Source organism: Sus scrofa, chromosome 12 (assembly GCF_054392235.1).
Source record: "Sus scrofa isolate SSC_HxYL_T2T_F1_AM1 chromosome 12, Sscrofa_HxYL_maternal_Yorkshire_Landrace_v2.0, whole genome shotgun sequence".
NCBI classification, from domain to species: Eukaryota; Metazoa; Chordata; class Mammalia; order Artiodactyla; family Suidae; genus Sus; species Sus scrofa.
In genome coordinates this window covers 47,283,031-47,412,032 of record NC_139394.1, presented here as the reverse complement: position 1 = coordinate 47,412,032, position 129,002 = coordinate 47,283,031, and the positions used below count along the sequence as shown (strand labels likewise).

The window sequence follows — 129,002 nt, the reverse complement described above, 5'->3', positions numbered from 1 at the left end:
TCACTTCCGCTGTGCCACGGCGGGAACGCCTCTGATTACTTTTTAATGCGGAAACACTTTTATTATTTAAATAACTATACTGGTTTTGTAGCTGAGATCTTTCAGAACATGGACCTGAGTGGCCAATCAGATATATATATACACACATATGTATATGTACATATATATACCCATGTATGCTTTTTTTAGAAGAGAGATTCTTGGGAGTTCCTGTCATTGCGCAGTGGAAATGAATCCGACTAGGAACTAAGAGGTTGCGCGTTCCATCCCTGGCCTCACTCAGTTGGTCAAGGATCCAGCGTTGTCGTGAGCTGTGGTGTAGGTCGCAGACGTAGCACAGATCCGGCATTGCTGTGGCTCTGGTGTAGGCCAGAGGCAACAGCTCCAATCAGACCCCTAGCCTGGGAACCTCCATATGCTGCGGGTGTGGCCCTAAAAAGACAAAAGACCAAAAAACAAACAAACAAAAAAAAAAGTAGAAGAGAGATTCTTGGTATTGAAAAATTTGGAAGTTACCCAAGTAAAAATCAAATCAATAAGGAGTTCCTGCTGCAGCAGTGGATTAAGAATCCAACTGCAGCTGCTGGGTGCGGATGTATCCCCACCAGGTTAAAGGAGCCTGCATTGCCACAGCTGTGGCTGGAGTGCCAGCTGTGGCTCAGATTCAATCCCTGACCAAGGAACTTTGATAGGCCATGGGGTGTGGTCATTTAAAAAAAAAAGAGAATTAGATAAAGACCCTCTTTAAACCTTTGCTCAAACAACTAAGCATTTCTAAAAGAACCGTCAGGCAACTGAGCTTGAAAATGACATTGTTGGTGTAATTACTAAAACTAAGAAATCTAACTATATGGCTCAGTTCTTTTTAAGTTATGGAAGATGACTAAAAACCAAAGCAGGAGTTCTCGCTAGACCTGTTTATTTCAACATTGGCATTAGTACCTTGATCCTCTGTATGATTTATGAAATGGGAATATAGGCTTAGCAATTAACCATGTTCCACCCTTGTGCCTTTCCTTTCTATTTTTTTTACATTTTAGGGCACTGGTCTCAGAATTGAGGCAAAGGTTGGTTGATTCTTGATTCCTTCAGCTGTAGGACATGAAGGAAGTAGAAGGAAGTCATGGATATAAAACAAAGATGGAATTTCTTTGTAATAGGAACATCTCTGGGGCCTCTGTTAAGAGTAAATCGGGGATGCCACTAGAGAGTTAGAGAGTATTTTTGTTTGTTTTTGTTTGCTTTTTAGGGCCACACCCTCGGCATATGGAGGTTCCTGAGCTAGGGGTCTAATCAGAGCTACAGCCGCCAGCCTACGCCAGAGCTACAGCAACGCCAGATCCAAGCCTTGTCTGCGACCTACACCACAGCTCACGGAAACGCCAGATCCTTAACCCACTGAGTGTGGCCAGGGATTGAACCCACAACCACATGGTTCCTAGTCGGATTTGTTTCCACTGCACCACAATGGGAAGTCCCATATTTTTTTTTGTTTTTTCCACCTGGAAACTTAGAACAGTACCTAAAATATAACACGCACTCAATAAAATCATGATAGAATAAGAAAGTATACTTGTTAAATTTCTTTAGGACAAAGGAGTCAGCAAACCCCGAGCATAGTAATCTTTCATCTCAAGGCAAATTTGATGGATAACTATGTCAAATCAATCCAACTATAAATATTTTCCTCCCTTATTTTCAAGTTTAGCTTCTATGCTTATCTTGCTCTAGATAATAGCAAAGCCTTCTTTTGTCTCTTCTGCATCTCAAAATAATAGCAATCACTTATCTAGGACTTGGTGGCAGTTTGGGGTGGGTTGTTTTTTTCTCTTTAGGACTGCACCTGTGGTGTATGGACGTTCCCAGGCTAGGGGTCAAATTGGAGCTGTAGCTGCCAGCCTACGCCACAGCAGCGCCAGATCTGAGCCTTGTCTGTGACCTATGCCACAGCTCATGATCCTTAACTCACTGAGCAAGGCCAGGGATTAAACCTAAATCCACATGGATACTAACCTACTGAGCCACAACAGGAACTCTTAGGACTTTTTTTTTTTTTTTTGGCTGCACCCACAGCACATGGAAGTTCCCAGTTCAGGGATCAAACCCAAATCACAGCAGTGACCCAAGCTGCTGCAGTGACAATGCCAGATCCTTAATCCACTGCACCACAAGAGAACCTCTCTAGGACTTATTTGCCCAGCTACTATGTGCATTGTTCTGAGTTTTTGATGTATTAACTCACCTATTTCTATCACAAATACTTCAAAATATCAACCTAAGAAGGAGCTCTTGAAGAGGAAAAAAGCACCTATTAGAGAAAGTCCAATACAGCAGGAGAAACTGTGTTTGAATAATGCCCACTGGGTCTCAGAATCCTTAGCTGAGCACAGCTTCTAATTAAGGAACCTAAATGCCTGAGAAAAAGTGCTCCTGGGCCTGGAGTTCTAAGGTATATCTCAGAAAGAGTGACATGTCTTTTAGTATTTTATGTTATGTCAAGTTATGTTATGTTATTGGCTGTGCCCACAGCATGAGGAAGTTCCCAGGGCAGCCAAAGCAGTAATGCGAACCACAGCAGTTAACAACACTGGATCCTTAACCATTAAGCCACCAATAAACTCCTTTTAGTCCTTTATCTGATCTTTAAAGTCACCATAGATGTCAGATTAGTAGGGTAGACTGGGAGGCTGCATGTGGAAGCCATTTGGGTGCTGGAAATTCCTATAGTTGATCTGGTGGTCGTTATATGGATGTACCCATACATAAAAATCCATCCATTGAGGTATACACTTAAGATTCATGCGCTTGGAGTTCCCATAGTGGTGCAGAGGTTAACGAATCTGACTAGGAACCACGAGGTTGCAGGTTCGATCCCTGGCCTTGCTCAGTGGGTTAAGGATCCAGCGTTGCCGTGAGCTGTGGTGTGGGTCGCAGACATGGTTCAGATCCCGCGTTGCTGTGGCTCTGGCATAGGCCAGCGAGCTACAACTCTGATTAGACCCCTAGCCTGGGAACCTCCATATGCCGCAGATGCAGCCCTAGAAAAGGCAAAAGGACAAAAAAAGAAAAAAGAAAAGAAAAGAAAAGAAAAAAAAAAGATTCATGCACTTTATGAAAGTTATACTTTTAAAGAAAGAATTAATTGAGCAGTCCCTCTTTTTAAGGATACCATTCTCTTCAAGAGCTTCAGTTATTATTTTTATATGTGTGGCAGGGTTAAAATATCAAAACACTAAAAACCAAAGCCTTCTCCCTCTCCAAAATTGTTCATTCAAATTTTGCATTCTAAGAGTTCCTGTCGTGGCTCACTGGGTTAAGAACCCAACACAGTGTTCCTGAGGATGCAGGTTCAATCCCTGGCCTTGCTCAGTGGGTTAAGGATCTGGCATTGCCTCAAGCTGAGATGTAGGTGGCAAATGCAGCTTGTATCTGGCACAGCTGTGGCTGTGGTGTAGGCCTGTAGCTGCAGCTCCAATTCACCCTCTAGCCCAGGGAAACTCCATATGCTGCAGGTATGGCACTAAAAAGAAAAAAAAATTCTTTTGCATTCTAGCCCACGATATATTAGTATTTTCTTGAATAAAAATTATTGTGATCTTTTTCTTGCTTGTCAAGAAAGATTAACCCCAAAAAGATCCCTGCTCACTCCATGTTGGCCCCATTGAAATGCTCATGAACCAGCTTGGAAAATAGTCAAGAGAGGTCTCAGTTAGGGACTCAACATAATCTTTGAAGGAGTTTGACACATGAAGAGTAGCCAGATGTTTGCAAATCAAGTTAAAATTTCTCTTATGACCTTCAAAGTACTTAAACGTAAACTTCAGAGAGTTCCAGTCGTGGCTCAGTGGTTAAGGAATCCAACTAGGAACCATGAGGTTGCGGGTTTGATCCCTGGCCTTGCTCAGTGGGTTAAGGATCTGGCGTTGCCATGAGCTGTGGTGTAGGTTGCAGATGTGGCTCGGATCCCGAGTTGCTGTGGCTCTGGTGTAGGCCGGTGGCTATGGCTCCGATTCGACCCCTAGCCTGGGAACCTCCATATGCTGCGGGAGCAGCCCAAGAAATGGCAAAAAGACCAAAAAAAAAAGTAAACTTCAAAGTAAATGTGAAATTTTCCCTTAGAATAGTCATTGACAAATCTGAAGATTAAGTTCACCAACAGCAGAAAAGAAATGTTCTATTTTTTCATTATTATTATTATAATCAGGTAGAGGGAGATACCTTATTTCAGTGATACTGAGAGGTGAGACACCTGGAATCCCATCCCCCTACCTTGTTCAAAGTCCCCTGGCTTCTTCTCCCATACAGAGAGCCCTGGTAGACTTTAAAGTCTGGGCAGAAGTGATAGACATAGTCTGGTATTTGATGCCCAAGAACATCAGACCCTTCAATTTGATGCGAATGCAAAGCATCTGTACTTTTCAAAACTTTCATGTTATCTCACATTGCTAACAACAAAAGCTGAGAAGTTTGAGGTGACACACATTAAAATATTTGGAACCAGGAACTTTTCATTTCTCTTTCTATTATATATAGCTTCTTTTACTTTGCAAACCACACTGGATAGTAAATTACTTCTGGCACGCAGCCTTGTCAGCTTGCCAAATTTCAACTGGAGCAAGTTTTTACAGCCGGGCTAATAAGCCCTGAAAATTAGGAGGTAAGTATAATGGAAATAATGACATGGTCTTTAACTGCAGGAGCAGAGGATGACAACGTGAGATTCTAATAGAGTCTACTTTTTAAAGTTTTTTTATTCTAATGAAATCTTTTTTTTTTTTAATTTTAGGTTATTCTAGTTCAAACACACATGTAAATGGAAAGAGTTTCTTTTAATTGGTGAAAAGCATTTCTGTGGGCTTTTTATCCCTGTGGCTTAAGTTATTGCTTTTTGCAAACAAAAAAAACAAAAAGAAAAACAAGAATATGGTAGTGTGGGGATAACAACCTACTATTAAAACAAACTGACATCTTGAAAAAACATGTTCTGAAATGATTGGCATCCAGGATGGGGCCTAGCAATTGTTTGTGTATGAATACATTTCATCAAAGCCATAGCTGATTAGCTACAGCAACTTTTTTTCAGTTTGCCCCCAATCCAGCTAGAAACCCAGTCCCTGCTAAGTAGCTTAGGTCTTTATGGAGGAAATCTTCCAAAAAAAAACAAAAACAAAAACAAAAAACAAAATCAATATCACATTTAATTTTCATCATTAAAAAAAATAGGTGGTACCTATCATAAAATAGTATCCATTTCTCGAAATTTAATTCTTCCATCCATTCCCATTCACAGTTTACAAATGACGAGGAAAATTCTTTTTCCCCTTCTCATTCTGCCCTCCAATTAGACCTGGACTGATTAGCTTCAGCACCACATTCTCAGTCCCAAATTGCTTAAGCAAAGAAGCGGTTTGAAGTTGTGTTGTGGGTGGCTTTTTTTAAAACTATACTAAAATAATATGGCCTTGCTCCAAAAATGCCAGCTTTCTTATAGTTCCCCAACCATACCAGGCTATTTTATACTTCTATTAACCCGCACTCTTCCCTGTGCCTGGGATGTCTTTTGTCCCCCTATCCACTTGGCAAATTGAGTTCAGGAGGAAAAAAAAAAAAAAAAAAAAAAGGAATGCCCACTATCCCTAGATCACTACAAATTTGTCTACTTCTAAACATTTATATAAATGGCTTAGACTTTGAATCTCCTTTTTTCCCTCTCACTAATTCTCTAGGTCCATAAAATAACAAAATCATCTAGGACCGTAACATCAAATGCCATCTATCAGTGCTGTCCAGTAGAACTTCTGTGATGATGGAAACGTTCTCTACCTGCAGTGTCCAATATAGTAGCCACTGAATACAGGCTACTGAGGACTTGAAAGGTGGCTAGAGCAACTGAGAAACTGAATTTTTATGTCATTTAATTAAATTGCCACCTGCAGCTAGTGGCCACCACATTGGACAGTGAAGATCTATGTGACTTCCCTACTTACAGCACCAATTTATAATGGTCCCCTGAGCTCCAGACTCATGCCAGTATCCCCAACTCCTACTCAGCCTCTCCATTCGGAAAATTTACAGGCATTTCAAAATCAGTGTGTTTGAAATCAAACTGCTGACATTCTCCCCCCAGATCTGCTCTTTCTATAATCTTCTCCATCTTGGTTAATGGCAACTCCATTCTTCCAGTTTCTCAGGCCAGAAACTTCATAGAGAAAAAGAAAAATGGAGCTGGAGGAATCAGGCTCCCGGACTTCAGACTATACTACAAAGCAACAGTCATCAAAACTGCCTGGTACTGGCACAAAGACAGACATATAGATCAGTGGAATAGGATAGAAAGCCCAGAATTAAACCTGTGCACTTACAGCCAACTAATCTATGACAAAGGAAGTAGGACTATACAATGGAGAAAGGACAGCTTGTTCAATAAGTGGTGCTGGGAAAACTGGACAGCCACGTGGAAAAGAATGAAATTAGAACACTCCCTAACACCATACACAAAAATAAACTCCATATGGATTAAAGACCTAGATATAAGACCAGACACTATCAAACTCCTAGAGGAAAACATAGGCCAAACACTCTCTGACATAAACGACAGCAACATCTTCTCAGATCCACCTATCAGAGTATTGACAATAAAAAGAAAAATAAACAAATGGGACCTACTCAATCTTCAAAATTTCTGCATAGCAAAGGAAACCCTAAACAACACAAAAAGACAACCTGCTGAATGGGAGAAAATCTTTGCAAATGAATCGACTGACAAGGGATTAATCTCCAAAATTTATAAACAACTTCTGCAGCTCCATACAAAAAAAAACAAACAAACAACCCTATCCAAAAATGGGCAGAAGATCTAAACAGACAGTTCTCCAAAAAAGACATACAGATGGCCAAAAAACACATGAAAAGATGTTCAGCGTCACTCATTATTAGAGAAATGCAAATCAAAACCATGATGAGGTACCACCTTACACCAGCCAGAATGGCCATCATCCAAAAGTCTACAAACAATAAGTGCTGGAGAGGGTGTAGAGAAAAAGGAACCCTAGCACACTGTTGCTGGGATTGTAAATTGGTGCAACCACACTGTGGAAAACAGTATGGAGATTCCTCAGGAAACTAAAAATAGAACTACAATTTGATCCAGCAATCCCACTCCTGGGCATCTATCCAGAGAAAACCATGACTCGCAAAAACACATGTACTCCAATGTTCACTGCAGCACTATTTACAATAGCCAAGACATGGAAACAACCTAAATGTCCATCGACAGAGGAGTGGATCCAGAAGATGTGGTACATATACACAATGGAATATTACTCAGCCATCAAAAAGAACGAAATACCAGCAGTTTTAGCAACATGGATGGACCTAGAAACTATCATGCTAAGTGAAGTCAGCCATACAATGAGACACCAACATCAAATGCTTTCACTGACATGTGGAATCTGAAAAAAGGACAGACGGAACTTCTTTGCAGAACAGATGCTGACTCACAGACATTGAAAAACTTATGGTCTCCAGAGGAGACAATTTGGGGGGTGGGGGGATGTGCTTGGGCTATGGGATGGAAATCCTGTGAAATCAGATTGTTATGATCATTATACAACTACAGATGTGATAAATTCATTTGAGTAATAAAAAAAAAAACGGAAAAAAAAAGAAACTTTATAGAGTTGTCCCTAACTGCACATTGAATTCATCAGCAGTCCTCTCTGTTCTACAAAATACAGCCAGACTATGACCTCTCCCCACCATCGATACTGCTGTCATCTAGGCATCGCCCTTACCCTCACCTGGACTATTGCTGGAGCCTCCTACTCATTTCCCTGCCCTCTTGATCCTATTCTCCTATTCTACCTGGCCCTCTTGATCCTATTCTTTTGTTTGTTTTTTCAATGTCTTTTGTCTTTTTAGGGCCGCACCTGCGGCATATGGAGGGTCCCAGGCTAGGGGTCGAACTGGAGCTGCAGCTGCCGGCCTACACCACAGCCACAGCAACGCCAGATCTGAGCCACATCTGCAACCACATACGACAGCTCACTGCGACGCCAGATCTTCAACCCACTGAGCGAGGCCAGGGATGGAACCAGTAACCTACTAGTCAGATTCCTTACTGCTAAGCCACAACAGGAACTCCTCGAGTCTATTCTTAACAGGAGTCTTTTGTTTTCCTCCCCTCCTGACTCCCACCCCCCCAATCCCCCTCAAGCGGAAGTTCCCAAGACAGGAATGAACCCGAGTCCCACCAATGACTCTGAGCCACAGCAGCACCACCAGGGAACTTCCAAGAAGAGTCTATTAACAGCAGCCAAGGCTATTTTGTTAAAATACAAGTCAAACCACATCACTCCTCTGCTCAAAGCCAAGCGGTACCTTCTCCATTAGGAGTAAAAACTAAAGCCCTTTCATGTGACTACAAACGTCGTTCGACTTGGTGCCCTGGCCCTCCCTTTCCTCTCTGACTTTATTCCCCACCCTTCCTAATTTCCTCTATTCCAGATACCTTCTCCACCTTGGTTTCCCTCCACAGGGCAATGCTGGGCCTTTGTACTGGCTGTTTCTCGCTGACTGGAAGTCTCTTCCCCAGATAAATTCTTGGTTCATTCTCTCACCTCCTTCAGATCTTTCTCAAATATCACTCTCAAAGAGGACTTTCACATTTAAAATTGCAGCATCTCCCCTCAGCGACCCTTATTCTACATGCTTGCTTTTTTTCCATCCATATTACTGATCATCATCTAACATATTACAGTAGGGTTTATTGTTTATTTCTTCTCAAGCTTACACTGAAACATAAGCTCCATGGGGCTGAAATTGTTTGCTGCTCAAACTCCAGAGGTAGGCACATAATAAGTGCTCATTACATTTCTATTGAATAAATGAATGAATGTTTGTATAATTGTACCACTTAGTTTGTATTGTAACTTTTTTCTTTAATCTATGTCTATCCTTTATAATACTTCAACTTCCATGACAGAGAGAACTAAGTCTTGTTGTTTTTTTTTTGGTTTTGTTTTGTTTTGTTTTGTTTTGGTCTTTTTAGGGCTGCACCTGCAGTATACGGAGGTTCCCAGGCTAGGGGTTGAATCAGAGCTGTAACCACTGGCCTGTGCCACAACCACAGCAACGCCAGATCCGAGCTATGTCTGAGACCTATACCACAGCTCACGGCAACACCAGATCCTTAACCCACTGAGCGAGGCCAGGGATCAAACCCACATCCTCATGGATGCTGGTCAGATTCATTTCTGCTTAGCCATGATGGGAACTCCAAAAACTACGATTTTATTTACATTTGAAATCCCTAAAACCTAGCATTGGAAAATATTAGGAACTCAAAAAACATTCACTGGAAAGAAACAACTCTCCATTACACATACAGACTGTTATAAGAGTCACTCACAGGAGTTCCCCTTGTGGCTCAGCAGTAATGAACCTAACTAGTATGCTTGAGGACACAGGTTTGACCCCTGGCCCCGCTCAGTAGGTGAATGCACCTTGCTTTAAACAGATCTGAAACTCTGGACTTAGGAGCAATATGTTGTTATGTGGCCACTTTTAACAATCTTTTATTTTATCAGAAAAGAAATATACTGTTAGAAATTCAAATGCCATATTCTTTTACATACTGAGGATTTATGAACCACAAGAGAGCCACAAACTTCAAGTTCCCTTGCTCCGTTTCAGTGAATACCATTTGCTCGAGTAAACACAAAGCACCCAGGGAAGGGGGGCTTTCTGCTTCAAAGATATGGTCACAACCTTTCTCTTTTTCCTTCTCCATCAGTAGCCCTCCGCTATGGGTTCACACTGCTGCCACTACCCAGAGGAAACAAGGTATTTCAAAATGCACTCACTACTTCACTCAAGGAGCAGTGAGGCATAGCCATTAAGTCCACCAGCTTTATGTTGAGTATGTTTTGGCAGTATCTACCAACGTTTTAAATGTGCATGCTTGGAGTTCCCGTCGTGGCACAGTGGTTACCGAATCCGACTAGGAACCATGAGGTTGCAGGTTCGATCCCTGGCCTTGCTCAGTGGGTTAAGGATCCGGTGTTGCTGTGAGCTGTGGTGTAGGTTGCAGACATGGCTCTGATCCCGTGTTGCTGTGGCTCTGGCGTAGGCTGGTGGCTACAGCTCCAATTCGACCCCTAGCCTGGGAACCTCCATATGCCGCAGGAGAGGCCCTAGAAAAGGCAAAAAGACAAAAAAATAAAAAAATAAAAAAAAATAAATGTGCATGCTTGAGGCTCAGTCATTCCAACATCTACAAATCTGTCCTACCGAAACACTAACAAAAATGCACAAATGTATACACATAATGAGGGTCACTAAAGCAATGTTTGTAACAGCAAAACATTGTAAAGATCCTCTAAGGTCTATCAGGGAAGTGATTAAATAAAGTAGAGTACATCCAGACATTGGGGTGTTACGCAGCTCTTAAAGAGAATAAGGAGTGTGTGTACGTAATGAAACAGAAATAGGCCTGCTACACATTGTTAAATCTAAAAAAGATATGTTGGAGTTTCTGCTGTGGCTCAGCGGGTTAGGGATCCATCAGCATTATCTCTGCAGCAGATTGGGTCGCTGCTGAGGAGCGGGTTCAGTCCCTCCCCTGGGAACTTCCATATGCCGCAGGTGTGGCCAAATAAATACATAAATAATTGAAAGATATTGCAGAAGAGTAGCTATTGTATAATCCATTGTAAATGTGTATGTGCATGTTATGAGCAAAAGAAAAGGCTAGGAGGATTGCCCACCAAACCATTCATACATTGGTTACCTCTGAGAAGTGGAATGGGGACTTTATACCTTATATTTTTGTGCAATGTAACAAAGGTCTACTATTTTTGTAACTTTAAGTAAAACATTTCAGTAGAGAGGAAAAAAAAATAAAAGAAGAGGCTTCACAATCAATCTCGGGTTCAAATACCAGCTCCATTATCTGTTTCAGGTTAGTTAGGATTTTAAAATGAAAAATCTGCTTTATCGTAACTTCTGAATGACACTTCACAGCAATTGCTTGAAATACCTCAGTTTTTATTCAACACATTGTGTTGTTGTTGTTTTTGTAACACCAGAGAATATTCTGCCATAAGTGACTTAGGATCCGTTTTTCACTTTTTTAAGTTGAATAATTTCACTCCCTACCTTTATCTGTTTGTTAATAAGGTACTCATAATAAATAGGGCATAGGGCATATTCTGCTCCATTTTCTCCCCTTGTCACCCCAAGCCTCCACAACCTGGGAGCTGTCCAGGTACAAATTAACATTTAAAAAGACTTCTAGTCGTTCACACAAGCAGCTCTATTATTGCCCGCTCCTTTACAGCCTTGGTCTCTCAAAAAAACCTACATTCAGATTGGATCACACCCACTCCAGCCTCTCAGCACACAGGTATTGTGGCCAGAGGCCACTTGGCTACAAACCCCTTTATTCATTCTAAAATAACTTCATTCATGAGATTCATTGAATAAGTAGTTTGTGCCCATCACACACTCTGACAAAGCATTTTTGCCTACCTGTCACTAATCCTAAGGCAAACTCTGTGGGTGGGTGAAGCTTCATTTCACAGCTGAGCAAACTAAGGTTCCAAAGGGCGAAGTGACTTGCCCAAGTTCACACAGCTAGGAAGTGGGGCAGCCTGCTGGGAAATCTAGGTTTGGGGGTTACTAAAGATCACTAACCGTTATCTTTTCCTGTTTTTGAACTAACTAGTTTTAAAAGCTTAATAGTACTCTAAAACATGTAAAGAAAAACAGCCTTCCCCTCCTCTACCCGTTTCCCTCTCTCCTAATACAACGCTCGTGTGCAATCATGAGCAAGTTTCTCAGCTAAGTCTACGGGTTTACCGCAGCTTTCTAAGCAGACGTGTGACAGACGTGCTGCACAGATTTAACCACGATAAAGCCAAAACGCCACTCTACCCATTCCTTTGCTCCTTTATGTTTGGTTCGCGGGGTCACCCGCCCCGGCCAGGTTGGAAACTCGGTCGGGGCCCCTCTCTTCGCTCACTATGAGTCTCCAGCACCGCGGCTACGTTAACTAGGCTGGTCCGGACCCAGATCTCAGCCCACGCCCCTCTGGAAGGTAGTTAGCCTCTGAGAGGCGAGGGTCGGGCGGGGGCGAGGGCCGGGGTCGCAGGCAAGGGTCAGGTTTGGGGGCCCAGGGCCTGGCTCCGATGACGAGGATGGGGTCAGGGGGCGAAGGTCGGCACCTGGAGTGAGGGTCGGGGTCGGGGCTGGGGTGCAGGTCGGGGTGGGGGCCGAGGGTCGGGGCCAGGGGACAAGGGTCAGGGTCGGGGATCAAGGGCTGGGTTGGCGGGGCGGAGGAGGCGGGCGCGGGGAGCCAGGGGAAGCAGAGGCCGGTAAGCAGGCGCCTCCCCGCCGAGCCGCGGTGGCCCTCGGGGGGCTCCTGCCTGCAGCGGGCAGCGCGGCCGCGGCCCCGCGGGGAGGGCGCCGCCCTCCGTTCCCGCCAGGTCCCCGCTGCAACGCGCCGCCGCAGCCCCCGCCCAGCCAGACAGCCTCTCCTGCCGCCCGCAGGCCGTCGGCCTCCCCCGCCACCGATTCCCTGCGCGAGGCGGCCCGGGTCGCAGCCGGCGCGGGGCGGGCACCGGGGCCTCGGGCTCCCTGCCCGCACCCCCTCCTACCGAAAGCCGCACCTAAGCACGGGAGGGAGGGTAGAACCGCTGCCCCTTCCTCGGGGGACGAGGGAGTCCACGATCCCACAGCCTTGCTCCAAAGAACCCCTCCACCAAGCCCTCCAATTTTCCCTTCTGGCCCCCTTTGTATGTCCTTTATCAGACTAAGGGGGTCCAAGACTTGAGCAGTTTCGGAGGGAAATTTCCTTTGTTTATGGAGGGGGCGGTCTGTTTCAAATTCAGTGCGGGATCAGCTTATCCGCCTCTCACCAGCGCTGTCCCCTATTCCTCCACACGCGCTCACCCTCCCCACACTGTCAACACAACTGTGGATTAAATCAGTTTCTCATTTCGCAATAAATGAATTTGAAAATACTTTTCACAGTGCGTCTAAGAGACTATAATTATATTTATTATATCTCCTTTCTGTTCTCTGGGGTCTCAGCTCTTTGTTAAGCTTTCTAGGTACCTCTCGTTCGCCCCTACTCCCCACACAAATGTTCTGCCCAAACTGTAAATCCCCATCCGTTCAAACTCATCAGGTAATATATCTATTTTTATTTCTCTCGGGCAATTCCTCCCATTCCAATTTTAACTGCTGCTCACTAGGCAAATCACACAGCTGTTGTTCTGGGGTTTCCCTTCATCATCACCCTTGGAATTTTCCTTACTTTTTTATGTGAATCCCCTGTGTCCCCGATTCCATGTCGTGTTTTTCTCCCTCATCTTGGTGCAGCGCATCTTCTGGTAGCTTCCTGAGAAAGAGTATAAGGGAGGTAATTTTTTTTTTTTTTTTTTGGCTTTTTCTAGCACTGCTCCTACGGCATATGGAGGTTCCCAGGCTAGGGGTCGAATCAAAGCTGTAGCCGCCAGCCTACACCACAGCCACAGCAACGCGTGATCCGGGCCGCGTCTGCTACCTACACCACAGCTCACGGCAACGCCAGATCCTTAATCCACTGAGCAAGGCCAAGGACCAAACCCGCAACCTCATGGTTCCTATTCGGATTCGTTAACCACTGCGCCACGACGGGAACTTCCGGTAATTTTTTTTTTTAATCTTGCATATCTGAAAATATCTTTATTTGACCGCCTCACTTGATTGAAGTGATAATTTGTCTGGGTATACAATTCCAGGTTGGAATTAATTTTTCCTTAGAACTATGAATTGTCTTCTAGCTTCCGATGTTATTGCTGAGAAGTCTAATGATATTCTCACTTTCCTCATACATGACACATATTCCTTTATGTATTACTCCATTTTTATTTTTTCTAGAAGCTTTATCTTTTTTTTTTTTTTTTCTTTTTTGCCACCCTGTGGCATATAGACTTCCTAGGCCAGGGATCGAATCTGAGCCATAGTTGCAACCTACGCCACAGCTGCTGAGCTGGGGATGGAATCTGCATCCCTGCCACGGCAGAGATACTGTCCATCCTGCTGCACCACAGCAGGAACTCCTATCCTCTAACTTTAATTAATGTTCTGAGAATGCCCAATGATATGACTTGATGTACGTTTTTTTCCTTCATCGTGTTAGACACTCAAGGGCCCTTTTAATTTAGAAACTCTTGCCCTTGGTTCTGGAAACATTCTTCCTTTTTTTCCCCTTGCATTACTCATGTCGTCTCTCCCCTCCACACACATACTCTGCCCCACTCCATCCCCATCCATCTCCTCTTGTCCAACCATCTCAAATTCCTGTTATCAGTCTATCAGAATCTCTAAATAATTCTAATCCTCTTATATTTTCCACTTCTCATCTCTCTTTTTTCCCTACTGTCTGCAAATTTCCTCAACTCTATTTTCCAAACTTCTCATTACCTCTTGGCCAATTCTGCCTTATGAACAATAGTGTGGTAGTAAATGTCGAACAACTGACCCTCCAAAGCAGGTGAAAAAGCCTTTATTGGTAGCATTTGCCTATTTCCACAGTGTATTTCCACCATGGCTGATTTCAAGCTATCAACATTACACCACTGAAAGCAGTATTGGGGAGAGAGGCAGAGTAGTGTATCATTATGTTAGTATTTCTACCATATACATACAATAAATAATCTCAAGAGCATAGTTAATAATAAAATGTTAATAAAGTGGAAGTGATGAGTTTTGAGTATTACTTTTATTTTTAATATAATCTCTTTAATTGTACAACCTAATCTTTAATAAACTCTGTTTAACAAGTGGCTTGCAAAATTCCTCAAGATTTACCAGTAGAGGAGTTCCCACCCTGGCATGGTGGAAACGAATCTGATTAGGAACCATGAGGTTGTGGGTTCAATCCCTGGCCTCACTCAGTGGGTGAAGGATCTGGCGTTGCTGTGAGCTGTGGTGTAGGTCGCAGATGTGGCTCAGTTCTGGCATTGCTGTGGCTGTGGTGTGTAAGCCAGCAGCAATAGCTCCAATTCATCCCTTAGCCTGGGAACCTCCATATGCCACAGGTGTGGACCTAAAAAAACAAAAAAAAAAAAAAAGAGAGAGAGATTCACCAGTAGACTCTTGCAAATTGGTATGAGCCAGCTCCTGAAAATTATTACTCCAAAATTTAAAAAAACCATGGTCTCTAACGAAATTAAATCAGAGTAATTTTCCAAATGCAGTTCTGATCACATCACTCCCCTGAGTGAAATTCTTTATTGCTTCTCTACCTCCTGAAACCCTCAATAGTCAAGATTCAGTTCACATTCTATCTTTGCTATTTGTTCACCAAACAAATATTGATCAGGTATCTGCCGTGGACAAGGCCTTCAGCAAAAGAGGCTGCAGATATGAGGCTGAATAATATACATTTCTTTCTCTCTCTCTCTTTTTTTTTTTTTTTTGATGTACTCCCACTGTAGAAGAAGAAGCAGAAACTTAAATGCATACTATTGAATGTGATGAGTATTTTTTAAATTGTATGTACAAAGTACTATAGGCATGCCAGGCAAATGACTAATTCAGCCTGGGGGACAGACCAAGAAAAAAACTCAGCATGTTTTCCCTTGTCTTCTAGTTCTACTAGTGGGTTGAGTTTTTTTTTAATTTTATTAAGCATCATATACTTTTCTCATCATAAGTCCCAAAGGTAAAGCAGTACTTTCATCATTTTTTTTCAGCTGTTAGAGATGTCCTTAGAATAAACTGCTGTTTAATTCAGCTAAGTACAAAATTTTTATATTGAATTAATAGATTTCTTTAAGCTATCAATGTATAGGAAAGATAGGAATATTAAAGTATGTGATGCTGGGAGTTCCCATCATGGCGCAGTGGTTAACAAATCCAACTAGGGACCATGAGGTTGCAGGCTCAATCCCTGGCCTCGCTCAGTGGGTTAGGCATCTGGCATTGCCGTGAGCTGTGGTGTAGGTCACTGACGAGGCTCGGATCCCGCGTTGCTGTGGCTATGGCTGTGGCTGGCAGCTACAACTCCGATTAGACCCCTAGCCTGAGAACCTCTATATGCTGCAGGTGCAGCCCTAGAAAAGGCAAAAAAAAAAGACAAAGTATGTGATGCTGTTCATTTGTGATAGAACATGATGGTAATATGAGAAAAAGAATGTGTGTATATATTTATGTGTGTGTGTAACTGTGTCACCTTGGTATACTGCAGAGACTGACAAAACATTGTAAACCAACTATAACAAAATTTTTAAAATAATAGTAAAGTATGTGATGCTGGGTGTCTGGAGTATATTTACATGTATGAGTGGAAGAAATGTCATAGAAATACTATAAAACATAAATGGAAGTAATAGAATATGTGATAGTAGATGAAATACACTTGACAGTTGTAACTGAGGTATATGAAGCTTTCCAGAAATCATATACATAGAATTTAATAGGATTAGCAATCATCTTATCAGAAGATCACAAAGATATCTCTGACCCAAAATATTTGAGGCTATGATCCCATTCCAGATTGAGAATAACTGATTCAGTAGAACCTCCTACTTGTGTAAAGAAACAGGCCCAATAGATGCAAACCATTGCCTTTGGAATGGATAAGCAATGACATCCTGCTGTGTAGCACTGGGAACTATATCTAGTTACTTATGATGGAGCATGATGATAATGTGAGAGAAAGGAATGTATATGTGTATGTGTGACCTTGCTGTACAGTAGAAAATTAACAGAACACTGTAAACCAGATATAATGGAAAAAATAAAAATCATTAAAAATTAAAAGAAAAAAGAAATAGGCCCAGAAAGTTGAAGTGACTTTTCTGAGGCTATATAGATGTTGGTTGAGCTAGGATTAGAGAAGCTCAGTGTCTTGGCCCCCACTTCAGTGTGCCTTTTCTTCTAAATACTTTAAATATTTACTTAGGAGCAAGCTCTGATGTCCATCAAGCACTGAAGCAACTTTATGTGGATATGTCCATTTTTTTTAACTAGTTCAACAAACATTTATTCAATGTCTATTCTGCAATAGGCTTTAGAGATGCACAGATGAATCAGACATTAGCTAATAGGGTAAACAAGCACATACATTATGGATAATTCATTCTACCTGGGAAGATTTAGGAGATATTTTCGTGTCAGAGATGACATTTGAGTTAAAGTGATGAATGTGTAGAACTTTGGTGAGGGGAGGGGGGAAGGCATTCCAAGCATAGTAAGAAAGTATAGAAATGTTCAAGGAATAATGCTGAAACTAGTATGACTGGAGAGCAGGCAGTATAGCCAGGAATAGAAAGATATGAGATATGAACATAGGAAGGGCTCTGATTTTGCAAAGCCTTTTCCTGAGAGATTAGGGGTATTTATTAACTTTGCAAAAGGCTCTCTCATAGTATTGTTTGAAGCAGGAGTCAATTGCTTAGGTACTAGCTTCAAGACTCATGGCTTTCCAGACTGCTTACTATAAGCCATAGTTCTCTCTGAAATACTCCTGAATTCCCAGTGTCAGCACCTCTATCTTGGTTTCTCCATCATTTTATCATAATGAAACATTTACCACAAAAGAAGACAAGTTTCCCAACTCTGTTTGGGGATTTTATGATGAAATCATTGCCTCCATTCAAGGCATATTCTGTTCTCCCTTCTTCTGCTCAGACACTTCAGTAAAATTTTAAGATTTCCAAGAAATGAAAATTAGTTTCTAATGAGAAAAAAAAAGGAACTCCAATTTAATTGAGCATATAAGCAATGTAATTAAAACTAGTAAAATATAAACTGATCTTATAATTTTCCAGGAGCCCTTAATAGGAGAAATCTGAAACATGTCCCTCATGATGAGGACTCACCTTAAAATAAAGAGGAAGTCCCCAGTGTAGAGGGTGAGCTCCACCTTTAAAGAGGAGGGAGAACTGAGAAGTAGACCTTCAGCTCATTTGCTCTCCCCATCGCCTCTTTTTCTCCTCAGCATTTGCTGGGAAGGGCAATGAGTTGTGCCACCCTTCCTTTTACTCAGGAAGTTGCTTGTCATCTCTCTGCTCCCTAACATTTCCAGGTTCCTGGGAAAATGCAATTAGTTCTCATTAAAATGTGGTGACACTTGTTAAACACATAAGTAATTGTACTGACAGCACCAATTGGGGCCTCTTCAAGTAAGTGCTCAGGAGAGAGAGAGAGAGAGATTAGGAAGAGTATGACTACCCTCATTAAAAAGCAAAGAAATTAGAGTCGGAGACATCAGCATGAACTCACACGTAGCTTAGTATAATGGAGATGATACGGAGTTCCTGTCATGGCGCAGTGGAAACGAATCTGACTAGTATCCTTGAGGACGCAGGTTCAATCCCTGGCCTTGTTAGGTGGGTTAAGGATCTGGCGTTGCTGTGAGCTGTGGTGTAGGCTGCAGATACAGCTCTGATCTGGTGTTGCTGTGGCTGTGGCATAGGCCATCGGCTATGGCTCCAATTCGACCCCTAGCCTGGGAACCTCCATATGCTGCAGGTGTGGCCCTAAGACAAGAAAAAAAAAAAAAACAGAGATGGTAGACACAAATCATTGTAGATTTGTGTGTATTTCCTAGCTCTGTCCACTAAGAGCACCTAGAAGAAATGACACCTCAGAAGCTGTGAGCACACCCAGCACCTCTATCTTGGTTTCTCCATCATTTTATCATAATGAAAGGAACTGGGGCTTCTTAGAGAAATGGCTGATCTAGGACTATATAAGGTGAGGCTGGCACTTCTTGTAGAGAAAGTAAGAAATTGTAAAATCAAAAGAAAACATAATGATGGGGCCATGTAAAAGGGACAGAAGAGCCAACTAAAAGGTCTCCCCAGTGACCAAAGCAGGAATAATCTGAACAACAAAACAAATAACATAGTATCGGATATAGCCCAAAGTATCAAATAAATATCCAGAAATCTATATTGATACAAATAAATGACTGACTAAATACAGAAATGAGGGAGAAGAGAAAAATCTCCTGTACAGAGGAATTGTAAGTAATTTAACAAAGCTACTCCCCCATCAAGGAGATGGAGCTTAATTCACCACCACAATCTCCATCATCACACTTGATGGAGGAACTTGCTTCCAAAAAGCATAGTATGGAAAGGGGAGAAAAAGTAACTTACAGTGGAGAAGCCTGTCAAATACTAAGTTGGTCTGGGGGCTGATGATAACACCATCAATGACAATCATGTTGATAGCATGTACCCTGGATATGATGTAATGAAAACAGCACTTCACCTATAGGATCTTCCTCCCCAAAACCCATAACCCCACTCTAACTATTAGGAAACATCAGACAAAGCCAAACTGAGGCGCATTCTACAAAATACCAGTACTCTTGAAAACTGTCAAGGTCCTTGAAAACAAGGAAAGTCTGAGAAACTGTCAAAGGTCACAGACCAGAGGAGACTAAGGAGCATAAGGACCAAAAGTAATGTGGTATCTTGGATGATAGATGGTTGGATAGGTAGACAGACATAAATGGTTAACTTTAAACCCAAACAGAAAATATATATATTGTTTAAACATCTATGGAACATTCAAAATAATTGACCATTTAGGGCCCTGCAAAGAAATCTCAACAGATTCCAAAGCAATTTATACAGGCCCTTTTTCCCTTCTTGCCATAGTGCAACAGAGAATTAATAGGAAATTGGTTGAATAAATTATTGAATATTTTTAAAAGGTCTAATAACTTTATTTTTCAACACGCCTGCCTGTGGATAATCTAGATTGCTCAGATATTTTTGTGCTCCCAGTATTTTTCAGATATTTTTGTCTTAGTTTGTGAAAGAGGATTTTTATATTCTTGCATGATAAGTATATAAACTTTCCTTTACTTTATTTCCAATCCTAAATATTGTGCAGTTCACCTTCTTACTGGGCACCCTACTATATCATTGGACATGCTTTGAGCTGAATTTGTAACCCCTTTCTGCTCCGTTGGAGAAAAGATAACACTATTTCCGTTCTGTTTATTGATCATTTAGGAACAAGAAGTGGAACCTAAGCTTTATAATTTTATAGAAAAGGATTATTAGGGTAAAAGAAAAGAAAGGAAAGGAAAAGGAACATTAGGATGAATTTAACTTTGGAATAGCACCCTGGAAGGTGATTTCTGCCTTTTCCTTAGAATTAAAGAACTGGGGTAACTTTATCAATGGGTTTATAAAGAGACAGTCTTCCACATATCAGTGTTTTTAAAGCACATTTCCCTATAGAGCTAGACATGTGTTTCAGGGGTAGGAGAATAGGAATTTTTAAAAAATCAAATTTGATATCAAGAAAAAAATAGGAAAGACTGGTCTAGGTTGTTGTTAAAGAACTTTCAGTGATTACAGTGTAGAAACTATCGAAATTGTCATTTTTGCTTTCCAAAAGTAAAATTATAGTGTTGAATATGATTTTCCACATTACATATGATCTACCTTCAACTTTCAGGGATTCTGTTATGGACAAAAATCACTATTCTAAATCAAACCTTAATTCTATTGTTTGGTTCCAACTAGTACCCAAATCACTACAGGATCCAAGGGAAAATATTCCCACAGATTAAAGTTGAGAGATTTGTAGGAGTTCCCGTTGTGAAGCAGCAGAAACAAATCCAACTAGTACCTAGTGGTTTTCTGGCCACTCCCTTGGCATGTGGGAGTTCCTAGGCCGGGGAACAAATCTGTGCCATAGCAGTGACCCAAGCCACTGTAGTGACAATGCCAGATGCTTAACCTGCTGTGCCACAAGAGAACTCCAAACCTTAATTTTATATTTGAAAAAAGGAAGACCAGAGAATTTAAATAACTTTCTCAAAGTCACACTGTGAAATAATGACCAAGTCAAATCTTGATAGTATAATGCTATTTCTCCCAAGTTTGTTACAGAGTGGAACTTGGGGAAATGGATTTTAAAAATAGAAACAAAGAAAAAAAAAGCAAAAAAAAAAAAAAAAAAAGAAAGAAAGAAATAGAGCCAGAAGCATTTCTCTATTAAGAAAACTCACTTTGAAGAGTGCTCTATGAAGAAAACCCAACCAAATTAAAATTCCTTGGCTTCTCTGTGTTAATTTGATCCTGATACACTAAAAGAACAGAAACTTAATTTATCTTGATATAAAGAAGTCCTACTCCTCCAAACGTTCTCTTTACTTACAGTGCTTCTGTCAGAGAAAATGGTTACAGAATTCTGAAATCTATTGTCAAATGCTTTTATAATCTCAAGGAATTTCTCCTAGGCAGTAGACTAGGAGGCACATAGAGTACCAACTATCCCAGTGGCAACATAGAAGCTCTGTGTTGTTCTAGCAAAAACAGCTGCTAAAGCATTCTGTGGTCTCTTCAGGACACCTCTCTTATTCAGCTCAACCATGAAGATGGCAACATTCTCAAGCTAGCCACATGAATAAGTTATTTTTAGAATCCTCCATGCCAATAATTTAGTTAGTGTGCTAAGAATTGTAGGAGGTATGGAAAGATAAAGGCTTTCAAAGGATTTACAGTAAATTTCAAATCACTACAGGATCCAAGGGAAAATATTCCCACAGATTAAAATTGAGAGATTGTAGGAGTTCCCGTTGTGAAGCAGCAGAAACGAATCCAACTAGTACCACTGAGGTTGCAGGTTCCATCCCTGGTCTTGCTCAGTGGGTTAAGGACCCTGCATTGCCATGAGCTGTGGTGTAGGTCACAGACACGGCTTGGGTCCTGCATTCCTGTGGCCAAGGCGTAGGTTGGCATCTGTGACTCAGATTCAACCCCTAGCCTGGGAACCTACATATGCCATGGGCGTGGCCCTAAAAAAAGCAAAAAATTAAAAAATTAAAAAATAAAGTTGAGATTATAAACCACAAAGTCCTACTGTATAGCACAGAGAACTTTATTCAATGTCCCATGATAAGTCAATGGAAAATAAATATTTTTTGGTCTTTTTAGGGCCGCATCCACAGCATATGGAGGTTCACAGGCCAAGGGCTTAATTGGAGTCACAGCTACTGGCCACAGCCACAGCCAGGACAGATCCAAGCCGCATCTGAAACCTACACCACAGCTCACCAAATTCTTTAACCCAAGCCAGGGGTTGAACCCCAGTCCTCATGAATTCTGCTTGGGTTCTTAACCCACTGAGCCACAACAGGAACTCCCTGGAAAATAATATTTTAAAAAGGCCATGTGTGTATGTGTATATAGATATATGTATGTATTTTAATCACTTGTACAGCAGAAATTAACACAATATTATAAATTAACTATACTTTGATTAAAAAAAAGAGAGAGAAGGAAGCTATGAGCATAAAGGGGGAAAAAAAGTGGTTCAACCAGGAATAACAGTACCATTTCCCCAGGAACTAGTTCCACTGAATAGTGTGCAAACAGAAATAGAACTCTAAGTAGAGTAAGGTGGAGGAGGACATTTTTTTGTACAAAGTACATAAAACATCCTAGAGAATTCTGAATTTATAAGCTAAGAGACAGCATTTCCACAAATATTTAGCCCTGTAGATTCTCTCTCAGCCTATACTTAAACATCTCATGTGATCTTAGCAAATTAAACTCTAGAACTCAGTTCCTCATGTATATAAAAACAGCCTTAAACTAGATACTATCTAAGTTTCCTCTAGCTATAAAATTTGTTTTTATAATAAATTTATACACAGTAATTGATAAATATATTCTTTAAACAAAAGGCTTGACAGAGAGACGAGATATTTATAAAAACAACAACTAGCTAAAAATAAAGGCCTGTATCTCTTAATTCGCTGATTAACCACAGTAATCAACAATTGCAGAATGAAGGTGAACGTACAAACTTTAAATGGAAATCCAGACTATAGCATTATTATGAAGTGGTGTATGTTATGTTAACACGATTTATGAAGGACAGTGACATAGTAATCCTCTTTTTTCCTCAGAAAACAAAGGACACATTTAGTTTGGAAACAATCAGTTCATAGCAATATGAGGTGACAACATCAACACTAAATTTTTTTTTTCTGGGCAGGGCTTGTGTGAGATAAACACAAATTTTTTTCATCTATATTTCATTACTATTAAATAATCTTCATTTACTCTTAGTGTATTCTTGTTTTTAATGCTGTCAAATTTTGAGGTGAATATAGCTCAGAATACATTTATGAGTGCCATTTTAGCCCATTGTTCCTCATTGTTAGACTCGGGAAGCATGTAACGTGGTGGTTTTCAAAAAATGTTTCTTTCAGCCAGGAAACCCATTATCTTCAAACAAATCATAGAACACATAGAAGCAGAACACTGAAGATGAATGGGGAAGCAGAGCCCGCATGGTTTCCCTGAGGTAGCTTTTTGAAACTCTGGGACTTCCAAGATGACAGCCTGGATACCTTTGTTGTACTGGAAGACACATGGGGTTTTGAATCCCTGTAACTGGGTTCAAATCTCAACTCGCCCACTTACAAGCTGTGGGATGGTGAGAGAGTTACTTAATCTCTCTAAGATTCAGTTACTCCTGCATGAGAGGTTAACAATAGTAAATAATATTGCTGCTTATCATTGTTGTATGGATAGAATGCTCAACAAATATCAATTCACTTCTGCTTTTGTTTAAAATTAAACAGGGAACAACTTGTCCCACAGTTTCAAAAACAGGCATAGTAGCTGTCTCCAGATGTAGGCCTACTAAAATTCAGGTTTAGATATTTCTAATTTGTCTCAGGTGGTTTTTCCTCCCTCAAGTTATTAGTGTCAAATTTCTTCTTGTCCCAGGGGTCCTAACTATGTCTCACTACCTCCCTTATTATATCTAGTTAAATCTAGATAAACACTCACACACACACACACACAAATCAGGGGTTTGTTATGAAAACCCCATAATACACAGTGAATGTTCTATGGTTCTCACTTTTCTTTTCTAGACAAGGGAAATAAAAATGTGCAAAATTTTGATTTTAAATTTCACATAGAACAGTTAAAGTTGTTCTTTCACACTAACCTTATTAGGAAAGTTATTAATATTTTTACTTTTGAGGCCGTGCCTTTTTAAAAATCAAATTTGATCATATCTCTCAGAACTTATCCGTAAAGATGACTTTTCAGTTCCCTCAAAGCAAGACTTAAACATATATATTTTTTCTGATATAGCTTTTGTTGACCTATTTGAACAGACTCAACACTCAATCTTAAGGTGATGGGAGTGCGTGGAGGATAGAAAGACACCATACGAGTGAAAAGGAAAATTGATACCTTGGTTCTTTTTCAGCAAATCCATCCAATACTGATGATTATTCATTCCAGTGCATCTTGGAGGCAATAGTTAATAATCTTTCTCGACCTAGAAATGACACGTGCAAAATCTTATCTAAGGGTCTCCAGTTTCACGGCATGACAGTCAGGAGTGAGGGCTCTTGAAACAGATTGTTTGGGTTAGGATACCAGGTCCATTACTTACCTTGTGCAAGATACTTAACTAGGTTTGCCTTTGTTCCTTCTTCCATGGAATGGAAATAATAATAGTTACCTACATCAGAGGGTTGGTGAGAGGTCTTAATGAGTTGGAACTGCCAAAAGCTTAAAATACTGCCTGGCACATAGTAAGTACTTAATTATTACTATTGATATTTATATTTATGCATGGGTGTCAAACCTTATTTATCAAAATTCATTGAATGAGCCCCTATTCTCTGCCAGGCACAATGATACACACCTCAGTTGCTAAGACAAATCACCCATCACCCCGGCCCCCAAGAGCCTATAGTCAAGTAGAAAGAAAAAGACTTGGTGATACAACACCAACTTGTTAACTTGAGTCAAATTCAGGGAGTCTGGGAATTTACATGAGGAAAAAAATTACATCTTTATGTACATTAACTTCTAACTGAAATTTAGTATTCAACTATCACTGTAGGTGACAAATCACAGTAGTGCTAGCATTGGCTTTGTTTCTAAGATAAATGACAGGCATTTCCATATCACATTACACTTCTTATAGGTATCTCAAAATATTATTTGCTTTCATCACTGCTTTGAAATTATGATAGTTATCAGACTGACCTGCTAAATCTTTTTTAGTACATTCAAAAAAGCACCTGTATTAATACATCACAACTTTTTTGTTTCCTTTATAATCCAATAAATTTAATATTTGTGCATTTTTGGCCACACCCATGTATGTGGAAGTTCTCAAGCCAGGGGTGGAACCTATGCCACAGCAGCGACAATGCTGATCTTTATCCTGCTGAGCCACCAGGGAACTCCTATATTTGTGCATTTAAAAATTTTTCCAAGTATCACAGTGTTTCTCGATAGATACAAATACATATATTTGTGCATTTTTATTTTTATTTCTATTTTTTGCCTTTTCTAGGGCCGCTCCCCCGGCACACGGAGGTTCCCAGGCTAGGGGTCTAATCGGAGCTGTAGCCGCCAGCCTACACCAGAGCCACAGCATCGCCAGAACGGAGCCGCGTCTGCGACCTACATCACAGCTCAGGGCAACGTCAGATCCTTGATGCACTGAGCGAGGCCAGGGATCAAACCTGCAACCTCATGGTTCCTAGTCGGATTCGCTTCCACTGCGCCACAATGGGAACTCCAGCCCTCAGTTTTTGAAACAAACTTAAAAAGGTTGAACTCCAGGTACAAGGGATAATTTTATCCTGATCGCAAAAATGCACAGAAATTGAAGTTTAAAAACGTGGGTCCAAGTCACAGCTCTGCCCCTAAATGAACAAGTCACCTAACCTCTCTCAGTCTATTTTCTCTTCAAAATGAAAATAATGACAGTTTCATAGGACCCATATGACAAAATGAGGTAATACACATAAAAGTATACTCACGACAGCTCAAAATGATTGCTATTCTTTCCTTGCATGCATAGCTAGTCCTGTGCTAGGAGATATAAAAGAAATGGACAGTGGCCTTTGCTTTTTAGGAGTTTACCAATTCCAGATACACATAAAAGCAAAAACAAGCAAAACCTTAGGAAGCAACTCAAATTCAGTGTGAGATAGGGGGCTAAAGATAAATCTGTCATTGACAGTGAACTGGCATCACAAGTATCAAAAACAACTGCCACAACAAACTTAAAAATAACAACGCAAAATAAATAAGGTAGCCACAGAAGTGACCAATCCTGAGGGGACCGTCAACATTTTAGCTATAGAACATAATCTGATTAAGAAGATTGTAAATGTAACCAACAAAACTCGTCAATTAATTCTAATTTGTCCGCAATAATAAAGATCTTTTTAGTGTTCTACATACAATCTGGACAAAGGAGAATACAAAAAGTGAGAATCTGTTACTATTCCTCTCTCATGGCATGGATGGCTTTGAATCACATGATCAGTACTAGTTAGCTACTGTACATTAAATCCATGTCTGTGCTGAAACCAAGAATGCTATTTCCTAAGGGGAATATCCTTTAAGAATGTCCCAACTCCTCTGATTCCATTTCTTTACTCATCAAAGATTTATGATCACCTGCGACTTGGTTTTTTTCTTTGTACCTGTTCCTCCATCCTCCCCTCCCTTCAAAAGGGAGCCTTTTTTCTTTGTACCTGTTCCTCTATCCTCCCCTCCCTTCAAAAGGGAGCCCTGTATAAATAATGAAGACTGGTAACTTTGCCATCTATACTGACTGTTAATTAACATATTAGCATTCTGGTTTATATCTTGATATTTTGTGATTTGCTTAGTGTGCATTAATTCTCCAGATGGCTGAACTGATGAAACTTCATTTTCTAACCCTGTAAAGCTAAGTATGAGCAGTTTACCAATATCTAACCCCCCACAAACCACTAGGGACTGCATTAAACAGAGAAGGCTTTCAGAAATCTAAAAAACAAAACCACTCTTTTCATAGGGGGAAATTTTTTTTAAATACAGAAACATTCTGAACTTTTTGTCTAACTAAAAATATAGACTGTACTTAAAAATCAGTAACTGGTATACCTAATTTCGAAGGTGTTCCTGAAATGTCAAATTTTGTACAACAGGCATCATTTATAGAGCTCACTTTCTTAAGTAGCAAATGCATTGAAAAAAATCAGCACTTTGGATATTTGAATAATCATTCCAAAGATGCTTGCTTTGTAAACAGTGTTTTGAAGTTAACTGCAAAGGGCCCAAAGTAGACGTTTTTAAAAATGTTATGGAAAGTATGAAATGGTTCTGTGTTTATAGATTGGGATTTTTGAAGCTAATGTTTCATTTCAATGTAGTACAAGATCACAGGATTTAAACTGGAAGATCACCTTAGAGGTCATCTTTGCTCAATCCGAAATTCAAATCTTGAAGAATATTAGCTCAGCTCCAAACCAGTTCGTACCAGAAGACCAAATCGGGCCTAAGCATCTTTCTTTTTAAGTGAGACCCGCAAAACACCGGGTTCTCTTTCCAGTTTTTGAGCGCAAAATGAGTAGGTTCTCCAGATAGATATACGTACTTTTAAGAAATCCAGTTTATCCCTCTGACCACTCCTATGGTGTCTGGGCATCAAATGTCTAGGTTTTGCTTCCAGCATGTTGAGAAGCCACAACCTCTCTCAGTAACGATGCTGAAGCCTCACCGCACCTACACAAAATCGTTTTCCTCCTTTCTAGCACATTCCTTCTCCCTACTAATGGCTTCCTTTGGTGGAGCCCAGGGGCGTCCGTGAGCCCTTGACGGCCCTCTGTCCTCTCCAGCGCTCGCTGGGTGGGACTCGGCCAAGGGTGGCTTGAGGCACGTGGTGACGAGGGGACCGGCAACCCGATCCCCGCCCCGCGAGCCCCTCAGACCTGAAGCGACACGACCAACCCCCAGGCAGGCCCCTTCCTGTGAAGTTAGAGACTCGATGATCGGTCTTGGATCCCAGAGCTTTTAACAGGCCCCTCGCCCCCAGTTCCTCAGAGGCCCGCCTCTCCTCAGGGGTCCTGTATCCCTCGGGGGCGGCGACTGACGACGCTCAGAAAGCCAGAAACTGCTCCCTAAGCCGCTCGCTGGGTCCCTCTCTCCCCACAATGCACCGGGGCCAGCAGGAAGGCCGCTCCGACCCCTAATTTTCCCGCGAATTCAGTTCAAAGAGGCGGCCGGGCCCGCGATCGGCAGCGCGCACGGGCCAACCAAGCCGCGCCTCCGCGAGAAGCGCCTCCGCGTGACTGACGGGGGAATCTACGGGCCAACAGGCTGGGCGGCCGGGCGGCGCGCGCTCCCGCCGGCCAATCAGAGCGCCGGGCGGGGGAAGTGGGCGGAGCGAGGCCAGGCTAGGGTGAGCGGTCTCCCGAGCGGAGCGGGGCTCTCAGGAGGAGACACTTTTTTTTCCTCCCTCCTTCCCTCCTCTCCTCCTCCCTTCCCTTCCCCTCTCCTCCCCTCTCTCCTCCTTCCCCCCTCGGTCCGCCGGAGCCTGCTGGGGCGAGCGGTTGGTATTGCAGGCGCTTACTCTCCAGGGCCGCCCGGCGGGTAGCTGGCGGGGGGAGGAGGCAGGAACCGCGATGGCGCCTCAGAAGCACGGCGGTGGGGGAGGGGGCGGCTCGGGGCCCAGCGCGGGGTCCGGGGGAGGCGGCTTCGGGGGTTCGGCGGCGGTGGCGGCGGCGACGGCGTCGGGCGGCAAGTCCGGCGGCGGGGGCTGTGGAGGCGGCGGCAGTTACTCGGCCTCCTCCTCCTCCTCCGCGGCGGCAGCGGCGGGGGCCGCGGTGTTACCGGTGAAGAAGCCGAAAATGGAGCACGTCCAGGCTGACCACGAGCTTTTCCTCCAGGCCTTTGAGAGTGAGTGTGTTGGAGGCTTGGGGGGCAGGAATCCCCGCTCTCCCGGCATTAGGGGGCCGGGACACTCGTGCTGGGACCCCCTTCCTCACCGGGAGTCTGTCTGATTCGAGAGTGGAGGGCGGAATTGAGGGGGCCGTCCCCCCTCCGGGGGTTACGGCTCGAGGGGGCCCGAAGTCTAGGGCCTTGCGGGGAGGTGGGCTCGGGGGGCCAGGGGAGGTCCTTGCCTCCCCGGAGATTTACACGCGAGCAGAGGTTAGTGGGGCCCCACGTTATGAGCAGGCTGCTTTGAGGTGAGGAGGTCACAGTTGGACTGTAAGGTCGGGTCTACAGTCAGATCCCAGGACTCGTTCTTGCTTTCTTTCGTGCCTTCCATACTCTCAAAGTGCGAGGGTGTCGGTTGTAGGCTCCGAGGAGCAAGATTAAGCCTACGAAGAGAAGAGTGCCATAAAATCGACCGAATGGTCATTAGTCTGAAATGCCTTGGAACTAACTTGGTGTGCTGCATGTTAGCATGGCCCCTTTTGATACTCTCAGCCTTTCAAATCTGCCCACCCATTTCACGGACACGTAAACTGAGACAGGGTTTAAGCATCTTCTCTTCAGACAATCTGGGAATCCTGCCCGTTGTACTTTATTTCGGAACCTCTTCATATGCCCGTTTCCGTCTTTAAGGTCTGTTTCCAGGGCAAAACTACGGCTTAATTTGGAATGGGGGGCCAGTTGCCTGGAAACAAACAATAGAATTTATAAGAAACATCATGATTATAAGTCATCTGAACTGTTCTTGAGTGAATATTACATTCTGATTGTTTTCCGCCTTGCTTTTTGTGTGGATGTAATTTTACAGAAACTTAAATAAACTCAGCTCTACCACTCAATGTCTTTATTTACAATTTCCTATGGCATATGTTAAGGGTATGGTATCAGCTGTGCTTGGAAAGACGTATTACAATGTTTAATTCCCTTCTTTCATTCTCTCTCATTAGTGCTTCATGAAATTCTAATTGAAATTTAATACAAGGAGTTGCAGTTTTTATTGAAATGAATATTGAACCTGCTTGAGAGAGATTCATATGCTTGCTTTTGTTTAATATACTTTCAAAAATCTGGAGAGGCTTTAAATTGGAAATATGGTGGAGAACTGAAGCACAGTGATGACAATAAACATACATGTTTGTAGCCCTTCTAAACTATCTCCTTTTAGTTTACTTGAAACAAAAACTAAACTAACTGAAGGAGAGTTGGAAATATAAAAAATCCTTGCGAAATTTTATGTTTCTAAATGTTAGAAATCCTCCGAGAAAGTTTTAGCTATTTTGCTTTCTGACCAATCTAATTTGGAGAGGTGAACTGTCATTAAGAGTTAGAGTTGGTCACAAAACAACTTGATTCTTCTTTAATAATGATCTTGGTTTCTGAGAAGTTTATGTACTTTGATGTATTTACTAATATGTTTAGTCATGTTAGGTCATTTTTATACTATTTTATTTAAAGAACTATACTAACAGATCATTAATGTAACTGGTACTATGGTATTTTTCTATAAAATATTTTCTATCTATAACAAGTCTTTTATACCACATTTTAACTAAACATCATTAAGAATACTTTGGGAATCTATTACTTATAAAAATATGTGTTCTAGTATTTACATACTGAGGTAACATTTATATTGAGAAAAATAGAAACTTGAACTATAACGAAGTATTTATTGAAAAATTTAGCTAATTTGTATATTAGATTCCAGTACTGACTTTCATCATATCTGTGTTAGGATGTCTGTCTAGGTAACGGTTTTATTCTGTTTTGGCTGAGTGCTGTATAGACTTTTGAAAAGACCAATTAAAAAGTGAAAATTTCATTTTATTTGGCGTCAATAAGGAGTTCTTTTATTGAATCCAACGACCTCATTTCAGCTACTTTTTGGAAGGAGATGGGTTATAAGTAGTTTAAATTAGCTAAGTTAAATGAATATAACCACTTCTTTCAGTTCTGCATACAGACTGCTTTAAAAATAGCTACCTTAGAAATGCAAGGCTTGGAGTTCCCGTTGTGGCACAGCAGAAACAATCTGACTAGTATCCATGAGGATCCAGGTTCAGTCCCTGGGCTTGCGCAGTGGGTTAAGGATCCAGCGTTGCCTTGAGCTGTGGTGTAGGTCGCAGATGCAGCTTGGATCCCATGTTGCTGTGACTGTGGTGTAGGTTGGCAGCTGCAGATCTAGCCTAGGAAGCTTTTTACGTGTGGGTGTAGCCCTAAAAAGCAAATAAATAAATACATACATAAATAAAAAGTCTTAAGAACAAGATTACAGGAGTTCCCTGGTGGTGCAGCAGGTTAAGGATCCAGCATTGTTACTGCTGTGGTAAGGGTTCGATTCAGTCCCTTGGCTGAGGAACCTCTGCTTGCCATAGGTGGGGCCAAAAAAAAAATGAAGATTTTAGAGAACTTTAAATTTAAAATAAATGTAGATGCATTTTGTGAATGTATGCTATAGATTGAATGTCTTTTGACCTAATTTTGCATACTAATTTTCTTGATGTAAATACTGAATACATAATTTTCATAACAGGTGATTGGTTTATATTGGTTGGGTTGGTATTAACAAATTAAGTAATGAGTAAATTTAAATAGCATTTGTATTTTGTTTTCTATTACCTAGAACCAACGCAAATCTATAGATTTCTTCGAACTCGAAATCTGATAGCGGTAAGTAAACAACAAAATTCATCAATATTACTTTTTTTCTGGAATTTCACCTATTTAATTTTAATGTTTTAACTTTTTTTATAGCCAATATTTTTGCATAGAACTCTTACTTACATGTCTCATCGAAACTCCAGAACAAACATCAAAAGGTACATTTTATGAATCTTATTTCAAGTTGATGAAACCATGTTAAAATTTTATTTTGAAGTACAATTTCTAATGAAAGATTAAATATGAAAACTGAGGTTAAAGAGTTGTTGAATTGGTTGCAAAATGATTTTTAGTATCATTTTCGTAAATTCCAGTTGATTGCCAGTTTTTTCCTAATATAAATGATTTGGTAGTGAAGTAAATGAAATCGTTTTACTGACTAATGTTTTTACTCTGTGTGCCAATAGTTGTTTTCAAGTTTGTTAGAACCTGAGTATTTAAATATTTACTAAAGGGCCCAGGGGAATTATCTTTTTTGGAGATTTTTTTTCCTGAGGGAACTATCTTTGATACGTAAATTTAACAATTTTTGTTGTTGGTGTGTTTTCTGGGTTTTTGGGTTTTTTGTTGTTGTTGCTGTTTTTGGTCTTTTTGTCTTTTTAGGGCCGCACCCGAGGCATATGGAGATTTCCAGGCTAGGGGTCTAATTGGAGTTGTTGCTGCTGGCCTACACCAGAGGCACAGCAACACCAGATCCGAGCTGCATCTGCGACCTGCACCACAGCTCACGGCAATGCCAGATCCTTAACCCACTGAGCAAGGCCAGGGATCGAACCCACAATCTCATGGTTCTGAGTTGGATTTGTTTCCGCTGCGCCACGATGGGAACTCCATCACAGTTAATTTTTGAGTATTTCTTACATAGTCTAACAATAAAGAATTCACTTCTATGATGATAGGTTCAGAAAGTCTCATTTTATATCTTTGGCGATAGTCTTATTAGAGGGGAAATACTTTTGAAATCAACAGGATGAATGTCCTTAAAAACTTCTTAATCATCTAGTCTTAAAGTGGAGTCTGGAGGTGTCAGAATGCTTATTTTTGCTTTGTAACATTTAACCATATGGAATTATGGAATGCTAGTTTCTTGTTCTGCTTGCATGATTATTGAGCATATCAAGTGAACAACTTTAAATTTAAGGAAAGAACTTCTAAGAATATGGTATTGTTCCAGTCTTGACTTATTAGTAAAACCATTAACCTATTTCAGTAAACTGAAGGTAAACTTCTTTGGAGACTCCTACCAGTTACTATTTAAGCATCATGTTTTATATAGAAAGACATAGTTTAGCTTTGTAGATATATTTAGATGTTTTCTGAAGGATTAAAGTGTTAAAATTATTTGTCTTCTGGTAATCTTTCTGCATCTAGAGAGAGAGACCATTGCATTTAATGGGTGAAACTTGGCAGAGTGCTTAAATAACTAGGAAAAAGGTTATGGATTAGGAAGCAGAATTAAATATGTCAACTCTTTACCTGTCTACTTCATTTTTTGATTTATTCCAAGGATCAAGAATCTTTTTCTGTGAAGGGCCAGATAGTAAATATTTTAGACTTTGTGATCCAGGATCAGAATCGAGGATGTTAGATAGTATATAAGTATTTATACAAAAAGAGAACACATATGTGCACAAATTTTTTATTGATGAAATTCACAGATAGAATGATTGCATACAGTGTTTTATAATATAGGTCTGTTAGTGACAAATGTGGGATTCTTTTTATTTTTGTGGGGTGAGTGGGGGACAACATTTAGCTTAAGTGGAGTTTAGAGTTGGTGTTCTCTACTATCAAATCAATTGCAAATGCTTATCTGTAAAAAAAAAAAAAAAAAAAAGTTGGAGTTCCCGCCTGTGTCTCAGTGGTTTACAGACCTGACTAGTGTTGTGAGGATGTGGGTTTGATCCCTGACCTCTCTCAGTGGGTTAAAGATCAAGTGTTGCTGTGAGGTGCAGAATAGGTTGCAGATGTGGCTTGGATCTGGAGTTGCTGTAGCTGTGGCTGCAGCTCCAATTTCACCCCTAGCCTGGGAACTTCCATTTGCCAAGGGTGCGGGGAGGGGGGTAAAAAAGTGTTTAGTTTGTGGACTGTACAAAAACAAACAGCAAACTGATTGGCCCATGTTCCATAATTTGCAGGTCCTTGGTTTACTCTTATAAAACTATTCCTGTTTGATGAAATAGTAAACTTTTTCCTTTAGTATTTTTAATCTGAAGGTCAGTTATCATCTAGAATGCTGCCTGATTTTAATTTAAAAGGGATGAAGTTTTTTTCAAAATTGAGTTAATCCATAAATGGGAGTTTCCCTCGTGGGGCAGCGAAAATGAATCTGACCAGGAACCATGAGGTTGTGGGTTCAATCCCTGGCCTCCCTCAGTGGGTTAAGGATCTGGCATTGCCGTGAGCTGTGGTGTAGGTCGCAAATGCAGCTTGGACCTGGCGTGGCTGTGGCTGTGGTGTAGGCAGGCAGCTGTAGCTGTAGCTCCGATTAGACCCCCAGCCTGGGAACCTCCATGTGCCACGGGTGCAGCCCTCAAAAGACAAAATAAAACAATAAATCCATAAATGGATTAAAATATATACATGTGATACTTAAGTTCATTGTTTTCCCCATCATGTTTATTTATTAGACTATTTGACTCTCTTTGTGGGATGCATTTCTGTTGTCTGCTATTGGGTGGAGGCAATTTTAAAAGCTTGGTAGAAGTAAATTTTCTTTATTATCTTTTAGGTAAAAAAAAATGGTCTTTTGGGACAGTTTTGAAGCAGTTTGCTAGCCAAGAAACATATCTTTCCCATTTGGTTTATTTCCATGTAAAAATGCATTAAAATTCACCTAATTCTTTTGTTGTATGTCTGGCCTATATAAGTCATTAAAACTAATTTTTATATCTTATAACATATATCTTCAATTGAGTGTTTTCCTTTTCAAAGTAGTTGGTGACTTTGGAAGGTGGTGAATTTAACCCAGTGATTGTGGTCTTTGCTTAAAATGTTTTTGGTACTCCTTTTGTACTGTTAACAATAATACTCACTTTTGGGATAAACTTATCATTCCTTTTGAAGTCATATATGCAGATGTAACATTTATTCTGGTATAAATGTTAAACTCGCCTTTTACTTTAGTTGCACTGCATAGAGGTATTCCAGTTCTGTAGGTTGACGATACACTGGCACAGTGGAAATACTGGTGAGAAGGGCATCTTTCATTGAATTCCTTTTACTAGGTTTCATGTAAACTGTTTCTGATTCCCTCAAAAACATTTTCCCGAAATGTCTTAAATTTTATAAATATTCTTCTTTTGGGTGACCTTTTGATAACTATTTCCCTTGTTAAATCTGAGCTACAATAGCAGTACCCTTCTAAAGAACAGAAATACTTGGTGTTGGGAGGTGGGGCTGCTTTTGTATAGTTGTTTATATGGTTTATTTTGTTTTTCCTAAGGAGTGCTGGGTTGCCTTATGATCTTACCTATTTCAAATGGTTGTTAATATTAGCTTTCCTGTGTACAGATCCATAATGTTGGAAGAGATGAACCTTGTGACCTATAATCTCAACTTTTCTTTCTACAGACAGGATTTCTTCCTAATCATTATGTAATAAACATATTCTTAAAAGTTTTCAGTAACTTTACAATCCTCCTCTGTGGTACGTTGCAGTATTTAGACTGGAAAGTTCTTTGTAACTGGCCTAAAAGAACCCTACATTTTCCTTCTTTCTTCTCTCTTATCTGTGGAGATTGAAAATGTATTGCCATCCTTCATAAAGGACTTCCTACTATGCTTTTTGGGATGAAATTTAATATTGAAGTTTTCAGTAACTCTAAGGGTAAAGAGAGAAACTTTTTAAAAAAAGTCTTTTGTTACGGCTATTTATTCACCTGAAGTATAGACAGTATCAGTTCTGCTCTTCCTATCACTATTTTACTGCAGTATATTTACAGTAATACTTCTTTACTGACAGTTTTTATTATAGTAGTTGAGTACAATAGCTATTTTTGAGGAATGAGCATTTTAGTGATTTCTAGTAATTCAAGCTTTATAATTAACGCAGAATACATGAGTCTTTTCCAGGTTTTAAATTTTAAGAGAATATATGAGTATAAATAGCAATATTTGTTTCCAGTTACCCTGTGGGTCTAGTTTCTAGCCTCTGTCTCTAGGACATATGTAATCAACTTAAGAACTAAGGTGAGGTTGGATTTAGAATTCATTCATTCTTAAATTGGTTGGCAGGGATATGGTTATTCTTAATTTACATTTCTATTTCTTAGAAAATTACCTTTTTTCTCGTAGCAAGTTAAAAGCAGAAATTTTTGCTGTAATTTGATGGGAATGCCCTTTAAACTTCAAATTTTTTTCGTATTGATGACAACCGTCTCTTTAAAAAGACATGCTTAGGAGTTCCCTGGTGGCTTGGCAGGTTAAAGATCTGGTACTGTTACTGTCGTGGTATGAGTTTGAGCCCTGGCGCAGAAACTTTGGCATGTCACAGACATGGCCCAAAAAAAACATGTACTTAACCTTAGCCGTTGCTGCTAATCTTGGAGGATGTTTTATTAACCTCATATATATTTTATAGAACATTCATGTTTATCAGATTACTTAATAGAAATGTGAATGTTTCAAAATATACATAATTTGCATTTGTTTGGCTCAGTCCAACAGATACTTGAAGACCTATCAAGTATAAGGCAGTATGCTGAGTACTTTGTGGCTTTTCTTGAGGAAAGCAAATCTCTGCCCTTCAGGAGCTTATACTCTGGTAGCAATAAAATATTTATACAAGTTTCACATTTAGGAGACTAAATGTAAAAATAAATCTGAAACAGTTGTGGTGTTCCCATTGTGGCTCAGCAGGTTAAGAACCCGACTAGTATCCATGAGGATGTGAGTTTAATCCCTGGCCTCTCTCGTGGGTTAAGGATCCAGTGTTGCCACAAGCTGCAGCGTAGGTTGCCGATTCGGCTCAGATCTGGCGTGGCTATGGCCGTGGCCGGCAGCTACAGCTCCAATTCAACCCCTAGCCTGGGAACTTCCATATGCTGCAGGTTTGGCCCTAAGAAGAAAAAAATATATGTATATATAAAACAAGTGCCATAGGTAGGGAGAAGTCACTCTGGTTTGGGAATAATTACCAAAGGTGTCATGGAAAATTAGCATTTGAGATGGGAATTGAAGGCTTGTCTGCTGTATTATAACATACACTGTCTCAATAGTATTCATTGTTACGGCTAATCATCTGTAATTTATCTTATTAAAAATAAAATCAGATTTCCGACTTGCCTATTATAGTGAAAATAAAGTGTAATCTGTTTGTTTTTCCCAGTTGAGAAGTGATTATTTTGTTTATCTGTTTCTTCCAGGAAAACATTTAAAGTTGATGATATGTTATCAAAAGTAGAGAAAATGAAAGGAGAGCAAGAATCTCATAGGTAAGATAACCTATCAGTTTATATTAAGTGCCATACTTGAGGAAAGAGGAAAAAGTGTAGTGATCATTCTCCTAGTGATCACCTCAATATTGTAAGGAGTTAGAACAAACCTTAGAGGTCAGTTGGTCCAAACTCATACACAAATCAGGGATTACTTCTTCTGCAGCATCCCTGGCAGAGAATCTACCCATTTCCAATTTCTTGCATTTTGAACTTAAGTTTCTGTAACTTTTGCAGTTGGTATGAATCCTACCACCTCATCTAAGGAAGGATGGAGACTCATGTTTTGATATAATTAAGTATATGCTAGGTGCTTTGCCAGGTGCTTCACGATATCACATCTAAGTAACCTTCAAATCAGAGAGACTCTCTTTTCTTCCCTCTTGTCCTTCCTCTTAATTACATCCCTCAGACAAAATATTCCTAACTTTATCTTATATTTGAAATATATTTATCACTTGATAGTTTCAGAAACCTGGTCCTTTGGACAGAATCTTCTTACTCTTGTTTTCAACTATGAAATCCAGTACTAATCCCTAAGTATTCTGACTAGCCTCATATCTGCCTAGCCTACAGTATGCTTCCATTCCTAGACACTGTGCTTCTCTTTATTCTCTGATATGTAAAATAAAGTTGAATATTATTCTAAAGAGAAACAGGGACTTGGATGGTATTTGTTTATTCATTGACTACTTTTAGGGAGAATATAGAACTAAAAACACTAGACTTTTTTTTAAAAAATGGAATTGGATAAATTTTCACATGGATATTTTTCTCTTTAAATTTTAAATCATGTCTTACTAATTTAGATAGGCTGTACACTGACTTGATCCTTTTATTGATTCTCATTTTTGTGACTGATGGAAGATGCCATTTTTGCCATTGCTTTTAAGTTTGGCTTTTCAATTAGGTTATTTTGTTATTTGAATGTTTTTTAATCATATTTTAAAAATTTTATATATCTTGTGATCTTGTAGGACTGAAGTGTAATTTATGTTTCCTTATCTAGGCAATTTTGACTTGTAAGTAAGCTTTGATAGTCCATTCTTGAAGCTGAGATCCCAGATCTTTACCTAATCTATTACTATTCAAGGAATACCCTACAATATAGGTATATATAGACTAAGAACATTCCCAGTGCATGCACTCTCTAATTTTTGCTTGAATTTCAGATCGTTGTTTGTTCACCTACCCAGGACAGAGCTCTTGGGATTATCAGGGTTTTATTAAAGTATAAGCTGTGGCCTGAGCCTGCTCTGACATCCCCACTTCTTTTTTCCTAAACACCTTAATAATTTGCCCTCAGGGCTTTCAGAGCTCATGTGAAAAAGAAGAATGAACTAAGAAGAAGAAAACTTGACCCTTTTCTTCATCTTCCCCATCAAGGTTCTACCTTCATCACTGCTAAACCCCACTTACTACTATCTCATTGGCTTTGATAAATACTACAGAACTTCCCTTAGGGCCTGTGTTGTGAGGAAGATTGATAATACTGGTTAGTTTTCTTTGAATAACCTAATAATTATGTTCATTTTGACCCAGTGGATTCAATAGCTGGGCCATTACTATATCAGGAGTGTTATTAATCAACTCACAGAAACATCAGAGGGTTGCATAGAACTCCTGCTTGTAATTTTGAAAAGCAACTTTTTCATTCTTTAGGATACAGCTTGGACCAGTGGGTTGATCATTTCAAGCGCCCCAAGATTTTTTTTTTTTAACAGACCTAACTCTGTGTTGGAGCTCACCATACTTAATACCTAGTAAGGCACATTAAGCCCAGGAGGTATTAAATTACTGTGCTAGGTGTTTCAACTCAGACCTGCCCCTGCCCCAGCTCTTTATGAATGTCTCATTGTTGCTCCCAGAGTCACTAAAATTAATTGGGAAATTGCTTCATTTTAAGTTTACCCCCAAGGCCCTATATTATTAAATTCCTTCATTGTGTTTCTCATCTCAAATTAGGCAAAATCCAGTTGTTCAACTAAACTTATCACACAGGATTGTAAGAAGTTCCCTAGATACCAGTATATAATGCCAGCACTATAAAACATTGCTTGTAAAATCTATGGTCAAATTCTCTTAAGAGAATAAAATAAATCTTTGTTCTAGGACATTCTTTGGTAGAAGTTAAAATCTTAAATCATAGAAAAAGTTATCTCCATCTATATTTTTATTCTATACTATCTCAAACATGGAAATATTGTTCCATTTAATTGGATCCTGTATTCATTGAAAGCTAGTCTTGAAGTCTTCCACTGGATCTCATGTTCTTTCAGTACTTAAACAATTTTAGTATCTCCACTCTCAAACCCAATGTATTTCATTCTCCAAAGTTTCTGGAGAATATCAAGGTACCTAAACATACTATAGTGCTACAGCCCAAAGGTTAGAACAGTCAACCACCCAACCTGTTTATAACAGTTGTAGTGACTTGTAAAAATCAGATTCCTGGCATTATCTGTACAAAGTAAAATTAGTGTTCTGGGATCTTTTTTGTATTTTATAGTGGCAGAATTTTATTAGGGAAAGGAGTTGATAGAAAAAAGAAACTTGTGACATTTCATGGTTTTCATTTCTTTAAGTTGTCAGTTCAGTGACAGACCAGAATTGCATTTGTAATCTTAAAATTCAATGATAATGCCCACCATCTATGAAGATTGTTTCTTTTCTTGAACATTGGCTTCTGGAAACTCCATCACATTTTAGAAATTCATTGTGCTCACATCTCTGGTCTCCAAGTTTTTCCTAATGATTTTCCTCATGTTTTTGGTGTGGTTTTGTATATTTAAAATAATTTTATTTTCTTTTTAGAATGTCTGATACAATGCCTCATGTTCTTTCCTTTCCATCTTTTGCTCCTGGCATGCCAATTTGTTGTGAATTTTGCATTTATTTCGAGTTTTGACCAAGCACCATGGTTTGTTGGAATAGATCTCTGGTCTTTCTGTGTTTTCCATCCTAGCAGGATCCCAGGGGTCTCTTTGGGCAGTTAATCCTACCAGTTTGGGAATTCTTTCGTCATAAATCCTGACTTCTAAGTGCATCCCCACTGACTGAAAGGTAGCATGAAAAGATTTCCAAATTGGAATTGCTTCCAGAGGTATTTACTGTGGTCAGGTTAGAAGCACTTTTCACTTAATCATTTTCCATTCCTGGTCTACTGTTAGTAGATGGAGAAATACCCTCCAAAGGTAACTAAACTAGAACATCTACTAAGGATATTTTCAAGCCTTTGTTTTTAGTAGGCTAGTAAGGTAAAGTGCCTTTCATCACTTTTTGTTATTATAACCTAAACTTGTGTGTTAGTAATCTTCCTTTTCTTACCATCTCTTTGTATTTTAACAAAGTCTGGATGTTGTTTTTTTTCCGGGATTCCCATTTCTTTAATGTACCACGTCCCAAACGCTGTACTAAGTCCTAGGGGATATAATGATGTGCAAAACAGATGAAAATCTTGCCTGTATGGAACTTCTTGGCATTTAGGAAAAAAACAATTGTATAATAAAATTATAAAATATGTGCTAGAAAAGTATACATAGGGAAACTGTGTATAAAGCATGAGAATCAGTACTTGTTTGAGATGTTGAATTTGGAAATAGTGATGTTCAATGAAGGCTTCCCTACAGAAATGAGCTGAGATTTGAAAAAGATAAATAAATACAGGAGTAAAATGGGGAGAGAGGCTGAGCAGTTAAATGATTATAGATAAAGGCATATAGAATATCATTTGAGGCTGGAGTAGCTGACTAGAGAGAGTAGAGAGAGTCTCAAGCAGATGGCCATGGCCAAATAATGCAGAGCCTCTCATGTGTTAACATGGTCTTGGGAGTTCCCTGGTCTAGTGGTTAGGATTTGGTGTGCTCACTGCTGCAGCCTAGGTTTAAGCCCTGGTCTGGGAACTGAGATCCCACATCAAGCTGCTACATGCCTCGACCAAAAAAAGCAGTGTTGGTCTTTATCCTAAGAAAGCCATAAATTATTTTATTTATTTATTTTTATGGTTACATCTGTGACATATGGAAGTTCCTGAGTCAGGGACTGAATCTGAGCCACAGCTGCAACCCAGGCCGCAGCTGTGGCAATACCAGATCCTTTAACCCACTGTACCAGGCTGGGGATCTAACCCACACCTTCACAGTCACCCTAGCCACTGCAGTCAGATTCTTAACCCACTGCGCCACAGCAGGAACTCCACCATAAATAATTTTAAATAAATACATTGCATTCATAGTGTTTCCCTAGCCTTTTTTTTTTTTTTGTAGATGTAGCTGTATTTTTAAAACTTTAAGCTGCTTCTTGATTGTCTTTTCCACTATAATAAGATCTGATTTGTCTTCCTCCCCTTTCTTTCTCTTTTTTTATAGTGATTTTTACTTTTTCTATTATAGCTGATTTTTACAGTGTTTCTTTCTTTTTTTCTTTTTAAACAATTGTCTTGATTGTAAGTATTGAAGTTGTTCTCAAATCAGCATCTTTTCATTCTTTTTTCAGAACTTGGGCCATAAGTTTCTTTTTTTTTTTAATTTTTTATTGTAGTTGATTTACAGTGTCCTGTCAATTTCTGTTGTACAGCAAAGTGACCTGCTTTTATATACATTCTTTTTCTCATGGTATCTTCTATCATGTTCTATCACAAGTGATTGGTATAGTTCCCTGTGCTATACAGCAGGACCTCATTACTTACCTGTTCTAAATGTAATGGTTTGCATCTACTAACCCCAAACTCCCCGTCCATCTCACTCCCTCCCCCTTCCCCTTGGCAACCACAAGTCTGTTCTCTATGTCCATGAGTTCATTTCTGTTCTGTAGATAGGTTCATTTGTGCCATATTTTAGAGTCCACATATAAATGATATCGTATGGTATTTGTCTTTCTCTTTCTGACTTACGTAACTTAGTATGAGTACCTCCAGTTCCATCCATGTTACTGCAAATGGCATTATTTTGTTATTTTTTTATGGCTGAGTAGTACATAAGTTTCCTTGTGCATTCCTGTTCCTGAAGGTGCCTTATCACTGAACATATAAGTATTTAAATAGAAATTTTTAAAATGTTCCCTCTTGTATATAATCTTTGGGTTTACAATAGTTTCTTTATGTTTTGTTTGTAATACTTCTGGAAGGTGATTCATTTATATGTAATAGATTCCCACCCCTCACTCAACTTTATCTTCTCACACAAAGTATTCCCGTTCTTAAGTCTGAACCTTGAAAGAGACAGTGGATCCCCAAATAATGGGCTTGATGCAGTCACCATTTCCTCAGCTTTATACATGATAGCATTAAATGTAACAGTGTAGATGGCAAATAGCTTATCATCCAGCTTGTCCTGTCCTGAGATGAGAGAGCCATGATCCTAGAAATGAAGCCTTAACACCTGCCCCTAGCAGATTAATGTGTACAAAGCAGAGCCACTAATCTTTGTCTATTTCCTGCATAAAAATGTCAGTCCTGTGTGGGATGTGGCTATTCTTAAAATTTGGAGTTTCCTACCTGAATCTCATCTCAATATTAGTCCCTTATGAATTTAAACTTACTCAGTCTTACTCTGTAGACTCTTAGAATTGTCAGATACTTGTGCTTGGAATCTTACCTCCAAATTTCAAATTCCCCCCTCTGGTTTCCTACTGCCATATTGCTTGCTTCCTAAGAAGAAATAGACAAGGAACACATCATAAAGATTAGCCAATTCCTTACCTGATATTTTATCCTGATCATCTAAGCTAAATTCTGTGCTGCGGAAAACTAAATAGGCCTGACCAGTCCTACATGTTTCTTTCTTTCCTTCTTCTGATCCAGCTTAACCAATTAAGATGTGGATATAGTAGCCACAAGACAGGGAAGAGAAGAAATAAGAAAAGGAAAGACAACTCTTTTTTCCTTGGACTAAGCCACCCATGGAAGGGATCAACTAGGCCTCATTGTTACGTTTTATTCTAGGTGCATATCAAGAGAGGGAGAAGGAAGGGAAGTTGTGCAAAACAAATCATATTTCCAAAGTTATTTTTTAAGTTGGTTAATTGAAATTTGGAATTCTTTTTCTCAAACAATGTTATAGTAATGGCTGAATGTGCTTGCCATCTCATTTAACTTAAAATGTCCAGTTTGTTTGTTTGTTTGTTTATTGTCTTTTTGCCATTTCTTGGGCTGCTCCCATGGCCTATGGAGATTCCCAGGCTAGGGATCTAATTGGAGCTGTAGCCACCAGCCTATGCCAGAGACATAGCTACACCAAAGTTCACGGCAACGCTGGATCCTTAACCCACTGAGCAAGGGCAGGGATCGAACCCGCACCCTCCTGGTTCCTAGTCAGATTCGTTAACCACTGAGCCATGATGGGAACTCCATAATGGCCACTTTAAAACTGTCTCAAACCATCCTATGGTGAAGGACCTTTTTGTTTCTAATTTTCAATCTTTTGTAGGTGGATACTTTTGTAAATATAATGATCGCATACTTAGATGTTACGGCAATGTTAAATTTCTATAAAAGTGGTTAAAGTCTTATTCCTAATTTCTTGCCTTGTTGTGGAATGATAACAGTTTCCCCAATGACTTCAGTTTGCAGATCCTGGTTTTGTTTGTTTCTTTGTTTTTTTGTCTTTTTGCTATTTCTTGGGCCGCTCCTGTGGCATATGGAGGTTCCCAGGCTAGGGGTCTAATCGGAGCTGTAGCCACCGGCCTACGCCAGAGCCACAACAACGCAGGATCCGAGCCTCGTCTGTGACCTACACTATAGCTCACAGCAACGCCAGATCATTAACCTACTGAGCAAGGCCTCATGGTTCCTAGTCGAATTCGTTAAGCACTGAGCCACGACGGGAACTCCTGCACATCATGTTTTGAGTAACACTAATTTAAAATACTTTCTGGGGTAGATCAGTGCATGGTATATCTGTCATCTCACAGTTGGAGCTTAAAATCACAGTTCCTGTAAAAACAGTGTAAATATTGTTAGTACTGTAGTATAATGGGTCCTGATCCCTAACCTTAAAAATCTTATTATTCTAGGGAGGACATCATTATCCTCATGAAAAGCATCTGTTGAGTGCCTTTCTATAAGAAGCTACTAGGTGCTAGGGACACTGATGTAAGATGTCAAAAGAGAATGGAACTATATTCAGTTTCCTGGGATAGACCATGATGGGAAGTAATATTTTAAAAACGTATATAAATGTATGACGGAGTCACTTTGCTGTACAGCAGAAATTGAAGCAACATTGTGAATCAACTATATATATATATATATTTAAAAAAGAATGTGTATGAACAAAATTTTGACAAAAAAGTGGTAAATGCAAGTGCTTATAAAGGAAATGAAGCTCTGAGGTGGCTAGCGATGGTGTCTTTGTGGAAGAGGGAAAGAATTTTTGATGCATTCTTTAGGATTTTATACAAGCCTCACAGAAAGATCATCTCAGTTTATAGATATCAGGTCACACCTAATAACTGGAGCCAGAATTCAAACTTGGATTTTCTTTATCATTCTGTTCTACTTTCCTATTTAAGGCTTTAGTGGAGATAAAAAGAAATAGGGGTCATATTATAGACAGTGGTTAGTTGGAGACCCACTAGAAAATTTGGGGAAAGGAATGATTCATATGAAATACTGTTTTAAGAAAATTAAACTGGGAGTTCCCATCGTGGCCCAGTAGTTAACAAATCCGACTAGGAGCCATGAGGTTGCGAGTTTGATCCCTGGCCTTGCTCAGTGGGTTAAGGATCTGGCGTTGCCGTGAGCTGTGGTGTAGGTTGCAGACATGGCTTGGATCCCACATTGTTGTGGCTCTGGCGTAGGCTGGCGGCTACAGCTCTGATTGGACCCCTAGCCTGGAAACCTCCATTATGCCAAGGGTGCAGCCCTAGAAAAGACAAAAAAAGAAAAAAAAGAAAATTAAACTGGCCTAGTATGTAGGCCAGTAACTGAACCAACTAAATAGGATAGACTGGTTATGACTAATGGATTTTCTTCTAACATGTGGAAACTGTAGAATATTTGTCTCTTTCTTTCAGTTTTTTGGAGTTTCACTAATTCTGCATTGTAATGTTATATTTATGGAACAACTTTCATAGGAAAATGCTGGTTATCTTTTAGTAAAATGGCATGTAAATTTTTTAGACGGTAGATACACTTTTTAAAAATCAACTTTGGGCATAATTAACATTCAGTAAAATACACCCACCTAAGTATTTATGTTGAGTTTTGATGAATGTATACATTTTTCATTAACCATAGTCCCAGTCAAGATATAGAACATTTTAAATGGATAAGCAATGAGGTCCTGCTGTGTAGTATAGGGAACCATATCCAGTCTCTTGGGATAGACCATGATGGAAGATAATATGAGAAAAAGAATGTATATAGATGTTTGACTGGGTCACTGTGCTGTACAGTAGGAATTGACACAATACTGTAAACCAACTATACTCTTAATTTTAAAAATTTGTAAAAAAAAATTAAGATACAGAACATTTTCATCACCTTGAAAAAGTCCGAGCTCCTTTACAGTTGATCCCCTTGATGTACTTTTGGGGGGGGGGTATTTTTTTGAGGTTTGGTTTTTTTTTTTTTTTAATTACAGGTAGTCAAATTCACTCTTTTTGTTGTATAGTTCTGATGCATACAGTCTCGTAACAACTGCTATAATCAAGATTAAAAACCTCGGAGTTCCTGTTATGGCCCAGCGGAAACAAATCTGACTAGCATTCATGAGGATTCGGGTTCGATCCCTAGCCTCACTCAGTGGGTCTGGGATCTGGCGTTGCTCTGAGCTGTGGTGTAGGTTGCAGACATGGCTTGGACCTTGTGTTGCTCTGGCTATGGAGTAGGCTGGCAGCTGTAGCTCCGATTTGATTCCCAGCCTGGGAACTTCTGTATGCTGTGGGTGCGGCCCTAAAAAACAACCAAAGAACCTCTACAGATTCCCTCATACCCCTTTTATAGTAAGCCCTCCCCATCCCCAATCCTGGTGTGTTTTAAAAATGTATCTGGGAGTTCCCTGGTGGCCTAGTGGTTAAAGAATCTAGTGTTCTCACTGCTGTGGCTGGGGTCACTGCTGTGGCGCAGGTTCAGTCCCTGGCTTGAGAACTTCTGTATGCCACAGGCACAGTCCCATCCACCTTACCCACCCCCTAAAAAAGTGTATCTGATTCATGTCCAGAAAGTGATACACATGAATTACTTGTTTTCAAGAATGCCATTTTATACCATTTTAATTTTCTTGATACTTAAATTAATAGTTGTTATATTTAATTTTCCCTTTATGTTCTCCAGCTCTGCTTGGACCCTTAAACTTCTATTCCTCCATAGTCATTTTGTTCTCTACTGATAGCCTAGGATACTTTTCTTAGGACTGTTCTAGAAATGCCCTTTGAGACCCACACCCTATAGTTTGTGGGTGTTTTTTGTTTCTGTTTTTGTTTTTGGCTGTGCCCACAGCACACAGAATTTTGCAGGCTGGGGATCAAACCCACACCACAGCAGTGACAACTCTGGATCCTTAACCACTAGGCTACTAGGGAACTCCATTTTGTTTTTGTTTTTTTATTATGCATTTTTATAGATTATTTCACTAAGAAGATAGAGGCATCCTCACAACTGTTGAAATATCTCATTTACTCTTACTTCTCGAAGAAAAAGAGGAGACCTGGGCAAAGTTACAAAGCTAACCTCTTTATAATATGTCCTCATTTGCAGTCATTACTTGCTCCTTAATGCTCTCTTGCCTCAAAGTCTTTATATAACTCTTCTCCCTCTGATTACAAGAATGCATAGATTGTCACCATCATTTTAAAAAAAAAAAAACCATACTCTTTATTGATCCTTATTGCCCTTTAACTATTATTTTCTTTGATTCTTTACACTGATAAATTTCTTGAATAAGGGACCACTACTGCTTACCCTTTCCAACATCTGTTCTCTATAGCCTTTGTAATCTGGTGTCGGTATCACACAGCAAAAACTATGTTCTGAAAAGTTAGGAATGGTTCCTGATCAAGAAATAGATTGCTCTTTTCCAGTTTAAAGGTTCTCCAAGTCTCTTCATGGTTTTTTTTTTGTTTTTTGGGGGTTTTTTTTGTTTGTCTTTTTTTTGTATTTCTATCCCATCTTAATAGCATTTTCATTGTTAGTAGATACTTTTCAAAACAAAAATATCACTATAATTTATACTTCCTTTTCATTGCTTCTAAAACTAAACATGAAAATGACATGTTGAAACAGTAAATTACAAATCTAGAGTAGATTTGTGATTGTATATTTCACCCCAGTTGAAATAGAAAGTGAGGTTGTTAGGAGGTTGAAATTCTGTATCTTGAAAATATTCAGATGGAAAAAGAAGTTTATGGAAGTTTGCATGGATTCAGCTACCCTTATGAAAATTTATTTTTGAGGGAGTGGGAGAGGAAACTTGTCCCCATCTTGTAGGTAGGACATTAAAACAGTAAATTATCTTACCTTTTATTTTGTGGTCTATTTTTTCTTCCTCTTTCATGTTTTTGTTTTCATTTCTTTGTGTGTGTTTTTTGTCATTCTTTTTAATGTGTATAGATGCACTATTTTGGATGTCATACTTAACAGGGAAAACATGGGCTTGAGTAGAGTTAAGAATTAGCCAAATATTTATAAGTTAGCTAAAGTAGCTTTGATTTCAATATTATATTTTAATGTTTAGGTTATTTTTAATTTAGAGCATTAAAGTGATAACAGTTTTTTGTTTGTTCTTTCAGCTTGTCAGCTCATCTGCAGCTTACATTTACTGGTTTCTTCCACAAAAATGGTATGTACTTAAAAGTAAACATATTGGCATTCTAACAACAAAACATTTTTGTGAATATAAAAAAAAATACATATGTAAATTTATAAAATTATATTTAAGGGAAAGGTATTGATTCTGATAGTTTAATTTCTCTTTAGTGGATTTTAACCATTTAAGTTAACTGTTTTATGTGGTCAGTGACAGGACGTGGAGAATGTAACTTGCAACTCATTAAACTTTAAAAGTAGTAGATCCTGGAGTCCCCGTTGTGGCTCAGCGGTAACGAACCCAACTAGTATCCATGAGGATACACGTTTGATCCCTGGCCCCACTTTATAGGTTAAGGATCTGGCGTTGCCATGAGCTGTGATGTAGGTCACAGATGTGGTTCGAATCTGGCATGGCTGTGGCATAGTCCGGCACCTGCAACTCTTATTCCACCCCTAGCCTGGGAACTTGCATAGCCGTGGGTTTGGCCCTAAAAAGACAAAAAAAATTTTTTTAATAAAATTAGTAGTTCTTAAATTTTAGTGTGTAGAGAAACATGTTGGCAGATTGTTTGAAATACATATACTTGGACCCTACAAGGATTCAGATCTGTAGGGTTTTGGTGGACCTTAGGAGTCTGCATTTAATAAGGTGTACCAAGGTAATTCAGAAGTGAGTTGTCTGAGGAACAAGTTTTAAGAAACTATCGTAAAAGCTTTTAGATGAGTTCCCATTGTGGCTCAGTGGTAGCAAACCTGAATAGTATCCAGGAGGACACAAGTTTGTTCCCTAGGCCCCCTCAGTGGGTTAAGGATCCTGCCTTGCTGTGAGCTGTGGTGTAGGTCACAGATGCAACTCAGATCTGGTGTTGCTGTGGCTGTGGTGTATGTAGGCTGGCAGCTGCAGCTTTGATTCGACCCCTAGCCCGGCAACTTCCAAATGCCACAGGTGCTGCCCTAAGAAACGAGAGAGAGCTTTTAAAAATTGTAGGTAGGAAAAAAAAAAAAAAAGAGTTCCCGTCGTGGCGCAGTGGTTAACGAATCCGACTAGGAACCATGAGGTTGCGGGTTCGGTCTCTGCCCTTGCTCAGTGGGTTGGCGATCCGGCGTTGCCGTGAGCTGTGGTGTAGGTTGCAGACGCGGCTCGGATCCCGTGTTGCTGTGCCTCTGGCGTAGGCCGGTGGCTACAGCTCCAATTCGACCCCTAGCCTGGGAACCTCCATATGCCGCGGGAGCGGCCCAAGAAATAGCAACAACAACAACAACAACAACAGACAAAAGACAAAAAGACAAAAAAAAAAAAAAAAAAATTGTAGGTAGGGGAGTTCCTGTTGTGGCGCAGTGGTTAACGAATTCGACTAGGAGCCATGAGGTTGCGGGTTCGATCCCTGCTCTTGCTCAGTGGGTTAAGGATCCGGTGTTGCCGTGAGCTGTGGTGTAGGTTGCAGACGCGGCTCGGATCCCGAGTTGCTGTGGCTCTGGCGTAGGCCGGTGGCTACAGCTCCAATTCGACCCCTAGCCTGGGAACCTCCATATGCCGCAGGAGCGGCCCAAGAAATAGCAACAACAACAACAAAGACAAAAAAAAAAAAAAAGACCAAAAAAAAAAAAAAATTGTAGGTAGGGAGTTCCCATTGTGGCTCAGCCATAACAAACGCAACTTGTATCGATAAGGACATGGGTTTGATCCCTGGACTCACTCATTGGGTTAAGAAACCGGCTTTGCTGCATAGGCCAGCAGCTGCAGCTCCAATTCAATCCCTAGACTGGAAACTTCCATACACCACTGTGTGACCCTAAAAAAATAAATAAAAATTGTTGGAAGACCTTATACATAATAATATTGTACTCATTCTCTGGTCTTCTTACTGCTTTCTTGTTGTCCATTTAAGTTTTAAGTAGATTTTTAAGTTGTTAAACTAATCAGTTATCTGTGGGGTCATTCCTGAAGGTACATGTTAGCTTCATCTGGCTCATATCTTAATAGATGAAATTTTGGCTCTTATCTCTAAACCATACCTTTTAGGGCTCTATCTATTGCTATTTTAAAAAGTTATATAACCCAGCTCAGAGCCATCATCTTTCCAAAGTTCATAAGTAGAAAAATAATGGGAAAGTCTTTTAATAAAATGAAATTTCTTAGATTTTGTCATTTTTCATTTCCAGTGTTTTTAGAACTTGAACTTATAAAGACTAATGATGAGAATTTTAAATAACTATCTTCGAATCTGGAATAGGTGAAGAGTTTTCTGAGTAGAACCATTTCTGCAGAAACATTTTGAGTAGTTTTTAAAATACAGTAACAAAACAAAACATCAATTGCTACTAATGGGATTTATCAGTGTTAGATATTATACAGAGAAAATTATGTAGTCTTAAATGTTACTTCATTAAAAGAAGTGAAAACATATTGAGTGAAGTTTCAGTTGATTTCAAAATGAATAAAATGTCTCTAGGCTTGTCCGTCCACCTTAAATTTGTATGTGTAAACTTGATCATGCAGTGGAATAAACCTTTATAAGAAAGAAGTCAAGTTGTCATCTTTAGTATTGTTTAGTAAGAAACAAAGTTTAGTAATAAAACAGATGGTTATATTAGAATAGTTTGAAAACTAGTCGGGTTTTTAATAAAAGAAATTTGAAGTCTGGTCATATTTGTATTAGCAACTGATGTAACTTCTAGTTTTGCCTTAAATCTGGTCCATTTTTTTAATGTAGAAATAACCTGAGCAGTGTTTTCATGTTTTTTTTTTCCCTTAAATCATTTATAATTATTTTGTAGGGTTCTTATTTCTAGTCATTCATCATACTTGGTATTCTGTGGTACTTAGAAAGTATATGGAGGCCTAACACTTTAGAAGCTTATAATTTGAATTTTACAGATTTGTTAGCCCTAGTTCTCAGGGACTTCTATAAAACATAAATTATCATTGAAATTGATGATGGATGTTAATTGAATAATATTTACTAATTAATATTAAATAATACTTGATTACAAATTGAATTTACTTGAATTAATTAGCTGAAATTAGTTGGAACATGATGCAATAGACTTTTCCTGTCTACATGACAAAAAAGCTCAAAAATTGCTCAAATTCAATTAAAGTTTTTTTCCTTGATATTACTGAAGTAAATGGGGAAGTAAATTCTGTCTATACTTCTATTTCCAGAAAATAAGTTTCCATTATAACTTTGAAATTAGTGGAAGTTGGAAAGAAGCAGATATATTGCCTCTATTGTCTATTCAAGGCATATTTGCAGTTTTTTTAAAAAGAATATTTTTAAAACACCAGGATAGAAAGGCAACCTCAGGATCTCACACATCTGTAGTTCCCATCATGGCTCAGTGGAAATGAATCTGACTAGCATCCATGAGGACACAGGTTTGATTCCCTGGCCTCACTCGGTGAGTTAAAAGGATTGGGCGTTGCCATGAGCTGTGGTGTAGGTTGCAGACTGGTTCGGATCCTTTTCTGCTGTGGCTGTGGTATAGGCTAGTGGCTACAGCTTAAAAGACAAAAAAAAAAAAAAAATCCCTAAAATCTCATTATGTTTTCTTTTTCTTTCTTTCTTTCTTTTTTTTTTTGGCTTTTGTCTTTTTAGGGCTGCACCCATGGCATATGGGGGTTCCCAGGCTAGGGGTCTAATCGGAGCTGTAGCCGCCAACCTAAGCCAGAGCCACAGCAATGCCAGATTCAAGCCATGTCTGCGACCTTCACCACAGCTCACTGCAGCACCGATCCTTAACCCACTGAGCGAGGCCAGGGATCAAACCTGCAACCTCATGGTTCCTAGTCAGATTCGTTTCTGCTGTGCCACGAAGGGAACTCCTCTTTCATTTGTTTTTGTTCGTTTGTTTATTACTCAAATGAATTGATCACATCTGTAGTTGTATAATGATCATAACAATCCAGTTTCACAGAATTTCCATTCCATAACCCAAGCACATCCCCCCACCCCCTGAACTGTCTCCTTTGAAAACCATAAGTTTTTCAATGTCTGTGAGTCAGCATCTGTTCTGCAAAGAAGTTCCGTCTGTCCTTTTTTCAGATTCCACATGTCAGTGAAAGCATTTGATGTTGGTGTCTCATTGTATGGCTGACTTCACTTAGTATGATAATTTCTAGGTCCATCCATGTTGCTAAAAATGCTGGTATTTTGTTCATTTTAATGGCTGAGTAATATTCCCTTGTGTATATGTACCACATCTTCTTGATCCACTCCTCTGTCAATGGACATTTAGGTTGTTTCCATGTCTTGGCTATTGTAAATAGTGCTGCAATGAACATGTGTCTTTGCGAGTTGTGGTTTTCTCTGGATAGATGCCTAGGAGTGGGATTGCTGGATCAAATGGTAGTTCTATTTTTAGTTTCCTGAGGAATCTCCATACTGTTTTCCACAGTGTGATTGCACCAATTTACAATCCCACCAACAGTGTGCTAGGGTTCCTTTTTCTCCACCCCCTCTCCAGCACTTACTGTTTGTAGACTTTTTGATGATAGCCATTCTGGCTGGTGTAAGGTGGCACCTCATCATGGTTTTGATTTGCATTTCTCTAATAATGAGTGACGCTGAACATCTTTTCATGTGTTTTTTGGCCATCTGTATGTCTTCTTTGGAGAACTGTCTGTTTAGATCTTCTGCCCATTTTTGGATAGGGTTGTTTGTGTTTTTTTTGTATGGAGCTGCAGAAGGTGTTTATAAATTTTGGAGATTAATCCCTTGTCAGTTGAATCACTTGCAAAGATTTTCTCCCATTCAGTGGGTTGTCTTTTCGTTTTGTTTACGGTTTCCTTTGCTGTGCAGCTCTTTTTTTTTTTTTTTTTTTTTGTCTTTTTGCCATTTCTTGGGCCGCTCCCGCAGCATATGGAGGTTCCCGGGCTAGGGGTCCAATCGGAGCTGTAGCTGCCAGCCTACGCCAGAGCCACAGCAACACGGGATCCAAGCTGCGTCTGCGACCTACACCACAGCTCATGGCAACACTGGATCCTTAATCCACTGAGCAAGTGCAGGGATCGAACCCGTAACCTCATGGTTCCTAGTTGGATTCGTTAACCACTGTGCCACGATGGGAACTCCAGCTCTTTTGTTTTTAAATGAAGGCTTTAGTTAAGCAATTACTGCTTAGAATGAATATGCAAAGATTATTAGGGTACTATTTTCATGGTATTGTTCAGAGAGTATTTTTGGTATTACATTTTAGACATTGGGTTATTTTTTCACTTATTAAATTATTTTTATCCTAGATACAACTTTCAAGAGACTGATTCAAATGTATTTTATGGGGTTTTTTTGGTTGTTGTTTGCTTTTTAGGGTCACACCCACGACATATGGAAGTTCCCAGGCTAGGGGTCTAATCAGACCTATAGCTGCCTTCCACCAGCCACAGGCAACCTCCATATGCCTCAGGAAGTGGCCCTAGAAAAGGCAAAAAGACAAAGAAAAGAAAAAGAAACAAAAAAAAAACTTGGGAGTTCCCGTCATGGCGCAGTGGTTAACGAATCCGACTAGGAACCATGAGGTTGCGGGTTCGGTCCCTGCCCTTGCTCAGTGGGTTAACGATCCGGCGTTGCCGTGAGCTGTGGTGTAGGTTGCAGACGCGGCTCGGATCCCACATTGCTGTGGCTCTGGCGTAGGCTAGTGGCTATAGCTCCAATTCGACCCCTAGCCTGGGAACCTCCATATGCCGTGGGAGCGGCCCAAAGAAATAGCAAAAAGACAAAAAAAGAAAAAAAAGAAAAAGAAAAAATTTTGTGGGGGTGTGTGCGTCTTTGTCTTTTTCTTTTCAGGGCCGCACCCACAGCATATGGAGGTTCCCGGGCTAGGGGTCTAATTGGAGCTGTAGCCGCTGGCCTACACCAGAGCCACAGCAACACGGGATTCAAGCTGCATCTGTGACCAACACCACAGCTCACGGCAATGCTGGATCCTTAACCCACTGAGCAAGGCCAGGGATCAAACCCGCAACCTCACAGTTCCTAATCAGATTAGTTAACCACTGAGCCACGATGGGAATGCCAGAAAAAATGTTTAATGTTCGTTTTATGTGTTAACCTCTCCTGAACTATTTCATTTGTACTTTCTAAGAAAAGAAGCTTTAAGTGTATTTGTCAAAAATACTTTTGACTAGCCATTTATTGTATTTATTATTTATAATCGTAAATGTTAAATCTTTGTATCAGACGTAATCAGTACTTTTTAGTATTAAAATAACTGATTTTGAGTATTAAAATAATTCATCTTATTTGAATCATAATAAAATCACAGTATGTACGAAGGTAATTATAATTGACTTTACATAGAAAGGCTTTTAAAACATTCACTGTAAATTTGGATCTGATTTTTGGGGAAAAGTAATGAATAAACTGAGCAGGCCTCATTTAGGAAGTTTTTTTTGTTTGAAATTCTCAGACTTATTAGGAAAATGAGTACTATTTTTTAAAAGTAGACTTTAAAGTATTGATTTTGTATTTAGATAAGCCATCACAAAATTCAGAAAATGAACAAAATTCTGTTACCCTGGAAGTCCTGCTTGTGAAAGTTTGCCACAAAAAAAGAAAGGTAATGTATAAAATGATATTGGTATATTAAATGTAATAATTTTTTCATTGTATATGTTTATGCATGTATATTTTGTTTTTAAACCTTAAAAGCTTTTAAATATGATAGGTGTCTTATAAAAATGATAGCTTCTTTTGCCAGCCTCCCATATCTTTTGTTTTTCCTAGTCTGGCTCGAAAGCTATCTGTGTAAAACATCTGCTATAGGAATCTGACAGTGAAGAGAAGACGCTATCTTTTTAGCATCTTAGGACATAAATTCACTTGTTTCCCTACCATTCCAGTCTCTTAGCTTATTTTTTAGCTATTTGTACACAATGTAATTGTAAATTGTAAAGAGTTTTTCCCAAAAGGATTATCTTGTAACACGACACTCAAGAAAGGAAATTCTGTTGCTAGCATTATCTGCATTAACTTACTAATACACTACTTCATTTTTTTATTTGTAAGATGAAATCATTTCACCATAGAAATAACTATTATCATAGTTAAATTTCCTGGGCAACTCACCAAAGCTAACAGATATACTTTTAGTAGCCTCAAGTTCTTGGGGCTGATTTTGTTTGTTTTTTTAATTTTTATGGCTGCACTGGCAGCATATGGAAGTTCCTGGGCCAGGGATTGAATCTGAGCCACAGCTGAGACCTATGCCGCAGCTGTGGCAATGCCATATCTTTAACCCACTGCACTGGTCCAGGGATTGAACCCACACCTTGACAGAGACCCAGGCTGCTGCAGTTGGGTTCTTAACCCCCTGCACCATGGTGGGAACTCCTTGGATATTTTTTAGAGTAGGAGTGACCTCTATAGAGATTCCTATTGATGTTCTTCCAAAAATCGTAGTAAGGTTAAATGGTGCTTGAAAACTGTAGCAGAACATTGATATTGAGTAGAATAATGTGATGGGAATCAGCAGTGTAAGTATATGTTAAAAACCCAACACTTCTGACTCCCACCCAGCCCCCATACACATGACAAGTAGTCTTGTGAAATCTTCAAGATATATTACTATTTAGGCAAAAAAAAAAAAAGACTATAACTATAGTATGATCCTTTTTATATTAAAAAAAAATAGGTGTAAATATTTTCTTCAAAAGGTATAAATAGCCAGTTGCTACTGTTAGTCATCTCTGGAGTTTAAGCTCTATGGAGGTGGGAAAGCCTTATCTTTTTCTCATTTTATACTCTTTTGTAGAGCAGAATTTTAAGACTATCAGCATGTATTGTTTGTCTTTAAAAAGAAGCTAGCTGAGAGTTCCCTGATGGCATAGTGGATTAAGGATCTGGCATTGTCACTGCTGTGACTTGGGTTGCTGCTGTGATGTGAGTTCAATCCTTGGCCCAGGAACTTCCACATGCCACAGGTGCAGGGGGAAAAAAGGAATTAGCTAAAATATGTACTATATTTTCTTGTTATAAGGGTCTTCTGCATCTTATATTTTTCAACTTTGCTCTTTCAGCATAACTAGTTATATAATTACAGAATATTACTCATAAGATGATTAATGTAACTTAGAAACATCATATTTAAATAGATCTACTGTTTCATAATGTTGACAGTGGGGTTATTGTAATCATCTTTTCCTATCACTTTTTTTGTTAAAGTATAATATTTAAGGGAAAAGGTTAATTTACATGAGTTTAATATTTTAAGTGTGGTTTTATTCTATATTTCTAATTTAAAATTTCAGAAGACCATCAGCTAAGTGTTGGCTGTAGCATTATCATTATTTTCATTGTATTGAAGTAATCCTCAATTGTGTTAATACTTGGAAGATAGTTGATCCAAATTTTCTTTTTTTTTTTTTTTTTTTTGGTCTTTTTAGGGCCGCACCTGCGGCATATGGAGGTTCCCAGGCTAGGGGTCAAATCGGAGCTACAGCTGCTGGCCTACACCGCAGCTACAGCAATGCCAGATTAGAGCCGCATCTGTGACCTACACCACAGCTCATGGCAACGGCTGGATCCTTAACCCACTGAGCAAGGCCAGGGATTGAACCCGCAACCTCATGGTTCCTAGTCAGATTTGTTTCTGCTTCGCCATGTCAGGAACTCCCCAAATTTTCTTTTCTTTTTGCTTCATCACAATTTTCAGCACATTAGAATTTTAGCATGCCATTTGTAAGCCATAACCTATACCATATTTCTGATAGCTGTGCTTAGAGATTTTATTGTAATTCTTATAATTGCATATGCATAAATAAATATAATAATCTTTGCCTTTGCAGGATGTAAGTTGTCCAATAAGGCAAGTTCCTACAGGTAAAAAGCAGGTGCCTTTGAATCCTGACCTCAATCAAACAAAACCTGGAAATTTCCCGTCCCTTGCAGTTTCCAGTAATGAATTTGAACCTAGTAACAGCCATATGGTGAAGTCTTACTCATTGCTATTTAGAGTGACTCGTCCAGGAAGAAGAGAGTTTAATGGAATGATTAATGGAGAAACCAATGAAAATATTGGTAATTTTTATTCTATTAATTTTACTAGATTTTGTCATTGGAGATTAGGGTGATCAGTGAAAATGATTTGAACAGGTTCATCTCCACAGTATTTATAATTGTGTACAGACTATTTCTTTTTGGGTTACTTTAATAATTATTTAAAGCTTTGCTTCTCCAAGGAAAAAAATGGTGCAGAACTAGAAATAATTGCCTTGTTCTAATAGCATGGCCTTTATTTGCAAATCTCCTTTAGTCTAATGAAGTAATTAATTTTATGGTAGATTGGCCTGGCTCTTAGACTCCAGGCTATTGTGCTGTACTAGGTATTTAATCTATAAAATTCCTTTTATTGTATAGTGAAACATTTCATGTAGTAAAAAATATATATTGAACAGTAAATGGGAAAGACTAGTATTTAAATTAGTCTCTCAGGAAACTGAATTTATTTCTCCACCCCACCCCCAATGTTTTATTGTGAAAAATTTCATTTATACAGAATAGTCGAAAGAATGTGGTAGTGAATACCTATCTACCCACCACTTAGATTCTACAGTTAATATTTTCTTATAGTTACCACTTATCTACCCATCAGTTTTGAATCCACCTTTGAGGTAGTAATTCAAACAACATATATGTGCTGGGGACACAAAGATGATTTATAAAATCCAGCCCTATCTTCCAAAGACTCATAACCTAGACTACAGAGATAAGCATGAAATATAATTACAGCTATATGATATGTGGTATAATAGAGGTATATGTAAAGTTGAGTGGAGAAGCACCATGGAAGAAATAATCTTTGAATCTGAAAGTATCTTTTGAAGTTCTTGGAAAGTAACTGTGTATGAGGACCATTTTTTTTCTCCTTGCCCAGCAAGGAAGAGCATTCTGAACAGAAAATAACATTTGCAAAAACATGGGGTTAACACCAATGAATATTACAAAGTAATGACCTACACATATGGTAAAAACAGAAAACTGAGGAGTATAAGTCTGGGTCTTATTATATTGCAACTTAAGTATGTACCTCATTTGGGATAATGTAGTATTGTTATATGAAGAGACCATATACCATAAATACGATGTTTTTTGCTTGAATATTTGATTCATGAGAAATGTTTGTCAAATTCAGATGTCAATGAAGAACTTCCAGCTAGAAGAAAAAGAAATCGTGAAGATGGGGAAAAGACATTTGTTGCACAAATGACAGTATTTGATAAAAACAGGTAATGTTGATGGATAAGCAAGGGTCCCATAATGTTTGAGATGTTTTTATTTTGAAACATAATTATAGTGGTGATACTGTTTCTTTACCTTTGTTTCTCTTTCTTATGGATGAAAAAAATTTGCATATACTGAATTTTTTCTCTTTGTCACATAGAAAGCAATAAACAGATGAGGAACTGTTCGAATGGCTCAGTTAAGATTGTTTATTTGGCAAGTATTTTCTTTGTCAGACACTGTTTTAGGATGTGAGAAGGCAACAGAACCCCTGCCCTCATGGAGTTTAATTTCTAATGAAGGAAACAGACACCACCCCCCAAAAAATTATATCAACTAATGTCACTTAGTGGGAATACTGTGAAGAAGTATAAAGAGAATAAATGTTGGTTTCATAGAGAAATCCTTGGGGAGAAGGTCAGATTTGAGCAGAGACCTTAATGAAGTGGGCCCCATGCAAATCTTGAGCCTATGTATTTTCTAAAGTTAAGAAAATTATATAATTATTGTGTGGCTCTGTGTATTTGGCACAGTGTAGCAAGGAATACTTGGACTTAAGAGTCATCTCTGCAGGTTTCATTTGGGAATTAACCATCTTAGTGCAGGTAAAACCAACCTCCAGGAAGCAAATTCAGCATTCTTTTTTGACAGGGTTGGAAGATGAAACCTGTTCATGCCATGATTTCTTATCCCAGGTTGCTCACTGGTAGTTAACATTGATCACAGTCAGTTATAGGAGAAAGAGACAAGAAAAGAAACTAATGCATTTCTCCTTCTCTTTAAAAAGTAGATTGTTGCCCTAATGTACTCTACTTATTAGTCACCAGGTAAAGAAACATATCTGGCTTTTAATGGGAAAACGAAGGTAATTAGGAATAATGCCGTAGATTTTACTACCATATTGCCTTAGAATATCTAATCACTTAATGTCACCAGGAGTATCCAATATAGTGGGGGTTTTTTAAGTCAGAAATTGGAATGTAGATCAAAAATTTAAATGGAAAAAAGAAACAATATACTAGGAGATAGGAGTTGTGTCTGTGGGAGAAGCAGTTACGATGTCACACACTGGGTTTCATCAATCTTGGTAAATATTCTATTTTAGGCAGCATGGTGGGAGGGGTGCATTATACTCTTTTAAGAATTCTTTTGGAGTTCCCTGGTGGCCTAGTGATTAAGGATCTGGCATTGTCACTGCTGTGGTGTGGGTTCAGTCCCTGGCCTGGGAACTTCCGCATGTCATGGGCTCAACACCCCCCCCAAAAAAAGAAAATAATTCTTTCTACCTTATGTAATATATTCCTTGTACATTAAAAAAACAAAACAAAAAACCAGCTGCTTTTTATTTAATAAAAAAAAAGTACCAAAAAGAAATCATGGGAGAATTTTCCCCCACCTTACTTTGAAAATTTCCAAATGTATAAAAAAGTTGAAAGAACAATACAGGTAATTAATACCCATGTGCCCATTACCTAGATTCATCATCACTTGTTAACATTTTACATTTGCTTTATTTGTGAGTATGTATTTTTGTGACAGACCATTCGAAGGTTAGATTGTGACACTCGGTTTCATTCTTTACTCCTAAACTCTTCAGCATGTGTTTTCTAAGAACCAGGACATTTCCCTCCATAACCACGACACACCTCTCCTGCTCAGGAAATTTTGCATGGTACAAAAAATACAATACTCTCTCCCTAGTTGCCCTGGTAATGTCCCTTTTCTGCTCACTCCTCCTCCAACCCCCAATCAAGGATTGTGATCTGTGCCTAGTTTGGAATAGTTTTCCAGCCTTTTTTCTTTTTCCCCTTTTGTGATGACACTTTTAAGGACAGGCCTGTGGTTTTGCAGAATTTCTTTCAATGTAGTCTTTTGCGATTGTTTCCTTATGATTAGATTCAGGTTAAACATTTTTGGCAGGAGCGCTGATTGCTCCTGTGTTCTTTGTGCACGTCACAGACACAGCTGATAGTAGGCTTGATGACTTGGCTAAGATGGTGCTCACCATGTTTCTCCATTGTAATAGTACCTTTTCACTGTAACTAATATACAGTCTCTGTAGTAATTTGTACAGGAAACTGTATAAATGTCCTTCTTCTCCCAACAGCCTTTAACTTAATAATTTAGTGTCCATTGGTGATTCTTGGCTTGAATAAATTATTCTATGGCCGTTGATAAATGATAACTTCCTGTCATTATTTCCTTGTTTGTTGGCATTTTTCTTTGAAAGCATTCCTTCCCTCAGCTTTTTTTTAATCAGTATGGATGAATGAAATTCAACTTGTATTCAGTCTGTTTTAAGCTATTCATGTTGCTATTTTAATGGTCAGATTGTCCCCAAATTTGGTCAGGAGGAGCCCGTCCAAGTAAGCTCTTATGCTCCTTTGACTTATTTTTATTTTGTGTTTTTCCTTATTTTTATGGAATGTTTTAGGTATTCCAGGCTTTACATTACCCTTTTCCTACCTCTGCTCTGGAATTGGCTATTTCTTCAAGGAGTCTTGGTTCATTTTTAGTAGAGGAAAAGTATTTGCAGGCCAAGATCTGGGGCATTAGATGTTTAATATTTCTTTTTATAGCCTCAAAGAAGTTAAAATCTCCTAAAGAATAACCAAAATTCAAAAGCCATACCAAAAAAGTATGAAATATTGAGTGAAATAAAAAAACTTGTGAAAACAAAAAAGCTAGTATAAGCCAAGGCAAAATAAATATAAAGAGAAAATTAATTTTAACTCATAGATAGATGGCTCATTTCTAAAGAGAAAGATCATACTAATTTAAAACACCACAGATCAATAGAAGAATGAAGAAGGGACATCATGAACATAAGTTTACAAAAAATACATATATGGTGTTAAACACCTAAAAGGTAAAAAGTCTGAATGTGAAAGTACACTGAGATGTCATTTTTTCACTTACCTGTTTGACAGATCAAAAAACTTGATAGGAGTTCCCGTCATGGTGCAGTGGTTAATGAGTCCGACTAGGAACCATGAGGTTTCGGGTTCAATCCCTGTCCTTACTCAGTGGGTTAACGATCCGGCGTTGCCGTGAGCTGTGGTGTAGGTTGCAGATGCGGCTCGGATCTGGCGTTGCTGTGGCTGTGGTGTAGGCCAGCAGCTGCACCTCCGATTAGACCCCTAGCCTGGGAACTCCAAATGCTGCAGGAGCAGCCCTAGCAAAAAGACCAAAAAAAAAAAAAAAAAAAAAACTTGATAAAACACTGTTGATGAGGCTGTGGGGAAAAGGGCCTCTTCATATATTACAGGTAGGAGAGTAAATTGGATTGTACACTATCAGATGTACAGCCATAACCATAGTCAATGTGAGCCTACATGAAGGAAACTTTTTTTTTAGACGTATAGTAATGTATTACCTATTCAAATTAATAAATTTTAAAAATACTAAGTTGAATAACTTTGCTGATATACTTATTGAAGTAGAATAAATTCAAGTAGCATAGCATGAAGACAAAAATTCTTAAGTCTCAAAATCATTTGGTGTTAAGAGTCAGACTTTGGAGACAGACTACCTGGATTCAGTTGCTAGCTCTGGCTATTTATTGTGTCATCTTAAGGAAGTTGCTTAACCCTCTCTCTGCCTCAGTTTCCTCTTCTGAAAAATGGAGTAATAGTATCTACTTCATAGAGTTGTTGGGAAGATTAAATGAGCCACATGAGTCTTAAAAATAGTGTCTGGCACATAGTAAGCACTCATTAAAGTTAGGTAATATCACCTAACAATTTCTCTGACTGATGAAGCCAGATTTTTTTTTTTTTTTTTTTTTTTGCCTTTTGGTTTTTAGGGCTATATCTGAGGCATATGGAAGTTCTCGAGATAGGGGCCACAAGGAGCTATAGCTGCTGGCCTACGCCTCAGCCACAGCAGCACCAGATCCCGGACCCACGGAGTGAGGCCAGGGATCTAACCTGCATCCTCATGGATACCAGTCAGATTCGTTTCCGCTGCGCCACAACGGGAACTCCAGTGAAGCCAGATTCTTGTTAGGCAGTTGTCGAGTATGGTTGAAGAATGGTATTTAGGTTAGTAGCATCATCAGTGTTTAATGACATGGAAAAAATAACAAACTATATATACACACAAATATGTACACACACATTAAAACTATACTATGAGTATGGGTGTAATTTGATTCTTTGATTAAACTGGTATTCCATTCATTCATTTGTGAAATGTTTATTGAGCACCTATATGTGCCAGGTGCCCTCAGGATCTTAGAGTTTCCAGAGTTGTCACTATAATCATCAATTAGGTTACTGGTCAAGTATAAAAGTCAAGAATTCTAGTTTAGGTGTTTTATAATAGTAAAGATAACAGAGAAGTAATTTTTAGTGGTTCCCTAAGGCAAGTATTATAACACTGTTGTTAGCCCATATTGAAAAGTATAAAGCCTGATCACATGCTTTATACTTAATGTTTAAAATTTTTAAGACCTTAGGCATATTATACTTTCAGTGGTTAAAGTTACATCTCAGTAGCTGTAGTAATGAAATAATTCTCTAGTAATAGTACAAATCATTAAAATTGCTTTTGTCAGGAATGGAGTGTAGGTATATTTTTAAATCTTGTCGGGTATGTAAGCTAGTTTATAATAAATTTAATAAATGCTTTTTAGTATAAATCTAAAGATGTAGAGTTTGTGTACTTAAAATAATACACAGGTTACTTTAAAGTGTATGTGTTTGTCTAACAGGCGCTTACAGCTTTTAGATGGGGAATATGAAGTAGCCATGCAGGAAATGGAAGAATGTCCAATAAGCAAGAAAAGAGCAACATGGGAGACTATTCTTGATGGGAAGGTATGGACTACTTAGAAGACTGAGCACGTTATAGTTATGAACTCCCATTTTTGATTGATGTTTTCTTCCCTAAATGCAAATTCATGTTGGAAGTAAAGAGTCCTCCTTTTAATACTTTGAAAAACACAAGTCAAAATTACATAGATAGAGTATTTAATGGAAGACATCACCCTTGGAGCCAGACTGCCAGGTTCAAGTCTCCTAACTATGTGGCATCTGGCAAGTTACTTAATCTTGTGTGTCTTGGTTTTCTCATCTGTAAAACAGGGCATAGAATTGATGAATTAAATGAAACAATTAATGAAATACACTTAGCACTGTGCCTGGCATAAAATAAGTGCTCAATAAATGTTAATTGATATTTTAAATTCCATTCATAGTAACAGCAGGTGACATGATGACTAGTAATAAATTTATCAAGAAATCTTCAACTCTTAATGAAGCAGGCTTAAAATAACTCTGCTAAGAAACTTAAATAAGTAGGCATATACATTTCTCGGCTAGGCATACTTAACAGAATACCAGTGTCATTTATTTCTGAATCTATTAGATTGGTGTACCAGCACAAGCAAAATCCTGAAAGGATTTTTCTTTTAAGCCTTTAAAAAATTAGTTTCAGGTTAACTTAGAACAGTATGTAATACTACTAAGGAAAATTACGGAAGCGTTTTCTGAGAACCTTTTACTTACAGATAATAGAACATACTATAAAGTTAAAAGAACTTAAATTTTTGTTTTTGTTTTGTTTGGTGTATAAACATAAGCATTGACAAGCACATCACTGAAGCATAGTGTTGAAATAGTTTCCTGTACATTTTGAATTTAGTCTGTGATAAAATTGATGTTAGATCTGTGTGGAAAAGATAAACTGTTCGTTATTTATGCAACAGGATTGGTCTCTAGCTATCTGGAAATAGACTTAAATTCTAGAAGGTTCATAAATGTATGTGTAAAAACTAGCACAGCATACCTTCAGAAAAAACACAGGTGAATATCTTGCTATGAGAAAAATTCTTCTAGGTTATGATGGAAAAGCTAAAAAGCATAAGATAAAAATGACTAATTAGGGAGTTCCCATTGTGGCTCAGTGGTTAACAAACCCAGCTAGTATCCATGAGGACACAGTTTCGATCCCTGGCCTCACTCAGTGGGTTAAGGATCCAATGTTGCTGTGAGCTGTGGTGTAGGTTGCAGACGTGGCCCAGATCCCAAGTTGCTCTGGCTGTGGTGTAGGCCAGCAGCTGCAGCTCTGATTGGACCCCTAGCCTGGGAACCTCCATATACTACGAGTGTGGCCCTAGAAAGACCAAAAAAAAAAAAAAAAAAGGCTAAAGTGAATCATTTCTATACTGTGAAAATCTAAAGTTAAAAGCAAACATGGGAGTTCCCGTCATGGCTCATAGGAAATGAATCTGATTAGGGTCCATGAGGACACAGGTTCGATCCCTGGCCTTACTCAGTCGGTTAAGGATGGCGTCACCGTGAGCTGTGGTATAGGTCACAGACATGGCTTGGATCTGGCCTTGCTGTGACTGTGGCATAGAAGGCAGCTACAGCTCAAATTGGACCCCTAGCCTTGAAACCTCCATGTGCCTCAGGTGTAGCCCTAAAAAGACAAAAGACCAAAAAAAAAAAAAAAAAAAAAAAGGCAAGCATGGACTAGGGCAAATATTTGTAACATACAAAGACTAATATGAATATGCAGTTAATAAAAAAAAGGTAAGCAATCTAATTAGAAAAATAGATAAAGGACAATCTGAAAGTTCTTAAAGCAACAAATACAGATGACCAGTAAGCTTGTAAAGAGATATTCAAGCTTATTAGTACTCAAAGACATGCAAACAAAATGAGATACCACTTTTGACTACAGGTAAGTTGGTACAGCCTTACTGGAGGACAGACTGTTAGAAGATAAAATTTTTAATTTTGCATAAAATTATTAATAATTCCCTCTAATATTTTCATTTTGTAGTCTTGTCACAGCTAGTTGTAACTGGTTAACAGAAAAATTGTACATAACAGATCTTGTCAGAAAATTTTAGATAGTGAATAATTGGGAAACACCTTAAATCTAAAAAGATAGCCATTCAAGACGCGGCTCGGATCCAGCGTTGCTGTGGCTCTGGCGTAGGCCGGTGGCTACAGCTCCGATTCAACCCCTGGCCTGGGAATCTCCATATGCCACAGGAGCGGCCCAAGAAATAGCAACAACGAAAGACAAAAAAAAAAAAAAAAAAGATTTTGAAAAGATAGCCATTCAAAAGAACAGTACTTTGACAAGATTCCCGTGACCTCACCTGCCCCACAAAAAGATTTCCGTGATATTTCATTTTTAACTAGTAATACATACCCACCACCTTTTACTAAAAATCATAATAGTGATTATCTCTAGGTAATGGGATTTTAAATGTTTATTTCTTTATACTTAATCTGTAGTGCTTGAATTATCTATAGGTATTTGCTGTCTTTATGTTTTAAATTTCTTAAAGGTTTTTTAAGTTTATTCAGAACAAATAAGGATTATATATCTTGAGTTAATGGTTTTTCCCAAGAAATTGAGGCAATATGAAATAGGCATCCTTTTTTAAGTCAGGTCATATAGATTTGCTTCTTTTTAATAGCTCTGTGTTACTCTTTTAGATAAATGTCACATAACTTACTGAACCAATGTCATTTTGGATAATTTGATTATTTTAATTTTTTTCACATTTTCAAAAATGTGATTATACTTGTACATGTATCTTTTTGCATTGCAAGTATTTTTATAAGATAAATTCCTGCATATAGACTGTCAAAATCAGTTTATATGCTTATACTTTCACCTCATTCTAGTCTAAAATTATGTTTTTTAAGAGGATTATTTGTAATGAAGGTACAAAAGAAATTTAGACTTCTATAGCAGTAAAACAAGTAGGAACCCACTGAAGATTTCTGTAAAAGGAAATAGCATGAAAGCAGTCTTTGAGGGAGTTCCCGTCGTGGCACAGTGGTTAACGAATCCGAGTGGGAACCATGAGGTTGCAGATTTGATCCCTGGCCTCACTCAGTGGGTTAAGGATCTTGCATTGCCGTGAACTGTGGTGTAGGTTGCAGACACGGCTCAGATCCTATGTTGCTGTGGCTCTGGTGTAGGCCAGCATCTACAGCTCCGATTAGACCCTTAGCCTGGAAACCTCCGTATGCTGCAGAAAGCAGCCCTAGAAAAGGCAAAAAGACCAAAAAAAAAAAGAAAGAAAGCAGTCTTTGAGAAGATTATTTGGTCTTCTGGATATGGATTGAGAAGTAGGGAAAACAGCTTAGATATTCTAGTAATAAAGTAGTAAGGATCTATATTTGGTTGTTATATACAATAGAAGCAAAAGCAAAAAATAAGAGTCAAATGTAATTCTGAAATTTTTAATTTAGGGTCACTAGTGGAATGATAATATTGGAACAAAAATAATTGTACATGGGAAGGAAAGAAAAGATAACAGATTCACATCTAAACATATTTTAGTTCAGGGTGACCTTGATATCCAAGTGGCAGCATCCATGAGACAGTCGAAGGTATATGGGTTTAGAGCTCAAGTATAAAGAATGGAGGTCCAGTTTGGGATCATCTGTGTAATAGGTAAATCCTTGAGGATGAGTGAGAGATAGGGAAATACGGCTAAGTATTAGGAAGGAATTAAGGAGCCAAAGAGAAGGGTTGTTTTATAAGTGGTTAGAGGTGGAGGAGGAAAGCCAGCATAGTTCAGTGTCCTAAAATTCAAAGAGAAGCAAGGGCAGTCGTCAGTGAAGCTGAGAGAAGTCAAAGAAAAATAGTAATTGCTATAATCATTCAGTTAACACAAAGAAAGTATCAGTCATCTAAGAGGTGGCAAACTGGTAGGCTTCAGGTATCATAGAGTTTTTGTTTTTAATTTGTTGGTTACCAAAAAGTAAAAAATGGTAGTATTTCTTCTGCGAACTTGGGAAAAATATGAAAATCTGTTTATGTGGGGCAGTGATTCAGTTATTGCCAATAAGTGGCTGCCTCTTTTAGACACCCTGAGGCCAACCCGATGATCTGTGGGCATTTGGGGTTTTTAAGGAAAAATCTATTGATTTAAGTCAAATCTGTATTGATGTATCATAATAAAAATTTTTTTTAAATATTTCTACAATGTCTTTCAATTCATTATTTTGGAATCTTCACTCTTTTTCATGTTTTCTCTTTTTTTTAGAGGCTGCCTCCATTTGAAACATTTTCTCAGGGACCTACGTTGCAGTTCACTCTTCGTTGGACAGGAGAGACCAATGATAAATCTACAGCTCCTATTGCCAAACCTCTTGCTACTAGAAATTCAGAGAGTCTCCATCAGGAAAACAAGCCTGGTTCAGTTAAACCTGCTCAAACTATTGGTATGAAAACATTGCTGTCAAAATAATGCTCTGCAGAGTTAGGACTTAGGTTTTTGATTAATTCATTTGGTCTTTTGCTCTCGTAATTATTCTTTGGGAAATATTATTTGACTTATTAGACAAATTATGAATAAATTAGTGTTCCCCTATATGAAATACAAAGTTTTGTGTTGAAGTGATCATCAGCAGTCCTTTATTCAAAACCTTTGTGCCAGATGGGGTGTTCTCTTGTGACACAGCAGGTTAAGGATCCTGCATTGTCATTGCAGTGGCTTGGGTTGCTGCTATGGTGCAGGTTCAATCCCTGGCCCAGGAACTTCTGCATGACATAGGTTCAGCCAAGAAGAACCAAAAAGCAAAACCTTTGTGCCAGATGTATGTAGGAGAATGAGGGGTGGGGTTGGTTTTGTTTGTTTTTGGCATACAGAAATTCCTGGGCTAGAGATCAAACCTGAGCCATGGCAGTGACACTACCAGGTCCCCAACCACTAGGCCGCCAGGGAACTCTCCTGGGGTTTTTTGTTTTGTTTTTTTCTTTTTAGGTCCGCCCCTGCAGCATATGAAAGTTTCCAGGCTATAAAGGTCAAATCTGAGTGCAGCTGCAGGCCTACACCACAGCCACAGCAAGGGATCTGAGCTGCGTCTTCAACTACACTAGCTTGCGGCAGTGCTGGATCTTTTAACCCACTGAGTGAGGCCAGGGATGGAACCCACAACCTCATGGATGCTAGTTGGGTTCCTAACCTGCTGACCTACAAAGGAAACTCCCTGGGGGGTTTTTGGATTTTTTTTTTTTTTTTTTTAAAGCATAGTATAGTATATATGCCATATATAACACCTCCAAATGAGGTATATAGGTAGCTAACTGTATGTCAATTTAGGACAAATTTTTCTACCAAATTTGTTTCAAACTCATGAGAAAACAATTGGTTTTCAGAGCTTTTTAGATTTTGGAACTGTATGCTTTTTAAAATTCACATCAACATTTGTGTATGTTGTAGAGCCAACTTCACTGTTTCAGAGTGTTTGAATAGTTTTAGGGCTGGAAGAGGATCATTATAACCTGAACTTTCACCAGGTTAAAGTTTGCAGTAAATCCTTAAGAGGAAAAACATTTACAAATTGTAGCAGTTAGCTCCCCTGAGCTAAGGCCCAGATTGCAGTATTCGTTCATTTTGTAACTGCCTGATGGAAACACTGTCCTTGACCTGAGAGCATACATATATTTTTCTAATTTTGTTTAAGAAGGCCAAAGGCTTAGGGCAGCTATCTTTGGCATATACCAGTAATGTCCATTGCGTGCAGGTCACTGTAAGAGTCGGGTTCAAGAGATAGAAGAAAGGACCCATGGGAGGTCAACTGTGGCTCAGCTGGTTATGAACCCAACTAGTATCCATGAGGATGAGGGTTCCATCCCCGGCCTCAGTCCACGGGTTAACGATCCAGTGTTGCTTTGAGCTGCGGCGTAGGTTACAGATGCAGCTCAGATCTGGTGCGGCTGTGACGTAGGCCAGCAGCTGCAGCTCGGATTAGACCCCTAGCCTGGAAACCTCCTATGCTGTAGGTACAGTCTTAAAAAGCAAAAGAAAGGACCCATGTCGGGGCAGAGATTTCCCAAGTAAATTGTAGTCTGGGCACTTCTCAGAATATTCTGTGGCCAATCAAACAGATAAAAGAATTTCAAAGAAACTGAGAACAGTTTTATACAAAACTGTAGATATGATATGACTACTTATGTCAGAGAAGATAAAAACTCTTAAGTCTGTGAAGTTTTACACCAAAAATATTAAGAGTGAGGCATTCCTGGAGTTCCTGTTGTGGCTCAGTGGTTAATGAACCTGACTGGCATCCATGTGGACTTGGGTTCGATCTGTGGCCTCACTCAGTGGGTTAGGGATCTGGCATTGCTGTAAGCTGTGGTGTAGGTTGCAGACACAGCTCAGATCCTGCGTTGCTATGGCTGTGGCGTAGGCCGGCGGCTACAGCTCCAATTAGACCCCTAGCCTGGGAACCTCCATATGCCACTGGTGCGACCCTAAAAAAGACCAAAAAAAAAAAAAAGTGAGGAGTTCCTTAGTAGCAGAGTAGGTTAAGGATCTGGCTTTGTGTCTGCTGTGGTACAGGTTTGATCCCTGGTCCAGGAACTCGTGCATTCTGTGGTGCAACCAAAGAGAAAATTACTCACAGTGATTAGCTTTTGGATTTGGAGTGATTGTTAATATAATCATTTTTATTTCTGTTAAGCCAGCATTTTGATGTCTTCTTCACTGCTGTACAGTGGGAATACAAAGACCAATCAAAACCACACTCTGATCATTGTACAACTACAGGTGTGATAAATTAATAAAAAAAAAAAAAAAACCCACACTCTGACCTCAAAGTGCTTAAAATTAAAACATTATAAAAATTACCGTGACTACATATAATTGGCTATTTTTATAATGTTTTAGGACATAGACTCTGGTTGTTAAAGGGAAAATATGGCTCCTGCCAATAAGGACCTTAATAGCTCATTAGGGTTGCTGATTTAGGGGATTGAGAGTGTTAAAAACACAAGAAGAATTTTGAGAAACCTTTATTGTTTAATTATTTTCACAAGATAGTTATTTCACTTTTAAAAGCAAATATTTTCATTAAAGTATATGTTTTCAGCTGTTAAAGAATCATTGACTACAGACCTACAAACAAGAAAAGATACTTCTAATGAAAACCGACAAAAATTAAGAATATTTTATCAGGTAAACATGACTGATTCTTGTTTTTACATAATCATGAGATGCCTTTGTTTTGCATGTTATATCTAAAATGTTTTGGCATATTTAATTAAAAAGAATGCCTCTGGCTTGATTTTTCTTTTAAATTGTTTTAACTATTTTTAAAGGTGATATTGAAACAAAATATCTTGAGATATGCAAGTTGGAGATTTGCTGTTTTTGTTTTCTGTTACTTTTAAAGTTCCTTTATAACAACAACACAAGACAACAAACTGAAGCAAGAGATGACCTACATTGCCCTTGGTGCACTCTGAATTGCCGCAAACTTTATAGCTTACTCAAGCATCTTAAACTCTGCCATAGCAGATTTATCTTCAATTATGTTGTAAGTAACTTCAGTCTTTTGAACTCATACATTATAAAACAATTTGACTTTCATAAATTGTACTTTGGGAGTTCCCTTGTGCCTCAGTTGGTTAAGGATCTGGTATTGCCACTGCTATGGCTTTGGTTACTGCAGTGTGCAGGTTTGATCTCTGACCTAGGAATTCCCATATGCTGTAGGTGCAGCCAAAAAGGAAAGGAAAGAGAAATTGTACTTTGTGCAGAATATACCAAAATTTTTCCATTTGGAATGCTGTGTTCATGAATTACAATGAATGATTCAGGATTTACATATATTTGCATAGTGTACCTATATTGATTCACATAATCCTCACACCAGTTCTTTGAATTAAGTGATTAATTAAGTGATAATTAATTTCCTTATCCTTGCTCAGACAGGAATTAAGCTTACGAAGTTACCGAGCTAATAAATGGCACAGCCAGGATTTTAAATACACAAATCTTTTTGACCTCAGGTCTCCTGACTTCCTGTTCACCATGCTGGTATTCCTGGCTTACTTTAGTTTTCCAAACATTAAGAACCCACAAATACTTTTTAATTAATTAAATTGGAGGGGTAGGTATTTAGAGTAGGATAATTAATATTTTCTTTTCCTAAACACCTTGCTATTTTTTGTTTCAGTATCATCCAAAAGGTGCTAGGATAGATGTATCTATCAACGAGTGTTATGATGGCTCCTATGCAGGAAATCCTCAGGATATTCATCGCCAACCTGGATTTGCTTTTAGTCGCAATGGACCAGTAAAGAGAACACCTATCACACACATTCTAGTGTGCAGGTAGGTAAAAAGGTCACACAACAAGTTTATTCTCTGACTTGTACTGATGTTGGAGGAATAAAGGGAAGCCAGACAAGGCTACTCTCTAGGTGGGACCCCTTCTTTCAGTATTAGCTAAGTCTTGGGAGTGGTATACTGCCTTATAACCCTCCCTGACTCCTATTTCTATAGAAGTTTTCTCACTTCTCCTTTCAGCTTTTTTCTGTGTTGTTAACGTCGCTCCTGCCCTAGTGCTTATAGACAGGAGGATTAAAGAAGTCTCCCAGTGGAAGTTTTGTGCATACCTAGGTAGAAACCTGTAAGGAAAGAATGTACTCCATTTGACGGATGTGAAATATAAAGAGCCTTCTCTGTGTTACTTAACATTACGTCAGCATTTCTTTCCATTAGGCCAAAACGAACAAAAGCAAGCATGTCTGAATTTCTTGAATCCGAAGATGGAGAAGTGGAACAGCAACGAACATACAGTAGTGGACACAATCGTCTGTATTTCCATAGTGATACTTGTTTACCTCTCCGTCCACAAGAAATGGAAGTAGATAGTGAAGATGAAAAAGATCCTGAATGGCTAAGAGAAAAAACCATTACAGTAATTATTGTTACTATTATCCACATCATCATCATCATCGACAATGATTTTAGAATTTTATGATTAAATTATTTTTGTTTGAAAACTAATTATTTAATGTGACTTAACTTTTGATTTAGTGTAAAAGAACTTTTTCTAAATTAAGGAATTTAGGAATTATAATTTTTATATTTTATTTTTATCTTTTTTTAATATTTTTATTAAAATATAGCTGATTTAGTATTGTCAACTTCTGCTGTACAGCAGACTGACCCAACCTCATACGCACACACACACACACATTCTTTTTCTCATATCATCTTCCATACTGTTCTGTCACAGGTGATTGGATATAGTTTCCTGTGATCTATAGCAGGATGTCATTGCTTATCCATTCTAAATGTAATTGTTTGTATAATTTTTATAATTGTGTCATTTTAAGAGTTACCACCTAGAGTCGCCGTCGTGGCGCAGTGGTTAACGAATCCAACTAGGAACCATGAGGTTGTGGGTTCGGTCCCTGCCTTTGTTCAGTGGGTTAACGATCCGGCGTTGCCGTGAGCTGTGGTGTAGTTCGCAGATGCGGCTCGGATCCCATGTTGCTGTGGCTCTGGCGTAGACTGGCAGCTACAGTTCCGATTCGACCCCTAGCCTGGGAACCTCCATATGCCGCGGGAGCAGCCCAAAGAAATAGCAAAGAGACAAAAAAAAAAAAAAAAAAAAGTTACCACCTAAAGGAAATACAGATTTTCTTCTTGTGATTTTGTATTGTTTTTTCATTTTATTTATAGGTAACTTTCATAACTTAGAATTTCCTTTTAATCAATTTATGTATATATCTGTGCTCTTTTTAAGACCACACCCATGGCATATGGAAGTTCCCAGGCTAGGGGTTGAATCAGACCTGCAGCTGCCAGCCTACACCACAGCCACAGCAACTTAGGGTCTGAGCCTCATCTGTGACCTCTGCCATAGCTCACGGCAACGCTGAATCCCTGACCCACTGCACCAGGCCAGGGACCGATCGAACCTACATCCTCACAGACACCAGTCAGATTTGTTTGTGCTGCACCACAACAGCGTTTCCCTTTTAAAATTACTACTTCAATAGATGCTGTTCTTAAGAACATTGCCATTTTTCTCTATAAGTAAATTGTGGTATTTTTTAGTTACAAAAATTCTATTTTTGACATTCTTTGTTTTTTTTCTTCTCTCAATTGTATATATTCTGTATTTAATAAATTTTTTTTTCTCTTTTTAAAGCAAATTGAGGAATTTTCTGATGTTAATGAAGGCGAGAAAGAAGTGATGAAACTATGGAATCTCCATGTCATGAAGCATGGGTAGGGTATTTCTCAACTTAAATATTCCATTTCTTTCGTGCTCTTTTTGTTGCTTCACATTCTATAAATCTACATTAGATTATTTAAAATTGTTATTTTAGGAGTTCTCTTGTGGCACAGTGAGTTAAGGTGTTGTCACTGCAGCAGTTTGGATTGCTGCTGTGGCATAGGTTCAGTCCCTGGCCTGGGAACCTCCACATGCCATGGCGCAGCCAAAAAAATAAAATAAAATACTGTTAATTTAAATATAATATGTCCTAAATATCCTAATTTAACTTAATTATAATTGCATAAAGAAAAACGGTAATCCTTAAAGAATGTATAAGGAAGGTGTTAGCTGCATCTAACAGCAGTTTTTTATTTAATGTGTCCTTTTTTGTTTTTGTTTTGTTTTTTTTTTAGTAATCCAATTTTCCTTCCTTTTATTGCTAGGGCATATATAAATATAATATGCCATGTGCTTACATGCCTGGAAATGCTGTTTATCACCTTTTTTTTTTTTTTTTTTTCTTTTCAGGGCCGCATCTGTGGCATATGGAGTTTCGCAGGCTAGAGGTCAAATCAAAGCTACAACTGCTGGCTTATGCCACAGACACAGCAACAGCAACACAGGATCCGAGCCACATCTGTGACCTACACCACACAGCTCATGGCAGCACCAGATCCTTAACCCACTGAGCAAGGCCAGGGATCGAACACACAATCTCAAGGTTCCTAGTCAGATTCATTTCCACTGCTCCAAGAACTCCTCCTATACTGGCATTTCAAAGTGGTGGGGAGTTGGTAAACTCTTTGGAGTTTTTCCAAACCTGCAGGAAGACCTTTACACAGACTCTATTAGACTCTGTTTCAATGGGTAACTGAGCAGCCTTCTCATTTATTTTTTCCACTGAACAGCATGGGGACCAGGTTATACATACATGTATAACAGCCTTCTCATATTTAGTTTGGGTCTCTCAAATTGTATTCGTTGTTATATGCATGCTACTTTCTTTCCACCAAAACATTAACAGTGGACATTTGTTGTGACATCTTCATTTTTTTCAAAAGTTTACCATGAACTGAAAATGTAGAGAAACATTGCTTCTGAAATAGGAAACTGAAAGAATAGTTAATATTTTATAGTTAATGAATTTGGTAATTTGGTGCTGGCAAGAAAAAAATATTTTATACTTTAATTGCTATATGTAATTTCATTAGGAAAAACAGAAATGACATTTATTTAATGAACTTTGGTTAAATCTCTTTAAATCTCTAAGCTCATTCGGGTGATTGAATCTCAGCTATACTATAGTTTTACTACTTGTTAAATCGTAACTTACTGAATTTGGGTAGAGTCCTACTGTTCTGTAATGGTTATCACTATTAGATGTGACCGAAATGCTTTCTATTGCTATTGATGTTTTGTGTTGTTTCTGTTAAATAGGTTTATTGCTGACAATCAAATGAATCATGCCTGTATGCTGTTTGTAGAAAACTATGGACAGAAAATAATTAAGAAGAATTTATGTCGAAACTTCATGCTTCATCTAGTCAGCATGCATGACTTTAATCTTATTAGCATAATGTCAATAGATAAAGCTGTTACCAAGCTCCGTGAAATGCAACAAAAATTAGAAAAAGGAGAATCTGCTTCCCCTGCAGATGAAGAAATCACTGAAGAACAAAATGGGACAGCAAATGGATTTAGTGAAATTAACTCAAAAGAGAAAGCTTTGGAAACAGATGGTGTCTCAGGGGTTTCAAAACAGAGCAAAAAACAAAAACTCTGAAAAGGCCTAACCCCCATGTTACGGACAAACACTGAAATTTCATTCTAGGGAATTCAGCCTCTAGGACGAGTTTTGTTTTTATTTTTAATCATAGGTTCCAAACAGGCACTGTCAGATGAAGTAAATGATTTCAACAAGGATATTTTTATCAGGGTTCTATTTCATTATGCAGCATTACATGTATATCAGTTTTATCAATGTCATTAAAAACATTCTGAAGTTTAAGCATGAAAAGCAATACTTTAAAGTATTTTTAACTTCATTTGTCTTATGAAATATATTGACTTGATAATCTAGAAATTATTTGATATACTTAAATTATAAAAATTTTTTTTGCATTTGTGACTGGCTGTTTTTCTACTTTGTAATTGTGTGAGATGTTCTCTTGGGGAGGGAAAATTGGAATGTGATTCCCTTTTAAAAACTGAAGATTTTTTGAAATTATGTTGCATTACTATTTGCAACCATACTTTGATCCTTGATTTTGAAATCATTTAACAATTTGAGTGAAAACTTACAACATAAAAGATATTTTTCATTACATAAGTTCATTTTACAATTTAAAAATAGCACTTCTTCATCTTAGGCCTGTTTGGGAACATGTTAATTTTTTACATTGTTGACCGACAGTGAAATGTCATGTTGGTTTATAAGGTTACTGACCATTTGTTTTTACATGGATAATTGTGCATTGCTCACCCAGTATATTTTTTTAAACTTGAATGTTTTGCTGTTTTTTTTTTTTTTCTTTTCTTTCCCCACTAGGTAATCACATGGAAAAATCAACTGTCCACATCTCTTCATTAGGATTGTAAACCAAGGGAAGAACGAGTTTGAGATTTCTAAGATGACACTTTTGAGGAAGGAAATGTTCTATAAAAATGAACCCAGAAAGTGTTGTAACTTTTTTTTTCTTTGCCAGGATGTCTTTGTAATGTATTTCATGATTAGAATATCCAATACAGATAAACTGACTTGAATCGTTTTGAGCAATTTTGCCCTGTGTTCTATGTGTTTTATGCACATATCTGCAGTTGGATTCTCTCCAACAGAAAGTGGTTTCACTACTGGCACATTAACAAGCAACAATAGATTTTTATTCCAACTCCAAGCACTGTGGTTGAGTAACATCACCTCAATTTTTTATTACCCTTAAAGATAACTGCATTTTCATATTCTTTATTTATAAAGGATCAATGCTGCTGTAAATACAGGTATTTTTAATTTTTTTATTTCATTCCACCACCATCAGATGCAGTTCCCTATTTTGTTTAAGGAAGGGATATATAAGCTTTCTAATGGTGTCCAGAAATTTATAAAATGTAAATACTGATTTGGTTGGTCTTTAAGATGTGTTTAACTGTGAGGCTATTTAACTAATAGTGTGGATGTGATTTGTCATCCAGTATTAAGTTCTTAGTCATTGATTTTTGTGTTAAAAAAAAATAGGAAAGAGGGAAACTGCAGCTTTCATTACAGACTCCTTAATTGGTAAGCTCTCCAAATGATGAGTTCCAGTAAACTCTGATTATGCCTCTGGATAGTGGATTTCGAGCATTTCTCTCGGGCTTTAATTTGCTAAAGCTGTGCACATATGTAAAAAAAGAAAAAAATAGATTATTTTAGGGGAGATGTAGGTGTAGAATTATTGCTTATGTCATTTCTTAAGCAGTTATGCTCTTAATGCTTAAAAGAAGGCTAGCATTGTTTGCACAAAAAGTTGGTGATTCCCTCCCCCAAATAGTAATGAAATTACTTCTGTTGAGTAAACTTTTTATGTCATCTTATAATAAAAGCTGAAAAAATTCCCTTTGTTTCTATTTATAAAAAAAAAATGCTTTTCTATATGTACCCTTGATAAGAGATTTTGAAGAAATCATGTAAGATGATAAAGCATTTGAATGGTACAGTAGATGTAAAAAAAAATTCAGTTTAAAAGAACGTTTGTTTTTACATTAAATGTTTATTTGAAATCAAATGATTTTGTACATAAAGTTCAATAATATAAAAGCTGTATTCTGTATTGTTTTTGTTTTTTATTGTTATGCATTGTTAATACATGCAAAATTTTGGCTTGGCTAGAAGAGTAAGGATCCAGGGGGAAAAAAAAACACTATCAGCAAAAGCTAGTAAGAAAGTGAGAAAAATTCATGTGAAATCCTGCTTTCAGTTCTGGTAACATCAGTTGCAGCTAGTATGTTATTTATGGTAATATATATATTTTAAAATTTATAGTCCAAAGTAATGTCAATATTAGTTAACCTAATGCTACTTCATCTTTGGTTGTGAATTTTGTCTTTTCTTTTTCTTTTTAATGAAAAAATTTACCTTGCCCTTTAAAAAGCACATAGATTAGAGTGGGATACAAATGATAATTATAAAGTAAATGTATTATATAATAAAATCGTATACTACGTTCTATGAGGTCAGTAGTTGTTGCAATTAGAAGAGTTAAGGGAAACTTTATAGAAGTATTGACAATTTCACTTTTCTTGCTTTATTTACAAGTAATAGCTTTCCTGTACACATGCTGCTCTGTTTTCTTTGAGCTGAGCACGCCTCTGCTTCCAAAATTCACTGCATGTTATGTGTGTGTAAGCACCGGCTTCCTTTTCATTACACTACTAGGTCAGTCTCACTGGCCTTAGCACTGCCTCAGGGTCTTAGTTGGTGCTCAAATATTTGGTCACATGTACAGAAGGCTTTACAACAGGCTGTGTTAAGTGTCTGCAGATTGACTACACAGACATGACACAAACCAATTTTAAAACCAGGGGAGCCATGGTTACAAGAGCTTGGGAAGGGAGAAGCTTGACATAGGGAGACTCACTAGGTTGCTGTTGCAATGGTCCAGGTAAAATACCAAACTACCAGAACACTGCCTGCAGGGAGGTAAGTGCCCAACTACTAACTGTTGAGTGGTGTTTCAGTGTGAAGGAATGAAAATGAATAAACAGTAACAAAGCCAAAACGGCAGAGTTTCAAAAAAGAAGCAGTCCTGTAACAAAACAAGATAGCATAGCAACTTCAGGTTTAATGAGTTCGGTAAAAGGAAAATGAGTTAGAGAAGTTTATCATGAATATTTTAAAAATGAGGCCACAGCAAGAGGGTGACAGGGCAAAGGAAGAGACCAGGGAGAGTGGTGGACAGGAGGGTTGGAATTTATAGACTGAGGAAGACAGAGAAGACCAGAGATCAAGTTACCAGAAAAAGAAAGGGATGAAATCAAGAACACAAATTGATTCAGCTTGCTAAAGATGAGATTTTACTAATAAAACTGTTGGTCAAAAATAGGTACTCAATGACATTTCTGGTGGGAAAATAAATTAGCACAACTTCTAGAAAGAACAGTTTGGGAATTTCCATTAAAATCACAATGCACTTAGAGTTCCTGTCGTGGCGCAGCGGAAACAAATCCAACTAGGAACCATGAGGTTGTGAGCTTGATCGCTGGCCTCACTCAGTGGGTTAAGGATCTGGCGGCATTGCCGAGAGCTGTGACGTAGATCAAAGACGTGGCTCAGGTCTGGTGTTGCTGTGGCTCTGGTGTAGGCTGGCAGCAACAGCTCCAACTAGAGCCCTCACCTGGGAACCTCCACATGCTGCAAGTGTGGCCCCAAAAAGACAGAAAAAAAATCATAATGCATTTAACCTTTAAGCCCATCTTTAGGAATTTATCCTACAAATAAACTGAAACACATATAAGTTGGCAAATTGTTACCACTGTTGAAAACTGCAGCTTAGATACAAGTCATCAGTAGGAGATTGGTTAAATAAATGATAAGCCATGTAAAGTGTAATACTAGACAACAATTGATGCGGAACAGATTCCAAGACCTAAGATAAAGAATACAGAACAGTTTCTAATATGCTTCCATTTTTTGAAAAATTACCATGTGCCCATATTTGCTTGAGTTACAGAATATAATAAGGACACACAGAAGCAACTGCTTTCAGGGAAGATGGCTGGAGCAAAGGACAGATAGGAAGGAGCCTCTCACTGCCATTTTTGAAATTCAATTTTTAAAACTGCCTATTTTGTGGTGGTTAACATTTAAAAATTAAATCTAAAAAATAGGAAAGGGAGTTCAAGAAGAGGGGTGATTTTTCACTGGGAACTAGGTATAATGGATAGTGGTTAGCACACAGTAAACTTGCAGTGGGTTAATAAGTAAAACAGCAATTTCACTGTCAAAAACAGTTTCTCAACATTCAATGTATACATGCTCTGTTTGTTAAAAGTAATCTAAATAGTATGCTGCTTCTAGAAAAGTAGAAATACACGAGGTTTTGTTAACCATACCAAGTACCATGTTAAAACATCATTCATGATTCCCAGTTGTTGGCAGAGAAAGAATCCTATCTTCCTAATCTGAATTCATCCATCCATTCAGTCTTCTCTCCATTTATGCAGTCTCCCTTGAGTGGAGTGGAAGTACCAGAGCACAGCGTGGTACATACCATGCACGCTGGTGTTCTCCACACACAGTCTGTGACCCAATTTCTGGAACATCTATGCCTATGTACTATTTTCTACACGTGGAAGGTTGATTTTTATACAGAGGTAAAATTCCTCTCAAGAACATTCTAAGACAAACGAGGTGGTTACTCAAATGTCACATGGATGAATCACATTAAAAGCTATTTCCAGAGAACAGAGTGGATTTGTCCTGGACTACTGATTTCCCATTTCCGACTACCATGCCATCCACATGACAAAGCTCCAACCAGGGGCCACCTGCAGATGCACCATCTCCCGGAACCATGTTTCTGTCCACACTATTCCTTCCTTTTTCACAACCCAAATACCTTCCACCTGTTCGTCTAGCAGGCTACTGCTATTCAGCTGTTCTTTCATTCATCCATGAATATGGGCCAACACTTAATCTCCAGTACTACGAATGAGAAGTTAAGATGCAGGTCCTATTTCAAGGGATCTCCCAGCCCTCACGGGTCAAAATTACAGTCACTTCTTCCTTCTGTCTCTAAACAATCCTGTATCTCTTTGCTAGATTTATTATTTCAGGAAAAGGATGAATTTATACACTTATCAGAATAAAAGCTTTTTATACTTTGTGGCAAGCATATAAATCACCACCTGGTACAAGTACCTAGAATATAACAGGGGTCCCACAAATCTTAGCTTCTTTCTTCTTCACTAATTCCACTAAGATTTTTCTTGAGTGGGTTCTCTTCTAATATGGGGAGCTAGTTCTGTGAAGCCCTGAAGGAAAAGGACCATGGTTGCCAGTGGATAACGAGGCTGAAAGAGCCTTCTTTGCTCATGAATACTTCTTGTGGCCTTGGCCTTAGCTAGGCATGAGAATGCAAAGATGAATAAGCCAGACATTGTTCCTGTCCTCGTGAATCTCAAATTCCAGAGAGGGAGACACTCACCTATGTTTTTACTAAACCACGTTCCAAAGTGTCTCATCTCCAACTGGTGTCCTGGGGATGCTGGGTGGCATGGACTGGGGTAGCACGATGGGAGATCAGGTAGTTGAGAGGTGTGTATTTGATTGCCAACTCTGGTGTCTTTTGCAGCTTCTAAACTCAAAGTTACTGAATCACAGTGAGTTTGTTTCTTCAACTATGAAATGGAATTAAAACGCCTCCTTCAACAAGGGATCTAGCACCGTAACCTGCTCTTGCTTAGCATCGCTATTCCCTTCCCAACAACCACATGGTTTTTGCCACCTCAAACCTCTGCTCCCACCTCTGAAGGAAATATCATATGCTTGGTCCTCTTCCACGAGCTATGTTAACAACATGGAGGAGCCTCCCGAGATGATATTAACAAAGTCTAATTCTCCTAGAAAACTGCAAGTTTTCTTTTCTTTCTTTTTTTTTTTTTTTTTTTTTTTCCTTTTCAAGGCTGCACCTAAACATACGTAAGTAAGTACCTTGGGCTAGGGGTCAAACTGGAGCTGCAGCTGCTGGTCTACACCACATCCACAGCAACACCAGATCAGAGCCACATCTGTGACTACACCACAGTCTGTGGCAACGTCAGGTCCTTAACCCACTGAGTGAGGCCAGGGATCAAACCCACATCCTCATGGATCCTAGGCTGGGTTCCTAACCCGCTGAGCCACAACAGGATCTCTCAAATCTGCAGGTAACATCACCTTACACAAAACTAATGAATACAGGTGGCACAGAAAGGTCACTTTTCATTAAGTCAACATTAAATTCTATGAAATAAAAGTTTTGAGATTAGTTTTATTTTGCTGAACATGTTTCCATTTTTTTGGTTTGTTTGTTTTGCTTTTTAGGGCTGCACTCGCAGCATATGAAGGTTCCCAGGCTAGGGGTCCAATCAGAGCTGTAGCCGCCGGCCTACACCACAGCCACGACAACACGGGATCTGAGTCTCATCTGCAACCTACACCACAGCTTGTGGCAACACCAGATCCTTAACCCACTGAGCAAGGCCCAGGATCGAACCTGCGTCCTCATGGATGCTAGTCAGATTCGTTAACTGCTGAGCCATGATGGGAACTCCCCGGTTTTTGTCTTTGGAAGACAAAAAAAAAGGTCCTGGTATCAACTCAGAAGAATTTATCAGGGAGTTTCTGTTGTGGCTCAGCAGGTTAAAAACCTGACTAGTATCCATGAAGATTCGTGTTCAATCCCCGGCCTCAGTGGGTTAAAGGATCCAGCATTGCTGTGAGCTGCAGTATAAATTGCAGACGCGGCTTGGATCCCTCAATGGGGCTGTGGTGAAGGCTGGAAGCTGCAGCTCTGATTTGACCCCTAGCCTGGGAACCTCCATATGCCGAGGGTGTGGCCCTAAAAAGACAGAAAAAAAAAAAAAAAGTATTTATCAGTGCCCATGCATCAGGAAATGTAGGTCCCAGACTTTTAGATTTCATAGACCAGTAATACACAGTTTAAATTTGGGGGCTTTTTATTTTGTCAAATAAGAAGATAGGCAAACAAAACAAGCAAACCTGACATCTACAGTCACTTTCATTTTTTGTTTTTTCAGCCACGCCAGCAGCAGCATGCAGAAGTTCCTAGGCCCGGGATCAAACCCACACCACAGCAGTGACCATGCTAGATCCTTAACCACAAAACCACCAGGGAACTCCTGTCAGTTTCATAAAAGGGCAGACAGTTCAAAAGGAGCAAGAAGGATACTTTCAGAATAAAGGATAGTCTTTCAAAGAGAATAAATTGAGATTTATCCAAAAAATCACTATGGAGACACTTTGAATTACTCTGGAGCAGTTACTCCCAATTCTGCCTTCATAATACAATTATTTATTTTTAAAAAAAGTGAGCTCCACTGACACGAATTAAATCAGGATCTTTGCTATTTTTAAAACCTCTCAGAGTTCCCGTTGTGGCGCAACAGAAACAAATCTGACTAGTAACCACGATGTTGCGGGTTTGATCCCTGGCCTCACTCAGTGGGTTAAGGATCCAGAATTGCCATGAGCTGTGGTGTAGTCGCAGACGAGGCTCAGATCCTGTGTTGCTATGGCTACAGTGTAGGCCAGCGGCTGCAGCTCCGATTCAACCCTTATTCTGGGAACCTCCATGTGCCATGGCAGCAGCCCTTAAAAAAAAAAAAAAAAAAAGAGCAAAACAAATTAAAAAAAACCCCACAAAATAAACAAAACCTCTCCAGGGAGTTCCCTGGTGGTCTAGTGGTTAGGACTCAGCATTTTCAGCACTAAGGTCCAGTTTCAATCCCTAGTCTAGGAACTGAGATCCCACATCAGGCTCCTGCACACGACTGCCAAACAAACAACAACAGAAAACTCATCAGGAAATTTTAATGTGCAGCCAGGGTTGAGAATACCGTCAGCAGTTAAATGAGCTAGGTAACGTGGTGTATTATACCAGCGAAGGAAGACAGAATAAAGAGTAGATGCCACAAACTTCCAACAAGAAAAAACGTACCTCATACAAATGAATAGGCATCAGAACAGCTGCAGACTTTTCCTTGGGAGACAATAAAAAGCAATGCATTCAAATTCTCAGGGGAAATGGTCTCTAACCTAGAATTCTTTTTTTTTTTTTTTTGTCTTTTCTAGGGCTGCTCCCTCCGCATATGAAGGTTCCCAGGCTAGGGGTCAAATCGGAGCTGTAGCCACCAGCCTAAGCCAGAGCCACAGCAACACAGGATCGGAGCTGCATCTGCGACATACACCACAGCTCACGGCAACGCCGGATCCTTAACCCACTGAGCGAGGCCAGGGTTTGAACTCACAACCTCATGGCTCCTAGTCGGATTCGTTAACCACTGCGCCACGACGGGAACTCCTAACCTAGAATTCTTAATGAGTCACAGCCAAAAGCAAGATAGAATAAAAAGATTTTCAGACCTCCATTTTTCACAAAATTTATCTCTCGGGCATCCCTTCTCAGTAAATGGAAGTCACGCTCCACTGAAATAGAGGAATGACCCAAAAAGGAGGAAGACGTGGAACAGTGGAAACAAGTGCAACTGTGGCTCTGTGTTGCTCGATCCATCCATCCTGGCACTGGCTGGTTTATATCCGTGTGACAAGTTTTAAATGAGTTTAGGAGACACCTAAATGAGGGCGTTACTTTCCCAAAGAACTGATCACACTAGTTGATATGGAACTAAATCCTTCAAATTTAACAGAGGAGCTAGATGCTTACTTTGCTCCTCGCCACAGGGAAGCCGCTCCTAAGAGCTGTATTTCCCTTTTGTCTGCTTACTCTATGTTTGTTTGGACATTAAAAATCTATTTTATAGCTTCTGAATTTACGCTTCTGAGAAGGGGAAGTCACATCATTTCCTATTCCTCCTGCTCGGTACAACTATAAACCCTGGGAAAAAAGATAAAACAAACATAAGACGCCTCTGACAGACGGCCGAGGGACCTCAAAACCCGAGGAACGCGACACTGTGTGTTGCTAGGGTTCTCTTCCTGTCTTGTGTATCTCAGGCTTGGGCTGAAGAAGCGAGCAACGTGGAAGTGGCAAGAGGCACAGATAAAAAGGCCCCAACAAATCACGCTCTCTGTAGCCAAAGGACCAGGAAAGGGGCAGCCTACAAGAAGGAAACCTACAGCCAACCACCAGCCTGCTCCAGGCAAACACCTCTGCACGGAGAGGAAGGCTGGTGGCCACAAAAGGAACCTGTGAGGAGTGACTTTATTTGGGGGGTATAAATAATTTGCGGGGTATAAATAATTAAGGACCTTGAGATGAGATCGTCTTGGGTTATCTGGGTGGGTCCTAAATCCAAGACAAGTGTCCTTCTAAGAGATCGAAGGAGGTGGCCATGCGAAGACAGAGGCAGAGACTGGAGTTAGGGAGCCTGGAACCCAGTCAAGGAATGCGTGTGGCCACCAGAAGCTGGCAGAGGCAGGGAAGGGTCTCCCCTAGAGCCTTTGGAGGGAATACAGTCAGCCTTGCCCATCTGTGCTATCTATGCATATATAACGTCTTCATGACATGGAGAGGGATCCTCCTACTGCAAAGTAAACATGACTTTTCTCCCTCTTCTTAAAAGTAATCTGGATTAAGTGGGGGCACAGCGGGTTAAGGATCTGGCATTGTCACTGCTCTGGTGCGGTTGATCTGTGGCCCAGGAACTTCCACCTGCCACGGGTAATGGCCAAAAATAAATTAAAAATCTGCATTAATCAAATCTCATGAAAAAAAATCCACACATATAACGTTTAGTTTTTTATTTGGTTTCAGACAGCTGGACAAGGCATCTAAATTCTAGCACATCTTCTTAATCACTAAACAAGTGACAAACAGTTTACGTATTTATCAAAAGGCAAGGGGAGGAAGGTCATGATTGTCTAACAGGGAATCTGAAATCCCCCAATAAATTATCTTACAAAAATATCAAACTTGCTTTTCCACTTTTCTACTGTTAAAAATGAAAAAAAAAAAAAAAACATTCACATTAAAGAGAAAGATCTTAGGCTGGTATATAGCAAGTTCAGATAATCATTTTCACATACGAAGTTAAGCCCTTCAAATAAATATTTTCAACAAATTTAAGTTTCCCCCAAAATAGGTCAAGTAGTTACCCTCTGTGTGTTTGGTCCAGGGAAAGACCACTTACGAAACTGACGTGAAACAGGACTGCAGCTCAGCCCCTGCCAAGGGCAACGCGCACCCGGCTGAGGCGGGAGACGCACCTGCGCACCTTTCACAGCCGGGAAATGGCTAACACCGCTGGGCATACCTCCTCCAGAAGGAGTTTAACCCTGGCAAAACCCTCTAGCCCATCATGAATCAAATTGCAAGGAAAGCACAAAAGAAAAGACTCTGCCTACTGTAGACATCTGCTCAGTCATTTCTAAAAATGCAAACATCACCATGCTTTGGGGACTTCAAGATTCCTGACCAAGAGCTAAAATTCAATACTGCTTACAAATCCCTGAATATGGAGAGCAAATTCAACACTCCTGTGGAGAACACACAAGTGAGCGTATAATACAGCGGACACGGTAGCCACCTCCTACCTGGTCTCTTCCTGCGGTTTCTTTCTAGAGTCTTGGATCTTTAAAAGATGGAGATTTAATACAACGATGTTACGTTACCTGTTCCCATAACCAACTTTAAAAAGAAATACAGGGGAAGGGTACACAGAGAGCGCTCTGTATCTCCTCACACTTTAAAAGGCAATTTGGTTTTTATTGTAATGGGATATTCCAATGAACACGACGCTAAAAATAAGATGTTTTATCCACAACATTCAAGCCTCTCACTGCTAAGACAGTCTAAAATAAATCCAGTAAATAATTTGTTTCCGATGGCTTAAGTGAGAGATGAATCTATCCATTTTTAAAATCAATGACAACTACATGGGACTGAGGCCAGCTTTACAAAACCCCTGCAAACCGAAACCAATCGTCGGAAAATCTAGAACACCAACACTTTCCACCCGGGGTAGAAAAATGAGCATCCAAAGTAAAGAGAACCACAAGACTGATCGAGCAACCAATCAAACACCACTTCTCTGTTATTTGAGCTAATAGTTACTCGAAGCTTGAAGTTTCCGCCTTCGTTATTATTGGTGGATCCTAGAGTCACAGCTTCAATGTCAAATGTGACAGTGGACCCAGAAGTAACTGCGGGCAACTGATTAGTCATTTCTTTTCCATTTACAAAAACTGCACCTAAAATGTTAAGGCAAAGAGTCATTGACAAGTGAGCAATAACTAGGAATGGAAACAAGCTTCTAGGTTATTGGCAACACAGCATTTCCTACTTCGGATAAAACCATTTGGGAAGGCCAGCTGGTCAAAGATAAGGCAGCTGAATATGTTCATTAACCCCCATCCCCAAGGCAGGAGAGAAAGTTCAAGCTTTCGTAACATTTTCGAGATCTGGTCCAGGGTTTCTCCTCTTTTAGAACAGAGACCATGAGTTTCCCAGATGGAGGGTGGCAAAAGAAACTTGACTTCGTTATAAAATTACACCCTGTGGAACAGCAAGACGATTTCACACGGAATAACCAAGAATCTTGTTCTAGCCACTGTTTAACCCACACCATGAAACATGACCACATCTTAGCAGTCATTTTTTTAAAGCGTGATTACTGTGAAGTCAGAGACAAAGGACCACTACGGCTGTAACTCCTCTCTCCTTTTCCCCAGTCTGGGCTGCATGTATGTCCCCTCATCTGTGCTGCATTCAGAGGACTAGGCACACAGAGTCCAGGGGTAAACTGCCTGTTAAAAACCCCGCTCTCTCATCTCCAAACTACCTGAGTTGAAGCCAGTTCCTTAACTGCTCTGTGGCCCAGGTCCCATCAATTACAAATAGATACCATGCCACTCCTCACCGCAAAAAGCTCTTCAAAGGATTACAGACGATAGTATTTGTAAAGGGTACAGAAGAGTGCCTGGTACACAGGTCATGAAGACCTAACCCTTTTCATCCCCTTCTATACATGCGTAATAGTGAGACAGAGTCAGATCTGACTACGGTCAATCAGACACCTCGAGGAGAACGGCAGTCATTTCTCTCTTACCGTTTGTGCTAATGCACACGGCTTGATCCCGCTGCAGAGAGTCATACCCATTCTGCTTTTCTGCACACACTCCCAGACTGTCTCTTCTGTCTGGTTGTCCCACAGTTTCAACCCTGTCAATGAGGTAGAAAGGTCACTTCACTTTTTTTTTTTTTTTTTTTTTTTTTTTTTTTAAATCATGATGTCTGGTAGTTACTAGGCTTAAAAAGAGCAAAGAACAATCTCGGAGCTCTTGTTGTGGCTCAGCAGGTTAAGAACCCAACAGAGTGTCCATGAGGATACAGGTTCGATCCCTGGCCCCACTCCGTGGGTTAAGGATCCTGTGCTGCCATGAGCTGTGGTGGAGGTTGCGGACGTGGTTTGGATCCCAAGTTGCTGTGGCTGTGGCGCAGGCTGGCAGCTGTGGCGTCAATTCGACCCCTAGCCTGGGGACTTCCATTTGCCTCGGGTGCGGCCCTGAAAAAGAAAAAAAGAGCAATCTCATCACAATTCCTCTTAAGGAGAGCTCACAATGCCTCAGCGCGTCCTAAATTCCAGGCACTGTTCTAAAAGCTTTGCATCTATTAACCCATCTATAAATCACTGCGGGCACAAACAACCCACAGCGTAAGTGCTATTATGATCATACCCAGTTTATACATGAGGAAACTTGAGGCACAAAAGAAAAAAAAAAGATTAAGAAAAGCTAAATAAGTTGCTGATCACCTAGCTGAGTGGCAGAGCGAGGACACCAACGCGGGCATTCTGACAGCGGGGTCTATGGTAACTCTTTACAACGATGGCAGCAAATTTCTATTCTACATTCTGGCTCTAGATATATGCAGGAAACGTGTCACAACTGCCATCATAACGAATGCGACTGTTACTGGCATCACCTAAACCTTCAACAGGAGAGTCTATGCAATGACTATTATCAAGCATTTAAAAATAGACACTATCGGGGCGTTCCTGTCGTGGTGCATCGGAAATGAATCCGACTAGGAACCATGAGGTTGCGGGTTCGATCCCTGGCCTCGCTCAGTGGGTTAAGGATAGGGCGATGCTGTGAGCTGTGGTGTAGGTTGCCGGCGTTGCTGGGGCCGGCGGCTACACATCCAATTGGACCCCTAGCCTGGGAGCCTCCATATGCCACAGGTGCGGCCCTAATAAGACAAACAAAACAAAAAAATAAAAATAAAAATAGACACTATCATCTTTTTGGTTATGGACTTATTTTGGTTGGAGGACTTCATAGGTACAAAGTTTAAGTCTTTCCCTTTGTGTTTTGGTCTCAAATAATCCAGCATCATGTACTCTAGAAACAGGAAACAGACATAAAAATCCGCGAGGAGCAGAATGTAGCTTTATCAAGGGAAGATGTGATTGTTTATACTCAATGTGGCCTCAAAATGTCTTTCACTGCAAAGAGGCGAACATGCGTTCATGAGAAACATGTGGGTGGGTTTCTGAAGTCACCCTACTTCTAAACCCACAGCAAAAGGATGGGAGGAGAATGACATCAGCAACAGGACCAAACAGTATGTCCTAGGACTCGTTCTATCACAGAAACAGCACTTTAGAAAAGATATACAGGAGCTCCCGCTGTGATGCAGTGGGCTAAGAATCCCAATGCAGTGGCTTGGGTAACTGTGGAGGTGCGGGTTTGGCGCAGTGGGATAAAGAATCTGGTGTGGCCACAGCAGCAGCACAGGTCACGCTGCAGCTCGACTTCAATTCCTGGCCCAGGAACTTGCATATGCCGCAGCCCAAATCCAGTTAAAAAGTTCCAAAGGAGCACAAAGCTGAAAACAGCCGCATGAAATGGGTAAGAAGAGCAATTTCACATGCCCCACGTCAACCCCTCTCTCAAGCTACCCCAGCTCCTGACTTTTCCTTTGGGGGAGAGAGGAATGGAGTGTGCTCCCAGCGTTCCAGCTCTTTGAGGGGTACCTAGGGGACTGGTTTCTCTCATGCCTCATCTGAAGCACAGAACTGGCCTAGCGCAGCATGGATGCCTGAATGCTGCTAAGACCAAAGAAAAGTGAGGAGTGGCAACTTGGCATAAGAGGGAGAAGAGGAAAACATGCTTCTGGGGTGCCAGGTTTTCACAGCGCTGTCAAGGGAATGGTATCTGTCCCACCTGATGGGGAGCCAACATACTCTGGATGCCTGAGGGCCACTGAGTGCAAGACAGCATAAAGGCCCCTTGCTGCAATAGCACCAAAGAGCCTGCAGTGCCACAAACAGGCACCAGAGGGAGCAAGAGATTAGGAGCTCCTGAAAAAAACAGGTAAGACGCTCTCACAGAGAAACTGCGCACACAAGCCCAAGGAAGTCACATGCCCTAGGAAAGGTTTCAGAAGCCCCCCACGTTTGTAGCTGGCATCACTGGTGAAGGTCTTCTCCTGTATGAACCAAGGCCATAAAGACTGGGAGGTGGCTGTGTTTTCATATGCACAGATCCCAACACGAAATTGTGAAACATGAAAAAAAAAAAAAAACAAAAACACCCGTCGTGGTGCAGTGGTTAACGAATCCGACTAGGAACCATGAGGTTGTGGGTTCGATCCCTGCCCTTGCTCAGTGGGTTAACGATCCAGTGTTGCCGTGAGCTGTGGTGTAGGTTGCAGATGGGGCTTGGATCCGGCATGGCTGTGGCTCTGGCGTAGGCCGGCAGCTACAGCTCCTATTAGACCCCTAGCCTGGGAACCTCCATATGCCGTGGGAGCGGCCCAAAGAGATAGCAACGAGACAAAAAAAAAAAAAAAAAACAACCAGGGAAAGCCTAGATTAAAAAAAAACAAACAACAAAAAACTCAAAAAATTATCCTAAAGAAACATGAAAAAGGTATATGGATTGTCTGACAAACAATTCAAAATATCCATCATAAAGATGCTCTATGGCCTCGAGATAATGAGGCAGGAAGAAAATCAGAATACAATAGAAACAGATTTTTTTTTTTTTTTTTGGCTGCAACTTGCAGCAGCTTGACATGCTATCTCAGTTCCCAGACCAGGGATTGAATCCCGGGTGAAAGCTCCGAGCCCTCACCACTAGACCACCAGGGAACTCTCAGAAGATTTGAAACATAACTAAACAGAAATTTTGGAACTGGAAAATACAATAACTGAAAAGTTCATGAGAGGAACTGAGCATCACACTTGAGCAGAAGAAATATCAAACTGGAGGACAGGCTGTCGGAAATAACCCAGTCAGAGGAACAAAAGAAAAAAGTGTGAAGAAAGTCTAAGAGGGGAGTTCCTGTCTGGCACGCAGGGGAAACAAATCCGACTAGGAACCACAAGGAGGACGCAGGTTCGATGATCGCCCTGGCCTCGCTCAGTGGGTTAAGGATCCGGCGTTGCCATGAGCTGTGGTGTAGGTCAAAGACGCGACTCGGATCCCTAGTTGCTGGGGCTCTGGTGCAGGCCAGCAGCTGCACCTCCGATTAGACCCCTAGCCTGGGAACCTCCATATGCCGTGGATGCAGCTCTTAAAAAAAAAAAAAAACAAAAAAGAAACTCTAAGAGACTTATGGGAGAAGAGAAAAGGGGGCAGAATGCTTAAAGAAAAAATGGCTAAAAACTCCCCAATTTTGAAGAGAGAAATGGACATTCAAGGTCTAAACCTAAGGAACTCCAAATACGATAAACCCGAGGAGTCATACTGAAACGCATTATAATCAAATTGCCAAAACTCAAAGACTGAAAATTTCGAAAAGAGCAAGAGGAGTTCCCTAGTGGACTAGAGGTTAAGGACCTGGAATTGTCACTGCTGGGGTTCAGGTTCGATCCCTGGCCTGGGAACTTCTGCATGCTATAAGGGCGACCAAAAAATATAGATTATGTAAAATTAAGTATGTAAATCATACAATATTATATGATACTGATTGTGACATCAAAAGCATAAGTGTGGAGAAGGAAGAAATAAAAGTGTAGAGTATGCGTATCTAACTGAAGCCAAGCTGCTGTCAGCTTAAACAGATGGTCATTCCTGTGTAAGAGTCTCATGTAAGGCCTATCAAAGAAAACACTCACAGAAGATACAGAAAAGAAAACAAAAAAGGAATCAAAGCACGTTAATACAAAAAAAAAAAAAAAAAAAAAGGAAGAAACATAAAAGCAAGCAAGAGAAAAAAAAAAAATAAGGGGACAAAAGAGCTCTACAGACATGGAGTTTCCTGGTGGCTCAGCAGGTTAAAGACCTGGCACTGTCACTGCTGTGGCTCAGGTTACTACTATGGTGGGGGTTCAGTCCCTGGGCCAGGAACTTCTAAATGTAGCATCCGAGGCCAAAGAAAAAAGAAAGAGAAAGAAACTAAAGAGAGGGAAATACTTCCCAACTTATTTGATGAGGCTAATACTATCCTGAAACCAGTCAGAAAAAGACACTGCATGGAGTTCCCGTCGTGGCGCAGTGGTTAGCAAATCCGACTAGGAACCATGAGGTTGCGGGTTCGGTCCCTGCCCTTGCTCAGTGGGTTAATGATCCGGCATTGCTGTGGCTGTGGTGTAGGCCAGTGGCTACAGCTCCGATTGGACCCCTAGCCTGGGAACCTCCATATGCCGAGGGAGAGGCCCAAAAAAATAGCAAAAAGACACACACACAAAAAAAAAAAAAAAAAGAAAAAAAAAAGAAAAAGGCACTGCAAGAAAAGAAAAATTACAGGCCAATACCTCTGATGACTACAGACGTAAAAATCCTCAACAAAGTACAAACGCTATTGGTAGAAATGTTGTGTTAAAATGGTTCATCCACCGCATATAACAGTATGGAGGCTCCTCGCGAAGTTAAAGATAGAGCCACCACATGCTCTTGCAATAATCCTTCTTCTGGGCATGTATCCGAAAGAACTCAAGAAACTGAGAACACAGTATTGCTTCTATAATAGTCCTGCCAAGTCCCTGCTGTGGAACAACAGGATTGGCAGCAACTCTGTAGCGCTGGGACACAGGGTCAACCCCTGGCCTGGCACAGTGCATTAAGGATCTGGTGCTGCTCTGGCTCGGATCTGATCCCCAGCCCGGAAACTCCAAGCGCCACAGGGCAGCCAAAAAAGAAAAAAAAAATTTCCTGCCATATCCTGAATCGAACCACTAGGAAACACCAGCTAAACCCAAATAGAGGGATATTTTATAAAATAACTGACCTGTCACTTAAAAAAATATGCCAGTATCATAAAATCTAAGAGACAGAGGAACTATTCCAGATTAAAAGAGACATGATAAATGAAGGTAGTAACACATGATCCAAGATCTTTTTTTTTTTTTTTTTTGGTAAAGAACATTAATTGGAACAACTGACAACGTCTGTAGGTTAGATAACAGCATATCCATGTTAATTTTTTGATTCTGATCTTTTTGTTTTTAGGGCCGCACCTGTGGCATATGGAGGTTCCCAGGGTAGGGGTCAAATCGGAGCTGTAGCTGCCAGCCACCCACCTGGGATCCAAGCTGCATCTTCAACCTACACCACAGCTCACAGCAACGCCGGATCCTTAACCCACTGAGCCAGGCCAGGGATCGAACCCTCGTCCTCATGGATACTAGTCAGGTGTGTTAACCGCTGAGCCACAACGGGAACTCCCTGATTCTGATCATCTCTTTGTTTTATGAAACACTCACTGAAAATGATTTGGAAAAAAAAGGAGAGACAAAATGATGAAGCAAATACAATACTGGGGAATCTGAGAGAAGTGTATTTGGGGAATTTTGGCACTACTCTTGCAATTCTTCAAGTCTGAAATCATGTTTAAAGAAGATTTTTAAAACACAAAATACTATATGGATAAATTTATAGAGAGCGGGAGGGACATGAGAAGCACAAGATACCTGCATTTTATCTCTTATATACTATTTCCTTCTCTAAAAAATAAAAACAGGCTAACATTATTCATTCTAGATGGAAGATAGCAGTACCTGTTTTATTATTGTGTAATGAAGAATTTGGCTTGGTGTTCCCGTCGTGGCTCAGGGGTAACGAAACTAGGATCCATGAGGTTGCGGGTTCAATCCCTGGCCTTGCCAGTGGGTTAAGGATCTGGCCTTGTCATGAGCTGTGGTGTAGGTCGCATATGTGTCGTGGCTGTGGCGTAGGCCGGCAGCTGCAGCTTGGACTTGATCCCTAGCCTGAGAACTTCCATATGTGGCAGGCGCAGCCCTTAAAAAAAAAAAGCCCAAAAAAAGCAAAAAAGAAAAAAAAAAAACCATTTGGCTTGCCTTGATCCTGGGAGGTAACGTCCAAACGCCTGGAATTTCCTAAGTGACAGGAGTCTCTCTGCTACTCACGGTGGGGCCCTCGGACCACACCTGAGAGTTTACACTAACGACAGGCCCATGGTGGGGCCCCTAGACAGCTCAGGCTACAAGACGACTCCGGGTGGGAAGGGGTGACCGAAGCAAGACCAATCCTGTGATTAGAGGGTGGAGGCTCTGAGCTCCACGTTATCAGCCCAGCTTCCTGGGAGAGCAGGAGAGGCGGATACTGAGTAAGGCGGGGAAAGATTTAATTAAACCACGCCTCCATAATCAACCCCAAGAAAACCTCTGGACACCCAAGCTTGAGGGAGCATTCCTGGTCTGTGGTACCCTGAGTGCTGTTGGGCCACAAGGCCAGGCATCCTCAGGATGCCAGCTTCACGTCCGGAATCCTCCCCACTCTCCCCTATGAGTCCCTTCCTTTGGCAGGTTCTGATGTGCATCCTTCCGCTGTAAGAAAACTGGACTCATCAGTGAAGTGCTCTCCTAAGTTCTGCGAGTCATCCTAGCAAATGATGAAATCGGGGTGATCATGGGCACCCTGGAATTTGTGGTTAGAAGGGAGGGCTGGCCCAGAGGACCCCTGAACTTGCAGCTGCTATCTGAGGTGGTACTCTCAGCCTAGAGTTTGGCTAGATCCTCGCGAGTGTACTTTTTTTTTTCTTCTGTAATTAAACTTTTTTTCAGGGCCGCACCCGTGACACAAGGAGGTTCCCAAGCAAAGGGGTCGAATTGAAGCTGTAGCTGCCAGTCTGCACCACGGCCACAGCAACAAGGGATCAGAGCCACATCTGGGACGTACACCCCAGCTCATGGCAACGACAGATCGTTAACCCACCGAGCGAGGTCAGGGATCGAACCCACATCCTCATGGAGACCAGTCAGGTTTGTAACCCGCTGAGCCACAACGGGAACTCCTAACCTTTTAAAATGAATAATTACTTCAAATAAAACTTCTTGAAATTAACTAGAAGGTAAAACTCAAAGCAGTGAGGAAAAAAAATTCCTGGGAAGGAAAAAAAAAAGAAGAAAAACCTCCATATTTGAATAAATCACAAAAAAAGCATTCCACACGAAAACAGTATTTGATAAATAAGACAAGCCTGGCATAAAAAGCTTTCAAAAGGTACTCTGAACATAAAAGGAACCAGGAAGTAAAGAGCTAATTTGCCTGAAATACAGAATAATTTTCATAGTTCACCAAGAAGTAGCACGGATGTTTAAAATCTTTGAAAGTTTAAACTGCAAGACAAGTAGCAGAGACATTATATTCTAAAAAACTCCTCAGGGGTTTTTTCACATAAATAAGTCCTGTAAGAAGCTCTGCTATAGGAGTTCCCTTGTGGTACAGCAGATTAAGGATCCAGTGAAGTCACTGCAGTGGCTCAGGTCACTGCGGCTGCACAGGTTCGATCCCTAGCCCAGGAACTTCCACATGCCAAGGGTGTAGCCAAAAAATTTAAAAAAAAGAAACTCTGCTATAAATCATCCAGATATAAAAATTATATTAAAAATGGCATAAAAGGAGTTCCCGTTGTGGGGCAGTGGAAACAAATCCGACTAGGAACCATGAGGTTGTGGGTTTGATCCCTGGCCTCTGCTCAGTGGATTAAGGATCCTGAGTGGCTGTGGCTGTGGCTGTGGTGTAGGCCAGCAGCTGTAGCTCTGACTGGACCCTAAGCCTGGTAACCTCCATATGCCACGGGTGCAGCCCTAAAAAAAAAAAAAAAAAAAAAAAAGTAATTCATGGTAGGTAGGGTAGAGTGACTTTAGAGGACTTAAAACTGAGATACAATTAATTTTAAAAAATCAACGTATGCACAAGTTAGTACGAACACATGCAGAAAGTTCCAAGTGATAATTTTTCTCGAAGGTAAAGTATTTTGAGAAAGACCACGGTCCAGAACCAAAAGGAGCCATTTTGATGGCAACAAGATGGTTCATCCATTCCTCTATTCTAATCTAGTCTAGACTGTTCCTCTGAACTGTGACTCACTGATGGGAATTCAGTGCCACAGCCTCATCATTATATAATCTCAAAGTTCTTTCTTCCCGCAGTGAACGCCTGGAGCAAAGATCCAAAAAATCAGCTGTTTGGGTAACATCTCCTAATACAGTAGGAAATATATCCAATGTCAGTGATAAATATAAGAGAGAAAATGAGATTATTATTACGGCCTAGCAGCCACAGATTAGGTAAAAGAGTAATGCTTAAGCACTGACGAGGATGCGTGACGTCAGTCAGCCCGTCCCTCGAACACGGCTGGGAAGACCACGCGTGCTTCTAGGAACAAAGGCAGTCAGTCTGTGTGTCACTAACAGCAGTGACTGCTGGATCCTTAACCCACCGCGTCACCAGGGAACTCCTTTCCATCGATATAGCTTGTTCGTTTATTTATTTTTTTGTTTGTTTGTTTATTTTTTGCTTTTTAGGGCCGCACCCGCGGCATGTGGAGGTTCCCAGGCTAGGGGTCCAATCAGAGCTACAGCTGCTGGCCTGCGCCACAGCCACAGTAACACCAGATCCAGTATAATAAGAAAAAATAATTGCAAAACACTGATGGAAGGCATTTTTAAAAAAAACAAATGAATACATCATATTCATAGATTAGAACATTCAAAATTATCAACTACTCCCAAACTGATCTACAGATTCGAGGCAATCTCAATCAAAATCCCAGATTCTTTTTCTTTTTTTTTTTTAGAAGTGAACAAGCTGGAGTTCTCGTTGTGGTACAGTGGAAGAGAATCCTACTAGGAACCATGAGGTTATGGGTTCAATCCCTGGCCTCGCTCAGTGGGTTAAGGATCCAGTGTTGCTGTGAGCTGTGGTGTAGGTTCCAAAGGTGGCTTGGATCCTGTGTTGCTGTGGCTGTGGCGTAGGCTGGCAGCTGTAGCTCTGATTTGACACCTAGCCTGGGAAACTCCGCATGCCGTGGGTGCGACGCTAAAAAGCAAAAAAACAAAAAATAAAAAATGAACAAGCTGTATCTATGGAAAGGAGTTCCCTGGTGACGCAGTGAGTTAAGGATCCAGCATTGTCACTGCTGTGGCACAGGCTGGATCCCTGCCTAGGAACTTCCACATGCAATGGGTATGGCAAAAAAAAAAAAAAAAAAGTTATGGAAAGATGAAGGAACTAGAATAATCAAAATCAAAATAGAATAAAGTCAGAAGAATCATATCACTTGCTATCAAGATCTACTATAAAGCTACAGCAATAAAGACAGTGTGGTTCGGGCATAGGAGACACACAGAGCAAAATAAGAGACCCCAGAAACAGATCCGCACCTATACGGTCAATCGACAAAGGTGAAAAGGCAATTCAATGGAGAGAAGATAGTCTTTTCTGCAAATAGCACTGCAACTTTTGGACATGCAGACGCAAAGCAAAACACAACTCAACCCATATTTCACACAGTGTACTAAAAGTAACTCAACAAGGGCAGAGCTTCCACCCCTACCCACTTGCATCTCTCAGGAGCGTCCTATCTTAATAAATCTCTTTCTTGCCTAAAAAAATAAAATAGGGGGCTCTTCTCCCCCCTCCCAGAAACCCTGGGAGCTGTCTGCTTTCCTTTAATAAAGACTTTGCTTGCTTGCTGCCTGTGGGTTCAGGAAGTTCATTGTTCAACTGCCGTGAACAGGAACCCAGATTCCGGTATCATCTTTTGGGGGCTCGCCCAGGAACCGATCCAATCCATCTGCGCTCATAAGGTTTAGCAGAAATCAAATGAGGCGCTGAGACATCAGTTACCGAGTAGAAACTAAAGACCTCCAACAGCAGGTGCAGGGGACGACCAAGCCAGCTCCAGCTGTCCGAACTGCCCTCTGGGACTGGATGAGCTCCTCCTCCTGGTGAAAATACCTCCTCACCACAGCCCTCACTGCAATCCGGACCCTCTTATTCAGACCCTGCATCATTAACTGTATTTCTCGTTTCATTATATCCCAGTTAAAAGCTATCAACCTTCAAAATAATAAAGGTAACTCAAAAAGACTCATAGATCTAAACATACAATTTAAAAACACAAAGCTTCTAGAAGAAAACACAGGAGGGGTTCCCTGGTGGCCTCGCAGTTAAGGATTTGGCATTGTCACTGCTGTGCCCGGAGTTTGATCCTCAGCCCAGGAACGTCTGAATGCCACAGGGGTGGCGAAGAAGAAGGAGAGAGAGAAAGATGAGAAGGAGAAGGAGAAGGAGAGGAGGAAGAAGAAGACATAGGAGAAAATATTATGACCGTGCGCTGGGCAAAGGTTTTTTAGACAAACTAAAAGCACTAGGAAAGATGATAAATTGTACGTCAATAAAACCAACCTTTGCTCTGCACAAGATACTGCTAAGAAAAAGAAAAGACAAGTCACGGGCTGGAAATTATATCTTCAAAACACATACTTAACAAAGGACTTACAATCACCAAATGTTAATAATAAGAAAACATTTTAAAGGCAACAGATCTGAAAAGATACTTCATCAATGAAGATACACAAGTGGTCAATACGCCCATGAAAAAATGTTCACATACCAAAAAAAACCCAAAACAGAGTTCCTGTCGTGGCTCAGTGGTTAACGAATCTGACTAGGAACCATGAGGTTGCGGGTTCAATCCCTGGCCTCGCTCAGTGGGTTAAGGACCCAGCGTTGCCGTGAGCTGCGGTGTAGGTCGCAGACTCGACTCAGATCTGGCATTGCTGTGGCGTAGGCTGGCGGCTACAGCTCTGATTAGACCCCTAGCCTGGGAGGGGTTCGGCCCTAAAAAGACAAAAGACAGAAAAAGGGGGGGGTTCCCGTCATAGCTCAGTGGTTAGCGAATCCGACTAGGAACCATGAGGTGGCAGGTTCGATCCCTGGCCTTGCTCAGTGGGTTAAGGATCCGGTGTTGGTGTGAGCTGTGGTGTAGGTTGCAGACACGGCTCGGATTCCATGTTTCTGTGGCTCTGGCATAGGCCAGTGGCTGCAACTCCAATTGGACCCCTAGCCTGGGAACCTCCATATGCCAAGGGAGTGGGCCAAGAAATGGAAAAAAGACAAAGAAAAAAAAAAAAAAAAGAAGAAGAAGTGGGGTCTATGTGCCCTCCCTGGGATCTGGACTCTGGGACTGGTTGAACAACAGAACATGGTAGGAACTGTCAGTTTCTCAGGCCTTGAGAAACTGACAGTTTCCACTTCCTATTTTGGGGGACACTCATTCTTGGAACAGAGCCCCTAGGCAGTGAGGAAGCCCACGCAGCCCACGGAGAGGCACCAAGAGTCAGAATCAATCTGCCGGCACGTGAGTCATCTTGGAAGTAGATCCACCATCCCCAGTCAAAGCACCCCAGCCAACACCACACAGACAGAGATGAGCTGTCCTTGCCTAACTCTGCAAATCGCAGCTGAGCTTAATAAACGACGATTGTTTTAAGCGTCTAAGTGTTGGGGTGGCTTGTTACGCGGCATTAGCTAACTGGAACACCACTTTCTGATGTTCTTGGAAAGAAAAAACTAATAATGAGAAATAACTACGAGTTCCCACTGTGGTGCAGCTGTAACAAAACCGAATGAGATCCATGAGGATGTGGGTTTGATCCCTGGCCCCACTCAGCAGGTTAAGGATTCGGCATTGCCGAGAGCTGCAGCATAGGTCCCAGATGTGGCTTGGATCTGGTGTTGCTGTGGCAATGGTGGAGGCCAGCAGCTGCAGCTCCACTTCAACCCCTAGCCTGGGAACTTCCATAGGCTGCAGGTGTAGCCCTAAAAAGAAAAAAAGAAAAAAAGAAAAAAGAAAAAAGCCAGGCTGTTGCTCCTTGATTTGCCACCTCATGTTACTTGTGAAAGTCAGGCTAGCACAGTGGCTACAGGCATAGACTCCAGGGCTAGACCACCGGGATCTGAATACTGACAAGTCACGTAGTCTCTCTTGCTCTTGTTTCTCGATGTGGAAAAAGAAGACAGCAACCTCCTAGGCTGCTAGGATTAAGGAAGGCTGTTAAAAAGGAAGTTGTTTTAAAGAAAGGAGGTGAGAGGAGTTCCTTTGTGGCACAGCAGCATTGTCACTGCAGTGGCTCAGGGTGCTACTGTGGTGCAGGTTTGATCTGTGCCCTGGGAACTTCCACATGCCTCAAGCATGACCAAAAAAAAAAAAAAAAAAAAAAGGGAGGTGGGAGAGAAGACAGTAAAAACATGATTTACAAAATAGTTAAGATCAGACATTCTAGCTGGGGGGCAACAGGATCAGCAGCATCTCCTGCGCTAGGATGCAGGTTCAGTCCCCAGCCCGGCACAGTGGCTTAAGGATCCAATGTTGCCACAGCTGCACTTATGTCACAACTGCGACTTGGATCTGATCAGATTCAGCCCCAGCCAAAAACAGGGGATGAAAAAATAATAAGATCAGGAGGAAAAATTTTTAAAGAAAAAAAAATAGTAAGATCGGGAAACTTTAGAAGCAAGGAGAGGGAAAGCAGGAACGTTCACACACGACATCAGGGGAAGGAGTTGCTAGCAGCCCTGAGCACCACAAAAGACTATTAAGAGCCATCCAGTAACAGGTTTCTTTTGGATCAACGGCGCCAAGCATTCCTGAAACTTCAGCAGAAGGAGACGGGGCTGAGCAGCGGGGCAGTGCCCACAGGAGCATGACCTCCCTTCTGACGCCCAGGCCCTCAAACATCCTCAGAAAGCTGAATAAAGTTTACCTTTCCTCAAGCAGGCCCATGTGCCACCCCCCTCATGCACGAAGGTGCTCCCTCCCCCCCAGTGACAACTTCTGCCTCAAGTGCCGATGCCTGAAATTCTTTTAAACAAGGAAAGAAAACGTTTTCATTCCACAAAGGAAAAAATGACAAAAATGCAAAGGCCTGACTATTTAATACTGAGTTCAACTACGTTTCAGTCAATCACCCTGCCAAGTAGGGCCCCCGTCAAGCATCTCTGGGGGAAAAAGGAGGAACCAATAGTTTATTGCGGACATCTAAGTGCCAGGCACAGTCTACAGACAGTAAGTAGATTTATTAAATCAATTTCTGTAATTTCCAACATCATAATCCATTAACTCAATTTCCAAAGTCATAATCCACTGACATGAAACAAATCTAGGAGTTGCCCTGTGGTGCAATGGGTTAAGGAGCTGGTATTATCACTGCTGTGGCACAGGTTCCATTCCTGGCCCAGGAACTTCCATGAGGCTTGGATGCAGCGAAAGAAAGAAGGGGGGGAGAAGGAGGAAGAAATGAAGGAAGGAAGCAGGTAGGCAAGAAAGAAATCTAACTAGGTTGTCTATCAAAACTTCCTCTGTGTTCACAGAGGAAGAACTTCAAAAAGCAGGAGCTTAGGTCGCCATCATGGAGGGATAAAAGTCATAGAAGAGGGAAAAAAAGAAAAGAGCTAAGGATACAGCAGCAGAGACACTGTACGTTTCCACACTAACTTGAATCAGATTTATTCTTCCATGAAAAAGACAAACGAGAAGCCACACAGACCAGTAGTTAAAATTACTAGAGCCAGAACGACTGGGTTTCAATTCTAGCTCTGTCATTTACTAGTTACGTGACCCTGGGTAAGTGACTTTCCTTCTCTGTGCCTCAGTATCCTCATCCCTAAAATGGGTGACTACACCTAGTTCACTGGGCTATTGCGAGAATCAAATGACAACATAAATGCTTATAACAGTACCTGGCACACAGTAAATACAATTTAAATATTAACTGCAATTATCATTACTGTAACTATTACTCTTATTATGGTCTGAGAGATCTGGCCTGAATCCATTAACTCAGGAAGCCTTATCATTACATAGAAGTACCTTGTTCTCAGAAGATTCACTAATGGGAGTATTTCTATAAACAAGGAATGTTAGCAGAGAAGGGGAGTTTTTATTAGCATAGATAACACATGATTACTGGGGATTAATTAAATAGATGTTAGATACTAGACTCCTTACTTCTCTTTGTTGGTATTTTTCTGGTTAAGTCATTCATTTTTTTTGGCCACAGCCCTGGCATGCAGAAGTTCCCAGGCCAGGGATCGAACCTGCACCACAGCAGTGACCCGAAGCACAGCAGTGACAATGCTGGATCCTTAAGCCCCTGAGCTACCAGGTAACTCTGACATTCTTTCTTCATAATATAAGAGGTGAGAGGAGGTGTCAGAAATGAGACGAAGCAGAAACTAGTGCATTCTGATCATGCCGACAGTTCAAATGATTTGGCTGGTGGTGAACATGGCAACATCAGCTTAGATAAAATATTCGGATACTCTCCACGCCTCATACAAGAAGGGACTGAGAACAAGAGGAACTTGTGGAGTTCCCATTGTGGCTTAGAGGGACTAGTATCCATGAGGACACAGGTTCAATCCGTGGCCTCGCCTCAGTGAGTTAAAGGAGCTGGTGTTACCATGAGCTGCAGTGTGGGTCGCAGACACAGCTGGGATCCCGTGTTGCTGTGGCTCTGGCGTAGGCCGGCAGCTGCAGCTCCGATTCCACCCCTAGCTGGGAACCTCCATATGCCGCAGGTGTGGCCCTAAATTTAATAATAAAAAAAAGAGGAACTCGGAACTATCATTCACAATAAAATGCCATGATCTCACAACTTAAAACTTCAGAGGAGAGTCTGCTACCCTGAGGTGTGTGTATGGTGAACATCAGGCAAGCTTTAGTTTTCTAAATCAAAAGTGGAATTTGAGGAGTTCCTGCTGTAGCACGGTAGGTTAAGAATTCGACTGCAGCATCCCAGGATGTTGCAGAGGCTTGGGTTCGATCCCTGGGCTGGTGCAGTGGGTTAAAGGATCCAGCGGTGCTGCATCTGCAGCTTGGATTCAATCTCCTGGCCTGGGAATTTTCACAAGCTGCAGGTGCAGCCATTAAAAAAATAAAAACAGGAGTTCAGTCGTGGCGCAGTGGTTAACGAATCCGACTAGGAACCATGAGGTTGCGGGTTTGGTCCCTGCCCTTGCTCACTGGGTTAACGATCCCGCGTTGCCGTGAGCTGTGGTGTAGGTTGCAGATGCAGCTCGGATCCCGCGTTGCTGTGGCTCTGGCGTAGGCCGGTGGCTACAGCTCCGATTCAACCCCTAGCCTGGGAACCTCCATATGCCACGGAGCAGCCCAAGAAATAGCAACAACAACAACAACAACAAAAAGACAAAAGACAAAAATAAATAAATAAATAAATAAAAACAAAAAAAAAGGACTTTGGTTTCTAGGAAGAGCTATATAGAAATAGGACCATAGAGAATACATCTCAGACAATAGGAAAACAAGAAAAAGGCAATTAATTTTCCTAATACAGGAGAAAATGGATGAAGAAATAGAAAATTCATTGGTGGCTGGAGAGGCTTCCTTTCAGTTTTATTTTAGGCTATACACAGTATGTTTATTGTGATAGGTTACTTCACACAGATACCTGCTCTTATTGATTCACAAAGAAAAAAATTTGGGGAGGGGGGAAAGTCCCGGAATTTTTAAGATTGACTCTTTTTGGCTGCATCTTCGACATGCAGAAGTTCCTAAGCCAGGGATCAAACTGCAGTCACAGCAGGGCAACACCAGATACTACTAAGGCCACCAGGAAACTCCACGACGGACTTTTGAGAGGTATTCTATTTACTTCTACTTATCAAGAGGAAAGAAGACCTCAACACAGTGAACACATACTATGTATCAGGCCAAAGCAAGGCATTCTACACACCCGATCTCAGTCCCTGCTCATAATAATGCTACGAACACACACGAGAAAGGCGACAAAGAGATAGGGAAGCCGCCCCCAAGGGAACACTGCCCAGAAGGGATGGAATGAGCTCAGGACCGTCTGGACCCGCAGCTCACGGACGCTCTGTCACTTCGCTATACCGTCTAAGGCCTGACAGACAGACGTCGTAAGATCCACTTGCCTGAAGGTCAGCGTCTGCCCACAGAAGTAAGTGGGGGCGCTGGAGTAGAGGACGCCCGAGGACTCGGCATCGTTGCGGAGCGCTATGTTTCTTCGGCTGCTCAGACTGTACCCCTCGAAGCCAGCTGTCCACTCTTTTTAAAAAGCAAAGAGAGTGAGAATTGTTAGAATCCTTGGGGGAATACCGTCAACACAGACACATTCAATAAACCTTGGAAGCGGAAGATATGACCCTTAGGGGTTGTGGGCAACTTCAATAAAAGGAAAACTTCAGGGACAGGGTTGTCATGGTTACTCCCACACATCACACAAAAAAAAAAGATTCTCAGTCTCTTCCTGCACATTTTTGGCGAGGAAGAGCAAATACGTGTTCTACCTAATAAAATGATGTTTTCACTTACTCCCACCTGATTAAGAATTACTTAACAAATGAGGAGTTCCCGCTTGGCACAGCAGAAACGAATCCAACTAGGAACCATGAGGTTGCGGGTTCGATCCCTGGCCTTGCTCAGTGGATTAAGGATCCGGCATTGCCGTGAGCTGTGCCGCAGGTCACAGACGCGGTTCGGATCTGGTGTTGTTGTGGCTGTGGTGCAGGCCGGCAGCTGCAGCTCCGATTCAACCTGGGAACCTCCATATGCCGCAGGTGGGACCCTAAAAAGCCAAAAAAAAAAAAAAGAAGAAGAAGAAGAAGTAATTAACAAATGAGTATAAATCTTTAAAGTAATATAGGGCAGATCAACTTCAAATCATAAAACTTTTGAGAGGAGTTCCCTCTGTGGCGCAGTACACAAAGAATATGACTGCAGGGGCTCAGGGCATTGCGGGAGGTGTGGGTTTGATCCGAAGGCCACCGCAGTGGGTTAAAGGAGCGGGTGTTGCCACAGCTGTGGTAGAGGTTACAGCTGAGGCTCACATTCAATCCCTGGCCCAGAAACTTCCATATGCCATGAGTGTGGTCCTAAAAAGAAAAAAAAAAAAAAAAAACTAATGAAAACGTCTCAAAAGTCACATGAAGTAGTTTGAGCAGGAGGGAAGGAAGACACGGTCCTTGCCATCCTCATTCATTCAGAGCGTGGGCGCAGGAAGAGGGGCGGTCCGCGCGCGGACGCCGAGGGCTCCGCTGCAGGGTCTGGCTCCGGGCGCGAGAAGGGCGGGCCCGAGCATACCGTGCGGCACCAGCGTGGAATGGCCTGTCTGGGGGACGCTCCAAGGGCTCCACTCCTGCCGGCCGTCCCCTCGGGCGCAGACCCGGAACTGGTAGTCCACGTTGGGGTCTATGTGCAACACGATGAACTCAGTTTCCGAGCCCACGTACACATCCTCAAAGTGACTGGAAGTACATTTCCGGAACTGGAGCCTGTAATCTTGGGCTGTAAAGTCGTCGTCCACCTGAGGAGAAAGGCCTGACGTGAGGGCAACGTCGGAGAACAACCTCGCTCAGCATCGCGCCTGAGAACTTGGAGTGGGGGCCCACGGGCTGAGGATGGGCTGCTCCCAGGAAGGTGGGAGGAAAGAGGCCATCACTACTTCCCTTCTTCTTCCTTCGAGAACCGTGGGTTTTACAAGCTCGATCTGATAGGAAAAAACCCGTTGCCTTGGAAGTAATAGGATGTTTTCTACACAATAAAACCGAAGCTAGCCCATCCGAAGTTCAAAAACAAGTATCTCACAACGACGTCATTCACGTAATCAAGAGACAGTGAATGTCTGAAATATATAAAGGACTCCTAAAAAGTAACAGAGGACAAACCACCCAATAGGAAAATGCACAAAAGACACAAATAGCATTCTTTTTTTTTTTCTTGGCTCTTTAGGGCCACGGGTGCAGCATATGGAAGTTCCCAGGCTAGGGGCTGAATCCGAGCTGCAGCTGCCAGTCTACACCACAGCCACATCAATGCCAGATCCAAGCTATGTCTGCAACCTACACCACAACTCATGGCAATGCCGGATCCTTAACTCACTGACCAAGGCCAGGGATCGAACCCATGTCCTCATGGATACCAGACAGGTTTGTTACTGCTGCGTCACAACAGGTACTCCCTGACTCTTCTAATAAACAGAAATGGGAGCAATCCCAAAATCTCACCAAGAGTTAAGTTTGGGAAATATGTGATGGGAAACATTTTGAGACACAGATTTTAAGAAGTACCTTCAAAACTGAAACAGCTATCTATGTTCTCAGAGTTCAAGTTCTCAGTGAATTTAGTTGTAAAGCAAAAGAGAGTGTTCTTTATGAACAGAAGACAATGTTCAAAAGAAATTAACTTGAGGGAGTTCCCATCATGGTGCAGCGGAAACGAATCCGACTAGGAACCATGAGGTTGTGGGTTCAATCCGTAGATTCGCCCAGTGGGTTAAGGATCCAGCGTTGCCACGAACTGTGGTGTAGGTCACAGACTCGGCTCTGATCCTGCATTGCTGTGGCTCTGGTGTAGGCCAGCAGGTGTAGGGCTGATTGGAGCCTTAGCCTGGGAGCCTCCATATGCTGTGGGTGCAGCCATAAAAAGCAAAAAAAAAAAAGAAAGAAAAGGAATTTAAAAAATTGTAAAGGCCCCCAAATCTCTAAACCATAACGTTGCAGCCACGTCAACAATTCTGAATTCCATACCTTACACCATCGTACGATGATGCCTCCAGGTTTTTCTACTAATTCTTCTATCTGTACTGGTGGGCGAGATGCTACTGTTCCATGCTTGAAAATGTGGTCTTTCACTATGTTAAGAATTGAATCATCCAACTGGGCAGATAAACAAGGCACATCAACCAGTAAAGGCACTTCTGGTAAGCTGAGGAAACAAAACTTGTATGTTTATGCGGCTTTTAACTGAGAGCTAAAAATACAAGGGAGTACAGCCTTTAAAAACTGCCAATCACCACGACGTATATAATATTGTCGACCAACTATACCTTAACTGAAAAAATAACAAGGAATATTTTATTTGTCTTTTTTATCTAGGGCTGCACCTGCGGCATATGGAGGTTCCCAGGCTAGGGGTCTAATCAGAGCTATAGCCGCCGGCCTACACCAGAGCAACGCAGGATCTGAGCCGCATTTGCCACCTACACCACAGCTCACGGCAACACCAGATCCTTAACCCACTGAGCAAGGCCAGGGATCGAACCCGAAACCTCATGGTTCCTAGTCGGATATGTTAACCACTGAGCCACAATAGGAACTCCCAATAAGGAATATTTTAGATCAGTTATATACTGTAACGTTGCAAAAGCCCCCAGGAAATAATGCTAATGGCTGTGGGGGCTTTGCAAAATGTTACATAGGTTCTCTTCCCAAATAAATAAAAGGAAAGAGAGAAAATAGGTAAGATCAGAATTGTCACGTTTATACAAAAAGATATGACTAAGCTATGACTTAACTTTAAAGGACATATTCAGAATTTTTTTTGGCCGGGGGGCGGGGGGGGGGGTGGCTCGCCCACATGCGTAAGTCCCTGGGCCAAGGATTGAACCTGAGCCACAGTAGTGACAATGCTGGACCCTTAAGCTACTGAAACACCAGGAAATATTTTTTCCCCAGAATTTTTAAAATTAACAATTCTCTTACACATTAAGATTGAAGAAAATCTGTAGTAATTCCACACCAAAGATTTATACTCACAACTATTTCACACTAGCAATATTGGTAACAGGCAGTGAAGCCTTGACAAATATATTTTCTGTCTCCCTTAAACAGAATTTTTTTTTTTTTTTTTTTGCTTTTTAGGGCCACACCTAAAGCAGATGGAAGTTCCCAGGCTAGGGGTCGAATTAGAGCTGCAGCTGCCAGCCTACATCACAGCCACAGCAACACGGGATCTGAGCCACAGCGGCGACCTACGCCACAGTTCACGGCAATGCTGGATCCCCAACCCACTGAGCAAGGCCAGGGATCAAACCCACATCCTCATGGACCCTAGTTGGGTTCGTTAACCACTGAGCCACGAAGGGAACTCCCCTCAAACAGAATTTTTAAGAGGGAGGGGAAAAAAAAAAAAGCCAGGCAGACAGTTTAAGCCCAAGAGACACCAACTCTTTTACCTGTCCAGCTGGATGTGGGAGGCTTTTTTGGTAAAGTTCCAGAGTTTTTCATTTTGTTCTCCTACACCACCCAGAATGGCGATCTCACCTACAGTGAGGAATAAGAGCACCAGTACAGCGAACAATGGTCACAGTATAAAGTCATCAACATACCCTGTGTCTAGATGGGTCTCTAGTTCTCTTGAAAACAATTTTTTCTCTTTTTTTTCTTTCTTTCTTTTTTTTAAGAGCCACACCTGTGACATATGGAAGTTCCCAGGCAGGGGGTCGAATTGGAGCTACAGCTGCCAGCCTAGGCCACATCCACAACAATGCTAGATCTGAACCGCATCTGCCGCAGCGTGAGGCGACCTGGATCCTTGAACCCACTGATCAAGGCCAGGGATCAAACCCACATCCTTACAGATGCTATGTCCACTTCTTAACCCACTGAGCCATAATGGGAACCCCTTGAAAACAATTCTTAAGTGATGTTACCATTCCCCAAAAGTAAACATAGAAACTTCTTTTGTCTTTTTAGGCTGCACCTGTGGCATGCGGCAGTTCCTAGCCTAGAGGTCAAATCTGAGCTGTAGCCACAGCATCTGCCAGATCCGAGCCGCATCTGCCACAGCTCATAGCGATGCCGGATCCTTAACCCATTGAGTGAGGCCAGGGATTGAACCCCCATCCTCATGGATACTAGTCAGATTTGCTTCTACTGACCCACGACAGGAGCTCCATAAAGCAACTATTTTAGAAGTGACTTTAAGGGGTTCCCCGATGGCTCAGCCAGTTAAGGACCGGGTGGTTGTCACTGCTCTGCCTCTTGGTTGCTGCTGTGGCGCAGGTTCAATCCCAGGTCCGGGTGCTTTCACATGTCAGGAATGTGGCCAAAAAAAAAAAAAAAAAAAAAGAAGAAGAAGAACTGACCTTAAGATTAGCACAAGAGCAAAAAGGATACACAATGACAACATTCTGCCAGGGATGAAAGATTCTGCTCTACACAGGGAAATCTGGTTTGTCAACAAATTTCAAGCAAGGCAGAAGTCTCAGGAACCTCTTCCCAACTCCCCTAGAGACTCTTCATCAACCCCAAGAGGAGTCAATGCAAATAGGACCCCAACGAGCAACAGGGTGAGGAGTCACATAAAGGAAATTCGATATCACGGCATAACGAAATGATCAACGTCTCTGTCCTTCCACAGCCCCGAGGAACACCGCCAGGACTGCTCTCCATCGCAGTGCCCTGGAGATACTCAAGTGTTTTGAGACCACATGACATGACCTTTCTTCCCCTTCCCCACCAAAAGAAAAACAGAGACATAGTCAACACTGCCTGGAAATCCTCAAAATTCCCTAAGTTTTTAATCCCCTGAGAAGGGAGGGGAGGAGAAAGTTTGAAAGTTTAAAACAATTTCTCAAGTATAAAAAAAAGTTCTACAATCAGATGCTGTCACAAACGTGTATGTGCCTCGAAGGATTTATTTTCTAAAATAAAAACACCAGTCAGTCCCCAGGGTGATGAGGACACACTCTGGACCTGGGCTGAACTGCTACTGGGTTTTCTTCCAAAAGCTCAGCCCCCAGGGAAAGACATTCTAAGGTCCCACTAAAAAGAATTTTCTCAAAAGTATTGTTATGGTCTGTGGCAAATAAACACTTCTCCTTAAAGATACGGCAAAAATGTCATTAGCATGTAAAGAAAACACCAGCACCACATTCTAAGTGGGACCAAAAAGGGGACTAACTTCTCGTTGAAGACCTGGGAGCCACAGGCACCCTTTGTCCTATGCCACTCACAGCACTCCACACAGAACAGATGGTACTGGAGTTCCCACTGTGGCTCAGCAATAATAAACCCAACTGGCATCCATGAGGATTTGGGTCTGATCCCTGGCCTTGCTCAGCGGGTTAAGGATCCAGCATTGCTGTGAGCTGTGGTGTAGGTTACAGAGGAGGCTCGGATCCCGTGTTGCTGTGGCTGTGGTGTAGGCCAAAAGCCATAGCTCAGATTCAACCCCTAGCCTGGGAATTTTCATATGTCACAAGTATACCCTTAAAAAAAGGCAAAAGAAAAAAATGCAAAACAAAACACTTATTGCTCAATAAAATCATAATTCTATCTCCAAAAAACCTTAAAACCAGCTGTCTTCACCTGTCAGAGCCTTCATCACTTCCCGTCTGGATTATTGCCACAACTTTCTTTTTTTTTTTTAAAGATCCTTTTAATCAGTTTATAACTTTCTAATTGGTCTCTTTTACTTCCTCATAACCCTTAATACACTTTTTTTTTTTTTTTCTTCAGGGCCACACTTGCAGCATATGGAGGTTCCCAGGCGAGGGGGTCAAGTCGGAGCTATAGCTGCTGGCCTACACCACAGCCACAGCAATGCGGGATCTGAGCCGCATCTGCGACCTATACCACAGCTCACCAGCAACAACGGATCCCTAACCCAGTGAGCGAGGCCAGGGACTGAACCTGCAACTTGATGGTTCCTGGTTGGATTCGTTTTCCGCTGGGACACGACGGGAACTCCCCAATACACTCTTCAAACTGTAGGCAGTGTCGTTTCTTGTTGTTTTTAACGGCCACACCAGCAGCATATGGAAGTTCACTGGGCCAGAGACTGAATCAGAGCCGCAGCTGCAGCCAACTCTGAATCCTTTAACCAGCCTCACAGGCTAGGGATCAAACTGTACCGGAAGCTGCAGTCGGATTCTTAACCCACTGTGCCGCAGCAGGAACTCCAGCAGTGTCATTTTTTAAAAATGCAAATCTGATTGCGTAACTTTGCTGCCTAAAATACTTTAACACATCCCAGCTATGCCTCTTGCTTCACTTGTGACGTTACTTCCGCTTCCGGTCTCGCGGTTGCCTCCTTTTCTTCCTTGGTCTACTTGATGAATTTCTTCGAGCCTCTACAGAACTCCTCCTCCAGAAAGCATCCCCGCGCTCTGCCAGACGGAGCTGAACACTCCCGCTCTGTGCTCCCGGAAAGTCTCTGTCGGCATGTATGCCTCTCTCATGGGCTGTGAACCCCACAGGACAGAACTAGTATCTTTTTTTTTTTTTTTTTTTTTTTTTTTTTGTCTTTTTGCTTTTTCTGGGGCTGCGCCCACGGCATATGGAGGTTCCCAGGCTAGGGGTCTAATCGGAGCTGTAGCCGCCTGCCTAAGCCAGAGGCACAGCAACGCCAGATCCAAGCCGCGTCTGCGACCTACACCACAGCTCATGGCAACGCCGGATCCTCAACCCACTGAGCAAGGCCAGGGATCAACCCCACAGCCTCATGGTTCCTCACCAGATTAGTTAACCACTGAGCCACGATGGGAACTCCTAGTATCTTTTATTTAATGTAGCTGATAAAGACCTATGGGAGGGAAGGAAGGAAGGTAGCAAGTCAAGAACCAAGCATGCTTTAACCAAAACAACTAACTAAAGCCAAGAATACCACCACTGCAATTTCAGGAATAAATGGCAGTCCAACTCCCTAACCTTCCCTGCCCTTTGTGGCCACACCCTCAGCATATGGAAGTGCCTAGGCCAGGGATCAAATCCGAGTCATATGTGCAACCTACACCACAGCTGCAGCAACGCCAGATCCTTAACCCACTATACCAGGCCACAGATCAAACCAGCAACACCACAGAGACAAGCTGGATAATTAACCCACCACACCACAGCAGGAACTCCTGACTCTTTAACCATCTAAAAAGAAGATGGTTGGAGGATAATGTGAGAAAAAGAATGTGTATATATATATATATATATATGTATATGTGACTGGGTCACTTTGTTGTACAGTAGAAAACTGACAGAACACTGTAAACCAACTATAATGGAAAAAATAAAAATCATTAAAAAATAAAAAGAAGATGGAATTAAATTCCCTAAACCATCAACACTGAAAAATATGCGAACAGACTCAAAATGATTGTGAAGTCCCTGTGCCAACAGTGAGTGAGATATTGTTATCACAGAACCATTTGAGAAAAATCATTTCCTCTTTATTATGTTTTTCTCTTTTTTTCTTTGTCTTTTTAGGGCCACACCCTCAGCATATGGAAGTTCCCAGGTTAGGGGTCAAATTGGCATATGCCACAGCCACAGCCAGATCTGAACCGTGCCTGTGACCTACACCACAGCCCACGACAACACTGGATCCTTAACCCACTGAGTGAGGCCAGGGATCAAACCTGCCTCTCCATGGATACTAGCCAGATTCATTTCCTCTGAGCCATGCCGGGAACTCCCATTTCCTCATTATGTGAATGATCATAATTAGCATATTAACTGCACTCTCCCTAGGCTGCCTCACTGTACACCTGTGATCCTCTGTTAGAAAACTATCCCAAGGTACGAACAGCCTAAGCATCCTACGGATCGCAAGAAGCCTGCTGGTACCCGAAGAAACCAGCAGTGTTGACTGTATGTGCCCACTTTCAGCGGACTCCCACCTTCTTGGACGAGGTCCTCTGCAGTGTTAACTCCATGCTCTATCAGCTTCTGGCAGTCATCTAGTGGCTTAATGGTCTCCTGTTCAATGGCGTCCACCTCTTGCAAAAGGGTCACCAATCGCTCATCCAGGAGCTTCCCCAGGGTTCCCTTTAAATCATTAAAATGCTGTTTGAGGACATCTCTTGTCTGGGATGCACTCTCTTTGATCTGAAAAGAAATCACGTAAAAACAAGAATCAGCATCTCAAGAAAAGGCAAATCCACGGGCATCACCCATAATAATCTCAAGACAGGACACAGGCATCACCTTCCTTTCGCTGATACACCAGGTGTGAACCATTTGCGCGAGCTTGCAGGTTTGCACGAACTGGCCTTCAGGTGAGACAGAATGGGCTCAAACCCTGGTCTCACCACTCACAGACTACGTCAATGTGGTTAAGTTAATTAAGCTCACCATGCCTCAATTCCTTTGTCAAATGAATCTAATAATGCTAATAAAAAGTCTACGTGCTACACCTGGTGAAACAACTGGCACACTACTGTTCTTGATAAATAAATGTTAGAAATAAGTATCTTCACAAAGTAGTTCTTGGAAATAGCATGCTTCAGTACATACACAAAAAATTTAAATTAAGAGAGGATTAAAATTCTTTTTCTAAAATGTGGTAAAGAAATAGTTGATTAAAAACTGCAGTACTGGGAGTTCCCCTTTTGGCACAGCAGAAACGAATCCGACTAGGGACCTTGAGGTTGCAGATTCAATCCCTAGCCTCTCTCAGTAGGTTAAGGATCTGGCATTGCCCTGAGCTGTGATGCAGGTCACAGACGTGGCTCAGATCCCACACTGCTGTGGTTGCTACAGCTCTGACTGGACCTCTAGCCTGGGAACCTCCATATGCCTCAGGTGTGGTCCTAAAAAGCAAAAAAGATAAAAAATAAATTTAAAAAAAAGTAACTGCAATACCAACTAAAACAAAACAAAACCCAGAACACTTCATGGACAAAAATGCCCTCTTTGTGCCCAAAGAAAACTAACAATTTACTTACAATCCGAAAGGCTCCTGGGGGTGGGAGGGATAAATTAGAGGAGTTTGGGATTAATATATACACACAACCTTATATAAAACAGATAACCAACAAGGACCTACTATATAGCAGAGGGAACTCTACTCAATATTATTCTATAATAATCTATATTAGAAAAGAATCTGTAAAAGAATGGATATATATATATATATATGTGTAACTGAATCACTTTGCTGTACACCTGAAACAATACATTGGAAATCAACTATAATCCAATAAAATTAAATAAAAATTAAAACTAAATTATCCATATATATCTTTTTTTAAAAAGGAGTTCCCATCATGGCTCAGCAGTTAATGAACCCAACTAGTATCCATGAAGATTCGGGTTCCATCCCTGGCCTCATTCAGTGGGTTAAGGATCCAGCATTGTCATGAGCTGTGTGTAGGTCGCAGACACAGCTTGGATCCCACATTGCTGTGGCCGTGGTGTAGGCCGGCGGCTTCAGCTCTGATTGGACCCCTAGCCTAGGAAACTCCATACACCACGAGTACAGCCCTAAAAAGACGGAAGGAAGGAAGGAAGGAAGGAAAGAAGGAAGAAGGAAGGAAGGAAAAAAGAAAAGAAGCTCCTAAGAGACAGAAAATGTTCAGGAAAAACACACCTCTGGGACAATGACTTGATTCTTTTTGAGTCACGGTCCTCTTTGTGAATCGTAATGAGAGGTTTTATAGAACTTCATCCCAGAAAAATGAATAATCCCTACCCAAAAGCAATTTATTCAATTTCAGAGATTACAAATTCCCTCAGATCCCAACCATGGCTTGCTTTCCCAGAGCAGTAATTCTGAATCTTAGTTTGCAGAAGAATCAAGAATTATAGCATTGCAGCCAATTATAGTTTAGATTGTGGGGCTCTGTCCTAGGACCAACTTGAAGAAGGGGCTGGAGGAGGGTTAGGGATGGAGGGCTCCTTTTTCACAAGCACACCTGTGACTCTGCAGCTCACACCTTGAGAAACACGACCTTAGGTCCATCCAGCCCAGGTTAAGAACTGCTGTTCTAGGAGATATGATGGGGAAATCTTCCATTTCACAAATATTTTGAAAACAAATCAGTTGTCTGTACAGACACTACTTTTTTTTTTTTTTTTTTAAGGAAATACAGATAGTACACAGTTCACTTTGATTTGTGCGAGGGGGACATGGCATGCAGCAGCTTGATGTGGGATCTCAGTTCCCAGACCAGGGATTAAACCCGGGTCACAGTGTGAAAGTGCCAAGTCCTAACCACCAGACCACCAACGAACTCCCACAATTCACTTTTTCTCACTTTAACTACAGGCCAAACACTCAGGTGAATTAAAGCAAATACATGCTTTACCCGGCAAATAGTATTGTATGAGTTTCCTATGACATACTGTGTTTACTACTCCAACCCTTTGCTAACGTGATCTCAACAAAAGCATTTGAAGTTCAAGAAAAATCCAAGAAAAGAATATATCAAAAATATGGGTAAAACACAGTTATATCAACAGTTAACAGAAAAATTTAGAAACCTTTCTCTTTATTCTCTAACAGTGAATTTAAAAGGTAGAATATAAAATTGTCTTCCAAAAGGTTCACAGCCCATGCCTGAAGACTACAAAGAAATACGTGGGGGGTCGGGGGGAAGGGGTGGTTTGCCTGGCAGGACAGATCGAAGAAACACCTTTTTTCCTTTTGACATTAACGTAAGTTACAATGGTATCTGCGCAATAAGAATTCGTTAAATCATAAAGAAAAAGAGAAACCCTAACTTAATAACTAATCTCTGCAAAGTTACTACATAACTTCTAAACCCAAGTCAAAGTTTAAAAAAAATAGCAAAGGGAGTTCCCATCGTGGCGCAGTGGTTAACGAATCCGACTAGGAACCATGAAGTTGCGGGTTCGATCCCTGCCCTGCTCAGTAGATTAACGATCCGGCATTGCCATGAGCTGTGGTGTAGGTTGCAGACGCGGCTTGGATCCCGAGCTGCCGTGGCTCTGGCGTAGGCCGGCGGCTACAGCTCCGATTCGACCCCTAGCCTGGGAACCTCCATATGCCATGGGAGCAGCCCTAGAAAAGGCAAAAAGACAAAAAGAAAAAAAAAAGAAAGAAAGAAAGAAAGAAATGCAGAGACTCAGGCCCCACCCAGAATTACTGGATCAGAATCTGTGCGGGCAACGAGATCCCCAGGTGATGCTCACAGACCGTACAGATGCCAGAATAAATGAAGACCACATGCTGGAGCACTGAAATGCAGCGTGCACCCCCACCCCCCCAGGAGGAAACTCTGCAGCGAGCTCTACCAGCGAGGTCCTGTCTCACTCTTTAACGGATACCGCACACACAGGAAGTGCATTGGTTAGGTAAAGTCAATTTCCTCTTTAGAAAGAATTCAAAAGCTCCCTCGGCTGCTGCAGAGCCTCACGACGTTTTGTTTTTGTTTCAGAACCTCAGAAAAAAAGGAAGTGTGTGAACACAAAGCAGTGAGAGGGCCAGTGGAGGGAGAAGCCATTCGCCAGTCCTATAATCTCATTGTACATTGGACCCCTCTTTGTTCAGATTCCCAACCAACTGCTGTTTCAAACCTGATACTACTTTTTTTTTTTTTTTTTTTTTTTGATTTTTGGGGCTGCACCCATGGCATATGCAAGTTCCCAGGCTAGGGGTCAAATCAGAGCTACAGCTGCTGGCCTACACCACAGCCACAGCCAAGCGGGATCCAAGCCGAGTCTGTGACCTACACCACAGCTCACTGCAACGCCGGATCCCCAACCCCCAGGGATCGAACCCGAAACCTCATGGATACTAGTCGGATTGACTTCCACTGCGCCACAACAAGAACTCCAAACCTGATACTACTCTGGCATCATTTTCTTCTCCCTGAAATAGTTCAAAATTCAAAGCCACCGCCACTTGGAATAGAATCATGTAACTAATCAAGTTCATTTGCTTGGCTTTTTATAAAACTAATGGTAAAATGCAGACTTCACTGCTGAGTGAATTTCTTTGTATATCTGATGTGGTACCAACGGCCCTGTGTGCTCACTGTTGGCTCAGTCTTCCCAACAACTGAGAGGCAGGTCTGGACTATCTGTCTTGAAGAAAGGAAAGCTCGAAGAAGTCAAATAAGTTCCCCATGGCTTCCCAGGGCCAGAAAAAGTCAGACTCCAAGGTCTTTCCACTGCACCATGCTGTGTTCAGTGCTTACAGACCCCATTTTATTTTATTTTACTTTATTTTATTTTTTGCCTTTTCTAGGGCCGCATGCGCAGCATATGGAGGTTCCCAGGCCAGGGGTCCAACTGGAGCTGTAGCCGCCAGCCTACACGACAGCCACAGCAACGCAGGATACGAGCCGCACCTGCGACCTACACCACAGCTCATGGCATCATTGGATCCTTAACCCACTGAGCAAAGCCAGGGATCGAAGCCATAACCTGATGGTTCCTAGTCAGATTCATTAACCACTGAGCCACGACAGGAACTCCACAGACCCCATTTTAAAGGGTTCCAGTAAACTGGTAAATTATGTATGGGCTAAAGACATTTCCTGCTGCAACCTGTATTTCATTCTTGCATAAAGAATTGTGTGGTAGGAGTTCCCTTCGGGGCTCAGTGGTTAATGAACCTGACTAGGATCCATGAGGATGTGGGTTCCATCCCTGGCCTCCATCAGTGGGTTAGGAATCTGGCATTGCATGACCTGTGGCCCAAGTTGCTATGGCTGTGGTGTAGGCCGGCAGCTACAGCTCCGATTAGACCCCTAGCCTGGGAACCTCCATGTGCTGCAGGTGTGGCCCCCCCCAAGAAAAAAAAAAAATTGTGTGGAAGACAACCACATAGGGCAAAACAAGTGTGATGGTTTGTAACAAAGTAAATTTAAGAAGAATACAAATGATATCCCACTCAAGGTCTCAGAAATGAAACTGTAACATAACATTGTTATGGAGGGGTGTCTTCTTTTTGTTGTTGTCTTTTTAGGACTAACTACACCTTGGCATAGAGAAGTTCCCAGGCTAGGGCTCCAATAGAAGCTGCAGCTGCTGGCCTACACCAAAGCGGTATCTGACAACCCCACGGCAACGCTGGGTCCTTAACCCACTGGGCAAGGCCAGGGTTTGAACCTGCATCCTCATGGATACTAGTTGGGTTCTTAACCAGCTGAGCCACAAGCAACACTTCTACATTGTTCATGCAGCTTAATATTCAGAACCAATTTTCCACTAAAACCTCTACTGTAACAGACCAATAATACTTATTTACAGGGAGGGACGGATCAGGAGGTTGGGACTGGGATATGTACACTATTTTATCCGGAATAGATGGTCAACAGTGACCTGCTGTGAAGCACAGGGAATTCTACTCAATATTCTGTAATAATCTACATGGCAAAAAAACCTGAACAAGAATGGATGTACATGTATGTATAACTCAATCACTTTCCTGTACAGTAGAAATTACACTGTAAATCAACTTCAGTAAAATTTTTTTTTTTTTTTTTGGTCTCTTTAAGGCCGCACCCATGGCATACAGAAGTTCCCAGACTGGGGGTCGGATCTGTAGCCGCCAGCCATAGCAACGCCGGCAACCTACACCACAGCTCACAGCATCGCCCTATCCTTAACCCACTGAGCAAGGCCCAAAGATCAAACCCGCAACTTCATGGTTCCTAGTCGGATTCGTTTCCACGGCACCACGACAGGAACGCCAATAAAATTTTTTTTAATGAAAAAAAAAAATCTCATTTACAAATTTTCCACACAGTTGCTAATTTCAAGGCAACCGTATTTTTAGTTTTACTATGAGGATAAGTTCTGAAAATGCCAAAGGGCCATCAAGTTTATACATCAATACTAAGCCATGCTAAAGCCTAGTGAATATATACTTCATCAACTTCTAAGACAACAGTGACTGATGCATTTTCCTCTAGAATTTAGCTAAATTCTAAAATGTCATAAAACCCATGTAGAATCTGATTTAAAGCATCTCTAGTCTTGGAGTTCCCTGGTGGCCTAGCAGTTAAGGACTTGGCATAGTCACTCTGGGGGTTTGGAGTACTGCCATGGGTCAGGTTCAATCCCTGGACTTGGGAACTTTGCATGACAGAGGCACGGTATACAGTTGCTCTATCTACAATAATAATAAAACATAACATAATATGTGTGTTTCAGGCAATTAAGTAACGGGCATCTCCTCTCTCTCCTATAAAACATGCATTTTTATGACTTTATAGAAGAATTTTTACCCTCCAAGTTTTCCCAATTGAACTCTAAGAATTCATTTTCCCAATTATTTTGCTTACAGGAAACTAAAACTGTTTTAACACTATTAGCTAACAAGAACATAGGAATCAAAAATAAAAGACAAAGTGGTGTTCCTGCTGTGGCACAACAGAATCAGCCAGGTTTCTGCAGTGCCAGGATGCAGGTTCAATCCCCAGCCCGGCACAGTGGGTTAAAGGATGTGGCATCACCGCTGCTTGTGGAGGGGTCACCACTGCAGCTCAGATCGGATCCCTGGCTCGGGAACTCCATACACTGCACGGTAGCCAAACAAGAAAAAATTAATTAATTAAATAAAAGACAGTAAAGATACCAAACAGTCAACTGAAAGTGAAGGACTGAACAAAAATGTTTCTTCTCAGTTCATACGAAATGTACTGCCTTCACACTGACCCCAAGACATGAGTCATTACAAATAACAGCAATAACAACAATACAGCCACAGCTACACCTACTGAACACCTCCTGTGTGCGCTGTGCGTGTTCTGCCTTAAATTCTACACAACCCTATGAAGAAACCATGTGTAGATTAATTACAGGAAGGAGCTAGTGAGATGAACTTGCCCACATCACAAAGCTAGTCAAGTGGATAGAGTCTGAATTGTCTGATTCACGTATGGACTCACAAGCGCTGCTGCATTTCATTTCCTCTTGTCCCTCTCACAGTTAGACTTACCTTTAATGTTGATTTGAAAACTTTCAAAAAGAAAATCTTTCTTATATGACTTGGTAGTCTGTTTGTTACCTTGGTGGCCCCAGGGAACCACAAACCATGCCTCATGGTGCTTATATCCTCATACAGACCTCTCCCCTAGAGTGGGGGCTGGCCGGGGGACCAGCAACTCAGCTGTTACACAGTGGAACTGATGCTGTGCCAGTGGCAGGCCTCAGCCTTAAAAGGACCTGGCAACTTCTGCTTTTGCACTTTGGGGGATCCTGAGCCACTGTATAAGAAGTATGGCTCTCTTTTTGGGCTGAACCCTTGGCATATGGAGGTTCCTAGGCTAGGGGTTGAATTGGAGCTGCAGCTGGAGCCTCCACCACAGCCACACCAGATCCGAGCCGCCTCCGCGACCTACGGCAACACCGGATCCTTAACCCACTGAGTGAGGCCAGGGATCGAACCTGCATCCTCATGGATACTAGTAAGATTTGTTTCCACTAATCCACGACGGGAACTCCCACTATCCTTCTTGAGCGGACAAGTGGAAGGGGGAGAAGAGTGGAAGGGAAGGAGGGAGGGAGGAAGAGTGCAGGAGGAAGGGAGAGAGCTTGGCATCCAGGCTCAGCCACGCCAGCCTTCCAGCTGAGTCCTGCTACCACTTAAGGCTCCAAACAGGTAGGTAAATGTTGTAACTTGAACATTCCAGCCTCAGCTGCCACCGGACTGTAATTGCATGAGAGCTGCCAGTATAATCAGGAGAACTGCCCAACAGAGCCCCAGTCAATCCCCAGAAAACTAAGCAAACGACTGCCTTTTAAGCCATTACACTTTGGCAGAGTTTATTATGTAGCTACAAATAAGCAAAGCAGACGATAAAACAAATGTTTTATTCTTATCATCTCCATTAGTGAACGGGGTGCATATAATCAAGACCATGAACAATCTAGAAAGAATGTCTGCAAAATTACACCCACAACATTCATAAAGGCACTCATTCAATATTTATTGAGGTCTAGTATGTGCCAGGAACTGGGGTTATAAAGATGAGTGAGGCATGATTCTGACCTCAAAAAAACTGTCATTCTAGTAAAGAGGATTGCGGCATGCACACGTAACTAGAGTAAAATGTATTAAGTTCTTATAGAAGTGGGACAGCCACAAATTGCCCACTTTTTGAGCTCAGAAGGGTCATTCTGCTGTGAAAGGGAATGGAGACAGTTAAAGTTTCCATTTGGAGAAGAAGGTGAGGTCGCCTTGAATAATACTGATATTTGGTGGTATTATTACTATGGCTAATATTTATTAAGAAGTTCCTATGTCCCAGGCATTGTAGTGAATCTTTATTTTTTTTGCTGCACCCGGGGATCGAACCCAAGCCACAGAAGCAACCCAAGAGGCTACAGTGACAACGCCAGATCCTTAACTTGCTGCACCACAAGAGAACATTTTACATACGTTTCTCACTTTAATGCCCACACTGGCCAGGAAAAGCAGACACTATCCTTATCCTCACTGTACAGACAGGAAAATGAGGCGTCAGGAAGGTTAAGTTTCCCAAGGTCTCATGACTAACAGGGGCAGATGCAAAGGAAAGTAACTGCAAATATAAACGATTTGTGGATACCCCTCAATAACACGTTTGGCTTTTCAGATCACAAATCAGCCATATTACTTACCAGGTTTTTAGTAATAAGAATAGATCTTCTCTAATAAAATTACGCATACATTACACTCGACACTGAAGACAAATTCTACACAGAAGGAAACGGGGCGCCTCCGTGACGCATACTTTTTAACTAACCTCCCTGAGTTTAACATTACTGATGCCAAATGCTTGTTTTAATTCTCAATTATATTCTACTATATCTCCAGCGAGGTCTGGACGAGACGCAACGAGCAGCTTTCAGAATGTTGTGTTTAAAGACAATTTGCGAAAAGACTTAAGATGACTGAAAAGCCAATATAAATATGTGGTCTTTTGAACACAAATATACGTGCAGCTTTTTTTCCCTTTGGTGGCTGATTATTTAGTTTTGCTTAAAGAGCTTTGCTTCCAGTATTTTCATGTATCTGGGTCAATACATCTCAGCCTACCACTAACAAATGCTCCGTAAGTACCTCTGTAATAGACTATTCACCTCTGTGTTAAAAATTAGACTGGAGGGAGTTCCCGTTGTGGCGCAGTGGTTAATGAATCCGACTAGGAACCATGAGGTTGGGGGTTCGATCCCTGACCTTGCTCAGTGGGTTAAGGATCCGGCGTTGCCGTGAGCTGTGGTGTAGGTTGCAGGTGCGGCTTGGATCCCGCGTTGCTGTGGCTCTGGCATAGGCCGGCGGTTACAGCTCCAATTGGACCCCTAGCCTGGGAACCTCCGTATGCCGCGGAAGCGGCCCAAAGAAATAGCAAAAAGACAAAAAAAAAAAAAAAAAAAAAAAAATAGACTGGAAAATATTTCATAATACATAATTACAATATAATGCTGGCCAAGAGAAAAGATACAGATATAAACATATATATGATAGTCTTTCAATCTGGCAAAATAATATATCTAGAAAGATTGTGCAAAATGTTAACAGTGGTTGTAAGTAGTAGAATTATGGATTACTTTCAAGTTATTCCATCTGTTCTTGGTTTTCCCCAGCTCTAGATTTAACCTTTTCTTAGGACACTGGAATAGGGCCATTTTAAGTACGACCACAGTAACAAATTATTTTCAAACAGATTTTTGGACTGCTTTGAAAATGGGTAACAGAAGGGGAAGTGGGAGATAAAAGAAGCAATAATAGCTTTTTTTCTTTGCTGAGCTACTAAGACTTCCTGCCCTGGTTTTCTGAAATAACTTTGTGTGTGCTGAGCTCTCTATCTGTTTCAGTCTTGAACAGACACTAGCATGCTATGTGTTTTCAAAGTCTGTGGGAATAATGAGCCATAGAGAACCTGGTACCATACCTTAGAAATATCAAAATTCCTAGTTAAATCTTCAAAAAATTATCTGAAATCAACAATCGAAAAATTGAAAACAGGAGAGAGAGAAATGGTCCCATTATAGAAGACCTGCGAGGACAGGCATTGGCTTGAGATTGTCAATTACTTATCTATTGCTGCCTAATTATCTAAGAAACCCACGATATTTCAAACAGCATTCGAATCCAGAGGATAAAACCACAACAATTTACAACAGCACACCTATAGTTTAGAGATCTACAGAAATCAGTAGGGGCTGAGGCAGTGTTAACCCTTTACTTTAAGCTGTGTGCCTCCGTTTTTCACCTGCCTACACATCACACCTGGCGATCCTGTTCAAGTACAGGGGATGATTCAGCAGAGCGGGCTGGGGCCTGATTCCGGCCCTCTTCACAAGCTCTCAGGTCAAGGTACCACGGCTGCGGTTGTGGACCACACTTGTAGCAAGAATCAAAGGGACACCACTGGCCAGAGCAGGGCAGGGTCCTCACCTAACAGTATCTTAATTAGATTACCAGGATCTGACCCTTTACTCTGAAAGAGCAAGAGCCTTGTGATTATCAAGTCCCTGAGACGCTGAATCACACTAATTAAAGGTATATGAAGGCCCACACCTTCATTTATAGAGTGAACTATAACTGTACACAGACTAGAATACTGCTATTTCTCACTGGTGGCACCCCCAGTACCTCAAACTAATCTCCCTTTGATAATCTGCAAAGATGCAGTTTCGGGGGGAGGGGGGTAGAAGGAGTTTGGGAATAATGTATACCCACTGATAACCTGTAAAAAAGAGGTAACTGGAGTTCCCTTCGTGGCTCAGTGGTTAACGAACCCAACTAAGATCCAGGAGGATGTGGGTTTGATCCCTGGCCTCACTCAGTGGGTTAAGGATCCAGCATTGCCATGAGCTGTGGTGCAGGTCGAAGACTCGGCTCGGATCCTGCGTTGCTGTGGCTGTGGTGCAGGCCGGCAGCTGCAGCTCTAGCTCAACCCCTAGCCTGGGAACTTCCATATGCCGCGGGTGCAGCCCTAAAAAACAAAACAAAACAAAACAAAACAAGATAACCAACAAGGACCTACTGTATAAAACAGGGAACTGCAGTCAATATTTTGTAATACACCATACGGGAAAAGGAATATGACGTGTATATGTATGTATGTAAAACTGACTCACTTTGTGGTACACCTGAAACTAGCACAACACTGTAAATCAACTACATTTCAATTAAAAAAATAATAAAGGGGGGCACAACATTGTATTTCAACTATAGCTTAAAAAAGAGTGGAAAAAAAGTGCATTGAAACCTTCAAAAAAGGTATTTAGTAAAAGAACAGGTTTAAAAATGGACTTTCTGGACCTGCAAAGTGTAAGGACTAGGCTCTGACACTGGTAAATGTCACCAAGTTGGTGTCACTCGGGGAGGCCTATCTGACTGGCCCGCTGACTTCACTGTGTGACATCTTGATCAGCTATCTCTATTCACCACAAACAGGAAATTCAACCCTGTAGAAATAAACAAGGGATGAAAAACACAATGGAAGTGAAATCTAAAAATGAATACACGAGATTTACGTTTTTCCTATTTGTTTTCTTTTTAGGGGGAAGTGTCAAATGATCAGCCACCAAAGAGTAAATTCATGAGGGCAGTGGTCTGTTTCTCTGACCACAGCATTTCTAGGACCTACAAGTATCTCTGACCCCCCACAGGCCCCCAATACATCTTTACTGAGTGAAGGAACAAATGAGAATTTAAGGGGAGTAGGAGTTAACGTCTTTGGTATTGACAACTTAGTACCAAGGATTCCAAAGAAGGATATAGAACGACTCTTAATAATTTCAACTCAGGCCAGGCTGGCTGTAAACAGAATCTGATTTCCTGAAGCCACCCAACATCTCTCTCACCTTTAATTGAGTCAAACAGTAACAGTTACAGACTGCTAAACTTCATTCCTACTCAGAACTTCCTTTTCTCTTAAGACAGAGGGCAGGGCTTAAACTTAACCACAAGAGGAGAAACTGCTACATGCTGGCAGTTGTTTTTGACACTAAAAGGTTACCAACCAAAGACTGTTACTCTTCTTCCTTCTAAACTTTCAGAGACACCATTTCCCAAAAGGGGCAAATTTCATGAGAGCTTTTTAAGGGGTGAGAAACAAAGATAGAAACTATGCCAAGGGGTCTTGAAAAAGTTAAAAACGGAGTTACCATGCGACCTAACAAGCCCTAAGTATACACCCAAAGCACTGAAAACCAACCTACGTGAAAAGATGAATGTTCACAGCACCGTTACTCACAGTAGCCAAAGAAGGGAAAAGAACCCACCTGCCTGTCAAGTGAGGAATGATAAAATGTGGTACATCCATACAACAAAACTATTTCGCCATAAAAAGGACGAAAGCACTGATACCTGCTACCACATGGACGAACCTTGAAAACATTGCTTAAGTCAAAGAAACCAGTCACAGAGTTCCTGTTGTGGCGCAGCGGGAACAAATCCGACTAGGAACCGTGAGGTTGCAGGTTCCGTCCCTGGCCTCACTCAGTGGGTTAAGGATCCGGTGGATCTGGTGTGGCCGTGAGCTGTGGTGTAGGTTGCAGACGCAGCTTGGATCTGGCGTTGCTGTGGCTCTGGTGTAGGCCAGTGGCTACAGCTCCAAGTCGACCCCTGGCCTGGGAACCACCATATGCCACAGGTGAGGCCATAAAAAGACCAAAAGAAAAGGAAAAAAAAAACAGTCACAAGGGGCCACATAGAGTAGGATTCCATTTATATGACATGTCCAAAAGAGGCAAATCCAAAAAGAGACAGAAAGCAGTTTTGGAGAGTAACAGCTTACGGGTATGATGAAAGTTCTGGAATTAGACAGCGGTGATGGTTGCACAACTTTGCAAATACACTTAAAACTGCTGAAGGAGTTGTCTTACGGTGCAGTGGGTTAGTGATCTGGCTTTGGGTCCTACTGTGGCTTGGGTTCGATCCCTGGCCCAGAAACTTTCACACGCCACAGGCACAGCAAAAAAAAAAAAAAAAAAAAAAAAGCCTGCTGAATTGGACAATTTTAAGGTATGAATTTTATGACATATAAATTATATGCCAATTAAAAAATCATATGCCAAAAGGAAATAAAAACAGCAAGTAAAAATATATACACAAAGGGAGCATCCTTCCTCTCTGCTCTCTCCTCCTTCCTCCACGCAAAATCTTTGACTGAAAACCCATATATTTTATGTATTCTGAAAATGACTGGAACCCTAAAAATACCCTAACCACTAAACAAAAGCAGCTGCTTATTTTGATAACATTTTTGTAAAAGAGACCTTCCTTAAAATGCAAGTTGACAGAAGACTTATTCTACAAACCCAAACATGCGCAACCCACTAGAATTAGCTTTGAGGAAGAATTAAAGCTTTTAGAACTAGAAGCTGTTATAACTGGCACTGGCACAAAATACATTTCAGTTCACAAATGAGAATTCCACTATCACTCAGTCCGGTCAGAAGGCAAGGTCAGTCAGCGTCATGGATGTTCTCTTAGTGTTTTCTGTTTCAAGTCTGAGACAATGGGCCTCAAAACACAAAATGAAACCCCATACCAAACTCCTCCAAATTATAGGAAAGTATGCCCTGTATTTAAATTATTCCACATAGAATTTAAAAGAACATAGGTTGGAAAGTGAATCCTAAACCATTCCGGATAGGGTCAGACTAAATTGCTTTAACGTGTTCAAGACCACACACAAAATTAGTAAGTACCACTCCCAGCAACTAAGCACATTCATTAAGTGTCAACCTACTGTTCCTTTTGTTTGTTTGTTTGTTTTGGTTTTTTGGGGTGTTTTTTTTTTTTTTTTGCGTTTTAGGGCCACACCTTCGGCATATGCAAGTTCCCAGGCTAGGGGTCAAATCGAAGCTGTAGCTGTATCTGTAGCTGCCGGCCACAGCAATAGCAATGCAGAATCCGAGCCTCGTCTGTGACCTACACACCACAGCTCACACCAACGCTGGACCCCTGGCCCATTGCCAAGGCCAGGGATCCAACCCACATCCTCATGGATACTAGTCGGGTTCACATCCACTGTGCCATAACGGGAACTCCCCAACACTACTGTTTTTTAATTGTCGATGCAGTTAAACAATAGTCTTGCTCATATATAAGAATCTTCACTGGCTGAAGCTAATCATACAATAAGAGATCCCTCAATCTCTTTTTAAAACGCATCCTAGACTTAGAACCTCTATTTTATTTTTTTGCTTTATAGGGCCGCACCGTGGCATATGGAAGTTCCCAGGCTAGGGGTCGAATCAGAGCTACAGCTCCTGGCCTACACCACAGCCACGAACCATTAGAGCCGCGTCTGCCACCTACACTGCAGCTCACAAGGACACCAGATCCTTGACCCACTGAGAGTGGCCAGGGATTGAACCTGCAACCTCATGGTTCCTAGTCAGGTTCATTTTCCACTGTGCCATGACGGGAACTCCCAGAGCCTCTATTTTAAAAGAGCAGAAGGAAAAAAAAAATTGCTGAAGGAATCACGCAGATGTTTTCAAGTAGAAATCAAGATGAATGTATTGGAAGTCCTTAAAAAGCATTAGTTAAATCAGGATCACCTTATCTAGATTTGCTCCCAGGTTTGTTCCCCAACTACAAATGATGCATGGTCCACATTTAAAATCTAGAAGAATTTTTAAATATATAAAACCTAAAGCATGTTGAAGATCCTTAATGATGAGAGTATCCAAAGGCACTGTGAGCACAGCACTATTCTACCCTTTTCAGAGTCTATGGAGCATGGGAGTTACTAGGATGATAATGTAGATTATTAACAAGTGTGACGCTGAAAAACCCCACTCATCCAAATGATGAAAATTAATGGGTGGAATCCCGCTGACTCCAAAAACACGTATTAAGCACCTGAACTAACAGCAGCTTGAGGATTATCTGTCCTACCACACACTGGCAGTGGGTTGTATCTTTTTCTGTGTATGTTCCAGGGTATAGAGACACCATGTGGCTTTCCTATATCTTTGGTAACCAGGTCCCCAAGGAGGAGATAACTGCTGTCACTCAAAAGTATATTTAGCGTCTCCTTTCAGCACTTCTCTCTTTAAATCTGTTTTTCCATTTCCCTACACCTGTATTTCAGCCCTCAAGGGTTTCATCTTCCTTCTTTTGCCCTTTCAACGCAGCTTCACCTTAGAAATCTCTCTCTAGAATGGGATCACGCTAAACCACTTTTTTAATGCATTCAAGATCATAACGAGACATCAAGTACTACTTTCAGACACGAATTCCATTCATTTAGTGTTCACTCTACTGGATCTCCAACCATCTCTCTAATCCTTCCCTGCCAATGTCCATTTTGCTTCTTAAGTTCTCCCCAGGTCATTGCCCCCCATTTTCAAGGTCTCTAAAATCAACCTCCGTCCACATAGCAGGTTTTCCAAAGAACTCCCCACCTCCCCTTAACTCTTTCAATCTTCACTACCCTCTGTGACGCCCTCGGCTTTTGCTCTGGCCTCTCACGCGCCCCAATCTCGGACCCCATCCTCTCCCCAACACCGCCCCACACAGTTTGGGGAACGCCCCCCACTCTCCCTTGATCCCCCAAACTTACCGGAATCTTTCTTCCCCTTAGACACCCCCCCCACCCCGTCCCCCAGCAGAACCCATTTCCCATATTCCCAGACCCTGTTAGGTCTCTTGCACCTTCAGAGCCTCTTCCCTCCTCGCTCCAGAGTTTCCGGCCACTCCCGCCCCTCGGAACCCTCCCGGCCCTCGCCCACCGACTGGCACCCCGCGCCCTCCCCGGGGCCCACAGCACCCCCGCGGGCGCGGCCCTCCGACCTGCCTCCGCGCCTCCTGCAGTCCCTGCAGCCTATGGCCCAGCTCCCGCCGGTAGCTCTGCGCCGCCTCCACGTTCTCGCGGGCCTCCTGCAGCAGCAGCTCGGGTTCCAGATCCATCGCCCTCTAATCCGGCCGCGCGGCCGGCGGCTGCGGGCGCGGTTCCCGACGGTCCGGGGCGCCGCCGAGCAGTCGGCTGTGGCCACGCGCAGGCGGAAGCACCGCCCCGCCCCGCCCCGCCCCGCGGCGGCCTTGATTGACAGCAGCTCACGACAACCGTCCGGGTCCCAGCGCCGCCCGCGCCGCAGGCTCAGTGAGTCTCAGCTCTGCTTCTGCACTGCGCCTGAACCGCTCTGCTTCCTCCAAGCGCGCCTTCCTGGTAGAATTCCAAAATGGAATTAGCAAACTTTTTCTTTTTTTTTTGTCTTTTCTAGGGCCGCTCCTGCGGCATATGGAGGTTCCCAGGCTAGGGGTCCAATCGGAGTTGTAGCTGCTGGCCTACACCACAACCACAGCAACGCCAGATCCGAGCCGCATCTGCGAACTACACCACAGCTCATGGCAACGCCGGATCCTTAACCCACTGAGCAAGGGCAGGGATCGAACCCTCAACCTCATGGTTCCTAGTCGGATTCGTTACCCACTGAGCCATGACGGGAACTCCTAGCAAACTTTTTCCTGTTCAGGCCAGTTAGAGAAAATTTGAAGCTTGGTGGATCATAAGGTTTCTGTTGCAATATAGTAAGTAAATGGCCATGACCATGTGCAAATAAAACTTAGGGCCACAAATTTTAATTTTACATAATTGGCACGTGTCACAGAATATTCTTTGCATCTTTTAAAACTACTTAAAATGGAAAAAAATAAAATAACAAATTCTCAGTGGTAATGAACCCGACTAGAGTACATGAGGAGGCAGGTTCCATTCCTGGCCCTGCTCAGTGGATTAAGCCATGGACTGTGGTGTAGGTCGAAGACACTCAGATGCACCTCGGATCCTGCGTTGTTGTGGTTGTGGTGTAGGCCGGCAGCTGTAGCTCCAGCTCAACCCCTGGCCTGGGAACTTCCATATGCTGGTGGGTGCAGCACTAAAAGATAAAAAATTAAAAAAAAAAAATTCTTCTTTCAGGAACCATACAACAGCAGGTGGTGGGGCAGATTTGACCCCTGGCCAAGGATGGTAGAGTTGAAAGTTGTGTCTGCCAAGGAACAGAGAGTGATTCACTCAAGGTTACACAATGAATCTGTGCTAGAGGCTAGGCCCCAGTTTTCAAGCTCTTTCTACCACAGTGTCTTGTGCTAAGTAAATGACACTTGAAATTAGGGAAGTTTTGAAAAGGAAAGCTCTTCTGGAGAAAATGAGATTATCCTGAAGTAACCAGGCACTCAGTAGATTCTTAAGAACTATCTGTGAAACGAATCAAGGTAATAACTAAACGAAAAGGAGTAAGGAAAGGGACCCCAGTTAGGACAAAACTAAGTGGGAAGGGCATAAGACCTTGGGGATAGGGATATTAGTGGATTTTTTTTTTTTAAGTCTTTCTTAGGGCCACATCCATGGCATCTACAAGTTCCCAGGCTAGGGGTCAAATCTGAGCCTATGCCACAGCCACAGCCACAACATATCCAAGCTGCGTCTGCAACACACACCACAGCTCATACATAGCAATGCTGGATCCTTAACCCACTGAGCAAGCCCAGGGATTGAACCCACACCCTCATGGATCCTAGTTGGATTTGCTACTGCTGAGCCCATCAGGAACTCGAATAAGTGGATTGTTTATGGAAGAATGAGCAGACAACTTCGACTCTCATATTGGGAGATGAAGTTAAGAGAAAAATAAAGTCCATGAAGTTCAGGTTAAGAAGCTTGGATGTTAATGAAGAGACATTAAATTAGAAGTTTGGGATTAACATACACACACTACTATATATCAAATAGGTAAACAAGACCTACTGTATAGCACAGGAAACTAAACCCATAAT

General features: G+C 41.0%; 2 protein-coding genes and 2 long non-coding RNA genes across 8 annotated transcripts; 1 reads left to right on the top strand and 3 right to left on the bottom strand.

Moving 5' to 3' along the window:
- Positions 1 to 13,023: 13,023 nt before the first annotated feature.
- On the bottom strand, positions 13,024 to 28,117 carry LOC110256057 (uncharacterized). Its single transcript, XR_014821431.1, has 4 exons — positions 27,445 to 28,117; positions 24,243 to 24,330; positions 17,874 to 18,083; positions 13,024 to 13,402 (listed from the first exon to the last, which is right to left on the bottom strand). It is a non-coding gene; the product is annotated as an uncharacterized LOC110256057 (long non-coding RNA).
- A 112-nt stretch (positions 28,118 to 28,229) lies between these two features.
- Positions 28,230 to 76,642, top strand: SUZ12 (SUZ12 polycomb repressive complex 2 subunit). Of its 5 annotated transcripts, XM_005669069.4 has the most exons (17): positions 28,230 to 28,398; positions 28,659 to 28,745; positions 31,408 to 31,454; positions 31,539 to 31,603; positions 36,812 to 36,880; positions 47,609 to 47,658; positions 54,100 to 54,185; positions 56,413 to 56,644; positions 57,759 to 57,852; positions 62,562 to 62,667; positions 66,873 to 67,050; positions 69,703 to 69,788; positions 70,006 to 70,149; positions 70,792 to 70,949; positions 71,340 to 71,538; positions 72,781 to 72,860; positions 74,287 to 76,642. In XM_005669069.4, the coding sequence occupies exons 2-17, from the start codon at positions 28,697 to 28,699 to the stop codon at positions 74,630 to 74,632; spliced, it is 1,989 nt and encodes a 662-aa protein (XP_005669126.1). In that variant the 5' UTR covers positions 28,230 to 28,398; positions 28,659 to 28,696; the 3' UTR covers positions 74,633 to 76,642. The 5 variants fall into 5 exon arrangements, 4 of the variants coding, with proteins under 4 accessions (XP_005669126.1, XP_084841332.1, XP_003131793.1 ...); XM_084985206.1 differs by lacking the exon at positions 36,812 to 36,880; XM_003131745.6 differs by having other exon boundaries at positions 28,230 to 28,745.
- Positions 76,643 to 84,294: 7,652 nt separating this feature from the next.
- CRLF3 (cytokine receptor like factor 3) lies at positions 84,295 to 127,187 on the bottom strand. The gene is given in 8 exon segments (NM_001244329.2): positions 84,295 to 85,756; positions 86,614 to 86,726; positions 102,722 to 102,854; positions 103,890 to 104,112; positions 105,335 to 105,512; positions 106,762 to 106,849; positions 111,202 to 111,409; positions 127,020 to 127,187. Coding segments are annotated over 8 exon segments (1,317 nt in total). The 5' UTR covers positions 127,137 to 127,187; the 3' UTR covers positions 84,295 to 85,499.
- Positions 117,044 to 124,210, bottom strand: LOC146398261 (uncharacterized). Its single transcript, XR_014821443.1, has 2 exons — positions 123,672 to 124,210; positions 117,044 to 120,402 (listed from the first exon to the last, which is right to left on the bottom strand). It is a non-coding gene; the product is annotated as an uncharacterized LOC146398261 (long non-coding RNA).
- Positions 127,188 to 129,002: the final 1,815 nt, after the last annotated feature.

What these genes read in the sequence shown, in the direction of transcription:
- SUZ12 (XM_003131745.6), top strand. Translation starts at nt 28,472, where the DNA reads ATGGCGCCTCAGAAGCACGGCGGTGGGGGAGGGGGCGGCTCGGGGCCC. An exon ending in ACAGTATTTGATAAAAACAG is followed by an intron (nt 57,853 to 62,561) that starts GTAATGTTGATG and finishes TTTGTCTAACAG; the next exon opens with GCGCTTACAGCTTTTAGATG. An exon ending in TAAACCTGCTCAAACTATTG is followed by an intron (nt 67,051 to 69,702) that starts GTATGAAAACAT and finishes ATATGTTTTCAG; the next exon opens with CTGTTAAAGAATCATTGACT.